General features: G+C 40.7%; 2 protein-coding genes across 7 annotated transcripts; both read left to right on the forward strand.

The window, feature by feature from the left end:
- Nucleotides 1-11,543: 11,543 nt before the first annotated feature.
- On the forward strand, nucleotides 11,544-78,683 carry LOC148013219 (LRR receptor kinase SERK2-like). 6 transcript variants are annotated; one of them, XM_087668106.1, is made up of 12 exons: nucleotides 11,544-11,781; nucleotides 11,872-12,035; nucleotides 13,645-13,780; nucleotides 13,867-13,938; nucleotides 31,450-31,593; nucleotides 55,188-55,259; nucleotides 74,654-74,728; nucleotides 74,910-74,992; nucleotides 75,083-75,226; nucleotides 75,370-75,711; nucleotides 77,047-77,441; nucleotides 77,819-78,683. In XM_087668106.1, exons 2-12 carry the CDS (start codon nucleotides 11,945-11,947, stop codon nucleotides 78,131-78,133), a joined length of 1,869 nt encoding a protein of 622 aa, XP_087524232.1. In that variant the 5' UTR covers nucleotides 11,544-11,781; nucleotides 11,872-11,944; the 3' UTR covers nucleotides 78,134-78,683. The 6 variants fall into 6 exon arrangements, with proteins under 6 accessions (XP_087524232.1, XP_087524233.1, XP_087524237.1 ...); XM_087668107.1 differs by having other exon boundaries at nucleotides 75,089-75,226; nucleotides 77,819-78,682; XM_087668108.1 differs by having other exon boundaries at nucleotides 11,545-11,781; nucleotides 74,663-74,728; nucleotides 77,819-78,681.
- Nucleotides 78,684-114,558: 35,875 nt separating this feature from the next.
- On the forward strand, nucleotides 114,559-121,221 carry LOC148013220 (dihydroflavonol 4-reductase-like). Its single transcript, XM_087667481.1, has 6 exons — nucleotides 114,559-114,940; nucleotides 115,021-115,190; nucleotides 119,063-119,278; nucleotides 119,388-119,547; nucleotides 120,422-120,623; nucleotides 120,876-121,221. Exons 1-6 carry the CDS (start codon nucleotides 114,790-114,792, stop codon nucleotides 121,024-121,026), a joined length of 1,050 nt encoding a protein of 349 aa, XP_087523607.1. The 5' UTR covers nucleotides 114,559-114,789; the 3' UTR covers nucleotides 121,027-121,221.
- Nucleotides 121,222-144,179: the final 22,958 nt, after the last annotated feature.

The following is a 144,179-nucleotide window of genomic DNA, read 5'->3' on the forward strand; positions in this document are numbered from 1 at the left end:
CCCGTCACAGCCATCAATCATCTATCTTTCACCCCCAGTCAGAGTTGTTCCAGTTAGCCTTAAGCTCTTCACCTATCTTCTGTCTAGATAACCATCTAAGCTTCACTGTGGAAGCGCACGGGTGGACAAAGCCATCTCTGTATCAGTTGTTTGGAGCTAAAGAAATTTTCTAATTCTCCTCTTATCTGTTGTGTACTCTCTATCTCTATCTCTTTCTCAGATTCTGTTTGCTGCACCGTGTAATTTTTTTAGCATCTCCAAACCTTTTTATTTAAAAATGATATACTGGAGTATTCATATAATAAATCTAAACTATATCTCAATGGCAAATTTATCCTTGAGTATTAAGGTACATGTGCATAGAAGTTCTTCAAAATGTAATATGGATTTTGGTTGTATAGTGTCTTTTAGTGCATGAGCCCCAATAACATGTGGCACCTATTTATGTATTATATTTTCCCAACAACACTTGTACCATGTAAAGCATGGCTTCAACTATGGAGTACGCTCCATTTTCATGAAAACATCTCGAATTTGGCTTAATAATGGTCTTGGAAAAATTAAATTCTGTCTCTTTGCAAATATAACCTACAATTATATTGGGAAAACACCAAGATTTCACAACAAAAGGAATAGTCTAGGGAATCTTTAAAGCATAGTTAATATAAAGCTAAGAAGTTTACTTGATTTCTATAATGGTTCACATAAGCTTAGCCTACGTATGAAGCACAATGTCATATGTATACCAATGTGTGTGCCATGGTCTTCATATAATGTGATTTCTATTGAATAATAGTGGTGAAAAACATTATTGAGATGTAGCTTAACAATCAAAGCTTAAGCTTTCTACTAAATAAGAGCGATGAAAATATTATTGAGATATAGCTTAAAAATCAAGTTTACGTTCTAAGATAAATACATTTAAGAGATGTATAAAACCATTCTTTAAATTCACATTTATTTTCCTAATGTTTATGTGAAGGATTGTATATATGAGGCAAAAGTTTTTTGGTGCTTGATTGAGACTACTGTAAAAGCATGACATTACGTATATGATTTCGTCTAATAGCTTTTTAAGATTTACTATGATTTAATGAGGTTATTGTAAACATCATTATATTATACATATGGTTTTTCTTGATAGGTTTTGTATGATTTAGTTTGATTTAATGAAGTTATTATTTTTTTACAAGCTTGGTATTACACCTATGCTTTTGTTTGATAATTTTGTGTGATTTAGAGTGTGAGCCATAAAGCATAAGTCCCTTTTATTATGATTATAGAGATGGACCAAGGTATTGTGAAGAAAGATAAAGCATTGCATGTGAAACATGATATTGTACATATGCCATAAAAGATAGAAATTTTTAGTGCATTGTTTTCAAATCATTGTTAACCCTCTTTAGCATGTCAAATGTGCCTTTGAACCTTGATACAAAGCATCAGTATAATACCACTGCAAATCGCCAAAAGAACATTGGTGTGAAGTAAAGACAGGCGAGCCTCGAAGAGGAAGCAAGAGCTATAATGGAATGAGAGAGAGAGAGAGAGAGAGAGAGAGAGAGAGAGAGAGAGAGAGAGAGAGAGAGAGAGAGAGAGAGAGAGAGAGAGAGAGAGAGAGAGAGAGAGAGAGAGAGAGAGAGAGAGAGAGACACACACACACACACACACAATGTGGAAACTCCAACAGTCACAATGTGTGACCAGCCATCCCTTTATTCAAATATCATTGAAAGAATAAAGAATGCAGTGAAAGTGATGGGCACTCGCCACCTGCTCTGTATAGGTGTGCAGGTACTGTCAATATAACTAATACACGAGTGGCTAGGCACATAATCCTTTATCCCCAACAACCTCCCACTTAAAGGCAAACATGCTCTTAGTGAGGAGAGAACAATTTTAAAAAAAGTGACAAAGTATAAATGTACATAAGTACAATAGGATGAGGAAAGATGTCATCTAATCCAATGCCCATTAACTTCCTAAGCAAGGCAAAATGCTCCGCTAAGAGAGCTTTTAGTGAGCAGATCTATAGGATTTTGCTCAATTGAGATCTTGATAAATGACCTCTTGTATAAAGTGGTAATGCACCTCAATATGCTTTGTCTTTGTGTGGAAGACTGGATTCTTGGCCAACTAAATAACACTCATAGAATCCAAATGTAATGTAGGGTCCACATTAGTAATGCCAATTAGAGAGCCTCCTTGCAAGCCTTAGTGACTGCAACATACTTTGCCTCTACAGTAGATAGAGCCATGCATTTTTGCACCCTAAACGTCTAAGAAACATCACTGCCAACAAAGGTGAAGACATTGCTAGAGGTGGACTTGCTACTGTCTGCATGTTCCACATAATCAAAGTCGGTGTATCCCATGACTCCTGTATCCTCACCACCATAATAAATGCACATAACTATTGTGCCTTTTAGGTACCTCATGATACCCTTGATGATATCCCAATGTCATCTACTAGGTATAGCCATATAGTGTGCCACAACTCCCATTGAAATGCTATGTCAGGATGAGTGACTATCATGGCATGGCTACACCAAACTACCCATTGTGGATACATAAGGGATCTTGGCCATCTCAGCCTTCTGTGCATCAGACTACAAACAAATTTCCTGATTAATCTTCATGTGAGAAGATAAAGGACAACCAATAGGGTTAACATCCTATAGATAAAACTGTTAAAGGACTTCTGGATGTACTCCTTCTATGACAAGTAGAGGAGCCCCTTAGAGCAATCACACGTAATGCACATTCCAAGAGAATATGTGAGGCATGTCCCATGTTCGGCCCAAGAGGAATGTCAGATCAACCCACTAAGCATCAAATACATACATAAAGCATGACAAGAGCATGCGCATGTCACCAAGTCCCACGATCTCACTAGAATACCCTCAAGCTCAAGTGCATAACCAAATGCTTGATGTAATATCCAAATGTCAAGTAATGGCTCCTATTGTAATAAAAGTCAAATGCCAAACCAACAAAACAAAGCTCAAAACATCATGTAGAAGGCATCCAAACATCCAAGATCCAAGTAGAATATTTCCGAGAGCATTTGATCCAAGTAACTTGCAATTACTAGAGCATCAAATAGCCATACATTGTTAAAATTTAGAGCTCCAATCTTAGCTCAAAGGAAACCCGGAAGCATAACCAAGCATATAGATTCAATGGTGTACCCCATGTAGCATCCAAAATGCTCGAGAAGCATCCAAGAGCAATAGGCATAAAGTTTCTTTAATAAAATAGCATTCAATATTGCTTATTACAACATTAAAAACCTTTGTAAAACTAAGAAAAAGAGTGCTCAAATCAATCCCATAGCATTCTAATACATTTTCATAACATCCCCAGATGATCCGACATCAAATGGACATTCCAGGAAACATAAGTGACCTCCAACAAACAACGAGTGAAGTGCTATCCTAAACTGTATGACAACAAACTATCATAAATTGTGGACTAGTGGCTGATCTCGAGAGCTTCAAATGACGCCAAACTTAGTTCCAAAGTGTTGAATACAGTGCCAAGTGAATGCCAAGAGTGCTCAAGAGCTCAAAAGTTGAAGATGAGGAGCAAACTGATCAAAGATGGAGGCTAGCAAACTAGTGCCAATCACATTGAACTGCTAGCCACTCTTGCTACCATTGTTGAGTTGAATGTGGTACTAGGGAAGCTCGAGTACGTCTTAGGGAAGCATTGGAATAAGCCTCAAGTGACAAAAAGAAGTCGGGAAGAATGTATAGCTCAATGCATACCTCGGGGGTGAAGAATCCATGGCTACCATTAAAACTATGAAACTAAAGCTTTTCTCCACAAGTTGAAGCAATGTTAGATTGAGCTCTTCAATGCCAATACAATAGTTCTAATACTAGTTGAATAGGAGATGAGCCCTGAAGTGGAAGCACAAAGCGGAAGTAAGAGCTATGGTGGAAGGAGCAAGAGCAAGAGAGAAACACACGCACAATGTGAGAACTCCAACAGTCACAATATATGACTAGCCTTCCCTTTATTCAAATGTCACTAAAAGAATAAAGAATGAAGTGAGAGTGATGGGTGCCCACCACTTGTAGTGTACAAGTATGTAAGTACTGTCAGTGTAACTAATACATAGGCGCCTAGGCACAAGCGCCTTTACCCCCCACATCATCACTTGGAAAATTTAGGTGGAAAGTGCCTAGTATAGATAGTATATTAATATACATTTTATGTGGATATTTGTGGCTTTTTCTCCTCTCAATTATTACAATTTTATGTGTTGCACAAAAATTTTAGAACATATCAACAATTTAACTATCAAATATTACTTAGAAAACTTTAACCCACACAATAGTTTATTTTCTCAAAGATTTTAGATCTTCTAAATCATAGAAGGATTTGTGCAAAGTTGTAGTATTGAAAGGGTGAAACATTTAAGTAGGTAAATTAGGGGAGATCTTAGTAGGCTTTAAGGGCACTAAAAAGTCAACTTCTCTATGTAAGATAGTTGGTTAAAGGTTAAAGAAAGTTGGTAGAACTCTTCTTTTTTGAGATGTCCCCTTGAGCATGGTTTATGTAGAGCACATATGTTGATGATGTAGATATTTAGTAATTGTCTTCTGGGAATAGGAAATATTTAATGCTTATTTCTTTAAGGTAACTAGTGCAAGACTTTAAGAACTGAGGTGTAAGGCCCCTTTCTTTAAAGAAGTACTAAAAGGGACTTAGGGACTTTTTAAAAAGGTTGAAGTACCTAGAATATTTTTAATAATGGATTATTCTCTAAGAAAGAGTACCATCGAGCCTATAGAATTAAAACAAAAATCTCAAGGGCAGATTTTGAAAATTTCAATTAAATGCAAAAAGATTTTTGAAAGTGAGATTTATTCGTATGGTTCTCAAGTTCGTTAATGGTACTATGGATTACCTTTATGGTGGCTCTCAACTAGCACTTTATTGTGTATGGTCTTGTATATTTGTTAAATGAGAAAAATGAAAGTGAACATTAGAAGACAATTTAGTTATGTGACAACAATCTTGCCGTATGACAAAAGCTAGGTGTCAAAATGCCATTCTTGATAGTCAAGGGTCTATTGGTGGAGAGACTTTTTAGAGAATCAAAAGTATATTGAAAGCTTGATCGTTGTATGCCAAGAGTGTTTGTTTAATACTACATACAAAATGTTAGTTTGAATATATTCCTTCTATTTTGGTGCAAATGGGAAAGTAAATCATGCAATGTGATATAGCCCGTCTTTGCTATGGCATGCGATAAGCCCATATAAGGTTATGAAGTTGAAATGATTTATGTGCTTGAAATTATTATTATTCTTCTTCTTTAGCCAAAAATTCCTCATCATCCTCCTTCCTCCTCTCGCTTGTTCTTCTTCTTCTCATTTGCCTTGGTAGTGGGAGCACCTCTAGACAAAGTACCTTTGCTCACCACTAGCCTGCATCTCATCAAGGGGTGCACCTATAAGAAACCATCCATCACTCAAATTTAAAGGGTAGGGTTTTTCCCTAATCTAATTATAAAACCCCTTCTATGAATGTAGTCTTGTAAAGTTATCCAAATTTTGTCAAATAAGATAACCCTTGCACTGATTGCACATGGTAAACTTACACTTGTTAAGGTGCACCCTCTAGGCTTGCATGGACAATTCCTAATCAAGAAGCTCATGCATACACCTAAAAAAGTAATGGTTCCTTAGTGTAGTAGCCAATACATGACTAATGGCTAAAAGTTGGGCTTAAATCCCTTTGAAATGCATTCAAACCGTTGTTCTAATTTACCACTATTGGAGGGATGTTGTAGAGTTGGATTTTATGCCTATCCCAATAAAAAGATATAGCAAAATGAAGATCAAAATAGATTTGTAAAATGCATCTACACCCTAGATGGAGGCAATTTAGATTGAGTAGGGTAGTTGGAAACACAAAACATTCTCTATGTGTTGACTAATGGCGATTTTCTATGTTGCATCAAATGTGAAATCAATAGCATCTTCATAAACAAGGATAGATTGTGCTTGATTCAAGATTCTAGAGCCAAAAGACATCCTTGAACCACCTTAATCAATAAAGATGTAGACATCAAAGTTTAAAGCATCATTTTTTAGGCTACAATGGTCAACATACATAGAGAGAACACTTTTTATAAACATGAATATCAAATTTGAAGCAACTATGGTGTTCGAGAGAAAAGACAAGTAGAAAAAGAGAGTGACTATGCGAGTGGTTAACACCATAAGAGCACACCCATAATTAGTGCATTAGAAAATGCAAATAATAAAGAATACACAAAAAAAGCAAAGTTGTTTTTAGCACATAGTGAATGTAAATAAGAGATAAGGACAAAGAAAGAAGCATATATGCTAGTATAAATAAGAGACAAAGACAATGTAAGTGCTGAGAAAAGTGCGCCCTTGTGCACAATGTAAAGGCTCAAGATGTATGTGGGATGAGAGAAAAGACAGGGGAGAAAAGAGACTAACTATGAGATGGTTAACATCATAAGAGCACACACATAATTAGTGCATCAGGAAATGAAAAGATAGGGGAGAAAAGAGACTAACTGTGAGATGGTTAACATCATAAGAGCACACACATAATTAGTGCATTAGGAAATGAAAATAATACAGAATATGCAAAAAAAAAAAGCAACAATGTTTCTAGCATATAGTCGATGTAAATAAGAGATGAGAACAAAGAAAGAAGTGTATATGCTAGTATAAATAAGAGACAAAGACAATGTAAGTGTGCCCTTGTGTACAATGTAAAGGCTCAAGATGTATGTGGGATAAGTGGCAATAGATCCCATAAGCCATGTGAGGAGTAGTATAATCCAAGCAAAGCTATATGTTGATGCACTTCATTCATAGTTTAGTAATAAACAAATGTTAATTAAATTTCTCTATGACTCTTCAAGTTGTAGAGCTAATCATTGACCTAACGTGCTTCATTTTTTAGTTAGCGATGATCATGCTTACATTTTTTGTTTTTCATGCACCATAAGCTTAGTATACCACTTGATCCATCTTTTCTAAATGGCCTTATAGGCATGATAAGTTAAGGCTAGGTAAGTGTAGCCCACGATCAAATAGTATTTTCTAGATTAAAGCTTTTGATAGATTAGACATTTCTTTTTCCCCTCAAATTATTGTCTCACTTGAATAGGCTTAGCCCTTGGTTAGGTACTTCATTCTCTCTTTGTCCCTCTCACCTAGTTGTTGAAGTGGATAGTGGGGTTGGAACCCACCTTGAGCTTAACATATCCACACCAGTAGGGTTTCTTAGCTCCAAAACCTCCCATCCTTTTATAAGGCAAGGAGGAAAGAAGGATAGATGTACGATATTGTATGCAATGAATAGAGGCGCTTGACCAAATCCATCTAGTAGAAGAAGATAAAAGAATAACCCTTTGTGGCCCTTTGCTAAAGTTATTGAGACATTTCGATGATTCCATTTTACCAAAGTTCCTCTACTAGAATCTAACACATCGGATATTCAAGATAAATAATTAGGAGGAAGACCTCCACTAAATGATAAGGTCAACTATCTTATCACAAGACTTAGCACAAAAGAAGCGATTGAGTGGAGATGAAAGAAAGGAATAGTATACAAAACAGTGGACTACATTCTAAAATAAGAAGAGGAGAAGCTTCTAGAGTCAATGTAGTACATTATCATGTTTCCATATATCATTAGAGTTCTCACCTTCAGAGAAGTCTCATTCATGCCAAGGGTAGTTTTGAGAAATGTGGTGCCCTTATGCACAACGTATTCAAGGCTCATGACATATATGAGGAGGACATCTAGGATGAGTGGCAAGGAATCTTAGTGGTTTACTAGTCTCTACATTAGCATCTTAGAGATGTTGTTATTTGTTGGAGATCCATAGATTTATGGGTCTCACTCCTGAGCAGCTTGCAAATTGCTTAGGGTTAAAAATGGGATAAGTTGTGCTAATGGACCTTCGATTTGAGGGTTACAAGGGTTCTAAACCTCATCACATCAATAATGATGTGCATTTTGGGGGGGTAGGGTACTCATCTATCCATGGCTAGGAATGTGATGATTGTCATATAGGGGGAGGTGTAAATTGGTCTTCATGTATAAATATACAAGGCATTCCTTTGATCAAGGTGTAATGATGTAAATGTGTGGTGTGAAAATTCTACGTACTCAAGTTCTTGCAATGAGGTGCATATGAAGCTTGGGTGTGTGAGGGAATGCATGTACATGTGTCCTTACTTTTATAAAAGCTCATAATTTAGGATTTTTTACTTTATAGCTCCATCCTACCAAAGGGTATGAGTTGTGAGGAAGTTGTACTATCCCTCCTAATATATGTTCATGCCATGAAGCTTATGGAAGTAGGAGGGAATAGGAGAGGTAAGTTGCCCCACAAATATGTTGTTTTTCCTTGGTATTTATAGGGGAATTTTGCTCACTTTTCAACTATTCTCCAATGACTTTTTAAGGGTAAGCGTGACAACAAAAATGTTGTTGATGGCACCTAGAAAAAACTTGTTGCATGGACAAACACCACTACATTGCATGAGACTTGATCCCCTTTGATGGAATTATGTATCATCTAAAGAAGCATCAAAGCTTGCATGTGGATCCATGTTGATATAGGAGGTAAAAATTATGATGGAGCGAGTGGAGAGATGGGTAGGAAGAAAAAGATGGTAGTGATGATAAGGCTAAATTCAAATAAGACGACTTCAAGCTAGTAGCAATGTTATTTGGTCCATTTATATTAGCTTTAGAGTTGATCCTCGATTTCCATTTGACATTGCCCTTCAAAACAAACTTTAAATGTGTGCGTTGAAAACAATGAAAGTAAAAATAGATTAGATATAAGTTCTAGCCTTGTTTCAAATAATGTAGATTGTTTTTTTATTTTAGCCTTAGATTTTGCAATCCAAGGCTATAGTTTATAGAGATTTAATAAATTTCTAGCACATAAGGATGTTGGCAATAACCATGGTATTTTCTAATGTGCTCAAGATCTTGCATGAAAGTTCATCATTATATAGCCTTTTTTGGTTTCACTTGTCCTTGCTAGGCTTATGTGATAAAGTGTCTCTCCTTTTGTATATTCTCTCAAACACCTGCTTTAGAGTGCATGATCCTTATTTGGCATTAAGAGTTTTGTGGGATGAATTCTCTAGATGATCAATGTGCTAGTGTCATATGTCAGTGATAACTTAGAGTTATAAAAATAAGTGGTTTTGAATGAAGATTAGTTATTAAAAAAGTGTAATCGATCTTGCTAAGTTACACCTTACTACTCCTTCTTGCATTCTTAAACTACAAGCAACTAAGGTGAGCTTTTCACTCAAGTGCCTTAGATCTCAACAAGATAGAAAATAATGATTATTAGACCATAGGTTTAGAAAGGCAATTAGATCATAGACAACTATTATTGTTTGATAGCTTATAATACCTTGTTTAGGGTGGCCTTTACCACTTTGGCATCCCTTTCATTTTCATACTTCGGATTCTATCTCTACATATTCCAGTTACTACTCTACGCCTAACATGTAAGCATTTGCCATCATTTGTAGTAGTTTTCTGTCAACCACCTTCTTTAGCACATAAAGCTTATTTGTAAATATACACTTAGAATATTTGTAAACAGTGGTGGATGGCCATGCATTGCAGTATTACTGACCTTAGAATGGAGTCAAATTGACGAAGAGTAGAGTTAGGGCTAACTTTAGAACAATGTACCCTAAGTTCACAAGATGAAGTCGATTCAATTGAGGTGCACGAAAGGCACGTAAAAAAAGGTTAGGAAATGCACACCCTCAATTTGGGAAACTATTTCTCTTTAAAGGAGGTTATGAGATAAGGAAACTTCTTATCATAGATTAGATCATGAAGTTCACCAATATATCTAATGTATTTGTCTATTGCAAGAAGGAAACATGAAGACATCTTTCAGCTCTTTTGAGAATGTGTAGCAATTAAGAGAATCTAGAGATAGTTTGAGAAGCTAACATTCGAAATTAGTTTCCATTGCACAATCCAATGCAAGCAACCCTTGGGAAATAGAGGTAATATGAATGCGGACTCTTGGAAAATATGGCACTCATTAGGAGTGTTATCACGAGGAGGGGTTGGTCTAGTAATAACACATTACAAGGTGGATCTACGTTTTGTAAGGATGGTATAGATGATGCCTATGTGTCAAAATCAAATGGATTTTGGCATTTATGTTTAGCCCTATGGACAACAACAAAGGCCTTGAACAAGCATTGAACAAAGCATGAGGTTATGCATACTCACTTTATTAATACAAACATGACTAGATTAAAAAATAATAAACATAGTCATGTGAAGAGATGCATTGGTAACCATTGCGTCAAGGCCACACAATCCAATGCAAGCAACCCTTGGAAAATAGAGGTAATATGAACGCGGACTCTTGGAAAATATGGCACTCATTAGGAGTGTTATCATGAGGAGGGGTTGGTCTAGTAATAACACATTACAAGGTGGATCTAAGTTTTGTAAGGATGGTATAGATGATGCCTATGTGTCGAAATCAAATGGATTTTGGCATTTATGTTTAGCCCTATGGACAACAACAAAGGCCTTGAACAAGCTTTGAACAAAGCATGAGGTTATGCATACTCACTTAATTAATACAAACATGACTACATTAAAAAATAATAAACATAGTCATGTGAAGAGATGCATTGGTAACCATTGCGTCAAGGCCGCACCACCAAAATTATGTTAAGAAGAGCAAAAATATTGTTGCAAAAATAATGTAAGAGTGAAGAAATGCATTGGTAACCATTGCTTCAAGGCTAGGCCACCAAAATTATGTTAAGAAGAACAATAATAATGTTGTAAAAACAAAGTAAGAGTTTTTACACAACACATGATGACAAGTAATTATGCTAGCCCTTTGAGGTAGCTACCATTCCTTTGAGGTAGCACGTGGCTAGTTGTTGCATGGCCCTCATGTGCGTGGTATATCAATGGGTTTTGCATAGGGCACATGTAAGTGTTGGGCATGATGGGTCCTAATTAGCACACCAAAGTGGTAGCATAGGAAGACCAACTAAGAGCCTCATTGCACCTAGGGGATATGGGGCCAAGGAGGTTTTTGTGCAACTCCCATTACTTGGTAATTGTGCCTAATTGCTAGAGTTTACGGTCTTCTTTTCCCTGGACAAATTGCATGTGTTAACCCTATAAGCTCTTTGTTAGCACTGCCTTTTTGCGAAAGGCTTGTGGGGGGAGCAGAAGGGTAAGGTAAGCCGAGTGCCCTTGCTTGCACAAAGAGGGACTCTGAGTGTGTGGGGGGAATGGGGTCTTATTACCCCTGTTGCACCTGGGTGCGACCATGCTCTAAGAGGACTCTAAGAGGAATTAATGCAACTGGCCCTGCAAATATCGAACTGTTATAAAACGGCGAGTCACATAATTTGTATTGTAGCTGTCGGTGGGCCACATCGAGCAATCTGATTAGAATTTAGAAGTCGTCTGGACTCTGGACTCTCGAGCCTAGGCTCTAGTCTCATACAGTCTCTGTGAGCCTCTTCCTCTGCGCGCGCGCGCACACAACCTGTCCCCGCGCCCCCCAACAACCTCCCCCGTTCTCTCTCTCTCTCTCTCTCTCTCCCTCTCTCGCTGTTTCTTTGTCCCGTCATCCCGGAGACGTGTATCGGCTTCTTTCTGTCTTCTACTTTCTTCCGCCAGGCCATGACTATCCTGAGAATCCGAGCTTGGCAAACGAGTCGAAGTGTGGGAAAGAACTCGATGATCGTGAGTCCCTCACACACACACACACACACACACTCTCTCTCTCTCTCTCTCTCTCTCTCTCTCTTATCTCCATCGACTTCATATTCTCAGGTTTCCTATACCGTCGTCCCTTCTTCAACCGACGAATGGAGCTACTGGTAGCCGAGGACCTGCCACACACCCTATGATGAAGCACCGAGAAGCACTCGTGGAGCTTGCCCTAGCCATTCTTTTGCCTTACCTTGTGCTGTTCACTAGTGCATCAAATGCAGAGGGTAACTTATCCTATTGTTCCACATTTGAAAAAGGATCAGGTCGATTGTGTCCTATGCAAATCTCATTGTTTCCAAGACGGTGTCTTAATTTTTGCGTGTTGTTTACTGGCTACTATCCATAATTCGTGTGGCCTCTTTTCTGGTGAAGCTGCTTCTTAATTCACTGTCCTTACGTAACGTAATGTCAACTTTGAGGGCGTGCTTTCATGGCCACCAGTAGCTAGATAGGAACGTTTCCTTTTGCATCTGTACATTCTGTGGCTGTATTCTGGTTTCTAACTTGAACTGATAGAAGGATGTTTGTAGGAAAGGAAAAGCCTACAGAAGAACTAATAGAAAAGAAAATGTCAACTCTGTAGCCTATGTTCAGAACTGGACAAACAAGAATGCCTTTAGACTTTAGGTGCGGGCTTTGCACAACCATCGGAGTGACACCAGGAGAACAAAATTGAGGTTTTATTCTAAACGGTTTCAAGGGAGCATTTCTCTCTAAGATTACTTAAGCAGCACGTTCACAGTGGTCGGAATCTCTCATATATCAGGGTTCTATGAAGTATGGAGAAATTACAAGAGAACTCTCTACAACAATTAGGAGGTTCTGAACAAAATAGAGGCAACTATCCTGTAAGGGTACAAAAGGAGATAAGATTAGGATCTGGTAACTGGTTACCTTTTAATGTTTTCTAGACTAGCCTTATCTTGAGTAATGTTCTAAAATGCTTTGTTTGCATCAATAGTGGCTCCCTTAGAACCCATTTTGAAGTGTTTCAGCAAATACATATGATGTTGTGCTACGCTCAACAAGAATGGAGTTATGAGGTACCCACTTCTTCCACTCTAGAAGGGAGTCTTTCCAGCAATATCAGATTTCAGAGTCCTTTGCCTAGCTATGAAATTTCAGGGTTCTTTTCCGAGTCTAGAGTTGTGTTCAAGTACCAAATTTAATAGCATTAGGTTCAATAATTGTGATTGACAAAGTGCTCATAGCTTCCTAGTTGAAGGGTCCAAATTGTGGCAATTTTTAGCATGAACGAGTTCCTAGGTGTTTTTCAATTAATTGTAGATGCATCCTTGTGAGGGGAGAATGTGATCAACATAGCCACAAATTTCTCTAATCCTTGACCATGGTGATTAACACTGATATGTGAAACACCAACAAAATAGATAGATCAAAAGGAAGAATTAACTATAAACTTCACAAGTTTCCAATTCATTGATGCAGGCCAGAAACATAGTTTTAAACATAAATAATGACTTTATATATTAGATACATAGTTTTGAACATAAAGAATTACTAAGTTGTTCTAGCTGGACCATTTTCCCCTTAAGATAGGGCTTTTGCACTAGACATTGTGATTATTTAGACTTCTTGTTTGCTACTTTTTGCATTTTAGTTGACACTATTGTTCTTTAGACTTTAACCTTAGTACCTTTATGGTGTCACACATCATCACTTTCTGATTTATTGGATGTACTTTCTTGCACACAAGGCCATGGCAATCCACATGCATCTCTTTCCAACCATTATGTACTACGTTCTTGTGAATTGTTATCTTGTTCAAGTAGGGGATGGATGTGTCTAATTGACTATGTGGATGTCATGTGATAGGTAATGCATTATATCAAATAAAAATAAACTTGCACGATCCAAATGATGTTTTACGCTCTTGGGATTTCAATCTCGTGGATCCATGCAGCAACTGGAATTTAGTGAATTGTGATGATGAGAAACAAGTGATTGCATTGTAAGTTTCCTTTTTTTTTTTCTTGGTGGACATGGATGTGATTGTTTTTGTACATCAAATCACTTATCTTGTATTACTTTATGTAGGAGCCTTGCGGGTCAAGAATTATCTGGGGTGCTTTCTTCTCAAATAGGCAATTTGCGACAGTTACAAACATTGTAGGTCTTGTTTCATTGCTATTTTCATTTATTAATTTGAGCTTTGTGCTAAGGATTCTTTGTTTTCCATTTGAAATTAGAAAATGACAATTACACTCAACGTGTCTAGATGCTAAGTCTATTGTTAAGGTGGTCATGTTCAAAGTTGTAAGTCCTGGTTACATGTATTGATGCTCAAGTGTGTTGTTGATGTTGTCATGCTCAAAGTTGTAAGTGGTGGCACATGTATGGTTTTAGGATAAAAATATTTCTATTTTGCATTGTGGGAAGTTTGATGATTGTGTTTTTGTTGTTGTTGTGTAATAAGGGGTCTCTCAATCTTGGTCCTGTTTGGACTTGTTTTGTCTTAATTGATCCAGTCCGAAAGGAACTCTCCAAAGTAGAATACTCCAAAACTTTTACTATATATACTAAGAAAAAAGAAGCAAATCTTTTGAGGTACAATTGCCCTTTAGTGGGGTTGTTGTGACCACATGAGATGTAAAGGGAGGTAAGACCTGAAGTAAAAGCATGGAGTGGAAGCAAGAGCTATGGTAGAGAGAGAGAGAGAGAGAGAGAGAGAGAGAGAGAGAGAGAGAGAGAGAGAGAGAGGAGATGTGGGTTTACGAAAAAAAAAAGAGAGATGTGGGAACTTCAACAGTCACAATGTGTGACCGGCCTTTCCTTTATTCAAATGTCACTGAAAGAATAAATAATGAAGTGACAGTGATAGACGCTTGCTACTTGGAGTGTATAGGTGTGTAGGTATACGGATATTGTCAGTGTAACTAATACACTGATAATTAGGTACAGGTGTCTTTACCCCCCAACCACCTTCCACTTAAAGGCAAATGTGCCTCTATTGAGGAGAGAGTAAGAAAAAAGTGATAAACTACAAATATACATAAGTATGATAGAATGAGAAAAGACATCATCTCATCCAACGCCTATCAACTTTCTAAGGAAGGTAAAACGCTCCACTGAGAGACTTTTGGTGAGTAGATCTGTAGAATTTTGGTCAGTTGAGATATTTTCAAGCTCAATGGGCTTGTCCTCAACGACTTCTCGAATAAAGTAGTAATGTACCTCAATGTGCTTTGTCTTCGCATGGAAGACCGGATTCTAGGCCAACTAAATAGAAGTCATAGAATTTGAATACAGTATAGGGACTACATCAGTAATGCCAAGGTTTTCCACTAGCGACTTAACCGAAGAGCCTTCTTACAAGCCTCAGTGGTTGCAATATACTTGCCTCTATAGTAGATAGGGTCGTGCATTTTTGCACCGTGGATATCCAAGAAACGTCTCTAGCAAAGGTGAAGACGTAGCCAAATGTGGACTTCCTATTGTCTTCATGTCCTGCATAATCAGAGTTAGTGTATTCCACGACTTCTGTATCTTGGCCATCATAATATATGCACAGTTGCTATGCTTTTCAGGTATCATATGATATCCTTGACGGCATCCCAATGTCATCTATTAGGTGTAGCCATATAAGCGTGTCACAGCTTCCATTGCAAATGCTATGTTAGGACGCGTGGCTATCATGGCATATGTCAAATTGTTCACTGCACATGCATAACGGATCTTGGCCATCTCAACCTTCTACTCATCAAATTGCGGACAATTAGCTTGACTAATCTTCACATGAGAAGATAAAGGAAAACCAATAGGCTTAACATCCTGTAGATGAAATCGCTTAAGGATCTTTTGAATGTACTTCTGCTACAAGTAGAGGAGCCCTTAGAGCAATCGCGTATAATATACATTCCAATAATATGTGAGGCATGTCCCATGTCCTTTATCTCAAAGCTCTTCTTGAGCTAACCTGTCAAGGCATTCAACTTATTACGAGCACTCCGAGCAATCAACATATCATCCACATAGAGAATCAAAATCATAAGGTTGCTATCACGAGCCTTCTTTGTATATAAACACGGATCCATATCACTGCAAGAATATCCCTGTGAATGCATAAAGGCATCAAAATTGTGATACCATTCTTCTTTGCGTATGGCCTCATCATAAGTAAGAGACTCACTAACATTTGTCACCATTGCATAATCCATAGAGGGCTCAAACCGTGCAAGCTGTCGTCTATTTTTAGTGGATTGCCTCAAAGCTAGCTGTGGGGCTTGTACATCTTGTGGAGTATAAGGGACCTGGGCCACTGGAGCATCAACCAATGCTATAGGTTGTCTAGCTGGTTGTATAGTAGTAAGAGGCTCCTCTTGTAAACGCCCCGAACAACGTAGTATGCTTAACAATTATGATTTTCGCTTGTTTTCGAGATTTAATATAAAACAGAATGAACACTTAAAGCTGAAAATGAAAATTACTCACAAAATTACAGCCATGAAAATGTAAAAGTATGGAGACAAGATTGAGGGTTGAAGATGGGCAAACCCCCCCCCGAAGGAATGTATTTTTGCTCAACCCAAGTCCCTTAGGGAAGAGCTCAGTTACAATCAACCTGAGAGTGAGGAGAAGTAATTCTCACTCTCACAAGATCATGCAAAGATGTACAAACACACATGCATTATCTATTATGCAATGATAAGAACTGATTTTTTTACAGTATGAGTGAAGAAAGAGGGGAAATCAGCCTTTCTCCATCGTTGATGAGCAGTACATGGATAGGGCTTGCTTCTTGTTGCTAAAATGGAAGAAAGAGCTCGAAAAGGAGGTGCTGTAATGAAATTACAGGCTTGCTGTCCTGTAAAACAGCAGTGATAGAAGAGGGAATATGGAGGAATTTGATAATGGAGAAGTGGGGGATGATGGTGGGAATGGATGGGGCCAGTTTCTGGCTATTTGTGGGTGCTGTACATGAGTTTACAGCAAAGAAAAATGATGTTGAATGAAGAAAAACGAGCTCTTATTTATAGGAGAGGGAAGATCTAGTACAAAAGGGAAAAGTGGAGTAGCACAAGATAAGTGTCCAGCCACATGTCATGAGATGTGACAAGTGGTGGGACACTTGGAAACTTGTGTGACAAGTGTCTTGACACTTGTCTCTTCTCTATGGCCTTCCTTTTTGGGCTGAATACTGTCAAGAATAGAAACAACCAAATTTAGTAAGCACAGTCAGGGTACAAAATTTACTATTTTTAGAATGACATCCCTATTTTTTAGAACTAGCATTTTTAGGCTAATTCGAGGCTCCTAAAATTTAGGGACCCCCCAATATGGGTGTCATATGAAAGCTTTTTGCGTGTACATCGCAAAATTTGTATTAGAATCTTCATGTGACTTTCCTATGCAAAGAAATGTGCATTTCAAGCTTTCAGCCCACGCATGCACTCATGCCATCTTGTTGATTGTAACTGTTTGTTCTGGCGGATCTAGCCCATACTTCAAGGCATCAATTCTTTCTGTGTGCGAGTCTAACCCTGATATGTGAGAATTCTGGTCACAGGCGCCCAATCGGGCCATATAGGTGGAAGTGTGATCTATCTTTTCTCTAACCCACCGTGTGGATCCACCCGTGGCCAGCTCCAATGCACTTTTCTTTATATCTAATTAGTGCAAAGGAAACAAATTTAATAAATCATTATATAGACAAATTAATGAAAAAGGATACAAATTTTGTTTCTATAGAGTTGTGACAGCCCTTTGGCTTTTATTCAGCTGTCCTGAGCTGAAAAGCTTCTTGATATGGCTGAAGAATGTCTGGGTAATCCTTCATGAATTTTTCATCTACCCACTGTGCATTTGTTGTGGGTAGATTCTTGAATTTTAGTAAGAATTTTCGTGTCACAAGGCCACTTCTCGTGGTTCGATCCTTGTGAAACAAAATCTGTTCAGGTTTCAAGAGTTGCTCTATTTCTTCAACTTCTGGCGGATCTTCAGTAATGGGTTCCTTTGGTTCTGGTCCTATGTAAGATTTTATCAAACTTACATGAAAAGCATTGTGTATTTTCCAATGAGCAGGAAGCTCAAGTCGATAAGAAACTTCATTTATTTTCTCAATCACTTTGAAGGGTCCAAAGTATCTATTGGAGAGCTTTGGAAAAGATGAATTTTGACCGGAACCTTGTTTGAGCCTGCTGTTATCAAACTTTAGCAAGACATATTGACCTTTTTCAAAAGCCAAAGGTCTTTTTCGTTTATCTGCTTGCTTCTTTTGTCGCTCTTGGGCAACTTTGATAGTGGCTCGAACTTGATCCATTGCTGTTTTTAAATCTGAAGCAAACTCATCAGCAACAAAAATCTTATCTTTAGTGCGAATAATTGGAGGAGGAATCACTTTACCCTGTACTATTTCATTTGGAGCTTTCCCTGTGGATGAGTGCACTGTATTGTTGTAAGCAAACTCCAATAATGGAAGATATTTCTCCCATTGTGACTTATGTTCACTAACATAAGCTTTCAACATATCCAAAAGAGTGAAGTTCATCACCTCTGTTTGGCTGTCAGTTTGAGGATGAAAAGCTGAGGAGAACTTTAAAGTGGTTCCCAAATTCTCAAATAAAGCACGCCAAAAGTTACTTGTGAATTTGGAGTCTCTATCTACAATGATCTCAGAAGGCATACCATGTAATTTGAAGATATGTTGAATGAAAAGTCTTGCAGCTTGTGCGGATTTCAATGTTTTATGACATGGAATAAAATGTGATTGCTTGCTGAATCGATCAATTATGACCCAAATTATATCATGACCTTGAGGTGTTCTTGGAATATCTGAGATGAAATCCATTGTGATAGATTCCCATGGATCTTTGGGCACTGGAAGAGGTTGCAACAATCTTGGAGTCTTCTGCCTATCATACTTGGATTTTTGGCATACTAGATAAGCCTCAATGAAGTTATGTGTATCTCTTCGTAATGTTGGCCAATAAAAGTAGCTCTCAATTGCACTTAGAGTGGCTGCCCTCCCTCTATGCCCTGCATAAGGGGGTTCATGACTTTCTTTAAGCACCTTTTGTCGAACAAGAAGAGTGACACAAAGGCGATTGTTCATGAGAAGGTAACCGTCTTTGATGGAATAATCTGGATGAGAATCTGCTTGCTGTAAATTTGAACAAATTGCTGCAAAATCAGTATCTTCATCATAAGTATTCTTTATCGTTTGAAAGTCTTCGTGATGAGCCATTGTAATAGTTACAATGCGAGGCACTCTAGAAAGTGCATCAGCAACTACATTTTGTTTCCCCGGAGTGTACATAATTTGAAAATGAAACATAGACAAGAAATTTTCCATCTTGCATGTTTCTCTTGCAAATGCTTTTGAGTCTTGAAATACTTCAAGCTCTGATGATCAGTTTTAACAAGGAATTCATTGTCTAAAAGATAATGTTTCCATATGTTCAAAGCATGAACCACTGCTAAGAGCTCCTTTTCATAAATGTCATATCTTTTCTCTACATCATTTAGACGGCAGCTTTCAAAGGCTATGGCATGGCCTTCTTGATTTAGCACTGCACCAATACAATCACCGCAAGCAACTGCTTTCACCAAAATGGTTTTACCAAATCTGGAATGATAAGAACAGGTCCAGAAGTAAGAGCTATTTTCAGCCTTGTGATGGTTGCCTTCTCTTTTTCCTTCCATTGGAAAGAGGTCTTCTTCTTTGTAAGGTTATGAAGTGGAGAAGCCATATGTGCAAAATGCTTGATGAAGCGGTGGTAATAAGAGCATAAGCTAAGAAACGATCATACCTCATGTACATCATGAAGATGAGGCCATTCTTGGATTATCCTAATCTTTTCAGGATCCATCTGAATCCCTTCAGAAGAGATGACATGCCAAAGGTAATTTATTTTATGCATGAAAAATTTACTCTTTTTACCATTTACCAAGAGTTGATTTTGTTGAAGTAATTGTAGAACAATCTCCAAGTGTTGATGATGCTCTCTTCATTCTTGCTAAAGACAAGAATATCATCAAAGAAAGTACCGACATATTGTCGATGCTCTCTAAAGATGCGCTCCATCATTCGATTAAAGGTGGTTGGTGTATTGGTTAATCCGAAAGGAATCACCAAGAATTCATAAAGACCGTATGAAGTGCGGAAAGTAGTTTTGTGTACATCTTGTGGTATTATCCTAATTTGATGATAACCACTCTTCAGGTCAATGCGGCTGAAAACCTTTGAGCCTCCTAGACGATCCAAAATGTCGTCAATTTTGGGAATAGGAAACCGATTCTTCACAGTGATTTTGTTGAGGGCTCGATAATCAATGCACATCCTGAATGTGCCATCTTTCTTTTGAACAAGAAGAACCGGTGAACAAAATGGTGAGCTACTTGGCCTAATTAGCCCACGGTTGAGTAGGTCTTTGACTTGCTTTCTGATTTTTTCTTGTTGAGGATGGCTCATACAGTATGGTGCTATATTAGGAGGAGAACTGCCCGGAATAATATCAATATGATGGTCTTCTGGCCTTTCTGGGGGAAGCTGATAAGGAAGATCTTCCGAAAAACAATCTTTATACTTTTCCAAGAGTTGAAGTCGCTCTTGGTTTTCAGCATTCATATTATCTTTTACATCAGTGACATAAAGTAAACAACATTGAACACAATCCTTAATTGCTCTAGAGACTTGCATATGGCTTACCATAGGTATGGTGTCTCCAGAAACTCCAGCTTGGATCTCGTACTTCTTGCCTTTGTTGGTGAGTTCTACCTTCTTTTTTTGAGAGAAGATGGTCTACTCTATGATTCCAGGGCATGCCAAGAATCACATCGCAACCATGAAGGTCTTCGATACAGAAGGTATCTTGGTCACTGTAGCCTTGAATTTGAAACTTGAGCTTGCCAATGTAGGGTGTCACAGTCTTCACTGTGTCACCTTCATCGGCATTTAAAGCTTGGCGAACTTCTGCCGGAGTGTCCATCTCTTCATTCTTTAATCTAAGCTCTTTAGCTAATTGCAAGGAAATCACATTTTCATTTGCCCCAAGATCTATCAAGAATAGTGCTTGCTTACCTTGCAACTGTCCCCAAGCTTTTAATAATTTGCGCATCTCTGGAGTGTGAGTTGTGTTTGCAACTACATCACTGATGGCATTGATTTTCACTGGCGACTTAGGCTTGTTGTCAGAAACCTTGCTTTGTCCTTTGTTTGGACATTGCTTCGCTATGTGGCCTGTTTGTCCACATTTAAAGCATTTCCCTTCTTTCATGAAGCGCTGATTTTCTTCTTCGGAAAGTTGTTTTGCTTGTGGATATAGATTGGAGCGAAATTGAGGAGCATTAGGAGGTGCATAGGGCTTCATCTTCTTTTGATTTGATGGCTGCTTTTGCCTCTGTTTTTGTCCTTCATTTGGGGCTGAATACTCCTCATCATGAGCTACTCTCTTCTTATCATTTTTTTGGAATGATTTGTTGCCATTGTGCTCCATTTCCCATGTCTCAGCGTGGTCAATGAGTTCCCTGAGACTAGAACAATGATAATGATTAAGAGTAGTACGAAGTTTAAAATGCAAAGCTCCTTGAAACTTCATAAGCTTTTCCGAACTGCCGATCTTCTTGAAATATTGGACCTTCAAAAGTAGCTCCCAAAATCTCTTGGTATAGTCACCAAGTGACTCATTTTTCCTTTGCCAAAGCCGATCCCATTCCATTTTTACATCTCTTTTGAAATGAACAGGAAGAAATTGGCTTTGTATCATGCGAACAAAGGACCGCCATGATTTTGGGGCAGCATGATCATATTCCAACCCCGTCCACCAAGTATGGGCTAAGTCGGTCAAATGTAAAGCTGCAAACTTAATCTTTTCTTTTTCTTTATACTTGTCACGACCATACAAAATTTGAAATTGACGAATAAACTTCAGAAGAAGATCAGGATTTCGGGAACCATCATACATACTGAACTTGATCTTCTTTTCAAGTTGAGATAGTGACTTAGTCTTCTTCTTCTTCTTATGCCTTCGTCCATGCCCGGATCTTGAGGTTGAAGATGGTGAAGTGCTTGATAGGGATGAAGATGGAGACGAGAGTGAAGAATATGGACGCCTTTGACGATGATGAGGTCTTCCACGAGAAGGGTGTGACTCTTTGTCACTAGAAGAGGGTTCATCAGAGTAGGCGCCAGATGACTTTGAAGAAGAGGATGAGCTTCGACGCGATCTCTTTCTTTGTCTTGAAGTAGAATGGGACTGTCTCTTAGAAGTAGTTGGACTTCTTGATCGGCTCCTTTCATTGGTATGGCTTTGTCTCCTTGAAGCAGATGGGCTTCTTTCCTTGAATTCTTTGGGATTCTCAACTTTTTCTAGTTTGAGAAGTTGCTCACAAATTTGCTGATTCTTCTCTCTAAGACTTTGAATGGCTTGAAGGATAGCACTCAACTGATCCATTGAGACTTGAAGAAAAATATGCTCAAGCACTCAATGCAAGGGCTGAAAACAAACAAACTTATAATTATAAGCACTACCAGTGTTGGGGTGAGGACCAAGCCAAAGCTCTGATACCACTATAAACGCCCCGAACAACGTAGTATGCTTAACAATTATCGCGTGTTTTTGAGATTTAATATAAAGGAGAATGAACACTTAAAGCTGAAAATGAAAATTACTCACAAAATTACAGCCATGAAAATGTAAAAGTAATGGAGACAAGATTGAGGGTTGAAGATGGGCAACCCCCCCCCCCCCCCCCCCCGAAGGAATGTATTTCTGCTCAACCCAAGTCCCTTAGGGAAGAGCTCAGTTGCAATCAACCTGAGAGTGAGGAGAAGTAATTCTCACTCTCACAAGATCATGCAAAGATGTACAAACACACATGCATTATCTATTATGCAATGATAAGAACCGATTTTTTTACAGTATGAGTGAAGAAAGAAGAGAAATCAACCTTTCTCCATCGTTGATCAGGAGTACATGGATAGGGCTTGCTTCTTGTTGCTAAAATGGAAGAAAGAGCTCGAAAAGGAGGTGCTGTAATGAAATTACAGGCTTGCTGTCCTGTAAAACAGCAGTGATAGAAGAGGGAATATGGAGGAATTTGATAATGGAGAAGTGGGGGATGATGGTGGGAATGGATGGGGCCAGTTTCTGGCTATCTGTGGGTGCTGTACATGAGTTTACAGCAAAGAAAAATGATGCTGAATGAAGAAAAACGAGCTCTTATTTATAGGAGAGGGAAGATCTAGTACAAAAGGGAAAAGTGGAGTAGCACAAGACAAGTGTCCAGCCACATGTCATGAGATGTGACAAGTGGTGGGACACTTGGAAACTTGTGTGACAAGTGTCTTGACACTTGTCTCTTCTCTATGGCCTTCCTTTTTGGGCTGAATACTGTCAAGAATAGAAACAACCAAATTTAGTAAGCACAGTCAGGGTACAGAATTTACTATTTTTAGAATGACATCCCTATTTTTTAGAACTAGCATTTTTAGGCTAATTCAAGGCTCCTTAAATTTAGGGACCCCCCAATATGGGTGTCATATGAAAGCTTTTTGCGTGTACATTGCAAAAACGGTATCAGAATCTTCATGTGACTTTCCTATGCAAAGAAATGTGCATTTCAAGCTTTCAGCCCACACATGCACTTTGTACAAGCATTTCTTGATCATGCCATCTTGTTGATTGTAACTGTCTGTTCTGGTGGATCTAGCCCACACTTCAAGGCATCAATCCTCTCTGTGTGCGAGTCTAACCCTGATATGCGTGAGTTCTGGTCACAGGCGCCCAATCGGGCCATATAGGTGGAAGTGTGATCTATCTTTTCTCTAACCCACCGCGTGGATTCACCATAACCTATGACCACTCATCAGTGGCCAGCTCCAATGCACTTTTCTTTATATCTAATTAGTGCAAAGGAAACAAATTTAATAAATCATTATATAGACAAATTAATGAAAAAGGATACAAATTCTGTTTCTATAGATTTGTGACACCTCTTGAAATATCACCCTGCGTACCTCTGATATGCTTAGGCTGCTCATGCATTTTCTTCTCATGGAAAATAACATCATGGCTGCATATAACCTTCCGAGCTTGTGGATTTCATAGGCGATAGCCCATCTTACTTGCATCCCCATAACCAAGAAAGATGCATTTCCTAGACTTAGGATTCAACTTATTGTGCTTGTCCGTGGGTACATGGCAGAAAGCCTCACAACCAAAGACGCGCAAAGATGCGCAAATGAGCATATAAGGGAGGTTTTCCAGATCAAATCTCCTTTGCAACCTGACAGTCAAGAGCAGTACATGGGGATTGATTTTTCCAGTGTATGGCAGTAGTAATTGCCTCAACCCAAAAATGCTGTGGTAAGCTTGCTTGGCTAAGCATATTGCAAACTTGCTCCTGAATTGTCCTATTTGTGTGCTCAGCCATACCATTTTGGAGTGGGGTGTACAAGGCGGTCAACTAACGCTTAAAACCCCTCTCATATCAAAAGTGCTCAAAGGCTTTAGAGACATTCACCCCCATTATGTGAACTTAGGTATTTTAGCCTGTACCCAAACTGGTTCTCAACCAAAGCTAATCAACACTGAAATGTTATTTGAGAAGCATATGTAGTGGGCAAGCTTTGTGTCTATGTTTCACTTTCAAATTGTGCACATAGATGGTAAAAAGAATGTAATGGCTGATGCATTGTCATGCAAGCCTCGGTTATCGACTGTCAATATGGTTTATCACACTAAGTTGGATGCCATGAAGGATCAATATGCTTTGACTTCAGAAATGTCTTTGATCAGCCTTGCAATGGCCACCATTGGCATGATCATTTCGTACATGAAGAGGGCTTTCTGATGATGTATGAACGATTGTGTCACAAAGTAGTTGAGGGCCAAGTTAATAAGTTGGACAGATTCAGATTGGGTGGGAGATGTTGACCAATGAAGGTCAATGACAGGATATTGCTTTACTTTGGGTGCATGTGTTATCTCATGGAGTAGCAAGAAGTAGCCCATAGTTGCCCTTTCTTCTACAATTTGGCAGATTTTTTTACGAAGACGCTTCCTTAGGTTGCTCTTTGACAACACTTCAAATCCTTGAGCCTTATGCTTCATCTAGGATTTGAGAGGGGGTGTTAGAGATTTAGTCATCCCCTGGATTTGCATTGTCAGTCTATAGTTGTATAGTTAGTGGTTCTCTCGGGTAAGTTACGCATTTGTTGATACTTTGACAGCCCGTTTATATATCTACCTTCTTCATTTCAGCATTCACTTATTGTAGATTTTTACATTTTACTTTCTCTTTTCTGTCTTTCTCTTTTCTCATGTTTTTTGTCTTTTAATCTTATCCATACACTTTCACATTCTTTGCACTTTGATAGAAGATAAGAAGTGAAGGTTCAACATAAAGAAGACTAAATAAGTTTCAAACCACAAGGATCAAAAGCCAAGAGAGCAAGAGTTCAAGTTTCAAGCAATGAATTAAAGGCCTTAAGAATTTTTCTTATTTCTAAGAAAGTTGGGGAATGGAGGTCACCTAGTCTGTTTGTCCAGTAGCCTTGTCTTCCCCCCTCCCTCCCTGTTTCTCAGAAGACCTGACACCCTGGTCTTAAGATGCCTCTTGTGGCACCCTCAATGCAAGTGCTCATAATTCCTTCTTTGCCCAAGGAGGAAAACTTGGATGGTTCTAGCTATTCATTGTGGTTATGTAAGGTGGAGTGTATTCTCAACGCCTTCGACCTTTGGGAGTTTGTTTCCCATCTTGTACCTTGTCCTGTGGAGGATACCACAATGGGATCAATGATGTATTGTGATGCCTGATGGGATTGGCTCAACTCTTGAGCTAGATCTTTTCTTTTAATGAGCTTGATGGATTTTGTCTCAGTGCATGTTCGTAGATTAAAGATTGTTGCAGAGGTTGGAAGAAGCTAGTGTCACTCTAACATGAGAAGATGTTTGTCCATCACATATCCCTTGAGAAGAAGCTTCGGATGCTTAGCGTCAATGATTCTTCTTCCATGAAGGATCGCATCAACAAATTAGAGGACATAAGAGATGAGCTTGCATCTCTCGATTGGACTATATCTTCAGAGAACATGGCCATGATCTTTTTGAGTCAGCTGCTATCTCTGAAGTTTGATGTATTCTCACTAGTCTTTTGACTTCAAGGACTTCAGATACCCTTCTTTCGGAGGACCTTGCCTTGCTAGACTAGGAGTATGACAAACGGCTCAAAGATATAGGTACAAGTGGATTTGGCTCTATGAAGGCTTTTACAACAGGTTCGGGGGAAGGAAGGAAGAAGGGGAAGCCCTAGGCTAAGAAACAAGAGGACAAAATGGATGATTGAGAGGATTCCAAGAAGAAGCCTAAGTATCCCCATTGCGGCAAGGGCACACATTTGGAGGAGAAGTGTTGGTAGAAGTACCCCCACTTGAAGCCCAAGAAGGGGTCCAAGGATTCGAAGGCTATATCCGCTCGGCGCTAACACTAAGTTCGTCTTTGTACACTTATTCGAGGTTGGAGGATACATCACTTGCTTCTTCTTCTGAGAAGAAGCCTTGGCTTGTGGATAGTGGGGCCTGTTCCCACATGATTCATTGCTAAGATTGGCTTTAGGACATAAGATCCAAAGGGGGATCTGTCACCATTGGTGACAACTCTTCTGTCCATGTGCGAGGAGTGGGGACCATTCACCTATTACTTGATCGGCATACTTCTTTGGCCAAAGTCTTGTATGTACTAAATTTGGGCTTTAACCTCTTGCTAGTTTATGGTCTTATATAGCTAGTTACTTGAGTCATGTTTACCCAAGATGCAGTCACATTAGAAGATGCATCTATAGGAGTTGCTCTTTGGGCAGGTACATAGGAGGATGGACTTTACACACTCATAGCTCTTGCTTGCTCGATTTTCACACGAGCTTGGACTGCTTTGGCATGCTCGCTTTGGGCATTTACACTGTGATGCTATTCGACGGGCTTCTTGGACGAAGATGGTGGAGGGATTTTCAGATTTCCCTCCCGTTCACACTCTTTGCTCGAGCTGCTCGAGGGGCAAGCAATATTAGGCAGCCTTATTCACAGGTTGCTACATGGAGGGCTTCGACACTGCTTGAGTTGGTTCACACTGATCTTTGAAGCCCTATGGTCACGGCCTTTGTTGGGTGTAAAGTCCCTTTGGGTGTAAAATCCCATTAATCTCCATGTGTATAAACTTACGGGTGTGAACACACCCTTATTTGTACCCTAACATATAAATACATTTTTATTCTTTTTGTACTGTAACACATTGGTACACTCATCTTCGATTCCCTCATTCTCAGCTCTGTTCCTGCTCATTCCTATATCTCACTCCATTGCACTCTGACACAACAGTCCTAGTGTGTGGCGGACGGCAGACGACGTGGGGGAGAAGGCAACCAGCATAGTTCGCGCGTGGCACACGGTCTGCACAACGGGCAAATTGTCACGCTTCAGGCCAGCGACGGTGCAGGCCAAGACGATAGCACCAGGTCAGGCGGACATAACATTGTGGGGGCGTGTCCAGTGGGCAACTGAGTTGGTCAATAGTGATTGGGCAGACGGGTGACGGGGCTGGTCGACGACTTGACAGGCCCATTTTTTATATATAATCTGCACATTTTCCTCTTCTTCCTTTACCGGGTGTTCGCGTGCACAAGCACGGTGTGCCATCTTAGCCGAAAATTTTGGGGCTTTTCGTGGATTTGGGAACCATGATCCAGAGCAAGAAAATCTGACCCAGAAATTGGAAAAAATTTGCACATTGGCTTTGAAAATTTTGGGGCCTTTCATATATCAGTGAAATTTTGCTCAGCTGAGCCAAATTTACTGACATTGGTGCACATTTTGACTTGAGAAATTTGGGTCTTTTGCAACATTTTGGCAAATTTTGCTAATTTTGCCCATTTTATGCTCTTGGGATCATGTATTAATGCAATTGGGGCAGATTGGTCAGCAAAATTTTTTGGGGTTTTTGCTGAAATTTGAGATTTTTGAAAAAATTGATGTCTGAAATGTACATTGGGAACATTGCTGAAGCAATCTTGGTGTTGCAAGAAGTGAGATTTGGGAGAAATTGCAGAGATTTTTGGTGTTTTTTGTGTGTTAGAAGTTGATTTGGTCACATATGTATGTAGTACACATGTTGGGCAGCTCCCATTGAGTTGATGTATTACTAAATAGTCATGTTGCAGTAGTCTTAGTGACCACTTGCAGATTTGGGGATTGTTGCAGATGTATTTTGGTGATATTGCTGAAGTGGGAGTCACGTGGCCGTGATGTATGCATGGATTATATGCTGAGATTTCAGTTATAATGCTGAGAGTCATCCCTTCTACTGCTGTACATGTACTTGGACTGAATCTTGCTCTTATTGTCTGAAAATTTGGACTGATATCAGCTGAATATTCAGATCATTGTTTGGTGTCATAAATTGCAGCATTGATTTTTGGGTGCATTGCTGAAAATTGGCTGCAAATGCTTTTAGCATTAGTGACACTAAATCCCTTTTTGAAATCAAGAGGTTTGATGGCACTGGCTTTGACTTGTGGAAGGACCGGATGCAATGCATTTTGTTTCTCAAGGATTGTGATGATGCTCTTTTGGAAGCCAAGCTTGCAGCTATGACGGATGAGGATTGGGCTAGACTCAACAAGAATGCCATTGCATACATTAAAATGGTTGTATCTGATGATGTACTGACAAATATTAAGTGACTTGATATGGCTTATGCCATATGGAAAAAGTTGATGGACACTTATGAAAATACAACTCTAGTAAATCAAGTGCATCTCATGCGCAAGCCTGTAAACATGGAGTTGGATGAGTCTAAGCAAGTATCGGAGCATTTGAGTGCTTTCATAGGGATTTTGAGCCCATTGTAGGACTTTGGTTTGCAATCCTTTAATGATAAATTGAAGGCTATTTTCTTGTTGATGACTTTGCTTGATAACTAGGAGTCTTTGGTCGTTTCACTAAGCAACAATCCTGCTTTGACCTTTGATGGTTTTAGGGGCTCTATTCTCGATGAGGAGATTAGAAGAAAGTCTAGTGGAGAAAGCAATGGTTCAGCCTACCATCTTAGAGGTAGGTTAGAAAAGAGGGGTAATGCAAGAAATAAAGGCAAAAGTAGGAGTAAAAGTAAGGGCAAACAACAAGATGTTACTTACTATCAATGTGGACGTAAAGGGCATAAAAAGCTGGATTGTCGCTACTACAAGAAAGAGCAAGAAAGAAAGAAACATTAAGGAAAGAAAAAGAAGGATGACAAGAAAGATGATGATAGCTCTCCCTCAAAAGAAGTTGCAAAGGTAAATGTTGCATCCAGTGTGGTCATTGAAGAGCTCTCTGACATTGGAGAGATGCTTGTTCAGCCTCATGTAATGATGTAGATGTTATGGCAGTAGTAGATGACATGCACATCACTAAAAAGGAGGTAATTGATGCCTTATTTTCAGCTCATGATGGGTTGTCTCAATCATGGATAGTGGACATCGGTGTCTCTTTTCATGTTACTCTCTCTTTGGAGTCATTTTTTGAATACATTGCAGGTTGTCTAGGCAAGGTTTACTTGGGCAACAATTATGCATGCAAAATAGAGGGTGTAGGTACCATTTACTTGGCCCTCGAAAATGGCCAAGAGCTGATTTTGCAAGATGTCAGATATGTACCTAGCATAAAGAAAAGTTTACTATTAGTTGGGTAGCTTGATGCAAGAGGGTATTTTACTACCTTTGGTGGTGGATCTTGGAAGGTCCACAAGGGCTCTATGCTGATTGTTAAAGGCAACAAAAGGGGGACTTTGTAGTATTTGCATTGTAAAGCATTACCTAACAAGTTTTTGGCTATGGTTGAAGTTCATTTATAGATGGAACTTTGGCACAAAAGACTTGACCATATGAGCTAGAAAGGCTTTTAGGTTCTCTCCTCTTTAGGGAGATTTGATGTAAAAGGTTGTGGTCTCGACTTCTGTAATGATTGCATACCTGGAAAACATGTGAAGTCTTCTTATTACTGTGGTGTCGTTAAGTAGTCTAATGCTCTTGACTTAGTACACTTTGATGTGTGCACTATGCTTATTAATTCACATGGGGTTGCATGGTACTTTGTCACTTTTATTGATGATTTTAGTAGAAAGTCATGGGTGTATATATTAAAGAGCAAAAAGGAAGTGTTGGATGCGTTTAAAAGGGCTCATGCTTTTGCTACCACACATAAAGGGTTTCAATTAAAAGCTATAAGAACGGATAATGGCGGCGAGTATGTTTCAAATGAATTCTAAAAGTTTGGTGAGATGCATGGCATTAAGAGGGAGTTGACAACCCTTTACAATTTTGCATCAAATAGCATGGCTGAAAGATATAATTGCACACTTTGTGAGAGAGTCAGATGCATGTTGCCCACAGCTAATCTCCAGTAGGAGTTTTGGGGAGAGACTCTTGAAATTGCAGTTCATGTGTGCAATCACTCTCCCAATTGTGGATTGGGAAATGGCATTGCTGAAGATGATTGGTCTGGCAAACCTGCTTCATATGACCATTTGCGTGTCTTTGGTTGTTATGCCTTTGTGCATATTCCTGTAAGTCAGAGGACTAAACTAGACACGAAATCTATCAAAGGCATCTTCATGGGATATAGAGATGAGGGAGAGATGGAATATAGAGTTTGGCTTCCTCAAGATAGGAAGATAGTACGCAGTCGAGACGTAGCATTTAATGAGGCAAAGTTGTTGAAAAATGCTACACATGGTGACCTTAACAAAAGGGTGGTCAAATTTCAGGCCTTTATCGCCATATACAAAGCTTAGTAAAGTTGATTTTCCAAAAGATGATGCAACTGCTATTGCTAGGTGAAGAGTGTCAGAGGAAGCAATTAGAATATGTGTCGATCGAGGTGTGTGTAGCAATTGAGTGAACAATGATTGAGAGTGAGTGGACGGATAGGTGTGTACTAGTGTGGTACACACAAAGAATAAAAGAATGTATTTATCCTTGGGTACGGTACACTTGCACTCGCAAGGGTGTGTTCACGTGTAAAGTAATATACACTCAAGAGAGCGTAAGGGCCTTTACACCCAACAACCTCCCCCTTAAAGGTCCTAAGCGAACCTTTAACCAACTCCCACTAGTTGAATGCAATGCTCATGTTGAGCCTTTGCCAGACTTTTAGTGAGAATATCTGTAGGGTTATCCTGTGTTTTGATCTTAGTTAGTGTGACTTGACCATAATCCAAAACCTATCTGATAAAATGATACTGCACATCAAGGTGCTACAGTCCACTCCACTAAGAGAGAGTGATTGTTGGATAAGTCTTTTGCTTCACAACTAGCTGTAAATGGTCTAGCCACCCAAATCTGCTCTCCTGAAGGCTTGAGCAAGATGGATGTGAGTTGTAGGGACTGAAAACATCTTAAAAGTTATTGTCTGGGCACATATGCTGTAATGCTTTGAAGAGAAACTTGTAATTATCTTTTTTTGTACGTGTGACTCGCTGCATGAGTCTCCAGATCCATTTTTTGGCACTAGTTTTCTTATCAAGAAAGGTGTCCATGTTTCTGGACACTTGCAGACTGCAGTGCAAGGCTTGTTTATTATGTGCCTGATTATATAGCAGAAAATGTTAAATGTCTTGATGCATTTGTTGTTTGTGCTACTTATGCCAGGGAACTTCAAAATAACCAATTGTTCGGCCCATTGCCAGATGAGTTGGGGAACTTGACAAACCTGCTAAGCTTTGATGCACATAACAATTCATTTAGTGGTCCTATCCCAAGCTCTTTGGGTCGTCTATCAAATTTACGATATTTGTAAGTGTTCTTGCACGTTTATTCCAAATGGTGGGTGTTGGCTAGTGTGAAGCATGTGTAACCTTATGTTGTGTTTTTTATGCTTGAAAACACATATTTTCTTATTTTCTTTTGGACAAAAATGAAGGAGAAGTTTACTAGAAGTATGCATTTGTGCCGCAAATATAAGGTAACACTGATGTCATTGCCAAGAACTCAGAATATTATAATGAAAGAAAATAATATTTCTTAATCATCCATGTTACACTAAGATGAATGTTAGCCATTTCTAAGCTGTTAGTACCACCTACTGATTAAGATTGCAATGTGCTCTCACAAATCTCCACTACTTCAATGCCTGAAACTCTGCGAGGGCTGAAGCTGTGCTCTAAATGTCTCCACACCTTTCTCAAAGTGTCGTCAAAGATACCAGAGTCATATAATATCAATTCTAACAAGATAAGGCAAGATGATATGACCCAAGTGTGAAAACAATTGAACAAAGTGCACGAAAAATATAAACTTCTTGGATAAGAAATGAATGCTCACATGGCAAAATGTACAAAGACAACAAGAGAATGAATAGTACATTAACCTCTACACAGACGATGTATGAGATACAATGAAGCACATGGAGCAGTGGGTCCAGTGCTGATTGCTGAAAAGGCTGAGACAAGGGTGAAGGCTCAGTTCAGAAGGTGGTATAAGGCTGCTCAGGGGTAGGGAGTGAGGTCCAGTCTGTGTGGTGCTGTAGGTGAAGTCAAGTGACACCATGAACAGCAGGGTGGAATGTATCATCACTTGCACAAATCTGCACGAGAGCAGCCAGCCAGTACTTGAAGGTAAGGATGCTGAACTGTGGCAATGGATGCCGAAGATGAAGGAAAAATCTGTATTTTGGCATTAAGAGCAGTCCGGAGTGGTAGTAGCAACAGAAGCTGGATATTTACAGCTGAATGCTGTGCTTCACTTGTGGTTGCATGGCAGGTGAGAGTAGTGCGGTTTGCAAATGAGGTCACCAGGCAGCATCGGGCTAAAAATAGCTGCATTTTGAAGCAGGACTGAAGCATGGAATGTCTGGAGAAGTTCCAAAGTGGAGAGGGTTTTGTAGCAGCAGCAAAGGCCAGCTGATGCAGCACAAGGTGTTAAGATATACTGGCCAGCTGGGGGCAAGTCATGGCAGTTGTGACAGGGACGAAGATTTACTTATTTGAGGAGGAATAGCGTCTATCCTGAGTGTCCCCCTTGCCCTTTTTTATAGAGTTTCATCTTTTCTATTTAAAACTCTCAGTTTTGTTTTTGGCTCTTTTTGAGGCAGTTTTTTGGTGAATAAATGTGGCCAATAATTTTATAAATAATCAGCAATAATGTTGGCCTAATTTAGAATTTCTTAACACCCCCTCTTAGGCCCAAAAAAGGATCTCAAGAGAGGAGAGAGAAAAAAGTCTTTTTTTGGTGGGTGATTGGGGGGGACCAAAGAGTAGGCCATCTTCAAGGTGTCATCTCCTGGTTGTGAGCTCTATCAAAGTCTGATGGAGATGGTGTCACATGTCTTCGGAAATGCTCCATCTATCTAAATAAACAAAAAAACTTCCCCTAGGTGAAGCAATAAGATCGTATAGGCATGCACATAGCTCTAAATAGTGCTTCTATCTTAGGTACCTACCGATAACTGCCTCAAAGATGGAGTGTATGGAGGAATTCTTTTGTACTTGTGACTGTCTCTTCTTTGGGCCCATTATATCATGCACGATAAGGTGCTTAAGGATAGCCAAGGGTATGGACAAGCATTATCAAGGGTTAAGACATTGAAGGAATAGGACCAAATGGAGGGAAGAAAAAAAGAGCAAAAGGCTAAAAAACAGAAAAGAAAGGGGGAAGATAAGTAACAGGAGTGGCCTTACATGGAGCCTGGTTATTTGTAATGAAGGGGACCTAAACTGTAGAAGAGAGAGAAGAAGAGAGCAGAGGAGAGAGAAAGACCAGGAGAAGAGAGAGAAAGACAGAAAAAGAGAGAGAAAGAGAGAGAAAGAGGGGAGAGAGAGAGGGGAAGCCATGGGAGCTGAGGGTGAAGGTAAGAAGACAAATTTGTATTTATCAAAATGGTATCCTAATCAGGTCCTTGTACACCTTAAATACCCCATCAGTGTAATCGGGTATTCGCATGTGCTAACCCCGTGTTAACCCCTTAAAGAGAGAGAGAGAAGGAAGAAGACTGCAGAAGAGAGAGAATAAGAGAGCAGAGGAGAGAGAAAGACTAGGAGAAGAGAGAGAAAGACAGGAAAAGAGAGAGAAAGAGAGAGAAAGAGGGGAGAAAGAGAGGGGAAGCCATCGGAGCTGAGAGTGAAGGTAAGGAGACAGATTTGTATTTATCAAAATGGTACCCTAATCAGGTCATTGTACACCTCAAATACCCCATCAGTGTAACCGGGTATTCGCATGTGCTAACCCCGTGTTAACCTCGTGTAAGACCCTCTAATCCCATTCTTTACATTCCATCCCGATCCGGAAGGTTTTTGCCCTCAAAAACAAAAGAGGACGTATTGGTATGGCTGGGTGGGGGGGTGTGAAATCTTGTGGAACGGTGGCCTATGAGCATGTATGCAGTGTGAGCATGAGGGAAGAAGGTAACTCAGTACAAGGATAGGCACCAATTCCAAACAAGAAGGGCTGGACAACACTGGACAGCATGCTGTCCCGAACAGGCCTGCAGTGGAAAACTGATCATAACTTGCCGTGGGCAACTCCAAACGAGACGTTCCGCATGTCAAAACGGAGCTCGTTGAGTGTACTTTCAGCCCAGGTAGGTCATTCATGGGTGCAATTAATGTACGCCCAAAACTGTTCGAAAAACAGATGGTTGTCTACTGCAAAACAGGCCCAAATCGAGTTGTCCTTCAGCCAAGGTTGCCACCTCAAGGTGAGGGGACTGCACCGGGGGAGTGGTGATGTAGATAGAGCTTTTTTCAACCCCGGGGATCAAATGGATAACTTGTATGGTAAGCATCACCAACATACAGGTCATCCATGCAAGCGTGGGTCTCTGCACTACCACCGGGGTCAAATGGAAAGTGGTTATCCTTTCCATGCATTGGGTTACCATCCACAAGTAAAGCTAGAATGGTTAGTACCATTAGCTGTTGCATCGAGTCTGCCATAAGCATCATATGATTAAGCTCGGTCTGCGCTTGGATGCTGTCAATAACACATGGGGTCGCATAAGTTGAAAAGTGTACTGCATCAACCCTTATATGTGACATGTGTACAGACTGAAGGGTCAAAGGACACGTTTTCTTTGATCTTTAAGATCTACACGATCTTCTTTCTTGAATGAAAGTTTGTCTTGCTTTGGACCCACATCAAAATGGTCTTCAGCAAGATCTGTCCTATCCTTGGCATAATGATATTCGAATACAAATAGGAGTTTTGCATTCTGTGCTCTACATTTGTCTTGATGATCACAAGATATCGGCTTAGCACATCGATAGCATAAGCCCGCATCATGCAGTTCCCGTATCGTATCACTAGTAAGGTGTCTAATGCGTTTAGCGTTAGAAGGCAATCTACACACATGCTCATAACCATTGGTCATCTCAATAATAGTTCTGACATGCTGCTCATAGTCATCTTGCTGCTCATGTACAACAGATGGCTGCCCATGACCATAATGCTCATGTTGTCCATATGGAGGGTCATACCAATGTGGTTGCTGCTCATAATGATACTCATGCTGTCCATACTGCGTATGGTAATAATAGCCCTGTTGCTCATGTACATCTATTTGCTGCTGACTATTACCAAAACTTTGGCCATATTGTTGCCCATAAACATGCTGCCCAAGATTGTATGATGACTGTCCAACATGATTACAATGGTGTCCTTGCATCCTAGGTTGACCATAAATATGATGAGTGGCAAGTCCATGAGTATAGGTATCGGCATGATGTTGGTCATAATCACTGGCTTGCTGCTCCTGCATTGCATAAGAATCTCCATATGCATGCTGCTGACTATTACCAAAACTTTGGCCATATTGTTGCCCATAAACATGCTGCCCAAGATTGCATGATGACTGTTCAACATGACTACAATGGTATCCTTGCATCCTAGGCTGACCATAAATATGATGAGTGGCAAGTCCATGAGCATAGGTATCGGCTTGATGCTGGTCATAATCACTGGCTTGCTGCTCCTGCATTGCATAAGAATCTCCATATGTATGTTGCTGACCAATGCTGTTTGAGCTACCATATACATGTCCATGATCATGACTTGCATAAGAGCTATGTTGCTGCATAAAGGAGTGCTTGTAAGCGTAATCATGCTGTCCATAATGGCCATAATCATGTTGCCCATGATAGCCATACTACTGATCAAATCCATTGGAGTATGATCCACCCTCATGACAAAGTACATAGCCTAGGTGTTGCCCAAAGTCGTATTGTACAATACTTTGGTTATCAAAATTGCCCATATGTGATTTAGCTTAGCACCGGCAACTGACCTATATTGTTTGCCACATCAGAGCATCACTGTGCGTGGGAACCATTGCCAATATGAACCAAATCCTTGCTGATTAGGGCTAATACATTGCCAACAAGAGCATAACCTTACCAGACATGACATCTCAAGACCAATCATAAGCATCATTACCAAGATTGCCAATCAAAGGTATAGGCATACCCCGTGAGTACCATTGCTACTTGCATAAACATCTTCATACCAACATGAGCATATAAGTGCCACTATCAAGAGAATCAAAGTGCCATGCCTTAGCTTGCAACTAAATCACTGCACTTTAGGAAATCAATTGAATATGTCTTATAGGAGATCTAGCAGACAACCAAATGGGGGGCCTAGAATCCCAACTTCTCTGCATGTCACTTGCATATGGAGTTCTTAGGGAACTATCTTGCTGAGCTTACAGTCTTGATGCCATCAAAGGCATGGCTCTCCTGGCAAATGTAGTTGCTCATACGGGTCCTAAATCACATGAGAATGGGAAGGAGACTGCCTCAGAAAGTAAGCTGTTGGCGAAAAAAAACAATCACAAAGATTGTTTCAAAGGAGCTCAATGTTTGAATGGGACAGAGATCAAAACTCTTCACATGCAGAGAGTGGCTGCCTATTTCTGTAATGTAGCAGAACTCTTCTACTTGTGGGACATAGATTTCCTCATATTTCACTGCTATCAGCATGCATGCAACAAACTAAAGCCTCCTGTCTGCTTGATCGACTGTTAGCTTGCCACCATAGTTCCTCTTCACAATGTACCTCCAACAAACTGGGAATTTGACTTTCACAGACTTGTAGTTTGCATTCCAAATAGTTGTGGCCAAAAAAGGAAGTACATATAGTGGAGCAAATGCTGTCTCAAATGGTTTTCATTAGTTACACCAAGACCTTTGTCAACTCATGTAGATAGGTTTTATGAATGATATGCCATGCTCATCTTAGCATGTAATAAACACATGCACAATTGGCCTTCCTATAGATGCCTCAATTCTGAATGATGAATCAGGTTTGTAAAGTCATCGCTCACTAGCCATCAAACACAAATATCCCTTATCTAGGAGTTGGAAGTAGCAAACAGATGTCATCACAAATGCTTTGAAAGTGACATCCATAGGTCCTCACAACACTGATTTGGTGCCCTTGCACTTGGCTTGCTCCAACCAGTATAGTTTTACGGCCCATTCCAATCTGGATGAGTAATGCAATACCCCAGGCACCCTCATAAAGAATCACCACACTTCTGCAGCGATGTTGTTTCCAAGCTTCCATCTCTACTGATGCCCCTGAATGCATCTTTTTCAAGTCTTCCTCATTAAGACATAGTTCCACCTCTATTCAAGCGCCTCTGGATATAGCTTGGACATCAATTCATGTCATCACTTAGACAGCTGGCTCCCAATTTCACCTTGTCGCAGACAAGAAGTGAGAACTAAGTGCATCACAACACAAATGAATTTGCTCCATGCCATGGGGGGTGTGGCTACTACTGTTGCTGCAGCTGTTACGGGAACAATGGCTCTTAAGATGATAGCTGCTGCTCAGCATGGAGATGATCTCTTTGGGCCATGAGCTCTGCATTGGAAAGCTGTTGCACTTGCTGCCTTCGATGTTCTTGAAGAATCTATTGCCACCCTTGTTCTAGATGAAGTTGCTGATTCTTGAAGAGCTCGTACTGCTGTAATTGAGCAATTTGGTGTTGCTGATGTAATACAGAAGGGAAATTCAAAATGCAGCCTCAAAAGATATTTGGAGGATCCTTACACAGAGCGTAGCCTATTGATGCCATCGAATAGGTGTTTCTATGCATCCTTGCAGCCGGTAGATCATCTAGGGGGAGGGCGGAGGGTTTTCACAAGTTGATCCTTGGAGCTTGCTGTTTCAGAAAAGGCAGATAATTTTCCACCTTTAATGGAGGCAAAAGACGCAGCAGGACTAGATTGCAAGGCTGAGGGACAATCAGATTAAAATTTAACAACTCCACCCATGGAAATGCTACCAAGATCCTTGACGATAAGGTCACTCTCACTGATGTCGGATGGAGTCAGGCCGTGCAGTGCGACATCACTGTTCCCGTGGCATCACTGTTCTCCTTGAGGTCTCGCTTGCATCATCGAAAGGTCATCCGCTTCCTATCAAGCTCGCTTCCAGCGTGAAGAGCTAGTGGATGCAGTCTAGAAATTATGACACCTGCTGAATCTTTGACGAGCAAGTCTAAGTTTGAGATATAGGTCATTGTTAACCGCATTTTGGGTTTTGAGAAAAACCATCAAAGTGCCACTTTGTCGCACCACCCAACATCTGCAGATGGAACATCTTTAGATAAGGAAAGGCTTCCAACTAGTCGAGATACTGTTTCATCAAACCGGCCATCGTTTGAAAGCTCTGGTCATCCAAGAGATGGCCACAATAGCCTGTCTCCTTTTGTGCAAAAGAGGCTTCTTCAAAATTGGCTTGGGTTTGAAAAACGAGCTGCCATCTTTGTCTTTTGGCCTCCAAATTCAGTCAAGCCTCCTGCCATAATTGTGTAAACTCCCAAGAAAGCTGCCATCTCTATAGTACTTCTTGATTGCTGGGGTTCTTCAATGCTGTATGTGTGCACAGTAGGGTTTCTTGAGATTGAAAAAGGAACCAAATCTAAAGGAAGGAGAGAGAAAGGAAGGACCTAAAAACTAGGCTCTGGTATCAACTGTAATGAAGGGGACCTAAAAGAGAGAGAGAGAAGGAAGAAGACTGCAGAAGAGAGAGAAGAAGAGAGTAGAGGAGAGAGAAAGACTAGGAGAAGAGAGAGAAAGACAGGAAAAGAGAGAGAAAGAGGGGAAGCCATGGGAGTTGAGGGTGAAGGTAAGGAGACAGATTTGTATTTATCAAAATGGTACCCTAATCAGGTCCTTGTATACCTTAAATACCCCATCAGTGTAACTGGGTATTCGCATGTGCTAACCCCGTGTAAGACCCTCTAATCCCATTCTTTACATTATTGCATGGAAGGAGAAGTCTTCAAGAGGAGACCCACGTGGTGGTTATTTGACCGACAACTTTTTTCTCTCTTTTGAGCTCTTCCACTAATGCAAAGAGTAGTTGCATGGGGGATGGGTGTCATTTTTGGGGGGCAGCCTGCATTGATAAGAGGTGGGAAGCCAGGTGAATGCTTGATGACAGCATCATCTACAAGCTGGGGTGCAGAGCTGTGTGTAAAGAAGCCAAGATTCAGAAGGAGCCTTTTTTCTCTCTTTTGAGCTCTTCCACTAATGCAAAGAGTAGTTGCATGGGGGATGGGTATCATTTTTGGGGGGCAGGCTGCATTGATAAGAGGTGGAAAGCCAGGTGAATGCTTGATGACAGCATCATCTACAAGCTGGGGTACAGAGCTGTGTGTAAAGAAGCCAAGATTCAAAAGGAGCTTGTGATTATCTCCATCAAGGAGCTGACTGCAGTTGGGAGGTGGTATTATGTGTGGAGAAGAAGGTGACTGGCCAGCCTTGTTTATAGAGATCATGTTTAGTGCTGATTAGAGGCATAGTTGTCAGGTACGAAAAGTACGGTATGGTATGGTACGATAAAATACGATACTAAATGGTACCTTAAGATTTTATAAGGTACGGTACGATACTAGTACGAAAAAAAAAATAACTTCATTATTTTGAACTATAGATGATAGAACAAATATTAAGAGTCTAAATAGCAATGCTATTGGAGTATATAAGATGAATACTTGAGGGTAACACGCCAAAACCTCTATGGCATATGCCACGTGTGCAACATGCGCTACAACTTACAAGTACATACATAGGAGCAGATACATCATACATGAATGATCATACAAATAAGAGGCATGTATGCTTGAGAGAGAGAGAGAGAGAGAGAGAGAGAGGGGCAGAGAGAGAGAGATGGAGCGCGCCCCGTCGCCTGAGCGTCTGAGTGCCGTCGCGCCCCGTCGTCTGCGTACCCCGTCGCGCCCCGTCGCCTGAGTGCCCTGTCGCCTGACTGCCCGTCGCGCCCCGTCGTCTGACTGCCCATCGTCTGAGTGCCCCGTCGTCTGACTGCCCGTCGCGCCCCGTCGTCTGCGCGCCCTTTCGCCTGAGCGGCCCGTTCCCTGCGCGCCCCGTCGCCTGACTGCCCCATCGCCTACGCGCCCTGTCGTCCACGAGCCAGGTTGCCCCGTCGCCACGTCGCCTAGTCATGTCCCTGCCCTCGCCTGACCTGCGCACCCTGACAGTGCGCACCGTTGACGCCTGGAGCTTGTCCGCCTGTCCCGCCCCTGTTTGCCTGTGCCTGTTGGATCCGGCTTGCCTGACGACCGCCCACCTGCGCTGCCTGTGCTCGTTTCCTCTGCGTTAGTGTGGTTGTGGCCCCCTCGACGCCTGCGAGACGCTGCCCTCGCCAGTCAGCCACCGTGGTGGTCGCCCCAGACTTTTAACGCCTGCAACCTGTTTGTGTGACGTCCTGAGGGTCGTCCTCCGCCGTGTGCAAACCCAGCTTACAGGGGTACCGATTTCCAACTCAGCCAACAGTGATCTGCACTGTGCGTCAGTCCTCCTTCGAGATCAGCTCGTCATACACGATGGCTGGATTGGATCTGGATTTCATAGACCAAACGGTGGCAGCACTTGGCCCGGATTCTGATGCTGAGGAACCGGAGGATATGGTTCCATGCCCTGAAGAGATGCCCCCGGGTCCTGACATCCAGGCTGCAGGTAAACGTACCAAGCATACCTCGGAAGAGATAGGTGTTATTCAGGATCGTTCCTATGCGCAGGTTGCTTCGGATTCTGTGGACTCTCAGGAGGTGGACTGGGAGCATCTGCTGGAATTTGCCAACACTCTGCTTGGCGAATATGTTCAACATAATCAGGAAGCCTTCTCTGACTCTGCACCTGAAGATGTTCTGGAAGCTACCGTCGACCCCAAAACTGTCCTACGCTCATTTTCGGTGTTTTATGATCGCGCTGTGATACTCTTCTTCATTGGTCGAATCCCGTTGCTTTCCCGTATTCGCCAATGGCTGCAGAGTCTGCTACAAGGGGAATGTGTTGAAGAGATTTTTGTTGGGTCCCGAGGTTTTTTTGAGGTCCTCTTGAAAACTGAGACGCACCGTGCTGCTCTCCTGTCTAAACTGCCTTTGTTTTTTGATCGTCGGTTGGTTCATGTGGTTCCATGGCGCCCGATGGCCGATTTTCAGCGCCTCCTGCAACGTGAATGCCCTGTGTGGGTAGAAGTGGAAAATTGTCCGGCTGTTTATTGGCCGCTATTGAAGGATGCTATGGCCGGTGTGGGCACGGTTCTGGTCCCTCCCAGTCTCAGGGCTGTGAATCGCAACTGCTTGTGCATGTTATGGGATACTGCAAGGAAACGACCTGCTTGGTTACGCCTCAATTGCTCTGGCATGCATCCGTTACACTTTCGTTTGAAATGGGGCAATTTTGCAGGCCATTGCTTTTCCTGTGGACAGTTGGGGCACTTTATGGCCGAATGCCCAGAGCAGCAACACATTTCAGATGCGGGCCATGTTGCTCCGCCCATGGAAGATATGGTGTGTGATGCTCCGTCGCTGGATACTATCCACCCGCCCCAAGTTCTGGCCAAAGGTAAACAACAGGTTTCAGGTCTGGATCTCCGTGCCACTGATTGGGTTGAAGTCCGTGCAAAAAAAGGCAACAGGATTGTTGCTGGCATGGAGCGTACTGTGCCTACTACCTCCCAAGATTCCATGCGTACATATATGCGCAGGAAGGAAATGTTGTCTCCCGAGCGCTCTGCTCCTGCTATGGTTTCCTCAGTGTTGGGTATCTCACACGCCTTACTTACGCCTACGCTCATATGGGAGTGTGCGGGTGATCACTAGGACACTGGGGCACTTTTTACTCTCGGTAGGAGAGGTTTTTTCCCCCAGATTATGTGTACTATTTTGTATGTGCTTGTGGTGCACACTTACGGGCACTTACTGTGTTCGGGTGTGAACAACCCCTTATAACCCTAAGGTATAAGGGTTATCATTTGTACTTTCAGCTAACTCTCTATTCAGTACTATTGCATTGGGTATCGTGCTCAACTCTGTCTCTCACTCTCACACTGTCTACTGCACTTCAGCTGCACCTCGATCCTCTCCCATCTGACATTTGGTATCAGAGCTCAGCTCAGAGCAGTCTTCAGTCTGCAGTCTGCAGCCCACTCCAGTTCAGCCAGCCCCCGCCAGTTCTGCCCCAGCCGCCTGTACCTGTGCGTGTCCTGCACAGCGTGCTATCTGTCCTGCACAGCGCGCCCTGCCCAGCGCGCCACCTGTACCTGCGTGCTGCCACCTCTGCCCAGCGTGTCCTCTGTCCTGTGTCTGCCCAGCGTGCCCCTTCGCCTGTCAGTCTGCCTGCGCAGCCTCCCTGCGCTGAGCTAGACTGTGCCGTCAGCTCCAGCTGCCAGCGCGCCACCTGTTTCCACCACTCAGTCCTGGGTGCCGCCTCCTCTGCCCAGCGCGCGCCCAGTCCTGCCTGCGCGTGTCACTGGACCTGCACACCTGTACCTGTGCGTCAGTCCGACTGTACCCAGCAGTCATTACCTCGGGAATCGTGCCCGTCGTCAACACGCAGAGGTAACATTCTGCACTTTTCTTTTACACAGGAGTTCGTGCAACAGGTTCAGGTTCAGCATTGGGAAACGTGCTGAACAGCAGGTTCAGTTTTCAGCATTGGGAAACGTGCTGTGTCAGTCTGTGACACATTGAATGCACATTTTGGGGCTTTTGTAACAGACATTTGTGACAGAAATTTTGGGCAGAAAATTTTGGGGCTTTTGATGTTTTAGTGCTGCTGAGCACTAATTGCACCTTGGGAAGCGTGCATCAGTGACAGTTTTTTTTGAAAAAGTACCCTTTGCACATTAATTGCAGACTTGTGTTTGCTGCAATTTCTGGAAATTTGCAGATTTCCAGCCGGTACTGCATTGACATTGCTCAATTGCCTTTTGGGAAATAATGGCAAATCAGGGAGGAGATGTATTCACCTATGTGTCCAAGGAAGACCGATTGGATGGGAACAATTATTCCCTTTGGTCTTTCATGATGAAGAATGTATTAGTGGCAAAAAATTTGTGGGATTATGTCAGTGGAGAGGAAGCACGACCGGGAGTTGTGGCTCCCGCTACTCCTCCTCCAGGAGGACGTGCAAGAGGGCAACCTCAGCCCCCTCCACCTCAGCCCGCTCAGCCACTTCCCCCAAGAACTGCAGCTCAGAAAACTTGGGATACACGGGATGCACAGGCTATGTCGCTGATTGCATTGGCAGTTCAGCGTTCTATCATTCCTCATATTCGTTCAGCAGCTTCTTCACAAGAAGCTTGGTTGATATTGGAGCAGATGTTTGCAGGAAAGAATGAGACTCGCATCTCTTTCTTGAAGAAAGAGCTAGAGACTCTAAAGATGAATGAGGGTGATTCTATGCAGGATCATCTCAACAAAATTCAGGACTTGCGGGAGCAACTCATGAATGTGGATGAATACTACTCAGATGCGCAGCTGATTTCTACGACATTGAATTCACTGCCTCCCTCTTACTTGGCTTTTCATACTGCCTTGAACCTCACTATGAGGATTTCGAAAGAGCCCATCACTTTCATTCAGCTTGTCAGTTTGCTTCTAGAGGAGGAACAAACTAGACGGAACAGTGGTGTGGATGGTATAGCCTCTGAGCAGGCTTTTATGTCAAGGCAGAAGGGTAAAAACAGCCAAGGGAAAAATGCTTCGCAGAGTTCTGGTAGTAGTAACACTTCACAGACAAGTCAGAAACAGGGGGGCACGCAAGCCAAGAAAGGAAAATGCCATTACTGCAAGAAGCCTGGCCACTACATCACTGAGTGCAGGAAGCGCATCGCCAAAGAGAAGAAGAAGGAGTCAGGGATGTCTGTTTCTGCAGCTCCTTCCACTGCCAGTGAGTCCGCGTCCTTTGTTGCAGACAGGGACTATTGTTTTTACACTTGCAGTTATGATGTCTCTTGGGCTGATAGAGCATTTAGCTCTACAGAAGATGCTGACACTTGGTTCTTTGATAGTGGTGCTTCACGGCATATCACATCTCGTAGAGATTTGTTTGCTTCTCTTGGTGCACCTCCCGTTGGGAAGTCTGTTCAGTGTGCTAATAATGCATCATACCCTGTTCGTGGTATTGGGGAGATTCAGCTTACAGCCATTGATGGCTCTATTCTCCGCCTACAGGATGCTTTGTATGTGCCTGGCATTAAGAAGAATCTGCTTTCCATTTCTTCTATGGCACGTTGTGGTTTGCAGGTCACCTTTGATGATGACCGTTGCATGGTCCGTGACAAGGAACACATGACATTGGTCTTGACAGGTTCTCTGTGTCATGGGTTATATGAGTTGGATGCTCTTTCGGTAGATCAGTCTGCATATTTGACATCCACTCTTACTCCTGCTATGTTAGAGGCAGAGTTATGGCATGCTCGTTTGGGGCATGTAAACTATGGCAGCTTGATGTTATTACAGCGTACTCAGATGTTGGATGGATTACCTCTCTTGGAGAGACCTCCTGAGCATTTATGCGAGGGTTGCATTTTGGGGAAAATGCATCGTTTCTCTTTTCCCCGTGATGTTGCTTTTAGAGCAACAGCCAGATTGCAGCTTGTGCATTCGGATGTTTGTGGGCCCATGCAGACACAGTCACTGGGTGGTTGTTACTATTTTGTAACATTTATTGATGACTTTACACGTTTGTGCTGGGTCTACTGCTTGAAAAAGAAGTCAGAAGTGTATGATGCATTTTTGGCTTTCAGTGCACTTGTGGAAACTCAGTCTGGTTGCAAGATTAAGACTCTCCGTTCGGACCGAGGGGGGGAATACATGTCCTCTATGCTGAATTCTTATTTGCAGCAGAAGGGCATTATCCATCAGTACACTACTGCATATACTCCACAGCAGAATGGGGTAGCAGAGAGGAAAAATCGGTCACTCATGGAGATGGCCAGATGTATGCTGAAGGCAAAGAGTTTGCCTCATAGTTTTTGGATGGAAGCCGTCATGTGCGCTTGCCACATTTTGAACAGATGCCCTACCAAGGCCTTGAAAACCGTCACACCTTTTGAGGCTTGGCACAGCCGCAAACCTTCTGTTGGCCACTTCCGTACTTTTGGGTGTCTTGCATATGCCCATATTCCACAGGTACTTCGAAAGAAGTTGGACAACAAGGCTGTAAAATGCATCTTTATGGGATATAGCAGCGAAAGCAAAGGCTACAGACTCTATGATCCCGTGACCAAGAAGGTTTTTGTCAGCAGGGATGTTGTATTTGATGAAAAATCAGAATTATCCTTGGCTGGTTTTGATACATATCAGGCTGCCCGTGATGTCTTTGAAGGGCTGCTGCCCATCACATTTGGTGATTCAGCTGGTACTTCAGCAAATGAACCTAATGTTCAGCCAGCTGCTCCTATGGAACATGCAGTAAATCAGCACATTGCTGAAACTGAAATTCAGCAAGAACTTGTACACAGTCAGGAAGCAAGACAGGTGCCTAGATGGTACACGCAGACTATGAGAGATAGTCATTTGGAAACACCCTTGGCTGGTCGTACTCGAAGGCAAACTCGACTGCATGATTCAGCACATTCCATGGAGTTTGTTATGGCAGCATGTACTCATGATAATGAGGAGCCTGAATGTTTTGAGGATGCACGACATAGTGTGCATTGGATGGCAGCCATGCAAGCTGAATTGGATTCTATTCATAAGAATCATACTTGGGATTTGGTGTCTTTGCCAGTTGGCAAACATGCCATTGGTACGAAATGGGTCTACAAATTGAAAAGGAATGCAGATGGATCCATAGATAAGTACAAGGCACGGCTGGTAGCTAAAGGCTACGCACAGAAAAAGGGCATTGACTATGAGGAGACCTTTGCTCCTACCTCCCGTATGACGACCATTCGGTCTATGATTGCCTTGGCTGCACATTTTGGTTGGAAAGTGCATCAGCTGGATATAAAGACTGCATTCTTACATGGGGAACTTCAGGAAGAAGTGTATGTACAGCAGCCCATTGGTTTTGCAGTTGAAGGCTCAGAAAATTTAGTATGCAAGCTGAAAAAAGCTCTATATGGTTTGAAACAAGCTCCACGAGCTTGGTACGCAAAGATAGATGCCTTCTTGCTTAGTCAGGGGTTTGTAAACAGCCCATCTGAGTCTACCCTTTATGTACATAAAGAGGGGGGATCCATGCTGATTTTGTGTCTATATGTAGACGACCTTTTGCTCACTGGAACACGTGCTGATCAGATTTCAGCATTCAAAAATAATTTACAGCAAACTTTTGACATGTCTGACTTGGGTATTTTGCACTATTACTTGGGCATCCAGTTTGTACATGATGCTAGAGGCATTGGATTATGTCAGTCAAGGTACATTGGGCAACTTCTTGAGAAGTTTGGCTTACAGGATTGCAAGCCAGTTTGTACACCCATGGAACCTGGGCTCAAACTGTCATTACATGATGACAGTGATTTGTTTGATATCCATACTTATGCTCCAGCAGTGGGATGTCTCATCTATTTATGCCACACTCGGCCAGACATACAGTTTGCCGTTTCAGTTTTGAGCAGGTACATGCATCAGCCTCGTATGTCGCATTGGCAAGCTGTGAAGCGTGTGTTTCGTTACTTGCAGGGTACTAGAGCTCTTGGATTGCTTTATGCCAAGGGGGGACCACTGCAGTTACATGCTTACAGTGACTCTGATTGGGCTGGTGATTTTGATACTCGTCACTCCACTAGTGGCAATTGTTTCTTTCTTGGCTCGTCATGCATTTCTTGGCTTAGCAAGAAACAATCCACTGTTGCCACGTCGTCATGTGAAGCTGAGTACAAGGCAGCCTTCACTACTGCAGTTGAGTGCGTATGGCTTAGACGCTTACTTGCTGATTTGGATGTATCTGTTACGGAGCCTACTCCTTTATATACTGACAGTCAGAGTGCCATTGCAGTGGCACGGAACCCTGTGTTTCATGCTCGCACGAAACACATAGAGATTCACTACCACTTTGTCAGAGAGAGGCTACATGCAGGTGATATCAGCCTTGTCTACTGTCCTACCACCAGCAATGTGGCAGACATCTTCACCAAAGCTCTTCCACGAGACAAATTTGAAGCATTTCGCGATGCTTTGAATTTGACGCCCTTTGGTGGCGGATGATCCTTGTACACTTGATCACTCTTCACTCCAGGGGGGTTTGTTGGGTATCTCACACGCCTTACTTACGCCTACGCTCATATGGGAGTGTGCGGGTGATCACTAGGACACTGGGGCACTTTTTACTCTCGGTAGGAGAGGTTTTTTCCCCCAGATTATGTGTACTATTTTGTATGTGCTTGTGGTGCACACTTACGGGCACTTACTGTGTTCGGGTGTGAACAACCCCTTATAACCCTAAGGTATAAGGGTTATCATTTGTACTTTCAGCTAACTCTCTATTCAGTACTATTGCATTGGGTATCGTGCTCAACTCTGTCTCTCACTCTCACACTGTCTACTGCACTTCAGCTGCACCTCGATCCTCTCCCATCTGACACTCAGCCCCCCGTCCTCAGCCCGCCAAGAAAATGTATTCGAATCGTCTAAAGGGTCCACCTGCAAAGCTGGCTTTTGATACCAGAGGCAACGTCATTACCCCGTGGGACCGTCGTCATCCACGTTCCAACCCCAAGCAAGCAGATATGCCGTCTACTTCCAAATCTGGTCCTCAGAACTCTTTTGCGGTGTTGGCGGATTTCTTGGATGAGGGAGTCTTGGACATTCTCGCCGACAAAGTCAAATCGAGGCAAGCTGTGCCTCGTACTTGATTGTGTTTTGCATACACATGAAAATAGCCAAGTGGAATGTGCGAGGAATTTGTTCTCGACACAAGCAACATGCCATGTGGACTGCATTGTATGAGAATCAGTGGGATGTCCTGTGCGCTGTGGAGCACAAGAGTCACGGTGACACGGAAAAGTTGTGGATTGCCATGGCTTTCGTTTGTTCTATGCAGGAACACAGGCCATGCATTATTCGGGTGTGCTCATGATTGTACATGCCAAATATCAGCCTGTTCTTATTAAAAATGATGTTCATGGCCGCTTTTTGGTGGTTGAAATTTTACTTGAAGGGGAAATCTTATGGTTACTTGGCCTCTATGCTCCGAATGATTCGTTATCTCGCCGGGAGCTTTGGCAGACTTTGCAGACTTCCTTGTCACTTGGCAGACGGGGCTTCTTCATGGGGGATTTCAATATGTGTGTTGATTCTTCCCAGTCCACATCGGAGCACTCGGTAATGGATGCGCCGGAAAGTCGTATGTGGCATGAGTTGGCTCTTGCTGTTCTTAAGCAAGATCTCTGGTCCTGGCTACACCCGTCTTCTACAGGCTTTACTTTCCATTCGGCCCAGTATGCAACCACATGGTCGCGGTTGGACCGTATATATATCATGCAGAATGATGATTTTCTGCCTGAGATGCTCGAAATAAAAGTGCTGCAGCAATATGCCTTGTCGGACCATTTCCCTCTGCAGTTCGAGTTGCTTGCACAACCCATTGCACCTTTCAAGCAATTTCTGGAGAGACTCCCTTTGCGTTTCAACTCGTCCTACTTGAAGCATGCAATTTTTCAGGGCTATATGCAGCAATTGCTTGACAGATTCTTCTTGGACTTTTCCTCTCAGGGCACTGCGTCATTTGAAAGATTGCTCTCTAATGTGCAGCGGGTTGCTCGGCAGTATGGGATCTATCATGCCTCTCTTTGTCGGCGCCGTCGACAGGCCGCGGAGGACCTGCTGGTTTTGGTTCGCTCCCTGCTGGTGGACACTCCGGATGATGCATTTCTGCTTGCACTGGCCATGCGGGTGGCCGATCTTATTAAAGACTTTCAGTTAAAATCGTATCAGCAGGCCAAATTGCAACATCTGACAGAGACTTTGCAAGATAGTGCATGTCAGACCCATAAGTTCTTTCGAGCTCTCCATGCCTCTCCTACTCGAGAGAATATGACCAGACTCGAGGATGCAGAAGGCCACCTTATCCTGGATCCACGGACTATTGTGCATATGTGCAGGAATTATTTCCGTGACCTTTCGGTTCCGCTTCTCCACCTTCAGCCCAAATTACTCAGGCCCGTTCGGTTTTTTATGACCTGGTCCGCAATCAGCTTTCGCAAGACATGCAAGCTACTATGGAGTCAGATATTGGTGAGGCAGAGGTTATGGACGTCTTGTTACACTTGCCCAAAGATAAAAGTCCGGGTTGGGATGGTCTTACCAATGAGTTCTTTGAAGCTTTCGCTACCCAACTGGCGAAACCATTACAGGCTTTGTTTCAGCAGGTGTGGGAAACGGGGATCATGCCTCCCTCATGGAAACAAGGACTTATTAAACTGCTTCCAAAAGTTCCTTCGCCATCTAAGTTGACACAGTGGCACCCAATTTCTTTGATGGGTTCCATGTACAAAATCTTTTCCAAACTAATGGCGAATCGGCTCCATAAGCATCTCCCTGCCCTTGTGCACCCTCTCCAGTATGATTTCATTAAGGGCCGAAATATTCTACACAATGTTTTGAATGCCCAATTGGCCATTGATTATGCCAGGCATTCTAATCAGAAGGTAGTACTGATTCAACTGGACCTGGAAAAGGCTTTTGACTATCTGGACTGGTCTTTCGTTGCTGAACTTATGTCTGCTATGGGCTTTGGTGCTCGGATGTCTCGTCTAATCTACACCATTAGTGCTGCGGCGTCTTCGCGAGTCATGCTGAACGGAGGTGTTACTGAGCCATTTGTCCTTGCCCGTTCTGTCAGACAGGGGTGCCCTTTGAGCCCTTTATTCTTTGCCCTTGCGACACATCCAGTTCTTTCCATGTTATCACATATGGCCGCTTCTTCTCAGTTGGCCGGACTGTCGCTTCGTACAGGACAGCACTTCATTAGCCAATCCCTGGCGGATGATACCTTTATGATTTTGCGTGCGGACAAGGATAACCTTCGAAAAGCATTGGATGTTTGGGGTCTCTTTGGTCAGGCGTCAGGCCTTCGTATCAATGTGCTCAAATCAGCCATTCTAAGCTGCACGGAGTCGGATTTGCAGTCCTTGGACTTGCAGGGTCTGGTTGTTCCTCGTGGCTCCATTGTCAGGCATCTTGGCTACCCTTTGGGTGTTGATGTTCCTCCAAAGCAGCTTCTGCAGTGGATTTCTCAGAAAATGGTGGCTAAGTTTATGTATTGGAAGTCTCAGGCGTGGCCCTTCCATGTTTGCCTCAAAGTAGGCCAGATAATTATGTTGCCAATGCTCACACATTTCTTGCCATTGTTGCCCTGGACTACTACGACTCTGAATGCTCTTACTCAGTCTATTCGCTTCATGCTATGGAAGAAGGACTCATTGCATGCAGGTATTTCTTGGATCTCATGGTCGCATGTGTGCACCCCCAAACGCATGGGTGGTGGAGCTATTTTAGATGCCCAAACTCACATGCAGGCACTTCGTTGGTCTCTTTTCCGCGCCATGTGCTCGGATCATCATCCGTGGGTCGCTATAGCCCGTTATTTCCTTGAGGGCCATGGGCTTCTGCATGGCAATACCCAAATCCGGAGTTCTTGGTGGCATGTTCTTAATGCTGATTCGCGGTTCTCCAGTTCTTCTTCATCGCTGCTTACTCATTTGGTATGTTCCTGGAAACACGTCCTTCAAAAGGCTCAGTGGCATCCAACGGAGGATCGCTTGGCTACTAACTCTTTTCAATTGGAATTACTGGCAGTCTCGCGTTTACTTTCGTGGGAAGGTAAACATGAGCTTAGACCACAATTCAACCGGATGGCACGTTTGGGCTTGTCTTCGGTTGCGGATGCCACCCTTGCCAGTCGCAATGTGCTTATATCGTTTCGTATAGCTAGGAGGCTTTTCAGGATCCCTCGTGGATATAGGCCTTTATGGGATCAGCTTTTGACGGTGCTCCAGAGCAGACAACCCTTTCCTGCTCTTGCTTCGGATCATCCCTGGCAGGATTGGGACCTACAAGGCCGGCTGAATTTGAGCAAAGCTTCTGCTAACCAAGTGTATCATCTTCTGATTAAAGATCATCAATGGCTAGTTACTAAAGCGAATGCTTTATGGGGATTGCGTAAATCCCGGTCATAGTGGAGGGCAACTGTGATGGAGGGATGGTTGAACAAGACACCCTTTAAATATAAAGTCTTTCTTTGGAGAGTGATGATTGGGGGTCTTCCGCTTGCTTCGGCTCTTTCCAAGCGACGAATCTCCAATGGCACCTGTTTCTTTTGCACCACTACTATGGAATCCGCCCGCCACCGATTTATTTCTTGCCCCGTCGCTAAGAAAGTCTGGTTATTTTTGTCGGCTGTTTGGCGAGGGGTGGTTGGTATCACCCTGCGCCCCTTTGATTGGGTTTTTGGCCAGCCCAAATACCCTACTCCCGCACAGCCACATATGAAGCTCATGTATCACTTTCTTCGATACTGGGGCTGTTGGCATAACTGGACCATTCGGAATGCTTTTCTGTTTGACTCCGCCTCTAATGTTCAGCGGCATATTGCGAGGCTTAAGGGCCTCTTGTATTGGCAGTTAGCTCTTCTCCATCGTTCTGATTTGCTCTCTACGGAGGACTTCCGTCCCTGGCATATGGCAATTTCCTCCGCATCCTTGCCATGACATTGTAACTTGTAGTTCTTAGAACCTCTTCACATGATGGCTTGGATTGTCGTCATGTATCTTGTAATCAAGTAATCTTGTATTTTTTTCGTAATTAATACAATTACCTTTTACGAAAAAAAAGAGAGATGAAATGACATGAGATGCTTTATTAACGTCTATAAGAGGCCAAAATGACTTGTGAGACCAACAATTACCAAACAAACCACCAAAGGTTTTGGTAAAAGATTTATGAATTTTGTTATGGTTTTGTTTGGCATTGCTAAGGCTAAAGCTACTACCGATGGTACATTCACTAATTCGTGTACTCTTAGAAGGTACATTAGGCCACGCTATCCTTTGGCCTAGTTTTATTAGCAATGTGTACTAATGCTTTGGGTTGGGTGGTGCAAAATGAGCTGTGAACAAAGGTAAAATCAATAGGATTAAGCTACTTGATGATTCTCAAATGGTGCTGAATTTATTTATTGATGGCACTAACATATTGTGAAAAATGGTGGAACATCAATTAGAAATGTTTGGAACTGCTTGAATACCTTATGTATGGCCTTTGGCTCTAGGATAAATCATAACAAAACATGTATGAGGAGTCTAATCAAGCTTCCACCCCCTTTCTTGGTTGATTGATCAAGGCTACAAAATCACCACCACCACCACAACAACAACAGTCAACAACCCAAACCACCACCAACAACAATAACCACGCACAGAAAAAAAAAAGTGCTTGTTTTTTGGTACGATTTCGTATGAATTCGTACTGTACGGTACGGTACGAACCGTATAGTACGAACCAGTTCATACTACGTATGAGTGCAACTATGATTAGAGGTATCAAAAGTAGCAACTCTTGAGGATCATCAGATCCAAGGGGATGCCACCGCTGATTTTGAGGAGCTACGATGGCCAGTCATCAGAAGAAAAGACAGTGTGAGACGGCTGCATGCTAAGCGACTACTGATCTCTTTTTTATCTGTTGCAGAGTTTGTGGCAACAGATTCATAAAGGGGGTTCGAGACATGACGTTTGTTGTTTGCTGCACATGAGGAGCTAGCGCAAGAGGGGATTTTTGGAGAGTTGGCATGCTGCATAATCAGAGGGAAAGAGCAGTTCTGAGGGCCCTTGTTTCATCTTATTTTTGGAGGGCGCAGAGGGTCTCATCGTGGACAACACTGATCTTGGGGGCCAGCCTGCTATGGGCTGATAAGACTAGGTGCAGCTTGCATAAGGAGACTGTAAACTGTGAGGAGAATCCTAGTGTTTGCAATATGATTTTTGAAGGAGCAGGTGGAGAGTATTTGTCATCAATGCAATGTATATCCAAGATGGACCGTCTTTGATTCACTGCCAGCATCTTTGCTTTGTGATCAAATGAGATTAAAAGGTTATCAATTTAGATCAAGTTGCAGTTTTTGAGCTCTAGAGAGTAGGAAACTTCGAGGCATCCATAGTAGTCTTTGTTCCTTGATATACCATGAAGTTGCCATACCCGCATGCTTTAATGCTCTAATGTTTTGGAGGAGCATGGGCTTTTGGTGAGGTTATTTGTGTTTACCACTAACTGTTTCTTATGCTCTTGTTGCTCATGGAAGGCTAATAAATTTGTGTGGCAATCTACCTTAAGTGAGGCATCTACACTAGTACCATTAGATGTGATGCTTGTGGCCCTTGATGCGCACAAGATTAGTGGTTTATGAGAAAACTTTGGTTTTCTTCCTTTGATGCACATGGAACGGCTACATATTATTCATGAGTTCGTGTATTGATCACTATTTTTGTGTAGACTCGCACATTGGAATAAGCACATAAAGATTGGTGCTTTTAAAGTTTTATATAAGGGGAGGTTGGGATCATCTTTTCTCTTGCTAGAGAAATATTCATGCAACATGTTTCCTCTTGACACATTAAGGGTTGATGCATTATGACAATGGTATTGTGCTATGCAAGTGACCTTTGTTTGATTCTGGTCTTGGGAGGAGGCAATTACTGGTTTGTCTTAATGCTATACATTTGTGCTTAGTACTTGGTATGTTAGTGCCATGATGGTACATGTGTGTCAAGGATACCTTGATGTTTTTGTGGGCTCAATGATGCTCGTATGTTTTGTGGTTAGTTTCTATAAATGTTGGATTATCATGATGGGTTGCAACAAGTGGTGTCTCATGGATAGTGCAATGTATTGCTTTGTTGGGTGGTCTTGGGGGTGATTTATGGATTGATTCAGTTTGTTGCATTACCAAGATTGTTCAAGGCATGACTATCAGAAATCGTATCTATTGAATCATATTTCTAAGCCATAACACTATAACCTATGTGTTGAGGGTTTTCCCTCTCATTGCTCTCACGACATAAATTTTGGTGCCCCCCATTGAGGAGTGCCACAAGTGGCTTGGTTCTTGAGTTTGGCAGTTGTTGAATTATGACAATGGCTTGTTTTCATGGGAATGTGAATGAAGATGTACATGCATGGATTTCTTATGTTGAACGACGCATGCTAGCATTCGGTGTAGTGGATGATGAGCCAAAGGCAAAATTTCCTATACAAGGATTTGTAGGGTATGCCCAAGAAGTTATAAGTTGTTTTCCCAATGATCTTGGCAAAAATTGGTGGAATATAGAGTTTCTAAAGAGCTTCTTTCTTCGACCTGTGAATTCTACAATGATTGATAGTGTGTATAGGCATTTTTATGGTTTTTATATTTGGTATGTCTTAATGAGATTAGGGAGATGGGTTGCTATTATGTGGATTATATCTATGTCTTGTATCCAATGTGGCAAAAGGTGCAGGATTTGGTTTATTGTAAATCTCCAAGTTGCAAGTGTTTCGTGTCCAGAAGAGAAGACATGCATGCTTCCAAAGAACATCTCTTATGCAAGCATCCATTTAGAGCTCGAAGTTGCACAAGCCAATTTACAATATACAACATATCCTCATTACCAACACCCTTGATGGTGGTCTTGCCCTCTGGTCTCAATCTGTATGAACGAGTGGACCAAACCAAACATTAAGGAAAGAAAACTAAGACCCATAGGAGTGTTTCATTGCCCTTGCGATCATAACAGAGGCTTAGGAAGTCCTTCATGGCACCCTTGGTTGAATGGCTTGGTTTGTTTGTGTTGGATGTCTTGGGTGACTCGAAAGAAGGTACCCATTGTGTTACATTCTCAGACATCTGTGGTGGCCGCCCGCAACATTTGTGTGTAAATAACAAGGCTCCTGACGATTTTGTAATTGTGGAGATTTCACTATTTTGGAGAATGCTATATTTTTCAAAGCAATTTTGATTGCCTTTATGCGATGTTTGAATTTCACAGAGAGAGTTTGTACTGATGTGCCAATAATTATAATTGATATATCCAGATGCCTTAGATTCTCATCCACTGTGCAAATGTGCTTGATATATTATGGCTTTGTGCAGGATCCTAAGCAACAACGATTTGAATGGCAGTGTACCAACAACAGTGGCCGCAATCTCAAATCTTTCAAACTTGTAAGAAAGTATTTGTCTCTTCATGTTCTGTTTTAGTGAGTTAGGGAAAAGATTGCTTCTCTTGAATCGGAAATGTTTACCATTGCCTTACGAATCTGATAAATTGCATTCTGAACATACTATTTTTCCATTTGTTAAAAGTTTGTGCAGCTGTTTGAGTCTTATTTAGTGAATCTTAATCATAATGGTAGGCAAGCAACTCTTATCATAACATTCTTGCAGCACGTGAAGTTGGCGGTTAATGATTTATAATGGACTAGAGTAAGAAATTTGAAGAGAGCACAAATCTGTATTGTATAAACTTTGAGTGTGCTGGTAGAGTCTTATTGTGATCTAGTTATTTATTTAGTGTGAAGTACCTTGAGGCTCACATTGATATCGATTCTTGCTGGGCGAATTTGGATGTGAACTGTTTGATGATTCCTTTGAATCAAATGGCTTCAATCCATTTTCACCACCTTTGTTTATGGACTTGCTTTACTTTTTGATTTCTGCAAGCCGAATCTCCACTTCACACAAATAGTGGGGGCCACCACCTCATCCAAGGTTAGATTGCCCAGATCCTGCCAAGATAATTCCAAATCCTTGTGTAAGAAGATATGAAATTATCATTATAAGCATCACTTTTAAGTTATGGATCTTGTGGCAATGTGCCTATCAATATCCAAAACCAAACTGCAAGGCCTTTATTGTTTGCTTCTCTTGCTTGATAATAGAAATAGTGCCTATCCTAGTGTGTATCTGTTCTGAAATTACTATAGAAAAGCAGACTCAAGTGTTTAGTAATGAGCAAAATGATTTAGCTCAAAATGGCCCACTGAAGCCAAAGTATCCTTTTGCAAGTTTTTGTAGGAAGCTCACCGCTGGCCTATCAAAACTGAAGGAATATCAATGGCTTCTTGTAATTTATACTAGTTTTCCAAGTACTTTACATGTGCGTTCAATCTTTAGAGATTTGCAATGAAAAATCTTAGATTAGAATTTGGGACTACAACATCTACACTTGCTACAATGCTCATTCAAGTAGGATAAGATGAGGAGGATCAGAGGCAAGAAATGGATTTGAAGTTTTGATCACTTTACAAGCAAGACACACAACAAAGAAGGTGATAGTGGAGCATCATCAATAATGATGTAAGCACCATTGGGTGGTGTATGGCCACTCAGAGGTTGCAGCTCATTTGCATGGTTGTCACCATCTCCAACATTATTACCATCACCATCTCCACTTGTTGGAGATCTCATGATTCTCATCCTCATTAGACTTAGTCATATCACTGAAAATAGTAGCTTGTGTGGAGGTACTCAAAGCTGGAGAGTAAGGTCAAAGTGTTGATTCTAGGATCTGGTGTAGGGTCAATGCTTTGAAGTAACATTGTTGGCCATAGATTTGCTTTAATGGTATCACCATTGTCCATGTATCTTGCCAATGAAATGCTGCACTATCCATGATATGTTCGATCCTAACACCCTCTCTCAGATCATGGGCGACAAGTACAATGGAATATACAATGATGAAAGACCCACCATAGTACATACAATGACAATCAAGGAGCACCAGCAATACCCAAGCAATGAGTGATCAAGCTACTGATGTTGATCACACCAATTCTTGCTCAAAGATAGTAGAAAAAGCGGAGTCTCAATGTCTACCATGAACTAGCTGCATGGAAGTACTTCATGGCCATGGATTTCGCACCTTTGGCTAGACTGCGAAAGTGTTTTCTTATGTGAGAATAGACTAGGAGCAAAAATCTTTCTCTATCTCGCCTCCCATCATGGACTTGAAAGGCAAGCCAATTCTAGGATTTGAATTGCCAAACTTCATTGGTGTACATAGAAAGCCATGTTGAGGGTCTACCACACCAACATATGGATGAAGCTAGCCCACCTCCACCACCCCCTCTCCCTCTGTGGCAGTAGAGAGTTGTGAGGGATGATGTCATCATTTGTGCTAGATGAATGACATCGGGGGTCCTAGCCTTTGCCGCATGCTCAAAATTTGCATCAAAAGCTAAGGAGGATGAAGGGTGGGAGGAGTCCTTTCTTTTCTTCTCATTTTTTTTTTGGAGTGCTGCTAGCATCTTGTAATCCTTATGTAGGTACCCCTTCTTGCCATAGAAGTAGCACCGACCCTTCTGTTAGCAGAGTATTTGTCAGCTCATGTGTGAGTCTGAGCTTGATCTGGGCTGGGCATTTTTATTAGGTATTTTAGGTTTTTTTCTAGTGTGGCATTTTATGCCAGTGGAGCATTTTTATGCACCAGTCGGCCAGCATTAATGCTGTCCGATCAGCATTATTGCTCCCCACTTTTTCAGTCTATATATACTCAGTGGCTCCTCCTCAGTCATTATCATCATCTTCACCATCTGCAGACTCTGTGGAGAGAGGAGCCAGTGCCAGTGCCCACGCAGCCAGTGACTCACTGTTGTATGTGACTGTCTCGTGTTCAGATATATGGATTCCATTTCCCGTGCATACATCTGAGTTCTCATCTGTATCGTGTTCTTTCTTTTCTCTTTTTGTCTTGTGTTTCAGCAGTTTATTTCAGCACATGTTTATGCTTCCACCGCTGCTCCACTTCTGACATGGTATCAGTTTTCAGGATTTGTGTTTCTGCTGTGTTTTCTTGCTGATTTCAGGACTGTTTAGTATCCCTGCTGATCTGACGATTGCTGTTGCAGACAGGCGACCTGTTTTGGGGCTGTTTTCAGCTTGCGTTTTTTGCAGTTTTGCCATTGCCTGCTGCCTCCGCACCCTCTGCTGCCTGCGTTTTTCATCTGTAGCTGCTGGCAACAGTTTTCTACTTGTTTTCCTGCAGTTTACAGCCTGCGTTTTTGCTGATTCAGCATCTCTCGTGGCTGGGTGACTGTTAATTCAGGCCGTTTTCTCTGTTTTTGGCAGTTTTTGACTGATTTTTTGACTTTCTGCAGCAGATTTTGTCTTCTATTGATCAGATTTTGGGTTATATTGCATGTGAACTCTCATTTTCTGTAGTCTGTGCTTGTGTTTTGGCTGTGTTTCCTCTCTAAATTCCATCTCTTCTCTATTTCTCTTCTTATCCTCTCCATATGGCTCCTCCGTGCACTTTCACTGATGATACGTTACATGGACCTGATTATCTCACATGGCGTGCTGTCATCGTCTGTGGATCTATTGCTCGACCTCTCCGTCCTTTTCCTCTTCCTGAAGACTTTGATGAGGACAACCATGATGCATCCTTGAGATTACAGGGGCGGCTTCCGGCACATTATGGAGGTGAGGCTTATGTAGCTTCAGAGAGGGGTGATGGGAAGAAGAAGTCGAAGGCCCAGTGTTGCCACTGTGGCAAGAAGGGACATTTGCGGAAGGACTGCAAGAAGTTAGCGGCTTCCAGGAAGAAGGAGCAGAAGACGAAGCGGGATGTTGACTCTACCGATGAGTCCTCTCCTTCATCAGACTCCGACTCCGATCCTCCGACCAAGGTGAAGTCCAAGGCGCGGAAGGGATCCTCTTCTTTGGATCGCGGGAAGGGCTTGGTGGCCCCTTCCTCGGCTGCTTTCTAGTGGTGGTGATGAGGTCATCCCTCACGACTCTCTTGTGCCAGAGAGGGAGTGTGAGCGGGTGTTCAGATGGGGCAGCCGTGCCTCATCTATACTTTTATACAGGTGCACAGGTTCCAGAGAGGGACGTCCCTGACGCATCGACTTCAGTCTGGCGGAATCAAATCCTGGAGCTGGGATTGACATCCAGGTTCATGATGAGCTGGTTATCTGACAGAGAGCGGGAGGCTTTCATCTGGAGCTCACATGAGGGGACACTTTGGTGGTCTGGCCAAAGGCGGGAAATCCATGGTCACCTATGTTCAGGGGCATTTTTGACAGGATGGTCTTGTATGCTACTGCGAGACATTGGTGATGGACACAGAGACATTCTATGATCTTCTCTATTTTCAGGTGTTTGGTACGATCGACATCGACATCAGGTTCTCTCCGAGGCACCTTGGTGGTGGCTTGATCACCTACTGCTTGGGTATCCATGGTTCTACTTGGTGGTTCTATGTTGTATAGTTTCTGATCCCTTTTCATTGTACTATTGTATTGTATCAGATCACTCATGATCTGAGAGAGGGTGTTAGCAGAGTATTTGTCAGCTCATGTGTGAGTCTGAGCTTGATCTGGGCTGGGCATTTTTATTAGGTATTTTAGGTTTTTTTCTAGTGTGGCATTTTATGCCAGTGGAGCATTTTTATGCACCAGTTGGCCAGCATTAATGCTGTCCGACCAGCATTATTGCTCCCCACTTTTTCAGTCTATATATACTCAGTGGCTCCTCCTCAGTCATTATCATCATCTTCACCATCTGCAGACTCTGTGGAGAGAGGAGCCAGTGCCCGTGCCCACGCAGCCAGTGACTCACTGTTGTATGCGACTGTCTCGTGTTCAGATATATGGATTCCATTTCCCGTGCATACATCTGAGTTCTCATCTGTATCGTGTTCTTTCTTTTCTCTTTTTGTCTTGTGTTTCAGCAGTTTATTTCAGCACATGTTTATGCTTCCACCGCTGCTCCACTTCTGACACCTTCTTCTTTTGTGTGTCACTTCTCTCTAAAGTGACCGAGGCTCTCTTGTAATCATAAAGCAGATTCATACTGTAGTAGCATAGATGCCATGTGTTGGAAATTGATCAGAGGGTTAGATGTTTGATCTTTTAAGGCGTTTGCCACACAATCATACTCTTGAGGCAGTATCTAGAGCCTAGTCCCACCAAACTGCATGTTTGGTAATGTATTTGCTAACCCCAATGTCTATGGGGCTCATGGAATGAATGCTGGTCATGTAAATGCTTCATTTAATGCTGGTCACTTCTTGCAGCCACTTGTCTATGACAATGTGGCACCACAAGAAAAGGCAAAATATTTTAATGAGGTTGGCAAAGCAATGTAGTTTGAAGTATATAGTGGCGTGTAAGATAGATTGAAGGCTTTGACCTTTATTCAATAGTTTGATGTGGCATACGTAGGAGGAAACTTCATTGAGTCATACAAAGTGTGCAAGGCAGACAGCAGTGGAAGACATCACTTCTAATAAAAGGTAGAGCACCATTAACATGGGAACATTTTAATTAAGTGTTTGCTTCAGCATGGTTGACGAGTACCTTTGAGGTTGATGTAATGACTGCTGTGCATAAGTTGGATGCTTCCCAATGTAAGAACTTAAGAGCAATATAACAAAATTTTTTGGGAGGCATTGTTGCCTATTACTTTCTATTGTGCTGTTCCCCTTTTAGAACAAATAGAAAAGTTTTATTATGGGCTGTCCAAAGAAATTCATGATTTTTGCATAAGACAATAGTGACCAGCATGTTTTAGTTGGTAGAAACCTTGTGTACAACAGATGCTTTGCTGCATGGTAAATCTTTTAGCTTCAAAGGCAATAATGAGAAGCCCAAAAAGAAGTCTTCTAAGGCTGAGAAGAAGGGAAGATCTGAATTTAAGGCTGGTAAGAGCAAAGCAAGGGGAACATTAAAAATTGCCCTTCAATGAAGGGAATAATGGTTGTAAATAAATGTTTGTTTGTGAATAGGAGAGACACATGGCAAAGGACTGTCCTAATAGGCAGCAAGCTGGCAATGCTAAAATAAAGGTGATCAGAAGGATAAGAAACCCAAAACCACTACTGGTTTGGTCCTTGATATGCTTAGATCATCAGCTCAATCATGATGCAATAGAGCTCTTGGGGTAAAGTGAGGGATCAACATGCTTTGATTTTCTTTGATCTAGATGCATGTGCAGACTTCATCTCCATAGACATGATTGATGGTCTGGGCATTAGAGAGGATGCGATGGGTCCTATGGGAGAGATTGGTTGGTAGGAAAAGGTCATACAGAGCCTCACACCCAGTATATTCCTTCATGACATGATTGTCCATTTAAAGAATGAAGAGCAGCATAGGAAACACTTAGTATAGTGTTCAACGAGCTAAGAAAGCATTGGTTAGTTACAAATGACAAGAAAAGTAAATTCTTTTGCATGAGATTTACTTCTTAGGGCACATTGTATGTAAATGCCCCGAACAACGTAGTATGCTTAACAATTATGATATTCACTTGTTTTCGAGATTTAATATAAAAGAGAATGAATACATAAAGCTGAAAATGAAAATTACTCACAAAATTACAGCCATGAAAATGTAAACGTAATGGAGATAAGATTGAGGGTTGAAGATGGGAAACCCCGCGTACCCCCCCCGGAAGGAATGTATTTCTGCTCAACCCAAGTCCCTTAGGGAGGAGCTCAGTTACAATCAACCTGAAAGTGAGGAGAAGTAATTCTCACTCTCACAAGATCATGCAAAGATGTACAAACACATGCATTATCTATTATGCAATGATAAAGAACTGATTTCTTTACAGTATGAGAGAAGAAAGAGGGGAAATCAGCCTTTCTCCATCGTTGATCAGCAGTACATGGATAGGGCTTGCTTCTTGTTGCTAAAATGGAAGAAAGAACTCGAGAAGGAAGTGCTGTAATGAATTTACAGGCTTGCTGTCCTGTAAAACAGCAGTGATAGAAGAGGGAATATGGAGTAATTTGATAATGGAGAAGTGGGGGATGATGATGGGGATGGATGGGGCTAGTTTTTGGCTATCTGTGGGTGCTGTACATGAGGAGAGGGAAGAGCTAGTACAAAAGGGAAAGTGGAGTAGCACAAGACAAGTGTCCAGCCACATGTCATGAGATGTCACAAGTGGTGGGACACTTGGAAACTTGTGTGACAAGTGTTTTGACACTTGTCTCTTCTCTATGGCCTTCCTTTTTGGGCTGAATAGTGTCAAGAATAGAAACAACCAAATTTAGTAAGCACAGTCAGAGTACAGAATTTACTATTTTTAGAATGACATCCCTATTTTTTAGGACTAGCATTTTTAGGCTAATTCGAGACTCCTAAAATTTAGGGACCTCCTAAAATTTAGGGACCCCCCAATATGGGTGTCATATGAAAGCTTTTTTTGTGTACATCGCAAAAATGATATCAGAATCTTCATGTGACTTTCCTATGCAAAGAAATGTGCATTTCAAGCTTTCAGCCCACACATGCACATTGTACAAGCTTTTCATGATCATGCCATCTTGTTGATTGTAACTGTCTGTTCTGGCGGATCTAGCCCACACTTCAAGGCATCAATCCTTTCTGTGTGCGAGTCTTACCTTGATATGCGTGAGTTCTGGTCAGAGGCGTCCAATCGGGCCATATAGGTGGAAGTGTGAACTATCTTTTCTCTAACCCACCGCGTGGGTCCACCATAACCTGTGACCACTCATCAGTAGCTCCAATGCACTTTTCTTTATATCTAATTAGTGCAAAGGAAACAAATTTAATAAATCATTATATAGACAAATTAATAAAAAAGGATACAAATTCTATTTCTATAGAGTTGTGACATTGTATTGGCTGATGGTGGATGTATGGACCTTGCTCATATTGAAGCTACACATTCATGGCCATGCTCGAAGAATGTACATAAGGTTTGTAGTTTCTTGGGACTTGCTCATGTTATAGGGGGTAAAGTCATCATTTTGCTGAAATTGCTTCCCCATTGCATGCTTTGCAAAAGAAGGATGTTCGTTTTAGATGGACAATAGTGGAAATTTTAGCATTTGAGAAGTGGAAAGAAAAGATGACTTTCGGAGCTTGTGTTACCAGATCTCAAGAAGTCATGTGTTGTGTAGTGTGATGCATGTGGTAATAGCATAGGGGTTGTTTTAATGCAGGATGATCATGTGGTTGCCTATGAGAAAGAACTGCATGCTGTAATTCATGCATTGTCTAAATGGAAACACTATTAGGAATAGTTCTTGCCATTGGTCTAGTTTGCTTGCATATATATATATTGATAACATGGATATACATATGAGGAGGTTAAGCAAGCACTTTAGAGGCCTGAAGAGATGTAAAAGAGGACAGTTGATCGCCATAGATGCACATTAGAGTCTGTAGAGGGTAATTGAATATTGTTGTGTTTGTTAGAATTGGTCCATTATGGGTAGTATCCAATGTTTGAGTACGTGGTGTGGACAAACTAAGTTAATAAGTTGTGTCACTACTTCTAGAGTCAATTTAACTCCAATTGAGTTAGAGATAGGTCTAACTTACTTGAGACCTATTGTACTTTCATTCTATCATTTTTGAGTGTGGGATTGCTGCCCACCCTTATTCATTGTCTTGTGTTTACACATGCACGTCACTCACACACACACACACACACACACACTCTCTCTCTCTCTCTCTCTCTCTCTCTCTCTCTCTCTCTCTCCATTTCTAATAGTTTGTATCAAAGCTAGACTAGTAGGTTCCATCTTGCCACCGCTTAGCCAATGCTATTTGTGTGATGTCCCCTTAGTCAAGGAAGGAAGAGGAGCTGTTGCTTTGGAGGGAGGAGCTGCTGTTTTCGAGGAGAACTTGCTACTATTTTTGTAAGAGAAGAATTTGCTGTTGTTTCAGCTTGCATGCAGTCCTGTGTGCAATCTTGCACGTAGTCTTGTACACAACCTCTCTTAGCCCTGCTTGCCATTTTCTCAGCATTGTCTGCCATTCTCTGCAGATCTGGAAAAAAATTCGGAGACCTTAATTTTTTGAATTTGGAGATTTTCAAAAATTTGTGTAAATTTTAGTCCATCTTGCCAGTGTTTGCCATTTTCAGCTGTGCAGAAATACTCTGAAACCTTAAAAGTGCATAAATCCTAATATTAAAATTTGGGGCTTTTTTGAAATTAGTGGAATTTTTTGTCCATATTTTCTGTCTCATTTTGAATTTTAAAGAAATTCTCAATTTCTCACACTCAATGCCAATAAATTTGGGGGTTTTCGATTAACCTACCCAATTTTTGAAATTTCTTCAAATTTCCATAAAAAAATTTGGGGATTCTGCTTAAATAGACATCCACTGGTTGTGAAATCTTGGGATTCGCACTGACATGTCATTGGCTGTAAACATTTCTGAATTTCTGCAATTTCTCAAAATTTATGTGAAAACATTTGGTGTTTTTTTCTCCCTTGCCTTCTAAGGCACACTATAGGTGGTGATATAACATTAAATTGCAGTTCTGATCAGTTTGGGCACAAAAATCGAGGCATTCACAGCCATTGTTTGGCTACACAACAGTGATTTAGCTCTTGACAGTTTTGGTACAGCAAGTACTTTTGTTTACATTGGTATCCCAAAGAGGATTTTGGTCATTTACACCTCTTCTATGTTGGAGGTTTTGGTTACGACTTCCATTGAGTTTTTATTCAGCTATGGTTGGGGATAACAATGATGTTCTCAGAATCTGCCCCAGTGAGGGCAAATTGGATGGTACAAATTACTCCCTCTAGAGTTTCATGATTCAGAACCTCCTTGTGGCCAAGAATTTAAGGGATTATAACATAGGTGATGAAGTTTGACCTACAACCATTGCTCCTCTTGCTGAGACACGCTCGGATGCTATGGAAAACCCTTAGAAGCACGCACGATTGAGAGATGCAAAGGAGTGTTGGTGGGCTAGAGTGACCTTAGTGCTAGAGATTGTTTAACTTGAATTTCTACTGAACAAGAGCAGCACTAAGTTCTAAAGGCTCAAGAAGATAACGTAGTTCTTACTTGATCTGAAGATGGAGCATCTTTTCTATGCATCTATTGTCCTTCTCAATGGTAGGTTTTCCTAGGGATCCTCTCTTGTACTTGAAGGCAAACACACAAACTTTCAAAAATTCTCTTCCTCTGTCCTTAAGGCATTAAGCAAATAATCTCACGCCTGCCTCTAGTGGATAGTCATTGGCTTTATAGCTCAAGGAAATCTCTCTCAAAAGTATTACTTCTATAAATTCCTTTATTAGGCCAACCACTAATGACAAAGAAATCCAATGAGCCTACCCTAATTCAACTACCTAACTATTTGACATGATATCTTTTGCTAGAGTTGAATCCCAGAGTTGAATAGGCATCACTTATAGCAAGCCCTCGAGAGAAATCAACAATATATCCAAACTTAAGCCACGAAGTTTCACAAGCCTCTTAAAACCAAGCATGTATTTAAGAGGAGACAATTTATCAAGATTCTTTAAAGGCATGGAGCTCCATTATGCAATAGCATATCTCATGGGCAAAAATATCATTGCATATGGTCTATCATATATTCTTAGTTGAAGTATGATACATTATGAATACAATGTTGTTAGAATCTACAAGAGTCTAAAGAATACATGATGACATTTCGATAGATATCACAAGGCAACAAAAGATAAATCATTTTCAACCCTAGATACATCCATTAAAGGTAATTTCATTTTACATGAAAATTTTTCTCTTGTTAAGACTCCTTTGGCTTCATGCATTCATCACAGGAACGCGCTCTGCTACTTCTTTAAGACCCTCTCTAGTTGATCATATAGATCTACTACCATCCTACTAGTGGACATTGCATTGCTTGGATCCAGTCGTGATAATTGTAAATCTTGTTTAGGTCTACTTACTATCAACTTGAAACAAAACTTGAAGCAATAGCAGTTGACGAGTTGGAAAAATGGCCTCTGTGGCTTAAAACAGGGGTCTGATGGAGATAAGGATTTCCTCCCAATTGATGAGCTGCACCGTGTTTCCCCTGGTCTTGAGTTGTAGGCCTGGCTCCCTTCATAATCGAGCAGCTTCCTCTTACCCGTCCTCCCAACCAAGACTATAATCCTTCTTTGTAGTTGCAGATTAGCAATGATTATTGACGGTCATCCCTGTCATGTTGGAAGAAAGCGATCTGCACGCCTATGGTTGGGACAGATTGTGATTATTGCATAGTCTTCATAGTCCAAATGGGAGGAGGAAAAGAAGCTGATGGCAAAGAAGATGATGCGCTGCATAATTTGTGTCTTGTCCTCCTCCCTCTGAGCTCTCCAAAAGCCCCCTAGATCAAAGCAACCACCCTCTCAGTTACCCTTCTATGATTATGGAACCCCTCCATACTTATGCTCCAATCTCATACCCCACCAAAATGAAGATCACCCCGCGAGCTTCTAGCTTCTGTTTGTAGTCGCTTCCGAAGCTCCTCTTGGCCCTCACAACTTCCCTTTTCTTCTGCAGCATACGGCTCCCCTCTCGGTTCACACACCGTTCCCTCCAATTCCAAAAGCCCCTTGGATTGCTGGCAGGGATACTCATACCTTGGATTCATTGAAGCAAAGTCTTCATGGTAGCTTTGATATGAAGGATCTTGGTGATGCAAATCACATTCTTGGCATGCAAATACTCAGAGATAGGTCAACAGGCTTACTCTATCTATCTCAGTAGGAGTATATCTCCAAGGTTTTGCAGCATTTCAATATGGAGGGGGAAAAAACAATTGGGGTTTCATTGCCTCCATATGTGAAACTTAGTGCAGAGGACAACGCTACATTTGATGATGAGAAGGTTGAAATGACCAAGATACCCTATGCTTCAGTTGTTGGCAGTTTGATGTTTGCTATGGTTGCTACACGTCCTGATATTGCCTTTCCAGTGGGAGTGGTTAGCAGATATATGGCAACCCTTGGCAAGAAGCATTGGGATGCAGTGAAAGGCATTATGAGATATCTCAAAGGCATAAAGGAGTTGTGCATTTGCTTTGGGAACAAAAGACATTTGTTGTTGGCTTTACAGATGTAGACTATGCTAATCATGTGGATTGCAGGAAGTCCTCTTCTGGGTATGTGTTTACTTTCACAGGAGGAGCAGTCTCTTGGATCTCCATGCTACAAAAGTGTGTTGCATTGTCTACTACAGAGACAGAGTATGTGGCTGCCACTGAGGCATGTAAGGAGTTTTTATGGCTTTCACATCTGGTGGGAGAGATGGACATCACAGAGTTACCTGTTCTCCATTGTGATAGTCAGAGTGCTATCATGCTAGCGCGGAATCCTGTCTTTCATGCAAAAATGAAGTGCATACAGGTGAAGTACCAATTCATTAGAGATGTACTTGACAGCAAGAGCATTCAGCTTGTCAAAGTGCATACAGATGATAATCCTGCAGACCTTCTCACGAAGGGTCTTCCAGCAGAACGGTCTCCTCATTCCCGACAGATGATGGGAGTTGGATAGTATATACCTAGACTTAGCTGATTCTTTTCTCCTCTTAAGGCACATTGCCTTTAGGTGGGAGGTTGTTGGAAATAAAGGCCCTCGTGCCTTTAAATGTGCTCGGGTGTGAACACACTCTTAGCACTTGACTTACACATATATCTATCTAAAAACCTAAAGGTACACACTCGTCATTATACCTTAAAACGTGCTTACTCTCTACTTTGCTCTATCTCACTCTCTCTGACTCTCCTTGCGCGTAAAGACTGACTGTCTCAATCTTCGTGTCTAACCCGTCACTACAAACCTTTAAATATGCTTGGGTGTGAACACATCCTTAGCACTTGTACTTACATATATATATCTATCTAAAAACCTAAAGGTACACACTCATCATTGTACCTAAAAACGTGCTCACTCTCTACTCAGCTCTATCTCACTCTCTTTGTCTCGATCTTTGCGCCTAACCCATCACTGCACAAACAACTAGCAAGTCTTCTATAACCTTTCATAACAAGTGCAAAGCACACTAAGTAGTCTTTTCCACTGACTGGCTAACAATACATATAATCTGCAGCCTGTTTTGTAGATAAAACTTATGTTTATTTCTTGACAAACGCCTCAAAACTTATAGATTTGAAATCTGTAACTTGTATATTCACTTTTGATCGACACATCCAAAATTGTAGTATGCCTTAAAACTACTGTTTGCAACCTTGCGTGTCTAAAAGGGGACAAGGCTTATGTGCAAAATATGTAGTGCTTTGCTCGCATACTAAATCTCACGGAAATTTGAGATTTTTGCTCTACCTTGCTTCCGGTGCCTCCACAGGCACTATCCAAGAGAAAGAGTGGAAGAATTGAAGAGCTTTTTACCTATTGCTTGCTTGCTTGAATCTTTTTTCTTTTCCTTTACTTCAACCTTCAAAATCAGCCTCTCTCAATGGTGCCGCTCTGATAGCATATCAAGAATCGCGTGGTAGGGATCTTGCTTGAGTTGTTGTGCCAAACGTACACTATACACACAAGAGGAAGCTCACTCAAGAACACAAGAGAGATGGAGGTCAAAACGTTTTCTTGCTAGTTTTTTTTTTCTTCTTCCTCACACAATATAATATACACAAAGTATAGATAAGATATAAAGGAAAGTGTCCTACTACTTCAAACATTGCATAAGTGATTATACAAATCGACTGGTGCTATAACTATGCCAGTTGTAGGTAGGTGCAATAAACTAAATATTATAAGTGATAAGTCAGTGGCCATGTGAGGAACATAATGGCCATCGATATGCTAACTGTAGACGTGTAGACCCATCTAACCAAAAGGTCCATCATCAATGTCCGCACGTGTTTAGTTTGCCATCTCAACAAGTCAGAGGGGTACAAAGACAACCCTCAAGCTCTCCAAATATCAAATAGAAGAGACCATATTTTTTTTGGCTACAAGGTAGAAATAAATTTGTGGTGAGAGGATTCCACGTTGGTAGTGAAAAAGAAACAATTCTCATTGGAGATTTGACCCTTGGAAAGAGCTGAGACAAGAGAAAGGCCACTAATCATCACTCTCCGGAGAAAGACTTTACATTTGAATGGAGTCTTATTGAGCCATCCTTCCATCATAGTCATTTTACACCAAGCTTTAGATTTGTGCATGCCTCAAATAGCATTGACTTTGGTGACCAACCAATGGTGATCTTTGATCATGAGATGATACACTTGATTAGCCAAAGCCTTTTCAAGAATCAACTGTCCCACAAGATTCTAATCCTACCAAGGAGGATTGCTATCAAGGACAGGAAAGGGCTGCCTTTGTTGCAATACCAACAAAATGCAGCCCTAGAAATCACAATATCCCCTAGGAATCTGAAAAATCCGTTTGGCTACGTAGAATGACATCAATACACTGTTGCTTGCCAAGGTGGTGGAAATCACAATATTCCCTAGGGATCCGAAAAATCCGCTTGGTTGCGGCTCGCCAAGGTGGCATCAACAATAGAAGTTAAAGCCAAACATGCCACGCGATTAAATTTAGATCGGTCCTTATGTTTTTCATCCCAAGACAAGCAACCAACAATTTCATTTGAAAGAGTTAGCAACCAAATGATCATCTGTTGGGTGCCATTGCACTTTCTGCAGCACTAGCTTCCATGAGAATGCCAAATGATTCACGAGGAAAGAGAAAGATGTGGAGAATTGATCAACAATGTTAAGGATGTGCCACCACGACCCCAAAATGGTGGTATGACCATGCACAAGTCCTCGGTTTTCTAGAAAGAAATATATAATAAAGACCCAAGGTTGATGACCAATGCACATAGCTTGAAAAAGTGACCAAAGAAAGAGCTACCATATGAGTCTCAACATCTAGAATAGCTCCTTCTCCCTTGCTTTTTAGGGTGCAAACATGGCTCCAAGAAATCCAAGAAATACCCCTATGCAAGGAAGTCTTTTTTCCATAACATAAAGTGGATGTGCCTAGTAAGATAATTCAAGGTAGTTGTAGTCCAAGGGAGAAGTAGGAAAAAATAAGGAAGCATAGGTAATATGATGGTTTGCGTCACTTTGAGAGGAACATGGAGTGGCCATGAAACTAGCCTTCCTTCTTGGAAAGGGTGGTAATTTCTTGATCAAGCACTTAATTACACAATCAACAAATAAACATAAATTGAAATGCATAATTTACCTTAATAATTTTGGACAGTAGATACCCTATTAGCCCCAAAACTGGCATCCCTTCCGGTATTTCTATAACTTCAATTGCCAATGGATGTATTACAAGCCGAGATTCTATGATCTCCTTGGCTAATCCAACAATAGACACATAAATTGGGCAATTTGCCTCTTGATTTTCACCCAAGACTTGCTAACTGGATCCCAAATGGCCAAATGCTGCCCCACATTGACAATGGATGGTTGGAAATTCGAAATCCTTGACAATTCAATAGATTGCAGCTACTGATTTCAATGTGCAATGCCTTATCCTGTTGGTGCGGGTCCCAAGGTGTTGGTAAACCTAATTCCTGCAGAAATTTGGGGTTTATAGAAGAGATCTCTCTCCTATTCTCACCAAATTTGGTTGAGATCTGCTCAAAATGGTTGAGAAATGCTGAGATCTCTTGAGAATGGGTTGGAAAAGGTGAGAAAGCCAAGATGAGAGAGAAATCTGATTTTCCTTGTGAGAAAACCTTAAAGTCTGCCTACTGCTTGCTCTAGCCTATATTTAATGCAGTCACCTACTACTAGGCACCTCCAAAATGATGTTACCTAATTGGCAATGCTGTTGATAGCGCCTGGAAGATATCTCCTTGGTGTCCCTTGCTTACTGAGGCCCCAAGATGGCTGTCTTCTGCAACAAATTGTTGTTCTCTGATCAGAAAATGGACTAGCAGTTCTCTCTCTCTCTCTCTCTCTCTCTCTCTCTCTCTCTCCCTCCTAGGTTGTAAACCGACTGAATGGTCGAGACCCAGCCCCCAAAAACGTTTTCTCAGTTTACATGGGCAATTTTGCCAAGTGGCAATCTTCTAAACCCATTTTTCAGCATTATCCAATTATTTAATTAATTTTAAGAATTATATAATCTTAAAAAATAGTTTTAGCCCTTTTGACTCTGCCCAAAATTAAATGTGCCCATCCATAATTAAATTAGCTAGGCCATTTGCAACCTGGAGTGGTCCCCAACCTTTGTTAACCTTCAGATTGGCATTAATTAATTAATTGATGCTAGTCCCTAGTGTCACCACTGACACTTATCTGTTAAACAATTGTCTAGGGTTAGAATTGACACCAACTGACCACCAAAACCCAGTTGACATAACTTCCTTTGACATTCACTGCATCTGTAGGGTCCTTGGCTTGCTACCATGAAATAACTGCCATGTGCATCACATGTGCTAAACAACCTTACACATTTGATTAATGTCTTAATCAAATGTTATGGGCATGATTAGAGCATCTCAAAATTTCACATCCGTGTGACAAGTCAGGTCTAAGATTTCCAATAAACAAACTTAGCTTTCAATGTGTGCAAAATCCATTCCAGCAAATGCTTTGGCTGAATATCAGGATACCCTAGATGCTTGTCTTCCCCCCCCTCCCTTTGTGACAAATTCTCAGCCATCTACAGCAGATTGGAGGTGGACAGCAGAGGATTTGCTGTCAAAACCCTGATTTTATACTGAATTTAGGGTTTCTCAGCCACCTTGGAGATGCCCATTAATTTAAGACTTGTGGTGATCAGAGTAGCAGCCATAATAGAAGAATTTGCAGCTGATCTAAAGGGAAAGCTTTTGATTCAATTTGTGCCCATCAGGGGCGAGTTAAATCTTGATGCTGGTGGTCATTTGTGACAGTTTCAAGCATTAAAGTTTGTAGAGAGAACAGCCTAAGTCTCTGTATACTGCAAATTGGAGCAATACAAGTTAAAGGAATACCACAAGGGGTATCAGTTGTTGGGGTCAATTAGGTGTTGGCTGTCCAAGACTTACGTGGTAAAGTGTCTATTTCAGATTGGTGAATTTCATGCATGCTGTAAATTGTGTTGAAGCAGGTCATTTACCACCCTATCCTAGAAGGAAGGTTGATTTCATCAGGTGCTGGATGGACTTCAGAGTTGACGAATAGGGCTAAAGTGCTAGGAGGCGGTGCTGGTGTGGCAAGTGGCATGAGCTGACTGTGGAAGTGGTTGGTGGGGCTCTAGGTGGTGTGTAGGTAGGGAGGAGTTGCAGGTGGCTTGTTGTGAAAGCTTGCAGGTTACAACTCAGATGGTTTCAAAGCAAGGAGGGTAGTTATTTAGGTGGCAGTAGCAAGTTGCAGGTGCGATGCGTAGTTGTTTTAGGTGGCAGTAGTGAGAGGTGATGAGCTGTTTCTGGGTGACAAGCTGCTGCCCTGGTGGCTATAGCTGCAGGTATGCAAGGTGGCAAGGCGGTGGTGCTGCTGTGAGAGAAGTAGAGGAGGCTGAGATCAAAGCTCTATAGGGTTGTTGATGGTGGCAGCTCATGAGCTGAATGGATGCTTTGATACCATTGTTAGGTTGAGAACAATAAACAGTAAAAGAGAGGAGATTGCTGGAAGGTCACATCCACTAATGTGAGAAGGATAGAATGAAAATACAGTCCCTAAGGTATTGTTGGAAATCCAATTGTGGAGATCACAAGACACTACCTCTTGTGGTGGTTGAAAGGTAAAAGTGGTCATTGTGCAAGCATAAGATTATGATAATGGTGAGAGAGAGAGAGTTACCAAGACAACACGAGAAAAGAGAGTGATATGATAATAGACATCAAAAGAGATTGCTATTTTTCATAAGAGATTGTTATTGTGAGAAAGGTGCCTCTTATATAGGCATACACAAGTTGCTTGATTACATCATTAGTGATGTCATAGTCGCACGGATCCTCACATAGGTGTAGTTACATCTCTCATATAGGTCCAAATACATCTCCCCTTTTCCACCACTTTAGAGCTAGTTCTCATGCTTCTTTCCATGCCTAACATTTAGTGCTTGCTCTTATGCTTTTGAACCATAGCAATACATGTGCAAGACCTCAATATTTTCATGAAGTACTATAGTACCACACCCAAAGAGGGTGCTCAAACAGGGAAAATACCCTCTCTAGATAGAAGGTTGAAAGTGCCCATTGATAAGGAAGCATTCACTTGAGAAGAATGGAGGAATATGGTAAGTGTAACATGGACATCACCCTCTCCTCCAGTTGACTGCATCTTCTTCGGATTTGGTGGTATTGCTGCACTTTGTACACGAAGGATGACAATCTCTGGCGCTCTCCCTCAGCCTGCTCCCACAAGAATTAGTGGTTGTTGGACACCTCCACTCCTTGAGCATCACATCTATATCATCTTCTTAACTCACCCATTCATCCATTAGATTCTACTTCTTCCCCATTTTTGTGTTTTTGTTTGAGTTATTGTGTTTTAGTCATGTTTGTACTAGTGCAAAACCTAGCATATCTTCACTCCACACATTGTATCATGAATCATAGACTCGACATTAGAAACAACTCTACGAATAATCCATAATATACTCAAGTTAAATAATGAATAAATGCATTCTTCCACTGGTGATGTCAAAATATGGTCACAATGGGAATAAAAGGTAGTTTTAACAATGGTATTGTGGTAAGAAAGGATGTGTATGCTGATTGCACACCACAAACGTGCTTCAGCAGGAATACTGAAAGATTGAGGAAGGCTCCTATTGCTGGTGCAGTTACTGAAGAGAAGCAAACATACTTACATGACATTATGCATGGGGAAAGTCAGAATAAGAATGCTTTTACTTGATACTCACAAGGCCTTTATATTCACTTTTGTTGAGTTGGCTTTTCCTTCTGTATTTACCAATCAATTGGAGCAGTGAAATGACTGCTGATGTAGCTTTCGAGCCGGAGGGAATACAAATTTATGTGAGGCTATTATTACCCAGGCACAAGATCAATAGTCGAGGGCATTCTGAAAAGCCGTGAACTGTTGGTTGCATCTTTGAGGAAATATGTAATGTGCTGTTGGGAATGGCTTGATACTATGGTTTAAGCCACTGTAATCCAAGTTGGTTGGTCCCGGAGGAGACTGAAACACTCGTATCCCATTACAAAGGAAATAAGGGGATGTGCTTACTTGGATGCTTCTAAAAGCACACAAATGGTTTTCCTCCTTTCTAGCTGGTTATTTTTCATCAAATGATAAAGGTGAGATTTTTAAGGTCTATGTTAATGGTAAAATTGAGAGTCTCACCCAGGGGGGTACTTCCAGAAAAAAGTACACAATTTTCCTTCTTCCAACTGAAAATAATTCAGGGGACTAGACAATGCTCCAACCTAGGATGAGGACCTTCCCGCTTGCATTTGTATATTATTTGGGATTAGGCAGTGCCTTAATCAAGATAAGATATTCCCATAGGACTTGCATTCATGTTGCGTCTTTCTTGATTTGTTTGGCTTTTATTACCATAACAAGCATTGAAGTCAGTGTTAAAACCATATTTTGATATAATTGTAGTTGCTATTCACAATGTTTTGAGTAAGTTTGTTTCGCATCTCTGCCTGGTGCTGGCAGTTCAAGCACCAAACATCCTCTCCCTGGTTTTCACATTTAGTAACAGCAAAGTTTGTTGATTTATCCCAAACATATATGTGGTCTGTCAACAATCCTCTCGCTGGTTTTCACATTTAGTAACAGCAACATTTGGTGATTTATTCCAAACATACATGTGGTCTGTCGTCAATCTTGAGAATGGAGTACAACTTCTTTGGATTTTTTAATTTCCTTTCTTGAGGATAATAGATTGCATTGTTGGTTTTCCATGGAGATTTTGTAGAGATCTTTCACACAACGACTTGTCAGGCACTATTCCAGAGGCAGTCTTCAGGTTTCCTCAATATGAGTAAGCACCAGCTGTGAAATTTCATTTATTTTGGTTGCTTGAGTGCAGGTAATTTTGACAAGATTTGAAGAGTTAAAATATCTGGGATATTTTCTGATGATTGAACTTTCTTTGTTATGAATTGGCTTGAATGTGTAAGGTGTAGCCTTCATGAAAGCTAACATGAAAGCATGAAACTCAGCCTCTCAGGTAACCATCTCAGTTGTGGGCCAAGCAGCGTGAATTCGTGTCTATTAGCCAAAAATAGTTCCATCCCCCAACAAGGTGTGAAATGAATTACTCCACTTGCATGCTGATTCTTTAATTTTGCTCACTTGTTTTAGCAAATAATTGTCGAATGTGTTATTTTTTAAGTGCCAGTTCCTGAATCAAATAAATCCAATGTGGGTGCTTTTGTGGGAGGATTTATGGGTGGTGCTGCTGTACTATGTTTGGCTGGTGCAATCTTATTCAATCATTGTCACCGTCGAAAGAAGGAGATGTTTGTTGATGTTTCAGGTATGTATGGCCTGTCAAACTCCTCTTAGTCATTGGCGGGTCTGACATGTCTCTTTCATGCTGCAAAAACTTCTGCAAGTCTAAGTAAGGGATTTATTGGTTATAGATGGTAGTAAACTGAAACTCTGATTGCTCTTATGCAGCTGAAGATGATTTGAAGATTTCATTTGGACAGTTGAAAAGATTTTCATGGCGTGAACTAGAGTCAGCAACTGAAAACTTCCATGAAAAGAATGTTTTAGGCCAAGGTGGTTTTGGCAAGGTATTTAAAGGCGTTTTAGGAGATGGAACACAAGTAGCAGTGAAACGTTTGAAAGATAACCATGTACCTGGTGGAGAAGCTGCCTTCTTAAGAGAAGTGGAGATGATAGGGGTGGCTGTACATCGGAATCTACTAAATTTGATGGGGTTTTGTGTTACTCCTTCAGAACATCTTCTTGTCTATCCATTTATGGCTAACAGAAGTGTGGCTTATCAGCTTCGAGGTAAGTCTTGACTATACAGGAGTTCGACAAAAGTTAGTAGTGTTCATACTAGGAACAATGGCTATACATGCAAACAAAAAACCCTTCTCAGCTTTAGAATTCTTTTAATGACTCAAAAGATCTTATGCCTGATAGCAATCAGATTGTCTGTGTTGGTTCAAGACTTCTTTGGTGCTCATGCAAGGAGAGAATCCAGAAAGCTACATGTGGGCTCCTTACATTTTTGGGGAGAAATATTTGACCTCCACGTATGAAAAAGTTGCATCCATGTTTGCTCCCAAATTGTCAAAAGCCTTTCACCATGTTCTTTTCTAGTGGGACCTGGCCTTGAACTGTTGGCAAGAATCCTAGTCATTTGGTTAGGCAATTTACTGGCATGCTATTCTGGACCTAGCATCTCAAGGTGGAAGGCCATCATTCATTCCTAGTCCATTTCTATATCCATTGGCTCGTGATAGACCCCTTGTGACCAGCGGGATGCAGCAAACCAAGATTAGTGGCCAGCGGCTCGTGATAGACCCCTTGTGAGAGAACTGGAGCTCTTCAAGATCTGAGCTTCAGGTGAATGGAATCAACCAGTGCAAGGAACTTCTGAGATGGTCAGATGTGAAGGACAATTCGAAAATCCTGATAACAATTGTTCAAGTCTCCAGGGATATCTAGACAAATGCTCCTTTGGGAGATGTAAGAGGGAGCGAATGGATTCGTGCCATTGATTGCAAGCTTCTTGGGAAGAACAAACTAGCTGGATCATCTGCAGCATTAATGGGCCATGCTCTATGTAAAGGGTTGTATTATCAACATGCTTACCATCAATCAGCCCTAAGGCCATCTTGTAAAGGATGTCAAGGCCAACAATTATTCAAGTCTCTAGGGATCCATCTAGACAAATGCTCCCCTGGCAGATCTGAGAGGAAGCGAACGGATTCATGTTTTTGGTGACAAATGCTCCTCTGGCAGACCTGAGAGGAAGCGAGTGGATTTGTGTCATTAAATGCAAGCTTCTTGGGATGAACAAATTAGCTGGATCATCTGCAGCATTAATGAGCCATGCTCTATGTAAAGGGTTGTATTATGAACGTTCAAAGCGATGCATTTACACTGTTCCAAGCTGAAGTTACTCGAAGTCTTTTGTTCAATGTTTCCAAAGTTTCAATACTGAAGTCCAAATATTTTCAAAGAGACACCATGAATCCTAATACTTAACAGCCTCCCATAAAATTAGTTGCTTGTCTTTGATTTTTGTGTATGGTATACACTAAGCAAACATTTCTTATTTTCTTAGATTGACAAACAAATATTCTTGCATGTGGCTTCAATGGTGGTGATTTACAGAAAGAAAATTGGGGGAAGCAGCGCTGGATTGGTGCCATCGTAAGCAAATTGCATTAGGTGCTGCACGTGGCCTGGCTTATCTTCACGATCATTGTAACCCAAGAATTATCCACAGGGATGTAAAAGCAGCCAATGTGCTACTGGATGATGATTTTCAGGCTGTTGTAGGGGACTTTGGCCTTGCCAAACTGGTGGACAGCAGCCGTACTCATGTCACTACGGTAGTTCGTGGGACAATGGGTCACATTGCCCCGGAATATCTGTCGACGGGGAAGTCTTCAGAAAAGACTGATGTATTTGGATATGGGATCATGCTGCTGGAGGTGGTGACTGGGCAGCGTGCAATTGACTTCTCACGTCTGCAAGAGGAAGATGACATTCTGCTATTGGATCTTGTAAGTTCTTTGTTTTGTCCTTGTTGGGAAACATGTCATCAGCTAGGAATGAGAAATGCAGTGTGAAGGGGGGTGTGTACATGCGTATGAATACATAGTGATGGGAAGAATTTAAAGGATGCACTAACTTCCAAAAGGGATTCATCCTTACAAAGAAGGCTTAAAATGGATTTTCCCACCTAGCACTCAACTCACAAAGAAATTGAGGTCCTTCAACATTTTAGCACTGAGTTATTAAGAACATACATGTAGATGTAAGACAGAGAGTTTTGCACATCAGCTTTTGATGGGTCTTTTGGAAGGTGTAACAAACTCTTTGAGGTGCATTTTCTGAAAAAAGAAGAAGATATAATCGTGTTTTTGGTATTTTTATGCAGGTGAAGAAGCTGCAGCGTGAACATAGACTGGCATCCATAGTTGATCCAAGTTTGGTGCAGTATAATGCACAGGAGGTTGAGGAGGTCATACAAGTAGCTCTCCTCTGCACACAACTCTCTCCCGAGGATCGCCCAACTATGTCTGAGGTGGTTTGCATGTTGTCGGGAGAAGGCCTGGCAGAGAGATGGGAGGAATGGCTGCAGGTGGAGGGCCTGCGCAGGCGGGAGTATGAGATGATGCCTCAAAGATTGATAGAATGGGTGGAGGAATCAACGATGCATCAGGAGGCAGTTGAGCTCTCTGGTCCCCGGTGACAAGGGAACCTGATGTATGGCTGTACTTTTGTGTACCTTCTTTGTCAACACACAGCCTGAGGGCAAAGCTACACATGCTCTACTTCAGCTTTTTGTTGGAAACACTGCACATCTTGATTGCAGTCTATGATAAGTGCCCTTCTTCCCTTTTGCCAGTCAAAGATCACTGCAGCATCTTGATTGCACTCTATGATAAGTGCTCTTCTTCCCTTTTTCCAGCCTTTGCCTGTGTTTGTATCCTATGGAAGTTTCCATTTTGCTGAAGAAGTCTGGTGTGCTCACTTTCAGAGACAGAGCGTAAAATCTTTGTAATGGTAAATGACCCGACCATGATAGACATTTTATTCCAAAGGCACAAAATCTGTAACCCTATGATGAGTAAGGTCTATTTATTTGCCACAGCTTTTATAAACCACGGGAAGTCACAGTGGTAATGAATACTTCACACAAGTTGTAGAAGCTTCTCATCGGGTAGTCATGCTTTGTCAACAACAGAGTGTCTTTGAACAGTTAAGAAGCATCTAAGATGTACTGTGTCCCTGAACTTAAACGCTCCATATTTCCAATGGCTTTGCTCGTGTAATCCTGAGTCGGGGCAATCCATGCTTCCAAGGGAATGCCCGATAATGTTGATTATTACCATGCAGCCATTGAAACCTCCGATGCATTAGAAGCGATAACGTTGCAACATAAAGTCAGCTTTTACAACGTACCCATTTTAGATGTGAATAGGGGTTTTTGTGCCGTCGACCTGCAACCCGAGGGTTCGAACACGCACCCCCAATCGAGCTAGCTACGTCTTCAATGACAAAAGGGACCCGTCTTACAAGGGAAGGTGAAAGGCATGTAGTAGTCGTCCACAATGGAATTTATGCGCAAGGACCTCTAGGCCTCATAGCATGGCAACTCCGCTTCCCTTGCAATGACTCATCCTCCAAGCTTGGTTCGAAGCTATGGAAGTACCAAGCAATTGGTATCATTAACACATTTGCAATGTCATTGAATGATCCTAAAGCACTAGAGAGTGTATAAGAGATTGCAACAAATGTGTAGGAGAATCAAGTAAATGTACTCTAGAATGGACTAACACGTATAAGATATTGTAACATTTTGTTCATGTCAATACCCACCATTGCTTCTTCAAGCACGGCCATATTCGCATACGCCCTTTGTCTCCTATAAGCAAAGTCTCTTCATGACAAGCTTTTGAACTTTGCTTATAGGAGACAAAGGGCATACGTGGTTTACCAGCTTGGACGATGTTAAATGAAGTAATTTTAATAACCTCAAGAGTCTCTTCATCAAGAGGTTCATCAAAGTGGAATACTCTGACAACCTCATCGTCGGGTTAATGAATGGCAACCAAAAGGATAAGGAGGATATCTGAGAGTATGTCACCTAGGTGTGGAGTCTCTTCAAGAGAATCCCAACCACAAAACAACCTAACGAATGGGGGGTCTCCATCGTATTCATAAACGAAATCCGAAGCGAAGAGCTCTATAAGGTTTTTGTGAGCAATTCAAACCTACAAAGGGATGTGCTAGCTAGGGTCTTTGATGAAGCCATACACGTGGATGACCTGCTTAAGGAGAGAAGCTCCAGAACCACAATCCAAGAGGGCACTATCCGTAGATCCTCTTCAGAAAGAGCTACGACTTCATCCTTAAAGCAGGGGGAGAAAGTCCATGTCGATTCCATCTCTTATGATCCATTGCTCACAACCTATGCATACCATGCTAGGAGGCCTTAAATACTCTCCTAGGTAATCTATTTGGATGCATGGTATATGTACTCTTTTGATAAATTTGATGGTCTAGAAAAGAGCCTCTAACATTATGGGGGATGTAGCAAACTCTGCTAAAACGATCTCATGTGATATTGATGGCTTATCCGAATCATTCATGAGAGCATGATCACATGTGCTCTCTGAACTTATGTCTAGCTAGGCCGAGGGTCCAAACCAATGCACCACACATCATGGTTGGTGTGAGCAATATATTGAATAGCCACCTCCGTATGCGAGGCTTCGAGAAGTATGCCTAGTAACATTGTTGCTCCAACATGGCCAATGCAACGTATCCTCGTGTGACTCGATCCTTGGTTGCCTATGCCATATGAATCTCCCCATTGATGTAGCCAATGTGTCTCCTAGGTAAGCATATGAGTCTACTACCTCCACATGTTTAGCTCCAAGGGTGAAAATCTTGGTTTTTCCAAGATCCATTGTCAATCCACACTGTGTATAAAAATCTTGAAAGGCCATGTAGATGTTGCTATAGACTCGCCTATAACTCAGAGACCAAGGCAATGCTATTAGCATAAAGCAAAGTGGAGACCAAATTACATTTTATATCCACCCTATCTCCTCATGTCATCAATGTAGAGTTTAAAGAGTGTGGAAGAGAGAGGACATTCCTCTTTCACTCATATGGTACTAGAGACCACATCCCATAGTTCTCCTAGGCATCTCACTCAACAAGTCACCCTCTCATACATTGATTCATAGATCTTAGCTAGCATATGGCCTACCATAATGGTTCTATAGTTACTTGGTCTAGGGGATCTCCAGATTTGTGGATAGGCACAATAGTATGCAAGGGTCCACTCATTCGAAAAGCCTTCCACCAAGGCCCTATTAAACATAAAGGCAAGGAGATGAGCCATGGTGTCTATAGCATAAGTGAAATGCTCACCCTACAAACGTGTATGGTCCGTGCCAATTGTCATGTTGCAGATTTTCTATTGTTGTCATGATCATATATTGTGTGAAGAAGATGGATGTGGTAGGGTAGGGCTCCATTGGATGAGAAATCAATGGTTGGTGTGGTACATTGTGCAACATCTTTGCATATGAGTGCCATGTCTCTGAGTCACTAATAAGTGTAGGGCCACATGGCTCCCATAGTCTATGCTAGGCTATGGCTATATCTTGGCTTATGAATGAGTGTTAGAAGTCCCAATATTGTGCCTCATATGCTCACCTCTTATACAAGTCAAAGTCCTCATTTGCTGCTGCTACCATTCTAAACAAAGATAGATCCTAGTCCCCTTTGGATATGAAGATGTTTATATATCGGTCCTTGCACTCTAGCATACCATCAGTTCTAGGGCATGGTCCCATATCATCTAGAGCTACCAATGCATGTGGAGTGTGGGAAGCTCTAGAGGCCGGTAGAATGTAGGATGGAAGTGAGTTGGGAGGTGAGTATCCCTAGAGGGGCAATGCACTCAAGCTATGAAATCCTAGCATATACATGGTGGCCATATATATCAAATACCTCATGCATGAAGTTGAGGGTAGTGGGCTAGGTGTAGGCAGTGGTTGGAGTCGATGGAAGAGGGGAAGAGAATATAGTGAGGGATAGGTGAGTGTGGTCTAGTCGTATTGGGCAAGGGGATGGTGAAGGATTTGACTAACTCCAATGTTTCTATGGAACCAAGCTCATAGTCCATTGTGTTGGAGCTCGTGCGCCTAAAGCAAGTGCCCTAGATCTGGCCACTTCTTCATCCCATTATAGATAACAAGATGATTTGATGCCTTGAGCTCCACTAACCATATCAAATGTTATCTCTTTCAATGTTAGCTGATAGTTGGTTTATGATGGTGTTCTCTGCATCCATAAACTATAGTCATTTTGGATCCTCAAAGTCATATGTGTCACATTGTTTGCTCTATGTTGTGGGATTCACTTGAAGTCATTTTAGATTCTCAAAGTTATATGTGTCATGTTGTTTGCTTTGTGTCATGGCATTAAAATCCCCCATTAAGAGAATCTCACCTAGCTTAGAGTAATGTAGGATCTCCTCTAATAGACTTGTGAAGGGGGACTATCTATTGCAACCCTAATATGTCTCCATAAGAATGTGGAGTGTTGAGGAGAGAAGAAACTAATGAGGAATAGAAGTGAGATCTGTGGAGTATACAATGGATGAATGCCCATGCCCTATTTACAAGCACATGAGACACTAAACCCTTTAGTGTGATGCCTTAGCTCTCTCACGTGGTGTCCATTGGAATGTCTAGGGTGTTGGCCACCTTGTCAGGTGGCACCCAAACATTAACAAATGATACAAATAAATCCTTTTTGGGGCTTGTAAAGGATTGAAATTCCCATGCTCAACTAAGTCCGGTATTCTCCAAAGGGAAACTTCGCGATTATATGCATGGAACACAGATTTTGGTGACTACTAGAGGACTCCTCTAGGTTTTTTAGAGAAGGCACCTCACATGTGGTATCAAAGCAATGGTTTAGATGAATGACAAATAAAAGGAATTAACTAAATAACAACACGTGTTTAAATGAACTATTGTTAATTGGGACTATGATTTGCAAGAAGTTGGAGAGGATGAGGTTGCACAGTTGAGGGAGATTTTCTTACTAATGTATTAGGTGACGTTAGGCTCAGAAGACTTCTTGAAGACACTAATCCCTCAAAGTGTGTTGCAACCTCACCAAGATGAGTGGTAGATGAGTAACTTTTAGCAATGGAATGGGTCATGCATGGAAATATATGTAGGTTAGAACTTCTTACTTTGATATGAATTGTGGAGAATCGACTAGGCCGAGCAACTAAAGGGAGTCAATATACAACATACCCATTTTAGATGTGAATAGGGGTTTTTGTGCTGTCGAACTACAACCCAAGGGTTTGAACACACACCCCCAATTGAGCTATGACTTCAATGACAAAAGGGACCCATCTTACAAGGGAAGATGAAAGGCATGTAGTAGTCCACAATGAAATTTAATATGATAGTGTGCAAGGACCTCTAGGCCTCATAGCATGGCAACTCCACTTCCCTTGCAAAATGTTTGGTGAGGTTTTTAATGTTCAAAAAGTATATGGTAGGCATGGAATACATGGCACTAGAGGGAATTATGGGAGGTGGCTCAAGCATTGTGGTGATTTACTCAGCATTGCCATGAGGACTCTAGCTTTAGGTGGTGAGGTATTATATGTTTAGATAGGGGGTATGTGTCTACATGATTCAATTGCATATTTAAATTGTCCTAGATACATATGCCAAAAGGAAGCTAGTGTTCAAGTGTTTATTTTAAAATAGAAGCAAAGATGAGAAGTTTATTGGAGTTCATATGCATTTCAAATTCTTAGTAACTTGGTATATGATTTTTTTTTCTTGGAATATGTTATGCATCTCATCAAACCTGATTCTTTGATGCAAGATAAGTAATCAACCATTTGTAGTAACGATTAAGGTAGCCTCACATGTGTTAACCTTGGTGCAAAGAAAGTAAAGAAAATTAAAGAGACGCAGGACAAAGCAGGAAAATGTGGCCAATGGAAAAACAAGAGGAAAAGAGCTAAAAGTGCAAGAAGCAAACTCAAAAGTCCAAGGTAGGTGCAAAAGGGAAAATGCGTATTTTAAATATAAAATCACACCCTAATCCTTGTGAAAGAGTACCATGCTCCCTTTTGCGCAATTTGTAAATGTAGGTGGGCATGGGTAAGGAACTCTGTTAATATGAAGGGAATAGGGAAAGAGGACCTAGGTTAAAATGGCCGATCATGTAAAAAAGGGGTGGGTGTCTAAGAGGAGTAGGACATGTACCAAAAAAAAAAACCAAAAAGTGAATGAAAAAAATCATTCTTGTGTGTGGCCAAAACTAGCTCTCTTTTTTTTCTTCTTGCTCTTGCTTGTGCTTGAGAGAGGGAGTGTGAGGGAGTGAGTGTGAAGGTGAGGGATTGTGGTGGAGAAGCTCTCCATCTTCTCCTCTCTTCTCTTCTTCTCTTCTTTCCTCTTCTCTTGTCTCGCACATAGCAATGGAGCTTGGAGCTTAAGAATCGAGCTTGCACCTTGGATCGTGGAGCTATCGAAGAGCTTGAGGAAGAAGGCAACTCGATCGCGCATGAAGGTAAGCTCACTACACTCGTAGGTGTGAGAGAGTGTACGGTTATGTGAGAGGTAGCCATTGCACTTGGCTTGAAATGATAAGTGGTCCGTGGGTCTTGGCGGTCGAGCGAGAAACTCTCACATTTTGGTTCCATTGCCCAGACCACGGATTCAAGCTTTGAGTGCTTGCGCGCTCCGAATCGAGCATTGGAGTAGGGTTTATTCCGAACTGGTACTTGAGATAGGTAGGAAGCGATTTTGAAGGGCATTTGATCTCTTTTGCAAGTAAGCTTTTTGTTTTTAAGGTTTAAGCGATTAGGTTGGATTTGCTTAGGTGTTTATTTGTAGTTTGGATGCATTTAGGTAAGGAAAAAATCACGAAAAACAAAGAAACAAATAATAGGGTTATTGTTGTAAACATGGAAGAATAGGGAGAAAAAGGGGCTTTAGTGCATTATGAGGAGAGAGAGAAGAAGGGGAGGGGAAGATTGAATAACAAGGGGTTTAAGGGGCAAAGAGAGCAAAGGGGAGCTCATTTATGCTTTCACAGTAGAGAGAGAGAGAGAGAGAGAGAGAGAGAGAGAGAGAGAGAGAGAGAGAGAGAGAGAGAGAGAGAGAGAGAGAGAGAGAGAGAGAGAGAGAGAGAGAGAGAGAGAGAGAGAAGTTTGTTGGTATAGCCCTAGTCATGTGAGAAGAGCTTCGATTTGTGCAATCGGATCCATTCGCGGGCTATCGGTGAGTTGGTTTGATTGCTAATTTCTTAGTCTTGGATGCTGGAGCTTGCCAGAGGTTGGAAGGGAGCATAGCAAGCGTCGTGTTGGATTTTTGTCAAGGTTGCGCTAATTTTTGCCGCCGCGTTCAAATTGTCCAATTCCTAAAATTGGACCATTCAACTGCCCCAAAGTCATCCGATTTTGAAAAATTGGATGCAATAAGATTGTCTAATCGGACAAACCTTGACCAGTCCAGGACAACCTAAAAATCGGAAAGCTTAATTGTCCGATTTGGAAAAATTGAACTCGGACAGTCCAGAATTGGACATCCTTGAATCGCACCAAAAATTGACAAATCAGACAGGAAAATTGAACATCAAATTTCGACAAACTCTGGCCTTCCTAGCCCTTGTAGGGGCCAAGCCCTAGCTATAGGACACCCTAGTAGATCCCTAGGTGAGTGAGTAGGGCAATAGTGTTGATTGATTGACCCGAGAGTTGAGACCGGACAGTCCACAAGCGATTAAGGTCACTAACCATACCCCAATAGAGGTCCAGATGCACAACCTAAACCCACTACCCTACCATGGCCCCTACAACTTTATGGAGCAGCTCGAGTAAGTATGCGAGGCGAACGGCCTCATGGACCTTGCTCAACGAGCACAAGCTTTCGAACTTTGCTTATAAGAGACAAAGGGCATATGTGGTTTACTAGCTTGGACGATGCTAAATGAAATAATTTTAATAACCTCAAGAGCCTCTTCATCAAGAGGTTCGTCGAAGTGGAATACTCCAACAACCTCATCGTCGGGTTGATGAATGTCAACCAAAAGGATAAGGAGGATATCTAAGAGTATGTCACCCACATGTGGAGTCTCTTTAAGAGAATCCCAACCACAAAACAACCTAACGAATGGGGGGTCTCCACCGTATTCATAAACGGAATCTGAAGCGAAGAGCTCGACAAGGTCTTGGTGAGCAATTTAAACCTCCAAAGAGACGTGTTAGCTAGGGTCTTTGAAGAAGCCATATGTGTGAATGACCTGCTTTAAAGAGAGAAGCTCCAGAACCACAATCCAAGAGGGCACTATCCCTAGATCCTCTTCATAAAGAGCTATGACTTCATCCTCAAAGCAAGGGGAGAAAGTCCATGTTGATCCCATCTCTTATGAGCCACTGCTCACAACCTATGCATACCATGAAGTCTCATGTTATGCTTGTGCTTATTGCTAGGAGGCCTTAAATACTCTCCTAGGCAATTTTTTTGGATGCATGGTATGCACTCTTTGGATAAATCTAACAGTTTAGAAAAGAGCCTCTAACATTATGGGGGATGTAGAAAACTCTGCTAAAATGATCTCATGTGATACTGATGGCTTATCTGAATCATTCATGAGAGCATGATTACATGTGCTCTCTCAACTTATGTCTAGCTAGGCCGAGGGTCCAAACCAATGCACCACACATCATGGTTGGTGTGAGCAATGTATTGAATAGCCACCTCCCTATGTGAGGCTCCGAGAAGTATGCCTAGTAACATTGTTGCTCCAACATGGCCAATGCAACGTATGCTCGTGAGACTCGATCCTTGGCCACCTATGCCATGTGAATCTCCCCATTGATGTAGCCAATGTGTCTCCTAGGTAAACATATGAGTCTACTACCTCCACCTGTTTAGCTCCAAGGGTGAAAATTGACCTACTCACTAGGGATGATGTGTGAATGATCAAAATCTTGGTTTTCCCAAGATCCATTGTCAATCAACACTGTGTATAAAAATCTTGAAAGGCCATGCATATGTTGCTATAGACTCGCCTATAACTCAGAGACCAAGGCAATGCTATTAGCATAAAGAAAAGTGGAGACCAAATTACATTTTATATCCACCCTATCTCCTCATGTGATATGGTCCTCATGTCATCAATGTAGAGTTTAAAGAGTGTGGAAGAGAGAGGAAATTCCTCTTTCACTCATATGGTACTAGAGACCACATTTGACAGTCCTCCTAGGCATCTCACTCAACAAGTCACACTCTCATACATTGATTCATAGATCTTAGCTAGCATATGGCCTACCATGATGGTTCTATAGTTCCTTGTTCTAGGGGATCTCCAGATGTTTGGATAGGCACAATAGTATTGAAGGGTCCACTCATTTGAAAAGCCTTCCACCAAGGCCCTATTAAACAAAAAGGCAAGGAGATGGGCCATGGTGTCTATAGCATAAGTGAAATGCTCACCCTACATATGTGTATGGTCCGTGCCAATTGTCATGTTGCAGATTTTCTATTGTTGTCATGATCATATATTTTGTGAAGAAGATGGATGTGGTAGGGTGGGGCTCCATTGGATGAGAAATCGATGGTTGGTGTGGTACATTGTGCAACCTCTTTGCATATGGGTGCCATATCTCTAAGTCACTAATAAGTGTAGGCCACATGGCTCCCATAGTCTACTCTAGGCTATGGATATACCTTGACTTATGAATGAGTGCTACAAGTCCCAATATTGTGCTTCATATGCTCACCTCTTATGCAAGTCAGAGTCCTCATTTGCTACTGTGGCATCCTACTCGGGGATAGATCCTAGTCCCCTTTGGATATGAAGATGTTTATATCGGTAAGGCTAGCATATACATGATGGCTATATATATGAAATAGCTCATGCATGAAGTGGAAGGTAGTGGGCTAGGTGTAGGTAGTGGTTGGAGCCGATGGAAGAGGGGAAGAGGATATAGTGAGGGATAGGTGAGTGTGGTCTAATCTTATTGGGCAAGGGGATGGTGTAGGATTTGACTAGCTCTGATGTTTCTATGGAACCAAGCTCATACTCCATTGTGTTGGTTCTCGTGCGCCTAAAGTAAGTAAGTGCCCTAGATCTGGCCACTTCTTCATCCCATTATAGATAACAAGATGATTTGATGCCTTCAGCTCCACTAACCATATCAAATGCTATCTCTTTCAATGTTAGCTGATAGTTGGTCTATGATGGTGTTCTCTGCATCCATTAGCTATAGTCATTTTGGATCCTCAAAGTCATAAGTGTCACATTTTTTGCTCTATGTTGTGGCATTAGAATCACTTGAAGTCATTTTAGATTCTCAAAGTTATATGTGTCACGTTGTTTGCTTTGTGTCATGGCATTAAAATCCCCCATTAAGAGAATCTCACCTAGCTTAGAGTAATGTAGGATCTCCTCTAATAGACTTGTGAAGGGGGACTTTCTATTTGGTCCTCCTTTTCCCTCCCTCTCTTGGTGTTGGGACTCCCTAGTGTCATATTTCAATCCTCTCGGGGGAAGTAGTAGAGGGCAATGTAGATTGTTCGATCTCATGAGACCTCTACTCTGACCCACATGTATCGTGCCTCACTATCTTGTGCCATGATGCTAACTCTATCTTGCAACTCCTAGCTAATCACTACTAGTACTCCTCCTAATCCTTGGGTGGTGCCCTAGTCTCTTGTGTAGCTTTTGTATAGTAGCTCCTCCATCCTCCTTGGATGTGTCCAATGTGAGGTGTCACAATTCTACACTATCATCCATATCTTTGAGGCATTTGTCTCATAGGCTACACGTCCCTATTTGATTGCCCTGCCATCAATGATGACAAAACCATCTCCATATACTACCTTCTTGCATTTGTTCCTAGCTTGTATTATGTTTGGCATATTTTCATGACTATGTTCTATTTACATCTTGGTCAAATCATCATCTAGATAAGTGGGCTCCTTCGAGAGTCCATGTAGTATGGTCTTTTCTTCATGAAAGGCATCTTTCTTGTCTCATCTTGAAGCCTTAATATGAGTGTATGCTTTTATGGTTCCTTCCTGACTCTCTAGACTTTCGTAAAAAGGGGAGTAAGCCTCCCTCTTTGTATCCCAAGCCTATGCATAGGTTTTGTACCATCTTCTTCCAGCTTTGAATCCCCTTTCTTAGGGATACCATTCACTCTTACACTTCTTCTTTATCCACCTCCATCTTGTTGGTATGCTCAACAACCTAAAGAACATGTATGTCTTGGGTATCGAAGGGTGAGATGGTAGCTCAATGTCGACCACCCCATCCAAGGAAAGATGAAGAAGGCAAAGGCTTTTTGCTAAGGTGTGTGAGGAACTACACAATGAGTAGGGACCCCCTCTAAAGTTGGAGGAGTGAGATCCCCCTTTGAAGCACCCTTTAAATCCCTTGCTAAGAGAGAGAGAGGGAGAGGGAGAGGAAATTGGAGATAGAGTTGAATGTAGATAGGAGATTTTTTGTTGTACTTAGTTTGGTGGTTCTATATTGATTTTGATTTCTAAGTATCTTTAAGTAGTGAGTTTTGTTAATACCATGTCAAAAGATGGGATGATATGCATTGATACCATGTCACAAGATGGTAGGGTCTGCATGGAGAAACACAGAGCATATGACAAACATTGAGACAAAGACACTCAAAAACACTGAAGAAGATGATGAATGAAGAACAATGAACATTGAACCATGCTGGTGCAATCGAGGAGAGCTCAAAGGTGAATGTACCATCCTTAACTAATTAGGTGGTAGCACCTAGAAGGGATCTACATTATGGAGGGAGTGAAAAGCAATCCTTCAACTAGTGGAATGTTAGATTGGAAACTAGAAGATGAAGGACTATAGTAGAGGGAGCAAAACACAGTCCTTAGGAGCACTTGGAGAAGAAGTTGATGCTGAAATATCTTTAGGATGATGGTTACTATGAAGGAAACTACTTGGCAACCCTTCAAGAGTGATGAAAATGCAAAAATGCACGTATTTGATGTAGGGTTGATATAGAGGCTATAACCTACTACAAACGACATGAATCTATTGCAAATGCAACCTCCATAAAGGCTACCACCATCACTCTAGCCCTATCTTCGATTACTACATCCTTATTTGAGTGTTTCCAATTGCTACCTTGATAATTAGGACTTAGTGGACTAGATTTTCAGCCCTACAATCTACTTGTTGGTTTTCATAATGTTTGAATGAACTATTGTTGATTAGGACTATGATTTGCAAGAAATTGGAGAGGATGAGGTTGCACAGTTGAGGGAGATTTTCTTACTAATGTATCAGGTGACATTAGGCTTAGACGACTTCTTGAAGATACTAATCCCTCAAAATGTGTTGCAAACTCACCAAGATGAGTGGTAGATGAGTAACTTTTAGCAATGGAATGGGTCATGCATGGAAATATATGTAGGTTGGAACTTCTTACTTGGATATGAATTGTGGAGAATCGACTAGGCCGAGCAACTAAAGGGAGTCAATATATAGTTTTTAAAAAATGATTTTTATGAATGGTTGTTGGCAATTGGCAATTAACTAGCACTTGAAACATTATGGGTCTATCAATAAATGATGTAGATAGTACAATGTAAAATAGTAGTTGTAGTGCCAAGAAGGCTTACATTTGGAATGGCATGTTGGGGCTATCTTTAAGAATCTATGAAGCATGTTATCTTTCATTCTCAAGAGAAACCTCCAAGATATAAGGATGCAGATTTAGAGAACTTCCATGAGGAGAGGATTCATGAAATGTTGTTTTGATATTGTATTAATGAAGAGAAGCCTCGTTGTTATGGAAAAATCTAAGTATTATACCCATGCTTAATAGTTGAGTTGTTTTAACAGGTGAGTGATAGGGTATACCTTAAGTGATTTATTTTTGAAATCATGTATGCAACTGCTTGTCAATCAACTATATTATAATTTCAAGATAGCATTATGACTATCTTAGAAAAGATGTGTTTTTGAACTTGCCTAAGTTTATAAAGAGGCTTCCATTGAAGTGTGAGATGGGGACATGCTAACCCATAGCGAGCCTATTTGAGATAAGGGAACTCATCTTAAATTTTTGAAGTGGCTTGAGAAACTTAAATTAATTGAACTCTAGAGGACAATGGAGTCCTTATCAATTATAGACCCCATTCAATGCACGCACGTAGGTTTGAGTCCCTACTTGTGCTGATTTTAGATGGGAAGTGCACAGTCTCTCACCCTACAAGCTCTCCTTCCATTAAATCTCACTCACTTGGCTAGCTACTGATAGCTACCTACGGCCTTGCCTAGTAAGAAAAATACCAAGTAAGAAATGAATAGTCTCTCACCCTACAAACTCTTATTCCATTAAATCTCGCTCACTTGGCTAGCTACGGATAGCTACCTACGGCCCCACCAAGTAAGAAAAATACCAAAAGAGAATAGTCGAAATAGGAGGCTCACCTCGTTGTAGTCTAAATGAGTGTTGTGAGCTGCTTTGAAGCTCCAATGACTCGACCAACATTCACACTTGAGCTCCGCACTTCTCACTCTATCATCCCTTGTGTACATGAAGCATATTCTCTTTCTTGTTCATCCAAGCTAAGATGGTTCTGCCTTTTATCTCTTTCTCTCTCTCAAGGTCCCTCAAGCTCTTTGCACCTATGCAACTCAATCTTTCTACCTCTCAATCTAGGAAGGAATCCCAACAAGGTGAGGAGAAAGAGGAGAGGATCAAACACAGAGAAAGAACCAGCCCTCACAAGACTTCTCTCTCCCTACCTTAGAAAGCTCACATGCATAGAGTACTTAGAGGTCAAGAAATAGAGAAGTGGTAGAGAAGCAGATAAGCCTTGTTGCATTAGTCACAAATAAGGTTTCTCAACTTATATATGAATTTTTAATTTTTTGAAGCTTAGATAGGGCCCTATTCTCTATCGGTTCCCATTGCCCATTCACTTAAAACCTGCTCTCAGGGTCCTATGACTCTTTGAGCTATCTATTTTTCACAAGAGGATAACTCACACACCTATGCATCATTAATTGCGCATTTGATTTTACAAATTATATGGGAGTGAGCCTGGTGCTTGAGAAAATTTAATTTTACAACTTCTACCCATAGGTGGCATGGCATTAAATGTCGGCACATTTAATTTTGGTCCATCATCTTTTCCCACTACATGTGCTGTCTTTGACTCTTTTTCAATCTTTCACCTACTTTTCTCTTTTTCCTAATGCTTTTTCCTGTTGCCCTTGGTTGTTTCCTCTCGCATGCTCCACTTTTGCCCTATTTTTTCATTTTTAACCAAATGAGTTAACATTACCCCCCTCACTATTGTGGTGCCAGTCCCATGGCACCTGTAAAAGTGCATGGAAGTTATGTGGAATGATGAGAGATGGGGATAAGAGGTCAAGTTGAAGATGAAGAAAGGGTAGATGTCGGTGGGTCTTTGCGGCTCCTCAAGGTACATGTTGCAAGGAATAGTGTGTGTGTAGCATGAAAAGGTGGGTGGTTGGTGTGATTGGGAGATGGGTCAATGCTAGAGAAGCAGAGACTCTCTAGATATGTTCCACACTTGAGGACCCAATCAGTGAGAGGTGGTAATGTGATGTGCAGTGATGTTCAAGGAGATAGATCTGGCAATTTCTTGGCGTATCCTATTGTTAAGGACCCTAAACTTATTATGGGGGAAAAATGGGCTAGGGGGTTGAGGATGGAGCCAATTGACAATAGTCACTAGACACTCTCAAGCTTAAGAACCCCCTACGTGTTGTGCACGTGTGATGTATATTTATATACATATATATACTTTTTTATTCTCTTTTTTATTTCTTCTTTTTTCCATTATTTTTTTCCCAAAGATACAAAGATGCATGCTATTCCCTTTCTATGGGGTGGAGGGAGATGGGGCTTCAATGAGGGCTCAAGGTAGGGTTTTCTCATGATGTAAGGCTCTAAAGATAATTGAACTTCCAAGGGAGTTGTGGGGTAGGAAGGGATGACTACAACTTGTGAAGCGCGTGGCATTCATGTCTGTTTATGCTTACTCCTATCTTTGCTAGAGAAACTATCTCTATCCTTAGGGTGTAGACATCCCTTGTGTACTACCATTGCAAGGTGACATAGGCCTCTTCCTCTTTTTCTAGTGCTAGCATGACATGTTTCCTCTCCTCTTCCTTATGGTCCCTTTGCTCTTCCAGGGTCTTTAGTAAATCATCAAAGTCTTATCCAGGCCCTTTTGTGATGAGTGGCATGAGATGAAGTTTCTTCTACCCTTGGGATCTTCTCACCCCTCCTCTTCAATTTGGCTTCCTCTGTGGCTAGTCTCTTTGATCCACTGATTGCTTGTTCTTCTGATCTACTCCTGGAGACCAACAAATATATTCCATCCAACCACTATGCTATTGAGGAGGCTTAGTTGGTCCCCTCTCCTTTAGGGGTTAAGGGTAGGGGTGGTAAGTTCAGGGATGGTTTGGCTTTTTCTACCTATTGGCTTGGTGGTGGGAGTGGTGGTAATGGTCTTGGTTGGATTAGCTAGGGTCCCCCACTCGTTGAATTTCCTACTTTCTCTGTGATTTTACTTGATCCTACACTAGGTTGGGATGGGTTGGGTGGAGCATCCATGTCTACTCTTCTTTCCCCTCCTATATGCTCCACAGAGTTTGTATAGCTTGATGATAGTCCTCATTCTCGTGTCTTTGCTTGACTTGGCGTTCCTCTTCTGCCTTTCTGGATTCCTCAATGACCATTTCTAGTGCATTCTTTTCTTCCGAGGGCATTTTTCCTCTTTAGCCTTGTTCTTGGTGGCATCTTTCTTCTTCCCCCCTTTTGTAGAACCCTTATCCTTGCTTTTTTCTTGGTCATCTTTCCATGCCTTTTCTCTGTTTCTGGCTTTCTTCTCTTTTTTCTTTTTGATGGCTTTAAGCCTACTTGCTATGTATCTTCTGCCCTTTTTCTTCTCTCTTATTCAATCTTTTTGTTCCTCAACATTTGTACTTTTCTTATGCCCTAGGAAATCTGCACACTCTCCTCTTCTTGGGTTTGACTTTTCTTCTCATGTGTATTATATCTTGCTTTGCTTGTGGTCTTTTCCTTCGAGGTTACTTCCTATATTTAGGAGGTTGACATGTTCTCCTGTGTGCTTGTTATCCAATGCTTGACTACATTTGGTCCATTTAGAGCTTCCTCCATAATGGCAATTAGTACACCACCAAAAGCCACCATGGTAGCTCTTCTTGTAGCTTTTCCTCTAGTCAAATTTCAGCTTCCCATAGTGACTCAGACAAATCAGGAGATCGAGGATCGCCTCTAGATTGATGCCATCATTACCCATTTCCTACTTTGTAAATTTGAATTGAGCCACAATATCTTTTCTTTCTTTTGGTTTAAAAGGGCGATGTAGTAAGCCTAGAGCTTGATGCACCAATTTTGCTGAGAGAGAAATCTCCACCTTCACATAAAAGAAATTTTTACAAAGTGAAAACTATAGACATAGACAAGAATGTAGGCTAGTGAGATGCTATAGGACCCTTTTGTAGAAGCCAATCATAAAAATTAGGATTGTATTCCATGGCAGCATAGTGGTCCATGTCACTTGGTCTGATGCCCACATGGGTGATATAGGTGAGAACATATGTGAGGAAATCTCATGTGTTCAGGTGGCTAGCAATGTGTAGTTCCTCCTCACATAGTACTCTATCCAAATAGATATTTAATAGCACATGGTCCTCGTGGTGATTTTTTTGTGTGATGGCCAATGAAAGGAAGTGGGTGTAATATAAGTGAGCTCATACTTAGTGGTTTTGATGGCTTGGAATTGTTTAGCGTTAGTCATTATTTGACACACCTGAATCACTCCCACTGCACTCGAAGAATAAGCCACTTTTAAAGAAATCGGTATTTTGATTTGGCTAGTTTCTCCAAGTCTAGTATTTCTATTTTTGAGGCCTCAGTATGGTTATGCTTAAAAGATATTATTAAGTAGTCGTGTATGGCTTGCTCCTTGTTAACTGGCATAACAATGAGTTCTTTGACAATAGTGGCGTGTTTGGTGAAGATGAATTGGTACTCCTCCCAAGAGCAAGGAGGGACTAACTGCCATTATAGTGTCTTCATCTAACAAACCTAGATCTAGATAGTCATAACCATGAATAAAAAATGTGAATGTACTACCAAGACGATGGATGTTGTCGACTATACTATCACTCATATCGGCGGCCATGTTTGCAACTAGTTATAATATCAAAGGTCTCACATATGTAGGTAGCAATTCTGTAGGTGGTTCTGATTTAACATGACTTACTGATGATATACTTATTCCTGACCTCGTTGGAGGATTTGTTTGATTGTTGTTCAGCTTTGGTGCATGCCAAGATGGGGGTGTGGTCATTGTATTAGTTGAAGATTGGTCCTGAGGTGTAATTGGACTGGAAGTAGAGATGGATGATGCGTCTCTTTATGTTTGAGAAGGTGTTGTCTCCAAAACCAGATGCTTGGTGACTTTGGGGTGGTTGAAGTCAATGTTGTTGTTAGTGCCATGGGCTTTTGGTGTTTAGGCTTTCACTTGCAAGTAGATGGTGGTGGTTAATGGTTTAGAGATCTTTTAGAGCTCGACTATGATTGCATGGAAGCATTTTGATTGGCCACTTGATTAGGTGTCAACTTGAATTGCTAGGTGCTAGAGGGAATCACAATGGTTAATTTAGCATTAGTCTCATGAGCACTGTGAGAATGAACTGGCTTGCCTTTTGTGAGTTGCGTAATGTGGAAATGGATATTGTGGGACTTTTCAGAAGCCATATCCAATAGTTGCCTTCATAATATCCTTGTGCGAGTAGTAAGGCCTTATTAAGGACCCATCCGAGCTTCGCATGTGTTTGTTTGCCATAGTGCCAACTATTTCGTCAAGTTCTTTGATAGCACATTCAAGATTTGGGTTGTTTTGTGGCCTTAGTTTCATGGGTCAAAGACCTATTCTTGGGAATGTACTCTGTGTGGGATTTCTCAGAGGTGGCTAGCCTACTTATTGGTTCTTATTTGTCTTCTGAGCTTGTTGTAATTCATTCCCTATATTTTTACCCCCCACACTAGAGTTGGTGGTAGATGAAAACATCAATGGTATCATAAGCTTTGGCTAAAGTCTAGGTGCGCTTACTAAAAGCTATTATGATTCTGACATTTACGAGAGCAAGATGGATACATTGGGTCTCATAGTCAACATTACATTAAGCTTGTTTCTTGAAGGTTTGGCCCAACAATATTTCTTGTCCAACCCCCTCACCATTTGGAAGTATATAAAAAATGACAAGGAGACTTTCAATCTCGATGGTGATCATGACTCTACACTTTCCTAATAAGTACGGTTTTCTCCATATGGAGTAATTTTGGCTGTGGTAAGGGCTAGCTGGGATTGTTCGATTTTGGTCCAATCATCTTATGTGAGTATGTTATTATCAACCCCTTTGTCAAATAATGCATCAAGGGCATGATCTTTTTGGTTTGTGATTTGTAGCCTCAAATAGGCTGGTGCAATGGTTTCCTCAACTTTCAAGTCGATTTTAGTAATGGATACTACTTATATAGTTATTGGTGGTAATAGCATAGGGGGTTCATGCAATGGGTGCAGTGGTGGGTAGTATTTTTTAATGTGATTTTTGTTGAATAAGCATATGCCCTCTCCAAGCTCCATGTTACTGGTTCTATTGATCTAGTCCTAATCCTCGGAATGAAAATTTTTTAAATGACCATTTGATAGAATACAATAACACTAGGCCACCTTTTTCAAAGTAACGTTGTTAAATATGTTTGTCAAACTAGGCCTTTCTTCATGCTTTTCACAAATAATGGCATGAGTGGTGATAAGTTGAGTTTTAGACAAACAATCTTTCTAATTCAATTAAATAGTAAGTCCAAGCCTTTTGACCTTCCCATCTCTTTTGTACAACTATCTTCAAGCTTGGAATAAAGAATTCAACTGGCAAGATCGCTTCTATTCCATATGTTAGCTTGAACAGTGTTTGTCCTTGGTAGCTGTTTTGTAGGCACAGTGGCACACCCACAAGGTTGCCATTAGCTTATTGTTCCAATCACTTTGTGAAGTAGATATAGTTTTCCTCAATACATTGACCAATATTTTGCTTGTTGCCTTCGCTTGACCATTGGCCTAGGATAGTATGGTGATGATTTTTAATGGATAACTAGAAATGTGGACAATAAATGCTTAATTATCTCATTGATGAAATGTGTGCCCTGATCACTAACTAATTCAATGGGGCAGCCAAATCAGGAAATAACTTGCTCCCAAAGAGATTTAGTAGCGATCCTTGCATCATTCTTCCTCATTGCTTATGCTTCAACCCACTTCATAAGTTAATTAGTGGCTACAATGATGTATTTTTTTTGAGAGTACTAAGCAATAGGACTAATGGGTCCAATGAACTCGATGCCCCATTTTTCAAATGGTTGGTGTGCTATTACTAACATCAACTCCATTTTGTCCTTTTGTATAGGAGCTTTTGTATGCTGGCACTCATCACAATACTTAATAAACTTGGCAACATCACGAAATAGTGTAGGCCACCACAATTGAGACTACAAATCCTTACATGTAGTGGTGTCTCCATTGAAGTGTACTCTTGTAATTCTACCATGTGCTTCAGTAAATAGATCATGCATCTCATTTTCACAGGCTCACCGTCTCAATAGGCCATCATTTCCTAATTGGTAAAGCTAACTAGCAATCAATTGATAAGGTTGAAGTTTCAAAATAAGGCACCTTTGTTTAGCTTTCTCGATTAACTAATCAAGGATTCCATTTTTTAGAATCTGCACTTTATCATCTGCCCAGTGAGGCATAAGATCTGCTTTGTAAAGCTCATTTTTGCTGGATATTCTGAAAAGGTGAGCATCAGGTAGATCGTCCATAATGCATTTCTCAGCTAGTTCTGCAGTGGGTATACGAGACATATGGTCAACCATATAATGTTGCTTTCCTCTTTGCACTACCACTAAGAAGTCAAATTCCAACAAGAGTGGTAACCATCTGGCAATGCACCCTATTGCGCAAGGTTTACTAACAAGGTGAAGTAATGCCTGATGATCAACAAAGAAGGTGAATGGTGTGGCTGCAAAAGATAATGCCTAAATTTTTTAATGGAAAATACCATTGCCATCGTTCTGTTATCAATAAGTTCATCTCTATGTCAATGAGTTTCATGCTTGCAAAACTCACTAGAAAATCCATGTTATGTTTACCAAGTTGGCACAACACCACTTCCATAGCAAATTTCAAAGCATCAATGTGCACATGAAAAGTGATGGACCAATCTAGGGATCTTAAAATAGGTGCCAATGTTAGAGCCTCCTTAAGCTACTCCTTGGATTTTTGGCACTCCTCTGTTAGCTTGAACACAATCAATAGTTTGTATAATGGCCTAACAATTAATGCATAATTCAACATGAGTCATCGATAGTATGCGGTATGACCTAGGAAAGCACTATACTCCCTTATAGTTAGTCAGAGGTGAAAGATCAATAATCACCTTAACTTTTGAGAAGTCAGTGGCAATTCCATTCCTGGACACAAGGTTCCCTAATATATAGCCATGTTTAACCCAAAAATTGGTACTTCAAGGGGTTTCAAAGACTATGTGGAGTTTCTCTAGGTGTTCTTCCCAATTGGTGTGAACACACATGCCATCAACAAATACTTCCAACCACTTCCTGAGTATGTGTTTGAAGATCACACATATGAGGCATTGAAAGGTAGTAGTTAGCCCAAATGGCATGACTATGTAAGAAAACACCCCCCATTCGATGGGAAATGATGTTTTATGCCTGTCATCCAGGTGGACTTGCACTTGTTGGTTGTATCTTGAAAACCCATCCAAGAAGCTATATGCTTCCTTCCCTACTATCCTCTCGAGCATGTGATCAATGTAAGGCAAAGGATAGTTATCTCTCTTAGTAGCTACATTGACTTTCTTATAGTTTACACACACACTCGAATCTTTCTATTCTTATTTAGTTCAATCACAATGGGTGATACCCAGTCCATGTGCTCAATCTCATAAATGAATCTTGCAGCCAAAAGTTTGACAGTCTTTTCTTTTACAGCATGAGCATGCTTCGGATTCATGGCATGGGGCCTTTGTTTTACAGGTGTTGCATAAGGGACCATAGAAATGTTATTGGTTACTATACTCGAATCAATATCTCTTAGCTCCTTTATAGACCATGCAAACACATGTAGATAATTCCCTTAAGAGAATAATGAGGTTAGTCTCCTCATCCTTGATTATGCCATCTACTATGAATAATGGTTGAGGCTTTTCATCTTCACCAGCTAAGTTTATTTCCTTGACCTTGGCAGGTGGTTTGGCCTTGTTTCTTCTCTCCCAATAACACCAGTATTCGATCACCATTTTTGAATTTTGTGAATTTCTTAGATAGGTCATGTGGTTTCTTTTTATTTTCACCATCTGAATCCTTAGATTGCTTCCTCCTTCAACTGTTTGCACCTCAGGTGGACTAGGAGGTCTCCTTTCATGTGTTGGTTCCTAGGGGGATTTGTAATCTTAGGATTGCTATCCGATCTTATCTTAGAATCACAGTTGAATTCGCAACCTTCACTGGAAGAGGGAGTCTCACCACAAGTGGTTGGAGATTGGTTGGTGATCCTATTTCATACAATGTTGTAGATGTAGGTTGGGTCAATCCTGCTTGCTCGTAGTCAACCACATCTAGATGATCCAACCAAGTCTAATCACAATCCACCTTGATGACCCCTTTTCCTATCATGAGGGTGTTAATGTCTTTGGGATTATAGTTTATAATTATCTATTCTATTGTTTGCCCATCAGTGTCATAGTCAATGGTTTCCACTTCTTCCGCACTCTCCTCACTTCTTGAGTCACAATCCACGTATTCATCTTTGGAATCCTCTTGTTCAAAAATCTTGTCCTCTACCAACTCATTTTCCTTAAGTAGATCCCAATTGTATAAGAGGTTCATGTCATGCACTCTAGTCTATTTCCACTTCGTCTCTTCCAAGAGATCTCTGAGAGGCTTTAGGTTGGCCATAGGATTGCATGCTAATTTTCTTATTAGATACTCAAGGATCCTATCTAGTTCCAATTTGTTTGTTAATATGTGGTATGTCATTGACAACAGCTTGTCGCTTAAGCTTCATGCCATCATGCACAAAAGTACCATAGGTAAGGTATTGCTCTTGGGTGTAAAGGCCTTAACCTCTTTGTTAAAGGTGCTTGCCATTTCCATAGCCCTCTTGTAAGCATCCTCATCGTCAGAGAAAGGCAAGTCAATGGTTGCTAGCATATGCATCCAATCACGCCTGTCCTCATGACATGGAATGTATTTGATTAATGAACCATAATTGGGGCTTGCTTTGTGATTCTCCTTTGAGCATGGTAGAAATGGCCTCAAGGTTGACTAGCGAGGTCTTCCAAGTGTCTATCTCCACTCGAACTACCTCCTTTCTATTTCTGAAAAAAATCAGTCCATTATCCCAATCCTCTATCACACAGGCACTTTTCATCCAAGGTGTTCCCAATAAGATGTCATGATCCACACATTTTATCACAATGAAGTTTACTAAAAACTAGACTCTTGCTATCCTAATTTGTCCAATCCTTTAATACTCCAAACAGGTGAACCTTTGTACCATTAGCAAGGGTTACATTGAATCTAGTAGTTTTGATAGGTGGACTTCCCCATGTTTGTAACACTGTGTGGCTAAGAACGCTCACTCTTGTCCCTATGTCTACAATGCCTTTTTGTGTCGCATCTCCCAATGCCACAATGGGTAAGACTGCATGCATCTTAGTCCCCTCCCAGAATGCATTGATCTGTAGTGACCTTGTCACATGAGAGGGTGTTACACTTGGAATGTGAGTGTCATTATTTGCTTCCCTTACTATTTTTGTTCTCTCTTGCCTCTCAACCCATGCCTTAAATGTACTTGAAAACCCTCAGTCTTGTCTCATTAGTTGCCCTAAAGGTAGCGACACTTGTGTTGATACAAGAGTTCCTAGAAATCCTACATCAACTTCATTGGTTACATTCTTGTTGGGTGGTTGAGTGTCCATCTCTAAGTCTGGTTGAGGCAAGGTGGGTTGATCTAGATGAATGTGAGGTTTGTGTCATTGACTAGCTGCTAGTCGTATGTAAGTTGGTGAGGAGGGTGGCTCTACACTAGACATGTCATGATCGTCATGTTCTAGTATAGATTTTCTAAGGTGTGCTTGAGCTTCTTCGACCCATCCCCTTACCTTTTCTATGATCTCCATTTGGTGTCTTGGGTCATGGTATTCCCCTATCTTAGCACTACCCTTCTTCTCAATTTTTGTAGTTGAGGTTTCAGATTCTGCATTTGGTACTTGCCTTCTTGATGTTAGTGTTGTAGCACTGTCACTCTTAAAATTAGTATTCTTTTCCACTATTTTCTTCTTCTTCTTATTGTTCTTCTTCCAATAGAAGAAACATCCACATTGCTAGGTCCAAGTATTGACCCCTGGCATGTTTGGCCTATACCCTAATCATTATGTTAAGTGGTATGGGTAAAACATCATCAAGGGTTTCAATTCCAAATAACCCAAGGGCATTGATGGTATATTCGAGCCACTTGTTGATACTTTCCTCCTAGGAAAATCTACATATAAGTGTGTGATACCACACTCAGGGCATCACAACTTGGCTTTGTTTTTGCTAGCATGTTCCTTCTCAGGGCACCAAGAGGAGATGTGTCTAGGATGACTGCAATTCCAACACATCACTAGTTCCTGTGAGACTGCATTCCTCCAGACTCTCGTCCTCTTTCTCTGCCCAATGTCATCATTGAGATGAGCTTGCAGTCCATAAGAATGGGGTTTTTCTCTTCATCAAATGAGATGTGGGGGTTTACATAAGGATCCTCCTTGATTGGTTCCTCTGCATAATGCATAGGAGCATCACTCTATGGCAAGTTAATGATTGGTGTTGGAGGCCTAGGTATACTAGTTGGATTGATGTCTACTCTTGGTGTGGCTGGTCTTTGATAATTGGGGGTAGGTAGAGCTAATGGAGCTCCTTGACCAAATTGGAATTGGCAATTCATTGGATACTATGGCTAATAAGGTTGTTGGTATGGTAAGAGTTGGGGAAATCTACAATGGATAGCTTCATATCCATACCTACCATGATTAGCACAAGTCCTAGGCTCGCTTTAGGACACTCTGTTGACAAATGGTTACCTTTGTAGTGTACATACTAGATGTTTGTTCCGGTAGGTCTTCACAAGGCATCTTGAAGTTTGACAATCTCTAGCTTGAGGTTAGACATCTTCTAAGAGAAGTCCACTCCCATGCCTTTATCCAACACTTCAAATGTTGCTTGTTCTCTATATATGGTGGATCTTTCACTATGAATAGTGATGATTCCTATCGAATGTGTGGCTTTGCTACTCCTTTTCTTTAGTAGATCTTCCACCCTTATGGCCTCATCAAATACATTTGCAAATATGTCTCTCTATAGGCTCAAGCTGCTAGCCAGGGCTTTATACAACTCCCTAGTTTTTATCCTGTTAATAAAGACAGTTGACACAGTCCTAGGTGTAGGTCTCTTAGGTTCTGGGATCCTCTTATATAATCTTCTTACATGGGTGATGTAGTCTTGGATTTTCTCCTTGTCCTTCTAGCTCACATTCATAAGCTTGATGATTAGATTATCAGAGCACCTAGCTTCCGAGAAGCGTTCGATGAACAAGTTCTTGAGAGTGTCAAAATTTTTCCTTTCGGTGACATCGAGGCTTGTAAACCATGTTTGGCTTGTTTTCCCTAGACACAACCCAAAATATTGTGCTCTCTTGTCAATATCCATGAGGTTGTTTGCTCCACAGACATGTTCGAACTGTTCAACAAAGCTATAAGGGTCATGTCTTGCCATGTACTTGTTGACTTGCTTTCTGATGATTGGTATTTTCACTTGGCTTCTAGCCCCTGGTGCTACTCCTAGTGGCTAATGCAACACTTCCCTTCTCTATGGAGGTCCTATCCAATAACTTCTTGAGAAGGATTTCAGAGGGATTGAGATTGGTATTGAATGTCTTTGTCTCCCCTACCTATTCTCTAATTGATGTCTCTATAGGTAGATCTAGAATGCATTGGATTTGACCCAACTCTATCTCCTTTCTTTGCTTGTCTAACCTTTGATTTCACATAAACCTTGCAACTTGCTTAATGAGATCTATGCCCAGCTTCCTATATCAACCATGATCTCTTCCACATCCCTTCCTCTATATTCAACCTTCATGTGTTGGTCGTAGAGTGATACTAGCTACTAGATATCCATAGGGAACTCCATAGCATCCAACTCTAGACTATCCATGTTAGAGCTCATCCTTGCCGCCATGATCTTTGCTTGCCCTTGGCAGACAGGCTCCTCAATGAAATTGATGATTTTTGGCAGCATTGAGAATGTACATATTGGTCCCCTTTAGAAGGTCACATTGCTCTTATCGTGTGTCTTAGAGAATTAATGTGCCAGGTGCTAAGATGTGTTTCCTTCGTAACCCTCGTTGGTCTTATAGGCATGTTCACTTCTTTCTATCGCGGTGTGTAGAGATGGTTTGTTGTTTCTCTGCCTATGCCCTTAAGTCAGTCAAGGGACTTCCTTGTTTCTTCTTTTTATGAGAGCTTTGAGCATTCAAGCCGGTGTAATTGCCAAGGTTCTTCTTCAAGGATCGACCCCCCTTCCTTTATGCCAATGTTCCTCTCTCTTTCCCTAGGCTTACAAAGCCTTCAAGCTATCCCAAGTTATCACATGGTGCATTCGTGAAGTATCTAATGTAGGTTTATGTTTTGCCTTGAGTATTATCCCTTCTCTTTCAATTCTTTGGGTGAGTTGTGATGTTTTCATGTTATAGGGTCTCGCCTTGAACTATTGTAGTTCAAGCCCTCCCTTATTGATTAACTATGATTACGACTTTTCTAGCCCCACTCAAAGGTTCATGCTATGGAGAGTTACTTGGAGTCTTCTATTTCAAGAAGGACTTGGATACTTGTCTCAACTTTAGTGCAAGTGTTTTGCTATTGTGTTGTCAATAACACTAGTCGCAATGGAACTTTCCTTCACAAAAGGTGGTTACTATAGTGCTTCCAATGTCCTGTAGCACCAAGAAGTGTTTGCACTAGAGATCCAACTCTTAAGGTTAGGTCCTAGCACTCTCTCCTCAAGGGCATGAATCTCGAAAGGTGAACAAGGCAAGTGCTAAACCTCTAAGAAGAGCCTTGTGGTGATGTACCACTTGGTGAGTACGTGCAATGGATAGAGATCTAGGCCTCAAGTCGACACTTGATTCAATGGATTGCAAGTGTATGCCTCACACTCAAGCCAAATGGAAAATTCCTTCTCCTGTGAAGTTTGGGAGAGTGTAAAGCACTGTCTAAGATGCACTTAGTTCTTCTCATAAGGTTGTGAAACCACTAAGTAATTTATCAACTCGTCTCGATAGTCTATGGAGTGTCATAGCTCAAGGTTGCGATCAACCTGTGATTCCACAAGTTCACAAGCTACCCCTCTGGCTTTGGGATGGAATCCATATGCAAGGAATCCCTTCCAGACCCAAAAAGGCAAGCTTCTCACTAGACTATGTCTAGTTGCCCACTTCCTAGATGTCGATCAACTCACAATGGGTATGTGAATATGGAAGGATCATGGCTAGTGCAAACCCTGCAAGTCAGCCCAAAAAACCTGAAATTCTTCATGAGTCAAGAGTTCAGAAAGGTGGGAGGATGAATTAACCCAAACTATGTCTGCTAGGAGCCCAAAACTAGCTTTTTGAGCCCCCCAGTTGGCCTGTTAAGTGCCTATAATAGCACCCTTGACTTTGAGTGGCTCAATCCTCCTCCTTTGCTATAAATATTAGTGAATTTTCTAGAGTGGAATGCAGAACCCAAGGAATCTTACATATTAACCCTTACCTCCTCAAACTATGTACTCTTCCGTCTTATAGGAAAGAGCTTGCCAACCCTGTAGACAACTTTCTCAATGAGTTGTGCAATCCTTGCAATATCTATGGTTAGTACTCAACAAACCTTAGAGAATTTTTAGGTTTGCAGCCTACTTTGGTTGATCACATTAAGAGTTTAAACATTCCCAACAGTTTCAATACACCCACAGCTAGTCATTCGAGCTAGTAGTGATGTCATGGTAGCTAGTCTGCCTATCTATTCATCCCAATTCGTTCTAATGACCAATGATTTTATGTTCAATAAAAAAATAGAAATATTTATTGAAAAAAATAGTAAATTATAGTAAATTTAATCTTAGATGCATCACCAATAAAACACCCTAGACAATTACCATTGACTAGCTAGTCATCATCTAACTAGCTTCAAAGCAACCTTTTGATCCCAACCAATGAATATTTAGAAAATTCAAAAATTTCATAGAGATTTTATAGTGAAAATTCAGCAAAATCAGTTCCAAAATAAGTCTGCAAAACAATTCCAAACTAGGTCTCGCAAATTATAACTATGTCCACTTATAGTATGTAGTTGGTACTTGTCTTGTGCAAGTCTAGCCAGCTATCATAAGATCACCAATATTCCATGCATGTTTAAGTCAAAAACTGAATTTTAGGCTGAATTATTGATGTTAAATGACCAGCACTCTTATTTTTCTTCATACACTTATATTCTAGCCTTTGCAGGCTACCAATGGGAGCTGGACTAGCTAGTTAACAACTTGTTGTCACTATCCTTTGCCTATTTTTTCCAAGCATCAATTCTCATAAAAAATTCAACATAAATATTAGAAAATTTAGAAAATATGTAGCATCACCCACATTACTTTATCCTTTCAAAATATGCTCCAAAACACAGCTAGCAAACAATGTACCTAGTTGTTACAAGCACCACTTCTTCTAAGAACCTCTTTCTTAATTCATCAAAATCAGAAAATACAAAGTTATTAAAATAAATCTATCCTAATTTTATGCTTCTTATAAGTGTCTTTTTTTCCCACAAAAAAATTGCAATGATATCCATACTCAACGCTCTCTATAGGTACTCGGTCATTGACCACAACTAGCTAGTTGCCTTCAAACTCTCTATCCATGATATGCCAATGCATTCCATGATAAAAATTGATGAGAATTAGTAAAATCAAGGAAAAACATGCAACTTATATCAATTTGTAGCCCATGAAGCACATCCAAGTGCTTAAGCACATGTCGTTGCCTCTATTGCGCATGATATGAGATTTACGGGCAAGTTAAATTATTTTATTTTATATTTTTTTCCAAAAAAGTATGAATCAAAGTGAAATTTTCCTCATCTAGCAATTTTTTTCCACAATCCAACCTATCCTATAAAAATTAAAAATACACTACAGTCCATATATTAGTACCCTTCCAATCTATCCGTCCTAAAACTAATGTCACGAATTGCATGGTAGGGGCACTTACTTGAGCTGCTATGCCAAACACACACACCATACACAAAAGAGGAATCTTACTCAAGAATACAAGGTGAGAGGTATTAGCTATCTGATCCTGTGTGCTAACATATACCAAGTCAATCTCTCTTGCAAGTACCTTTTCTCTCACAAAGTGATAATGCATCTCAATGTGTTTTGTCCTAGTATGAAACACCAGGTTCCTAGCTAACTGTATGCTGCTCATGTTGTCATAGTGCATGACAACTAGACCATCTCCTGCACATCCAAACCAGCCAATAACTTTTGCAGCCATACCATCTCACATGCTGCCATAACAACATCTCTATACTTAGTCTCTGTACTCAATAAAGCAACTGTAGGTTGCTTTTTATTGCTCCATGTAACTGTTGCACTACCAAGGGAAAATATGAGTCCGCTTGTAGATCTTATGTCAAACATGCTACTAGCTCAATCTACATCTATATATCCAAACACATGTATATCTTTATCTACCTCATCAAAAATTCCATCATGTAAAGTGGGCTTCACATACTTCAATATGTATCTAATTGCATCCAAATGGGGGTCACTTTGTGATAGTCATGTAAATTAGACTCCCTACTATCCTCCTAAACATAGCAGGGTATTCTATCTCATCCCCAATATCAATACTCAACTACACATTTTGCTCCAATGGCACTAAAAGAGGTTTATATACAGTCATACCATACTTGGACAACATATCCAAGCCATATTGTCTTTGGGACAACCATATGCCATTATCACATCTAATTACCTCAACACCAAGAAAGTACCTCAGCTCACCCAAATCCTTCATATCAAACTTCTTCTTCAAAAGGTCCTTAACTTCAGCAATCCCACTATCACCGTTACCTGTAATAATCAGCTCATCCACATAGATGACTATGATCTCCCTTCCTCACATAAAGTGAGTGATCAATGTCAGAAATATAAAAGCCAGATAAGATATTCTCTGATATTGTAAAACCATGCTCTAGGTACTTACTTCAACCCATGGAGTGCATTCTTTAACTTGTATACATATGTGGGATGTTCTAAATCTTCATAACATGTTGGTTTCTCCATATATGTTTTTTCTTGCAACTCACTATGCAAGAAGGCATTCTTGCCATCCATTTGCTACAAACTCCAACCTTTGGTTGCTATCAAAGCAATCGCACATCTAATAGGTACAATTCTAGCAACTGGACTGAATGTCTCTTCATAATTTATGCTATATGTTTGAGCATAGCCTTTTGCAACTAGCTTAGCTTTATACTTACTAACATAACAATTTGCATTATGTTTGATTTTGTAAACCTACTTATAGCTAATAGCTTTCTTACCCTTAGGCAATGATACTAGATCCTAAGTCTTATTGGCTTCTAATGCAACCATCTCCTCATCCATTAACTGTATCTCAATGAGCATGATCAACAATATCCTCAAAACAAGTGTGTTCAATATCTTCAACTACCTTTACCATATAAGCATAATGGTGAGTTGCATATCCTTCAAAAGTAAACCTTTTAATAGGGTATCTGCCCCTTGCTAGATCTACATACTACTGAATCACTCGGTGGAGCCTTTACATTACTATGTGCTCTCTGTACACATGGTATCCTGACTGAAGAAATACTAAGATCATCATCCAAACTCTCTGAACCATTGGAATCTCCATTAAATCCCAAATGACTAGTAGATGTATCATTACCATCCAATACTTTCTTCTTTCCTTTGTCTTTACCTACAACACTTGTAGATGCACTTGAAGATGTGGGGCTACTCTTTAGTCTCCCAAATGAAGGGCTAATTATAGATATAGTACTAAATGATGTTTATGGTTCACTAAGGCTCCATGGTCCTTGCTTTTATTTCTCCACATAAGTATCATGGTCATCATCATAATCCAATACACCATTGTTGGATGCATACCGACTACTCATCTCATAAAAAATAACATCCCTGCTCACTTTGAACTCACCTATGACAAGGTTATAGCAATGATATCCTTTCTGCTCTCTAAAGAGTATCCAATAAAAATACATTTTTCAACCTTTGGATTAAGCTTCCTTTGTAGCTCATCTAGCACATGAACATATGCAATATAGGCAAACACTTTCAAGTGTGACACATTGGGCTTCTTGCTTGTAAAGAATTCTCTGGGGGTCATTCCATGAACTACAACTATGAGAGTTCTATTCATAATATAGACAATAGTATGAACATCTTCAAAATAAAAATATTTTGGCATATTCTTTTCAGCCATCAATGCCCATGTAACTTTTGCAACTAAACTCATTAGAGAGGTATTCTCCCTCTCCATTTGAACTCAATCACTTAACTTCCAAGCATGTTTTTATTTCAATAGTAGCCTTGAAAGTTTTGAACTACTCAAACGCATCACTCTTTTCCTTCATGAAATATACCCATAGCTTTCTTAAACAATCATCAATATATGTGACAAAGTATTTGCTGCCACCAAGATATATGTTTTGTGTAGGGCCCCAAACATTTGTATGCACAACATCAAGTATGTTTTTGCTCACATCTCTATCATGCAAAAAAGGTCAGAAGTAAAAAAATTATTTTCAAGTATTCTCATTATTAAGGTCACCCAATGTAGATGAAAGAAAATTGTCATTATCAAGCATTGTATGAATCACTGCCAAAGCATCTTCAATGCTTCTCTCGCCTTTAAAACATACTTGTTGATAGGCATTTTCTCTTTGTTCAAAGTATTTAACTCTTGCTTGAGTTGAATCTTTCGTGCCTTTATATTTACTGTATCTTCACTGTGAATTCCAAGACATATAGTATAATCGAAACTAACTTTTATTATCTACTTTTAGAATAATATTTGAACCTTATCTAGGTTATATGAAAATTATCTTAGAACAAGCTCTATACTTGTTCTATAGTATTTGAACTTGTGAGTGCTTTGCCTTGAATTTTATACGAGGCTAACATAATATAAATTGAGAAAATGCACTCACCTTGCTCAATTTACAATCAAAGTAATTTTTCTAAGCCATTTCTAAAAATTGAATATTTTCTTTGATAATTCATAGGCCTCTTCATCCTACCTTAAACATGTTTTTCTACTTCCGTTTGGCTTTGTCACAAAAGCCACCATAAGGCGGTAGGCCCTCTAGCATTAATATGCCATTACTGCTTTCCAAAGTTGATGCAACTTCTCATGGAGAGGACAATGACAATGTCAATGTTGTCTAGTTGATACAAGAATCTAGCAAGTCCTTTTAAGAATTAAAAAGGTTTCCATTGGACTATTCTATTTTAGGTCATCTTTGCCATCACATTCACCTTTTTCCCCCACAATCCATCAGGTTCCTTTCCAACCTCATATAACCTCCCAATACCCACCTCCATTACTAGTGCTTTTAAGCCCATTTCACCCAATCCATCCCATTTTTTAAGGCCTTCTCATCATATGCTCTTTATCATAGACCCATTCACTTCCGTTCATCGTCCTTTCAAAGAATCAAACTTTATCATTGTTTACCAAGTGTCCATTATGTCATGCATTCTACACTTGCTATTTCTTCACACTCTTATTTGTTCTTTTCTCATAGGACTTTAATCTCTTTGTGTGATACATCTAAGCTCTTGCTCTTCCAATGTCATTCTTGTCTCATAGTACTCTAATCTCTTTATGCTCTTTATGTGATACATCCCATATGCTAACTAACCATCACACACTCCTTCATTCAATTTTGATAGTAGAAATGTTATTACATGTACCTCTGCACCCTCTTTTAAGAGATTGAGAGCTAGTAACACAGGTACTCCCCCAAACTAAGAACAACAATAAGATGCGAATGCCAATCAATTTCAAAACAATGCAAAGTTAACTGGAACTTCCATTTACTGTGTTGTTTGATGGAATGCAAAAAGACAATCCATGATGCACAATTGCAAGGGGGGTTTACTAAAGAAAAGTCAAGCCCCAAACTAAGCAATGGGAGGACGTGGCACAAAGATGTGGTTGAGACAATCTTATAGTATATTGCAAGTAGGTTTGTTTGAAATGGTCTCGATTGTAGCCTACATTTCAACAAATAGTCGATTGGGAATGCCACATTTCAAGTGCTAAAAGTAGCTATTAGATGATGTCTATTGATGGGGAGGAGAAGGATAGCTTTCATTACTTGAATTTTGAGTGCCTCATATTTAATTTCATGGAGCACATATTTATATTTGGTCATGAGAGAGCTATATATCCTACCAAAGTCATCAATCCTTGTGATCCTCGTATTTGATTTCATGGAGCATCTAATTGGTCATGAAAGAGCTATATATCCTACCAAAGTCATCAATCCTTGTGATCCTCAAGGTCCTTTTAAAATACCTTATTTGAATTTAGATGTGAAATTTTAGGATATCTATCTATTTCAATTTTGTTGCTACAAACAATTTCATTTTATAGATGACTCGCCGACGCGTCCTATGCCATTGGGTGAAATCAATCCCAATGCGAGTAAACCCACTTTGAACGCATTAGTGTCATAGGGTTTCCCAAATCTGGATGTAAGAAAGCATAGGAGATTAATATAAAGTTGCAACCTCTCATATATTGTGGAGGATGGAGCTAGTTGAGGGAGGGTGCAACCTCTAATATATTGCGTGGGATGGAGCTGGCTAAAGAAGGATAAACAAAGCATTACAAATAAACTTTACGTGCTCATAGGGACATAACATTGAAAGCTACAAATGTTATTGTTGCAAGCTTCATTGTTGAGGTTTCCAAATCCATAGACATGATATCTAATATCACCCATCATATATGTACTTGCATATCATTTTATAATATACTAGGTGCTTCGCGCCTAGCTTCTCATGACAATTTGTGTCGATGTTCTCCCAATGCTTCACATCAGGGTTCAAAAGCATGTTTCATGTAGCCATACATTTGACAACTCATAAACTATATTGAGAATTACTACTACTACTACTACAACTACTACTACTTCTTCTTCTCATAATTAATCATGTCCTCTCTCTCTCTCTCTCTCTCTCTCTCTCTCTCTCTCTCTCTCTCTCTCTCTCTCTCTCTCTCTCTCTCTCTCTCTCTCTCTCTCTCTCTTGTGTGTGTGTGTATGTGTGAGTGATACAGAAACACACATTTTTTTCTTTTCATACCTTATTGTTTTTTTATGCTCTATGTATGTCTGGACATGCATGTGTGTGTGTGTGTGTGTTTGTGTACATATGTATATCTATGTTTAATATGTGTGCATGTACATATATATATCTATGTTTAATATGTGTAGGTCTATTTGTGTAATCTCATAAATATGGATTTATGTGTTTAATACATGTATGTCGATTTGTGTGGTCTCAAAAATGTGTAACATCTCTCTCCCTCTCATCATTTTTATTTTCTCTTCTTTCTTTTTCTTCCTCATGTCTCTCATCTTTCTTCACCTCATGTGTATGCATATGTATGCATGTGTATATATATTACACATATATATTTGTGTGTAGACATGCATGTCTCTATATGGGCATGTGTGCATGTATATAAGTGGATGTCTTATAAGTGTATCCATTCTCTTTCATCTACTCTCTCTCTCTCTCTCCATTTTTCTCTCACTCACATATGTTTATGTGTGTATGAGTATGCATATATATGTGCATATGTGCATGTGTGTGTGTGTGTGTGTGTACATATATGTATATATGTATGTATATATACAAATGATATACATTAATATAAGTGCATATATATGTGTATATATGTATGTATGTATATATGTGTTTAATGTGTATGTATCTATTTGTGTGGTCTCATAAATGTGTGTCCTCTCTCTCCCTCTTTTCTTCCTCTTGTCTCTCATCTTTTTTCACCTCATGTGTGTGTATATGTACATATGCATAATAATGTGAATGCACATGCACATATAGATAGTGTGTATGTGTGTCTACATATGTGCATGTGTGTATGTATGTAAGTGCATGTTTTATAAGTGTATATCCATTCTCTCTCATATGCTCTCTCTTTCTCTCTCTTCACTTTTTCTATCTCATATATGTTTACATGTGCATGAGCATGTAGCATATACACATACATGTGTGTGTGTGTGTGTGTGTGTGTGTACACATGTATTGTTTGTATATTTTTATAGTTTACATGCATTTGTGTGTGGTTTTAGAGTATATATACATTACAGGAACATGTTCAACCATTAAAACTATTATCTCATCCTATATGCTTAAAATTTTTTATTTTTTATTTACTAATCGTATATGTGCATTTGTGAATGTTTTTAGAGTATATACACATTGCATACACATGTTCAACCATTAAAATATCATATTACTTCATATATTTAATTAAAAAACTTCATTACATATGTTTAGAGAGAGAGAGAGAGAGAGAGAGAGAGAGGCAACAATTTTTCAAAGATTCACCTTTCCCTTTTCTATGATCATATCCTATATTTGATTCTAAGAGAGAGAGAGAGAGAGAGAGAGAGAGAGAGAGAGAGAGAGAGAGAGAGAGAGAGAGAGAGAGAGAGAGAGAGAGAGAGAGAGAGAGGCAACAATTTTTCAAAGATTCACCTTTCCCTTTTCTATGATCATATCCTATATTTGATTCTAAGAGAGAGAGAGAGAGAGAGAGAGAGAGAGAGAGAGAGAGAGAGAGAGAGAGAGAGAGAGAGAGAGAGAGAGAGAGAGAGAGAATATATGTGTGTGTGTATTCAATTAAAAGAGAGAGAGGGTGTGTGTATATGTATATGTCCAATTGAGAGGGAGAGAGAGAGAGAGAGAGAGAGAGAGAGAGAGAGAGAGAGAATAAATATAACCTCCACTCACCCTTTAAGAAAAAGCCCTCTTTATTTTTTGAATACCAAACTTCACCTTCTTGTGCAACATAGGCTTGGGAGCCTTTTGGTTGGTTTAAGATCCCCAAGGCAAACCTTTAAATAATATATAAAATAAAAATTCAACCCTTTTTTAATAGTATATATGTATTTTTGAAAATTTTTAGAGTATGTACATTAAAATATTATATTATTTCATACATCTAATTAAAATAGAAATTCATTAATTCATATGCCTGAGAGAGAGAGAGAGAGAGAGAGAGAGAGAGAGAGAGAGAGAGAGAGAGAGAGAGAGAGAGAGAGATGCTTACAATTTTTCAAAGATTCACCTTTCTCTTTTCCATGACTATATCCTATGTTTGAGAGAGAGAGAGAGAGAGAGAGAGAGAGAGAGAGATGTGTGTGTGTGTGTAAGTATTCAATTAAAAAAGAGAGAGGATGTGTGTATCCAATTGAGAGTGAGGGAGAGAGGGATGATAAAGGATAAATATAACCCCCACTCACCCTTTAAGAAAAAACCCTCTTTATTTCTTGAATACCAAACTTCATCTACTTGTGCCCAATGAGTGCCTAATAGGCTTGGGAACCTTCCCATTATTTTGGGAACCTCAAGGCAAGCCTCTAAATAATATAACTAGAATAGATGATATGACATCTTATATGGTCTTATGATATCCTTAATGAAAATTGAATCATTGTTTGATCATCCCTATCCTTTAAAGCATAAAGGTTGTGTTTTTCTTCATCTATTATGTCAATACGTTAAAGTTTCAATAGCATAATTTTTAGAAATAATGATTTTAACTTAAATGAAATCCAAAGGTATATAAATGATATCTTCCATGTTCTTTTCCAAAAAATCAAAATGCTTTGTTTTTAATATTAGTTCTTTATCACGAATCTCTCACCTTCTCTCATGAATCTAGCACGTTCGAGTTTGCCAACTTTCTTTAATCAAGCCAAGAATAAGTCGAATGAAGTTTCAAAGTTAGTGCTTGGATATTTTATAAGAGGGCAAATGGGCCATGATTGCCCGAGTTCACTTATAAGAAATCATCTATAAAACATGTGTTCAAAAGATATTAAAAAAATACATTTTCTTTACATATTACAAGGTCTTGAAATCATCTTTTTTACTTCACTAAACTTACGGATTTTTTTCAACTTGTAAATTTTATTAAATATAATACTCTTTTTAAAAAAAAATTCATGTGGTATGTTTCATATTCTATAAAGTAAATCCTACCAGCATAGCTGATCTGCATAAGAGACCAAATGGGTTTTAATAAAGAAATGTGGAAAATGCACTCCTTTGAAAAATGGGAATACGTCTTAGATTTGAGATGCTTATAGTTGTATTATCGGTTCTGGTATCAATCATGTACGCGAGACCTGCCTGTAAAGTTGTAGTCTATCCACGCGCGTCCATGTGCCAGGAGCCTCACAAAGAGAGAGAGAGAGCGGGGGGAGGAAGGAAGGAGCCTCACAGAGAGGGAGAGAGAGAGAGAGAGAGAGAGAGAGAGAGAGAGAAGGGGGGCGGGGGGAGGAGGGAGAGGGGGGGAGGAAGGAAGGAGCCTCACAGAGAGAGAGAGAGAGAGAGAGGGGGGGGGAGGAGGGAGACAGAGGGAGCTTCCTTGGTGGGCTGAAAGCGCCGTCTTACCAGGGTGGGTGACGAATACCTATCAACCCGGGCACAGAGAGAGAGAGAGTACTTTGAGGGAGAGAGACAGAGAGAGTCTAGAGAGAGAGAGGGAGAGGGGGGGGAGGAAGGAAGGAGCCTCACACACAGAGAGAGAGAAGGGGGGGCGGGGAGGGAGACAGAGGGAACTTCCTCGGTGGGCTGAGAGCGCCGTCTTACCAGGGTGGGTGACGCATACCTACCAACCCGGTCTCTTACCAGTTTGTGAGAACCGTGGACACACACACACACACACACTCTCTCTCCCAGCGCGTCGGCACAGAGAGAAAGAGAGAGAGAGAGAGAGAGTGTGTGTGTGTGTGTGTGTGAGGGAGAGAGAGAGAGAGAGAATGGCTTCCGGCGAGACCAGCAGCTGCTCCGATGAGGTTGACAAGAGGAAGACGTATTGCGTGACGGGCGCGTCGGGCTACCTGGCGTCCTGGCTGGTCATGCGCCTCCTTCAACGCGGCTGCCGCGTCCGAGCCACCGTCCGAAACCCAGGTATTACCTGCTTAATCCATGCCTTAATACTTCTTCGGTATTACTACTCTCCTCACCAATCACAAAACCACCCTGCGCAGACGATCCCCTCAAGACCGCCCACCTCCGGCGCCTTGACGGCGCCCCTGACAGGCTCCAGCTGGTCAAAGCTGACGTGCTCGACCAGGATTCGCTCGCCCTGGCCTTCCAACAATGCCACGGTGTCTTCCACGTGGCCGCACCCTTGCCGTCAGATGCTGCCCAAGACCAGGTGATGCCACCTAGTTTCCCAACATAGATATCATGTGGATCAATATTAAGTCGTTGGTGCGACATGGTTCATTGTATTCGCATTGTCTTTAAATAATGTTCGCATCTATCAACAGTGCGCCTTTGCACGTTCTTACCTTTTTTTCTAAATTTTATAATGCGAAAATTATCTATATTAGATAGGTGAAGTAATGACACGCCCTTGAGATCCAAGCGTCATGATGACTTCAAGCTGCAAACTCATAGACCAAGCTCCAAAACAAAGAGTTGAAACCCATACGTGCCTTGGGTTGAGACTCTTCTCATACTACTAGCAAAAGCCACCTTACGGATGTGATCCTTCTTCCTAAGATTTGTAAGAAGCAAGAAATGTAAGCCAAGCTTCAAGCAATTGCTCCCATTGTGGAACCCTAGAGAATGCTCTTTTGTTCTCTAGAAGTTGGCTACATCTGTCAGAGACACTTTCTTAACTTCTTAAGGATAACTCCAAAGGTTCTACTAGTGTAATGTGACTCTAAATCCTTTTAGAACTTTGATGATCTCCTCATTCACCTTCAGCCAACAATCTTTGAAAATTGAGAGTTAAGATAGATCCAGTCTTTGCAAATAGTTAATCATTTCACTACTTTTATATCCAAGAGAAGACAATAGCTCTTAAGGCTTAGATCACTTGATTGAAATAAGTTACAAAATATGACAACATTTCAAAGCTTCATGGTTTCTTTATCCCATCATTCCTTTTTGCCTGAAAAGCACCAATGTGCTATCTATTCTCTCAACAAATCCATTCCGAAATTTGTTTCCAAACAAATTTTACTCCCTTGCAGTTCCAACTCCTCTTCCCTTTTGCACACGAGGCATATGGGAGAAACCTTCATTATCTTCACAATCTTCTCTTTGGTGGGGAGCTTATTCATCACAACCTTCCACTACATTAGATTGCGCTTTTAGGAAGGTGTCTCTCCCCAAACCCCCATGATTCTCCATTTCCATGTTCTCTTCTTCAAGCAAGGATATCGCTTCCTCTAGTATTAAATGACTATATCAATATGACTAGAATCCTTCTTGAAATAACCTCTTCTCCTCTTGCACTTCCAATGCTGCGACCATAAAATTATCTTTGTTGTTGTTGGCTATTATTTTGACCGTAGGCCAGTGGTGGGGCTTCTTGTTCCATACCTCTTGTAGATACTTCCCTTCCTTGTTAGTAAGATGGGAAGCCACCTTGATTTGCTCCATCCCTACAACCTCTAATGCATCAGGGGCCTAAGTATCACTCCACCTCATGATTCCATTTGCAATATTTTACTCAACTAGTTGTAGGTTTTCTTCTACGAGACTATATGGAGGATCAAAGGCATGCTTTAAGCTACAAATATCCTACAACAATGAAGAGTCTCCTACTTAGCTTCTTCCAATAGGCCTTTGCATACTATTCACCAACATTTGGGCCACTTGTGATTCAAGGATTGCAACCCTTTTTCCCAAGTGCAAGATATCTACCCAATTCAAGGCAACTAACTTTCCTTTCTTTATTTAGACCTTGGTGGCAATCCAAGCTTTGATGAGTGAAGCCCATAGTTATAGACAATCTGCACTCTTATAGAGCACCACAAGGAGCATTGGAAACTTCTAGATCATCTCATTAGATACATCTAATCCACCCCCTTCTTTCACTGCTATTACTAGTAGCCACAAGATGGATCCCCATCCCCTTTTGCATAACTATGGTAGTTTCCATTGATCACATAGGGATGGTTTGATAGTGATAGATCTGCAATTGATTATGACAATTCTAGCTCACAAATATTATTGTAGCAATAACTTGCGGATACACCTACTGGTAACTTTATGATCATTCTACCCTATGATTCCCATCGTAGTAACTTGTTACTACACATCCTACTGTATTAAACAAGTTACAATTACAAAGATCACAATTGTGATATTTAACCTAGACACTACATCACATAATATACACACTAGTTCCATGACTATTTTGAGCGAAAGTTAGAACAAACTCACCATTAGGCTACATAAAAGGGTTCCCTAGGTCATAGAAGTCTGTCGGCATGTGTTAATTATGACTATACCAATGCACACACATGCTACAAACCTCACAAGAATGAAAACTTTCGGTCCAAAAAGTGTGCAAACATTTTTTAGCATTGTAAGAAAGTTTGTTTTAGCAGTTTGCTTGTCCTAATCTAACTCCCCTTATCTTTTGAAGACATAGTGAATGGTAAGCGAGAACATTTCTTTGTAGCACATGTGGCATTTTTATTGAGCTTTTCATTTAGGATTAGGAGAATATTAGAGTTGATAGAGCAAAGGTACATTTGAAAATTTATTGGAAATTTCAAGGTGAGGCTCATAAGATTCATGTCTTTTAAGGCCATAAAGTTCAAGTAGCAAAAAGGGTCAATAGTTTTGATTGAGGAGAGTGAAGTGTGATGATAATAAAGACATTGAGATGGTGGTTAATTCTACTCACAAATTTTTGCTAACGGTAATTCTAATATTATTCAAGGTGATTGATCCTTGATATCCAACATGCTCCAAGTATAACCATTCGACAAGATACTTAGATATGTAATAAGAAATCATAAGACCAAACTCCTTTTTGTGAACCAAAAAGAGATTCATAGTGGATTGTGAATCTTGGTCTTGAAAATATTTAAGCTTGGGCAAGTGTTCATATATATGATGTGGCCTTTTTGTTTGGAAATATCTTCTAAATAGTGCTTTAACTTGTTATTTCAATTAATTAAAGCTAAATTTCATGGGTGTGAGCATTGTGTGATAGGCTTTGGAGGGAAACTAGTTGCTATATATCATGTGTTTCATCATTAGTGGCTTATGTTGTAGTTGTTTACAACTTTTCTCAATGGAATTGGGCCATGATTGAAAGGTTCATTAATGAATTCTTATGGTCTTAAAATCCTCATAAGGTGTATCACTCTATATCTTGGAAGTAGATTGATTTAGCTAAGGAAGAAGAAGGCTTGAGCTACTTGCTGAGGAAGAAAGAAGACTTACTTTGTATTTCTTCTTTAGGCTGAGTCAATTTTCAAGCATGGGTTGTTATTATGAGAGCATGGATCTCCAATGCTTTAACTTTGTGACTGGCCTTTCTTTGTAGGATATACCCTTCTCTCTAAGAGGTGATATTAAAATCAAGAATTTGGTATTAGCTCAAAGCTTGGTTAGTTTGTGGAAGCCTATTCCTCAAATGGTGACATGGAAAGGTAGGCATTGTGGGAAAGGGGACTCCTCTATATTTTCTATTTGCTTCACTAAGAAAGAAGTCTCAAATGATAAACCTTCTTACAAAAGAGCTTATGAGGCTTAGCCAAAGCCTTAGCTTTTTAGGTTCATTTTAGTAATCATGCTTCAATTTCTTACTTTCTTTGGATTAAGAAAAAAACTTGGTCAAGTCCATGCAAATTAGATGATTGGTCACAATTCAAATGCTGTGCAATAGTTATCATCCAAACTTCAAACATGTTGGTCTTTTAAATTGATATTTTTATGTTGCAATTCTTGTACTTGTCCCATTGTTGAACACTCAAAGGTCTCTCTCTCTCTCTCCCCCAAAAAGCTTGAAATATGTCGTTAAGATCTTTGCAATTGATAAAACCAAGCTTGAAACATGTTTTTAAGAAAATTTTTATTAATTAAAAAAGATCTCGAACGATTTTTATAAGAGTTTTTCAATTAACAAAAAACAATTTTATAACATGTTAGCTTTTCAAGCACCAAAGAGATCTTGAAACACCATTTTAAAGCTTTTCAATTAGCAAAGAGGTTAAATTTGTTGAGTAAATTGGTTTCATAATAAGGTATAGATTCATTATGGCTCCCTGTTATTAGGGTGAGACTATCCAAGACAACATTGATGCAACCTTAAATGTGATGAGAGCAAGCTACATGTCAAGGTGCATCAAGAAGGTGGTCATAACTTCCACTTTTTATGCTGTGGTGCAAACGGGAAAGCAAATAAGTGAGGGTGCTACAAAGATTTTGGAGCTAGATGAATCAACATGGACATCTATCGAGTATTGCCAAAAAGAAAAGATGCAAAGTTGGGTAGGATTAAGGCCACACCTTGTATTGATATAATCTCTAAAAGCATATTTTAGTGGTATCATAAAGTTATATGTCATAACAATACAATTTGGTTCCATTTGCTCTCTAGGGTTACATGGTTGGAAAGACTCTTTCCGAGAAAGCAGCCTTAGATTTTGGAGATGAGCATGGTTTGGATGTGGCCACGATATTGCCTTCACTTGTTGGAGGCCCTTTCCTTACGCCTACTATTCAATCGAGCATGAACTTGTACTTTGCATTGATGAAAGGTGAAAACATATTCAATTTTGTTTTTGGTTATAAAGTTGATCTGATGGCTTTCGGGTTTGTCTAATGTGCACATGATGTGCAATCAAGTACAATATTCATTCATGGATGCAAATGGGTCTACATGTGTGTGTGTGTGTGGGCGCGCGCGTGCACGTGTGCACACACACACACATTTGTGCATGCATTTGTGCTAGGAGGAAGAGGGCATGCATTACTTATGATAGTTCACCAAAAGTCATGTCACATACCATCTCATGTTCTACTTTGTTAAATGATTTTGTTGCTTATGAAGATACATCTCAATAGGATTCTAGAAGTTGCATATTCTTGACCTTGCGTTTCCATGATATTATGTTCTAGTGTGATCACTCTATCATAGTTTTTCTCACACAATATGGACTGTTTGAAGTTTGTTAAATAATGCTAATTTGAGGCAAAACTATTTGAAGTTGGTTAAGGCTACCATAGATTGTTTGAAGTTGGTTAAGGCTACCATAGATTGTTTGAAGTTGGTTAAATAAGGCTAACATGAGGCAATACTATTGGCCTAAAACCCATGTGGTCATTGCAACCTAATTTCACAAACATAACTAAGAGCTAAAAGAAAGGTTTGAATATACTATAAAGCCTCAAGACATGCCTCTTGCATATAATCACCATGTGTTTGGTTTAGGGATCAACTAGCTTTCCTTTTATATGCCACTTTATCTCGTACGAATAATCTTACTCATTCTTCATTATTCTTGTATTTTGAATGGATGTGATGTTGAAATGACGCATTTAAGTATAATAAGTGCAAGAACATTTATTGCATGTCTTTCTTGAGCATATTATAAGGAGTAAACAAGGTTAACTTTTCTTGTTGCACCATAGATGTGGCCCCTTGGATGTTCCCTCTTCTTCGTTATATGTCATATGTGCATGTGGAAGATGTGATTGAGGCTCATATACTTGCTATGGAGGATCCAAGAGCAAAGGGTCGTTATCTGTGCTCTGCTGTAGATGCCACATATACTCAAGCTATTGACGTGGTCTCAAAACTCGTAACATTGCATGGCCTTCCAGTACACAACAAGTAAGATCATCATGTGATTTCTTCAAGATACACCTTTTTCTTTCATGGTGAAAGCCATGAAATAAATGTAACTTGTTATTTGAAAAGGAAATGTGGAATCCCAATAGTTGATTCATTAATCCATAGAAAGTTGTACTAATTGATTAGATTTTGTGGTTTTGTAAGGAAAAATGTTTAATATTGAGAATTTATTTAGTTTTCTAGCTTTTCTTACATTGCCCCTTTAACTTAGTTTCTTACTTCTACACTCAGGCCTCCTTTTATTACTGATGAGATACCCACATTCAAGCTCAATTCCAAAAAGTTGGAGGCTCTTGGTTTCACATATAAGTATCCAACACTTGAGAGCATCTTCAATGATGTCATCCTTGGTTTAATACAAAGAGGCTACTTAAAGCAATAAATCATAACTTTGGCATAGACCCCAAAAGTTTGCACATGATTTCCCATAGGGTAGTATTTTTCCTGGGGAATTCACTATATCTATGCCCTGTAAATCAAATGCATTCAATGCCTATTTATAAATATTATTGCATGTGAATTTTCTCTTAATAAAACATAACCCCTTTCTATTCAATCTATAAATAACGTCTTTATATGGGATCCTTCTATATGTAAAAAAATGTGTAAAAATGGTATTTAAAAAATTCCTTATGTTGAACCCATGTGATACATACATATGCTTATGATTGGCCTCCCTGGGGTATTTTTTTGCAATTCTTCGATCATCAAGATATAAGCCGCCTTACAATCTTAGCTTCATGTACAAATATCCAATAGCCAAGAGGATATTTGATCATGCCATCCTCAATTTTCTATAAATAGCCTACTTAAAACACTAAACCATACCTTTTGTAGAGATGTTAGAAGTTTGCAAATGATTTTCCATGGGGTGCTTTTTTAATGCAATTCTTCAATCATTAATATGTAAACTTTACAATAAGACATAAAGGATGTGCTTCAAGGTTAATTTTCATTGCTTCTATTATCCATGTATAATGTGTGGTAGCAAACTTTTAAGTTATAAAACAAAGATACTAAATTGTATATAGAAGCTATCAAACATTGTTGAGTTAATACTCATGAGTCATACTATCTTTAGATTTCTTTTTTCCAAGGCATTGATCATAGTAGAATCAAGAGCCTTCAACAATGTCTAGTCTTAAAAAAAGCTTAGGAAGAAATAAATCAATATATCAAAGTAGTATGGCAAGCATGTGTTGTGTTGGTGCACAATTGCACATGAAGCTCTTTAATGGTTATGATTTCATTATAATAGGAGATAGAATTAGGTAGATAGGAAGAGAGGAAGATTGTCATTTTTTGTTCCATTTCTTCTTTCTTAGACATTGAATGTTAACTTTTTTGCAGCTAGTGTAGGCCTTCTTTACATTACATTGGTATTAGAGAAATAGGTTGGATCATGTCTATCATCATTGTCAACCATAGATTTAGTTGCAGGGACTAGGACATATGACTGTAATTAGATTCTTGCTCACAAGACTTGGTTGCACCTTGATCATGACTAAGACTGTGATTAAACAGGACCTCTACAATACATCGAGACTATTCTAGAAGGAGATGGACGGGGGCATCCCCCCGTCTTGAAATTCGGGTATGCCCAATGCACAAGACGACAACACATTTATTCAAAAAGTGTGTTGCAAGACTGACATGATTTGAACCCCCACCAATCCTCACACACCTCAATCTCATTACCAATGGGCCAAGCCTCTTTTGGTGAAACATTTGGGCACAGATTAGTGTGTAACCAGAGCAATGGACAACTTGCACATAACCCTAGCCGCCCGAGGTTGTGTGTAACCACCCTTACTCCATCCTCAATAGGTGCATAGGTGCGACTTTCAAGACCATGAGGTGATTGATTCTTCTAGACAAAATTTGGTGGTGGCTGGACAAAATGGACTTTTCAAACTTCAATGACGACTAAAGGCCTGGTTACTTTTTCAAAACAATAGGGTTTCTCTTCTTCTTCAAGCTCCATTACAACTTTCATGGAAGATTTCTACTCCTACCTTCTCACCATAACAAAAGCCATATGCCGATCAACAAAGGCAAGAACGCATTTTCAAAGAAGGTGACATGGTTTTCATAGGAGTTCGTCCAAATAAAAGTTCCTTATCTTTGGGGGAATTCAATAGGCTAAGTCCCAGGTATTGTGGGCCATATAAGGTGCCTAAATGTCTAGGACCAAATGCCTACAAGATGCAACTCCCTAATAACTTGAACGTACATAATGTATTTCATGTTAGTCTATTGAAAGCATATGTTCCTAACCTAGAGACCATGTACTTAATGACCAACAAATTGTGACGCTAAGTCAAGGAGTCCTCGAACTTCAACCAGAAAAGATAATTGGCATGCGGGAGAAGACTCTAATAAGCAAAACCCTTAGAGAGTATCTTGTCTAGTGGAAAGACTACCTTGAAGAGGATGCCACTTGGATTGACAAAAAATCACTATGTAACCAATATCCCCAGTTTCATGCAAGATGAGAATATCTCAGCTCCTCTAAGGGGAAGAGGATATGATATTCCAACTTTATTTTCAGTCTTCTCGACTTCTTGCAAATTGGACTTGAAGAATTCTAAACCATCATATAGAGGAAGTCTCGAGCAAAATAGTTCGAGGATCATAACATGATACTTTCGCGAGTTGATACGGATTGTAGCCATCCTTCTTGTAAGTTACCATGCAAACGTGAGTCATGGGCCATAAGTCGAAATTGATCAAACACATTTAAAACTTAGGAAAGCAAACAAATCTCAAAGCTTTAACCTTTAAAGCTTAAAAAGCTTATGAAGAAAAAGAAGAAGAAGAGGAAAAGGACGATTCCCCCTCCTCTTAAAAAAAAAAAACGGTGCATGATGATCCCAATTTTGAAGTCCCTGATTACTGAAGAAAAAGCCTAAATTCTCATTTTGTACCACAACGGATAACTCCAGTAATCTCCCCCTCTTCTTAGTTTGTCCAGAGGCTTAGATTGAAGCAAGATTATCCCAGAACTAGGAGAATTAGCCATGACATCTCTGGCAGTCTCTCTGGACCTTAAAGATCAAATTGCCAGCATGAGATTGCATCTTGAAAGCTTCTAGATTGCTGATTTGCTAAGATACCCTCCATAAAGAGCTCTTCTTCTTGGCCACAACCCTTTTTCTTCAATTTACCTATAAGTATGAGGCATGAGGAGCCATTGGGGAGAAGTCCAAGCAAGAGAGGAGAGGCCCTTGTCAGACATATAGAGCAAGAGGGAGTGGGGCCAGGATGGGAATTCTCATCACGAAGACAAGGAGGATACTCCGCGAGCTCTTGGAATCAAATCCTCCATCCCTTCTACCCTTCTTCCTTGTGGAATCAAGACTCTTCTCGATTTTTCTAAAATCCTAGTGATCACCAACCCCCATCAATCAAATTTCCATCAATCCAATTGCGATGACCCCAAGCTCTCTTGCTAAAAATCCTCTCTATGATCTCGCGATTAAAGACCATGGCCTCCAAGAAGAAAGTTATGAAGGTCGTAGAGGTAGGAGATGCCAACAACATTGTGGACACAATTACTACAAATGGAATGACGAGTACTGGGATTACAAATGAAGCTGTGAATACCATCAACCAAGCACTTGTCATGGATCCCCAGGAACTATATTTTTATAACAAAGGCAGCTAGCAACTTGATGGTGCTAGACCTCCTTAAGACCAACATGAATATAATCTACTTCAAGGGTTTTCTTTTTTTGTTTCGCGTTAGTGAGTATAGACCAATCATGACATGAAAGGTCTTATCGTAGGGAACTCTAGTCGGCAAGAGGAGGTGAGGATACCAAGGGGCTCTAGTCATAAAATCCTTACGCTCTTACAAATTGCCAACTACCCTTCAATTTCTAGACAGTATTTTGGAAGTTCCAATGCTAGTTGAGAAACTGAACTTGGAAAAAATAATACCTTCGGATTGACATCACTCTAGTCAGAACAGAAAATGTTGTAAAAAGTCATTTTTCTTAAAGGAACCTATTGAGAAGGGATTGCTTTACTCTGTTTTTGTGTCGTGAGTTAAAGCCGTGTAATGAATTTGTATCAGGAGATAATTCAAAGAAGTTGTTTTTATATGTTGAACCTAAGGTTGTAGGTAATTAGGAAATTGAAAATACTCTCTCAGGGAAGCCGGAGGATGGACCTCGACGGATCTAGACCTATGGTTGGGTGGTCTCCGTAAGCCAAGAGCTTTCGTAAGAAGGAACAAAAATCACATTTTTGATGGACCATTAGAGATCAGAAAGCCTAACTCACATTACTTTAGAAGCATGGGCAGAAGGGATCAAAGTGCTATACTTCCCTTGGTTTCCCATTCCCTTTGAACCTAGCACAATGTAAACTTGTTTTAGTCAACAATTTCTATAAGGGATGGAATCCCGAACCACTGACACTAGTCAACCGTTAGTAGTTGATTTGACAAAAAAGAATCGGGTCGATCCTCATGGGAATGGTCGGAACTCCCACTATGGGTAGACTCAAGGGAACCTAGTTAGCAAACTCCGAGGGTTTTCATCAAAATTCTAGACGGTGCTTTCTAGGACATCTCTTGATAGGCTATTAAGAATGTACCACACCAAGGAAAGCTCGGCGGGCATGTTACAGTATATATCTTTACTTCATTAATGATTATATAGATTTACATGGGTTTACTCTCTGAAGGTGAAGTTAAAGGTGTCTATGTGGGTTAAGTACATTTTCTTGTTGGTTTCCTATTCTTTTTTCATACATAATACAATGTACAAAAATTATAGATAAGATATAATATCAAGGAAAGTAACCTACTAAGTCAAATAGTGCATAACTTGCTATACTAATTGACTAGTGCTATAACCATGCCAACTGTAGGTAGGTGTAACAAACCAAATATAATAAGTGATAAGTCAGTGGCCATGTGAGAATTATAATAACCATTGACGTGCTAAGGGTAGACATATAAAGCCATCTTACCAGGCAGTCCATCATCAATGTCCATACGTGTTGAGGTTGCTATCTCAACACTCCCCCTCAAGCTCAACTGTATCTCTACAAATCTAAGTAAGCATTGAAATTTTTGAAGCTTCTTTACACCCAATGCCTTTGTGAAAGTGTTAGATATTTGATCCTATGTGCTAACAAGCCAATATCTGCTACAAGCACCTTCTCTCTCACAAAATGTTAATGCACCTCAATGTGCTTTGTCCTAGCATGGAACATTGGGTTGCTAGCTAATTGTATACTGCTCATGTTGTCGCATTGAATGACAACTAGACCATCTCCCTACACATCCAAATCACCCGATAACTTTTGTAAGCGTAGCACCTCACATGCTGCCATAGCAACACCTCTGCACTTAGCCTCTCTACTCAATAAAGCAAACATAGGTTGCTATTTGTCAATCCATGTAACTATTACACTAGCAAGGGAAAACATAAATCCATTGGTAGATCTTTTGTTAGACATGATAGCAGCCCAATTTGCATTTGTATATCCAAACACATGTATATCCTTACTTACATCATAAAAGAGTCCATAATGCAAAGTGGACTTCATATACATCCAAATGAGGCTTTCTAGGCATTTGCATAAACTAACTAATAAAACCAATAAAATAACTCAAGTCTGGCCTTGTGATAATCATGTAAATCAAAGTCCCTTCTATCCTCCTAAACATAGTAGGGTCTTCTATCTCATTCCCAACATCAGAACTCAACTTTACATTTTGCTCCAATGGCACTGGAAAAGGGTTACATGCTGTCATACCATACTTGGACAACATATCCAAGAGGATTTTCTAGGCATTTGTATAAACAAACTGATAAGACCAACATAATAACTCAAGTTTGGCCTTGTGATAGTTATGTAAATCAAACTCCCATCCAACCATAGAGCCATGTAGACAATTATGCCTTATGGGGATTGGCATGATAGAAACACTTCCATTATAAATGTGAGAATGCATGTATTTTTAAATTTTTAGCATATGCTCATGTACTTGAAATACAAAATGTGTTATCTCCATTCCAAGCCATGGCTACACAATTGCACCTACCCATTGTTGACAACCAACTATCCCAAATTTCTCTATTGGAGCCCCGGTTCTCGGATATGGCCTCACAATAAGCTATCCCAAGCTTCCAAATGTACCCACCACCAATATTACCTTATGGTAACACCTTTCAATCACTTATACATGCAACTCTTTTTGAGCCACCACTTGCCCAGGGGACCAATAATGGTACTAGCAAAAATGGCAAGGTCTCATATTCCTATTTTCCCTACTTTGCTTGCTCATCCTTCATTAGTCTGTATGCCATCCTTGAGCCCTTCTACCATTCAACCTCCGTTGTCTCGAAAAACAAAGTCCACAAAAATTTCGTCATTAGGAGAAACAAGCATTCTACTTGACTTCTATAAGGATAAGCAGATTAGTTTTAATAGAGGGAATTTAAAAGCAAAACATTGGGTACCATTACTTAGGAGTTGAATGGGAAGTCTGGCACTAAATTCACAAAAAAAAAGTAGAAATAAGTGGGAGAATTCAAAGAAGACCTTTATGAAGGAGCAATAAGGCATCCTCAAGATTAGAGCCGTTAAGTTAGGAGCGCTTTGCCAAAATGTCTAAGGACAAGAAAATAGTTGTGGAAGGAGGAGGGACTAGCAGCTACAGTAGTAGCAATGAATGTGATCTCAAATGAGGAGGTTGAAAGGGGCCAAGATGCTTTAGTGGTAAATAGCACTCCATCCAAAGTTACGAATAACAATGGGGATGATGTGATTAGTATTGTGAGGGAAAAGAGTAAAAAGTGCAAGTCATCAAGGATATTGGAGTGTTTGGGTGTGTCTCTTTTGTAGCATGGATTTAGGACTTTTGTAGCTACATTCAAGGAGGTAGAACTAAAACACATGAATAAACAGTTCCAAATAGTAGAGATCCTTGCCTCAAATAGGGACACCCCACTAGAGTAGCACTAGAGTTATGATGTTGGCAGAGCTTTGACTATTGTCATTGGTTACTTTCTTGTTAATAGTGGTTGAGTGAAGTGTTTTTATATCACTTTCTTACCATGCTTTCCTACCATGGTTTAGTTACTTTGCTTTCATATCATGCTTCAATATCATGATGTTATTTGGATTTTATTTGAATATATTTGCTTCAAAGTCATCCTTTACAAGATCATCCTTTTGTCCATTTAGGTTTAGTGGAAAGCTTTGAAAGGTGAGAAGGATCGAAGCTTGCATGGGAGAGCTATGGAAGGAGAGAGAGAGAGAGAGAGAGAGAGAGAGAGAGAGAGAGAGAGAGAGAGAGAGAGAGAGAGAGAGAGAGAGAGAGAGAGACTCACAATGTGGGAACTCCAATCATCACAATGTGTGACTATCCTTCCTTTTATTCATCTATCACTAAAAGAATATAGAATAAAGTGATGGTGATGGGCACCCGCCGCCTACAATGTGCAGGCGCGAGTACTGTTAGTATAGTAATACATGGGCGGCTAGGCGGAGGCGCCTTTACCCCCAACAACCTTCCACTTAAAGGTGAATCTGTCCCAGTGAGAACAAGGCAAAATAGTGAGAAACAAGTATCTAATGATGCTGCCCACCAAACCATCAAAAGTACATCAAACTAGGATGATTCAACATGAAAAATACATGACAATCTGGAGATATATGCTTGCTGTAATTTATGACAGCAATGTACAATGAGAGTTGACAGTAGGCAAAACCTAATATTCAAAGTCAATCGCTGATTGTCAATGCAAAACTGGCATCAAGGAGGCATAAACAAGCATGTAACAATCAAACTAACATGAGCCAACACCCAAGCATGTCAGACAAATTCCGTTAGTAAAGTCGGTACACCCCCCAATCAACAGGGCAAAATGTACGTACCACTGCCAAGACCTGACATAAGTCGGTGTCTTCTCAATGAATACAAAGCCTAATTAGCCCAAGTACATCTCTACACGAACCAAGGTATATCAACCATACATCATCCATGAGGAGATCCCGGTCTCAAAGATCCAAAAAGCTCAATATGCATAACCCGCACTACTCAATGTTTGATAAGCATACAAAGATGCTCCCATTGGCACAAAAGCCATAAGTGTCAAGAAAATAAGCTCAAACAAAGCATGTAAGAGCACTAGTGCTAGAGTATCCAAGATCATACATCAGTAAAACATCCATAGCATATGAGCGGTCAAGTATCCAATGATACCATCCAATGTCATGAAGACAATCCAAATCAATCTCTGATGAGCCAAAGCAAGACCAAAATAAGCTCTAGAAGTTCCAAAGTCAACCCCAAACAAAGCTCCAGTAGTATTCAAGTCCAAACAATGTAACTAGCATGTGTAGGTAACATAAGCATCAAGCATGTACCAACGGGTCATACATAGACCATAGGTAGAACCTTTGTCACAAAGCATGCCTATGTAGACCAATGTCAAGTAAATGCCAACCAATATAGAGCTCAAACAAGGCTCAAAATACATTTCGGAACCATCCAAAGCATTTTACAACCTTCATTTGCATCCAATAGTCATATGAAACACCTGGGAATCACCCGTAATAACCAATAGGCAAAGCATAAAGTGACTAAATAAGCTTCAGCCCTGGAGTGTACATCAGTGATTTACTATGTAAAATTGAGTATTTCAGGCCACTAAATCAGTTCCAAATGATGGCCAATCAATAGGCATACATTCCCCTAACATTCGGGGACCGTTCGGGACCAATTGGGCATCAAATGTCAATGCCAACCAAGTTGTAGCATCAAATGTCAGTGTGAAACTATTTATAACAGCCTATGGTCTATTATGATAGTCCCAAAATAATGCTAAATTAGACCCAAATCAATACCAATGCTCAATGCTTCAATGTCTAGCTCCAAATATGCTTCTAGGCATCAATGAGACCTATCCAAGTGCCCAATGCTGGAGTAGTTGGAGAAGATCAATGTCAAGCTGAGGAAGATACTCTTGCAGGTCACATGATGGTGCAAACTGATCTGGGGCCTGTGGAAGGGCTGGGCAAGGTTAAGGAAAGATTGGGGGGTAGTCAAGGACCCCCAGGAGCTCCCTCTTGAAGGGCAAAGTCACCGGTAGAGTGTAGGCATCACAAGAAACAAGAGGACATGGCTACCCTGCTTCACAAAACTTGTGGATTGAAGTGAAATAACAAAAGAGATCTCCAGTACCTCTTAAGGAATGCCCTCCTGAGGGTGCCCAAATGGGCCGGGTAGGTGCGTGCTCGAGAAGCTGGAGCTCGAAGGAGTCGGATATGGCTGCCAAGAGTGAGAACCAATGGTGTAGGGATTCAAATGAATGCTGAAGGAGTCACAAACCAAGCTCGAATGCTCAAGCAACCATGCTGATACCATTTGAAAGGTGAGAAGGATCGAAGCTTGCACGGGAGAGCTATGGAGAGAGAGCGAGAGAGAGAGAGAGAGAGAGAGAGAGAGAGAGAGAGAGAGAGAGAGAGAGAGAGAGAGAGAGAGAGAGAGAGAGAGAGAGAGAGAGAGAGAGAGAGAGAGAGAGAGAGAGAGAGAGAGAGAGAGAGACAATGTGGAAACTCCAACAGTCACAATGTGTGACTGGCCTTTCCTTTATTCATTTGTCACTAAAAGAATAAAGAATAAAGTGATGGTGACGAGTGCCTACTGCCTGCTGTGTGCAGGCGTGGGTACTATCAGTGTAGTAGTACACGGGCGGCTAGGCGGAGGCACCTTTACCCCCAACAAGCTTTTATCATATTTGTATGATGCTAGCATTGAGGTGTTCTCTTGATAGATTTCCAAACATGATATATTCATTGCTCTACAATTGCTTGCATCCTTGTTAGCATTATGAATTTCTCACAATATGTTCAAGATGGTATCATGTTCACTGCTTTTGCATGAAGCACAATCATATAACATAATGATGCAAAACAAATGATTTATGTATTGCTTTGTCAATTAAAGGATGTGTATGCAACATCCAAATAAAAACAAAGAACATGAATTGTCTATTGCATAATTGAAAATATTGTTATGTGGACCAAAACAAAAACTATAAACAATGAATACTATCACACATCTAGGTACAAAAAATGTGAAAATATTGGGATGAAGGAATATTAAACCATGCATCCTCAAAGATTAACATGGGTACTCCACTGTTCAAAGATTGCCCAATGTAGGGATTGACTCTTAACATGTTCAGACCTCCCTAAATTCATTGGTGCACAGATCGGACGCCATATGCGCGCATAGTGAGCGTCGGAAGGTCCCTAAGAACAAAAGAACTCTACTTTTGCACCAAAAATAAGGAAGAAAGCTTGCACGACATGAAGCAAGTGACTAATTGGGTACAATTTTCCCCCATGCCTTGTGTGAACGCTCCACAAAGCATGTATTTTATATATTATTCATCTTCAAGCTCAAAAAATAGCCCAATTTACAATTAGCACACTTTAGCTTTTGTGTTTGCTTTTGTGCCACTAGAGAATTAAAGCTATTGGGGGCCCAAAAAGTCAGGCGGTACCCAAATACAATGTCCAATACAAATATGTAAATCGTGCGCCCATGCGCATACAAAAGTAAAAAATAAATATCAGGCGCTTTAATAAATAAGCGCGTCAAAATATTGGCGCCATGCCTAAGATGCGCGCCCATAAAAAATTGATAATAATTTGAATACACGCTATCCTCCAATGCTTCCCAATGCCACTGCTGCTTGCTCTACACATCAACTGAAGCATTCACAATTGTTAGAAAAATAATACAATTAAACCGACAAAAGTGAATACCTAACAGTCTTCAGCTACAAAATAAATAAATTTGTTAGAACTCAATCCTAACCTTAACTTATTACGAGTGCGCACTCTAAACTCATAAACGTTTATTAATTTAAATATGTATTTTGCGAAATCACCCGCTATGGAATCACCCACTTACACATTAAATTAACAAGACGCCCGAAAAGGACAGGCGTCCCCATCAACTTTTCGCACAAAGAATCCACCTTGTGTATGAGCCCCGGTAATAAAATTTTACAGAATCCACCGCAAAACCTCACGGAATCCACCGTGGAATATGCCTCCTGGCATCATTCATAACCTACATTCCCTAGAGGAAAATTGTGGAGAAATAGAAAGCAACAATGTACATGGGAACATCATCTAAACTAACACCTATGTCTCTAAGAATGTGCTAGTGATTATTCAACATTTTGAAAGCATTTTCAATGTGCATACATCCTCTGGATAGGTGTCAATTGAACTTCTTCTAGTCGCTACATACTAGAGGGTGACTCATTGAAGGGAGTGATGAGGTGCGTACAAGCTCCATACTTGGAGTCAGCAAGTACATAAAGCATGATGTGGACACCTTGGAGATGAACGATATGCTCTTGTAGCACACATCATGCTCTCTAAAATGCTTGTATATGGAGATAGCTTTCCATTGGGCTACATCATTAGCACCTCTAGATGCAAACATCCCATATGCATCTATGCTCATCACATATTACTTGTAGAAAGACCAAGTGGAAGTGGTACTCACACCAATACTAGGCAGATATGTCTTCAATGTACAGTGCCATGGAAGAAGCACTTTCTACCTTAAGTAGTTCCAACACCATCACCAGGTGTTGCATATGCTCTTCATGATCCATGCAAAGCAATGGCATGGAGAGAGAGGGAGAGAGAGGAATATATGAAGATAAATATATTGTTAATGAGTATATGGAAAAGTATTGTGTGAAAAGATTAAAATGTTTTGACATGGAGTCAGTCTGATGCACATAACCAATAGTGAGATAATAATATGACCATTGAATGCATTTAAGAAGGCTCTTAATTTTCTTGATTTAATACTTATAGCTTGAAATGGATGTACTAGGCATTCCTAACTCAAAGGTGGGCTTTATACTCCAAAGACTCTAGCCAAGTCTCAAGCTCTCCAAGAAAAATCAACATGCTTATGTCAACATTTTGGAAGTATAAGATGAACTACATGTAAAGGTTGTTTTGAAATTCTACACTTTGTTTGCGAGAGAGAGAGAGAGAGAGAGAGAGAGAGAGAGAGAGAGAGAGAGAGAGAGAGAGAGAGAGAGAGAGAGAGAGAGAGAGAGAGAGAGAGAGAGAGAGAGAGAGAGAGAGAGAGAGAGAGAGAGAGAGAGAATATTGATCACAAGCTGTGATATGAAGGGGTAAGAGAAGAGAGAGGCAGATATAATGAGAGAGATAGAGAGTGAGCCTTTGTTTGAATGGGCAAGGGGAAAAGAGAAAGTGGCAGATTGATAAGATTCTATGGTTGTGTTTGTGAGTTTTTGTAGCAACATCTGATGAGATTCTTTGCTCCGATAGCTAGCAAATGTTTCCATCTCACCATGCCCAATATGGAGTTAGTGGTTTTTGGTTTACTAAAAAAGTACCAACTAAGACAATTTAACTTTATGGTTAACAAATGCTTCATGTGCACTAAAAAAGGTACAATACGTTGTGATTTTTTTGTGTTACCCTACCCAATTAGTGATCGTAGTACTATCATGAATTGCATGGTGGGGGACTTGCTTGAGCTACTATTCCCAACACATATAGTATACATAAGAGAAAGTCAGTTAAGAATACAAGAAGAGGGATGGTGGCCAAAACGTTTTCTTAGTAGTTTTTCTTCCTTCTTTCTCTCACAATATAATGTACAAAAAGTATAAAAAAGATACAACATAAAGAAAAGTGTCATACTAAGTCAAACAATGTATAACTAACTATACTAATCAATTGGTGCTATAACTATACCAATTGTAGGTAGGTAGAACTAGCTAAACATAATAAGTGGTAAGCCATGTGAGAGTACCCCATCTAACAAGGTGATCTATCTGTGTTGGGACCTAAAACGGGCCCAATGCTGGCTCTAAGCACTAGATGAGCCTCTCTACACTCAAAGAACACAACCCCTTGGCCTTGCGACGAAGAGCGTCTAAGGGACACACTGCTCTAACTTCTATCATAAATTTCGCATTTGTTTTGAATTGTAGTCCAACAATTAAGTCTTGTTGAGATATCGAGCTCCACTCGTGATATGCCAGGGTGACCGTTGTGCATTTATGTCACCGACTTGTCAGTTGCAGATGCGGTTGGTACACCGCCCATGAATAATAGCTACATGATAGCTATCCTTATCTACTCTAGTTCGTGGCTCAGTTAGTATGCCATCTTAGTTAGTTGAGTTTGGTTTGAGACCCATATATAGGGTTCTTCTATTTCTTTGTATTTTGAGTTCTTTTGGCTTACACAACTAAGAAGAGGAAAACTATTTTCAGCCTCCACCTCTGTGTGTATTCCCCCATTATGCAAGCAAGAAAGCTACAAGTGAGACTCCTTCCTTCTCTCCCACAATCTTGACATGGTATCAGAGCCTTGTTTGTGGTAAGGAGCTCAAGAAAGCAAGCCAAGCTCGCGGTGTTCTGGTAAGAGGAGCAGTGTTGCTTTCATTTTCTGCTTTGGGAGCAGATCTCTGTAGGTAGCACAGCCGGAAATTGCAAGAGTGCATTGTCTCAGGTTGAGATGCCCTTCGCGGTGAAGCAAGAGGGCAGTATATGCACTTGCTTCAATTGGGTCGCCAGTGGAAGATGATGATTTAGTTTCTATGACCTTGAATGGTCTAGGAAAGGATTATGCACAGTTTCGGACATCCATTTCAGTTCATGAAAGATTTCCTAATTTTGAGGAGTTGATTGCTCTTCTAATTTCTGAGGAGCAAAGAAATGGTGGTGCATCTTCTTCAGGAGGAGCTTCAAAAGAAACTGTCTTCTACTCAAATGCTGGAAGAGGTAGAGGCAGAGGTAGAGAAGGCCGATTTGGAGGCCATGGTAGAAATCAGAATATGCAGCAGACTCAAGAAAACCAGTCCAATGGAGAAGGACGTGGTAACTCTAGAGGCAGGGGGAGCCAAAGAGGTCGTGGTGGATGGCAAAGAGGCCAAAATGCAAACAGTAATGTTGAATGCTACTACTGTGGTAAAATGGGTCATATGGCTAAAGACTGCTATAAAAAGCAGAATGACATCATGAATGGAAAACTGCAACAAGGAAATTATGCATCTTCTAGTAGATAGGGTGATGACAGAAATGAGCATTTGTTTATGGTGCAGCACATGAACAATTCTGTGACAAGTGTAGAAGAAAGCAACAATGTGTGGTATGTTGACTCAGGTGCATCAAACCACATGACAGGTCATGTAGAATGGATGGAAGATGCAAGGAAAATGGAAAAACCAGGATTTGTGGAGACTGGTGATGATACTGCACATCCTATTGTGCAGATTGGAAAAATTCCTTTGTCTATGCAGGATGGGAAAAAGAAATACCCGTCCGATGTATTTCATGTCCCGAATATCACCAAGAATCTGGTTTCTGTTGGTCAAATGGTTGAGCAGGGCTTGCAGGTCAGATTTAATCCTCATGGATGCTTTGTTGAGGATATGAAAAATAAAGGTCGCTTGATAGCAAAAGGAAAGAAGAAGGGCAGAATGTTTACGTTGGATGCAGACATGTCTGAATTGAGTGCAGCAATGTTTGCACATGGGACCGGTGTAGTTGCAGATATTGATATCTGGCATAAACGCATTGGTCATGTTAATGTACAGCGACTTAAATCAATGCAGGCCCAAAATATTGTTGCAGGATTGCCAAAATTCAAGGTTGCAGAAATGCATAAGGTATGTGAAGCCTGTCAGTTTGGAAAACAGGCAAGGAAACCATTTCCTAGACATGTTCAAGAAAGTAAAAAGCCATTGGAATTAATCCACTCTGATGTGTGGACTACGAAAGCTGCATCTCTTGGAGGCTGTCATTATTTTGTCACTTTTATTGATGACTATAGCAGAAAAGTTTGGGTGTATTTTATGAAAAAGAAAAGTGAAGTTTTTGGGCATTTCAAAACTCTTAAAGCTATGGTTGAAAAAGAAACAGGCCTGCAAATAAAATGCCTAAGGTCAGATGGAGGGGGAGAGTACCTCTCAAATGAGTTTGCAAGGTTCCTGCAAGAGCATGGCATAAAGCAGCAATATTCATGCAGTCATACCCCACAGCAAAATGGAATTGCAGAAAGGAAAAACATGCATATTGGAGAGGTATCTCATACCATGCTCAACGAAAAAGACTTGCCAGATTTTTACTGGGCTGAAGCAGTTGCTACAGCAGTCTACATAATGAACAGGACTCCCACTGCAGCAATACATGGGATGACTCCAGAGGAGAGGTATACTGGTAGGAAACCAGATATTTCTCATTTGAAATTTTTTGGTTGCATTGCCTATGTACATGTGCCAGATGAGTTGAGATCCAAGTTGGATCCAAAAGCTGAGAAGTGCATCTTTATTGGTTACTCTCTGCAGCAAAAAGGGTATAGATGCTATAACCCTTCTACTCGTAAGTTTACAGTGAGCAGAGATGTTGTTTTTGATGAGATGAGTAGCTGGTATAAACCAGTAAATGTGATTGATGATGTAGGTGCACAAAATGATAATGCTGCACATAATTCACAACAGCAGTCACAAAATATTAGTGGACGTGGAGCGTCCTTTAGCAGTGGTTCACATTCTTCACCATGGACATGCAGATTGAGATCAAGAGAATCTTCTCAAAGCAATGCAGATAATGGTATTCAGGTATCACGAAAAGGAAAAGAGAAGGTAGATCAGCCCATGTTTGATGTGAATGCAGGTCACTCTTATGTGGATGGTGAATCTAGTGGCTCAGAACAGAGTATTGATGATGAGTTGGGTATTCCTTCTATTGTTACACCTGGAGTAAGGAAGACCAGGGATGTTTTGAGAGCACCTGGGAGTGAACCTACTTTGCGCAGGTCTACCAGAGCTAGGTATCCAGTGGATAGGCTGAAATATGATGGATTTACAGCCATTCACTATGCATATATGGTCAAAGTGATACAGGAACCAGAACCCACTTCTTTTGAGCAAGCCATGGGAAAAGAAAAATGGGAGAAAGCCATGGATGAAGAAATGGATGCCTTGGAGGCAAATGCTACATGGGAATTGGTACCTTTGCCTAAAGGTAAGAATGCAATTGGCTGTAAGTGGGTTTATAAGGTGAAGCACAATGCAGATGGTTCTGTGAACAGATACAATGCAAGATTAGTAGTCAAGGGGTATGCACAAACATATGGCATTGATTATGAAGAAACATTCAGTCCGGTTGTAAGGATGGCAACCGTAAGAGCAGTCATTGCTATGGCTGCATCAAAGGAATGGTCTTTACATCAGATGGATGTAAAGAATGCCTTCTTGCATGGTGATTTGCAAGAAGAGGTATATATGGAGCAACCACCAGGTTATGTGCATGTTGTTCATCTTGAGTTTGTTTGCAGGTTGAAGAAAGCATTGTATGGCTTGAAGCAAGAACCTAGAGCATGGTCTGACAAGATAGGACAGTATCTTGTCACTATTGGCTTTCAGATTTCCAAGGCAGATTTCTCACTTTATGTGAGAAAAATAGAGAAAGGTATTATGCTACTTGTCATTTATGTTGATGATTTGATTATGACAGGTGACAGTGATGAAGATATCCTTCATGTGAAAATGCTATTGAAGCAGAAGTTTGAGATGAAGGATTTGGGAGAGCTGCGTTATTTCTTGGGCATTGAGGTGATTAGATCACCAAGTGGGATACAGCTCTTGTAGAGGCAGTATGGATTGGACATGCTGTCCAAATATGGGATGACAGGCTGTAAGCCTATTTCAGTTCCTTTGGAGCAGAATGTGAAGCTGAGTGCAGATGCATGTGAGCTTTTTGAAGACCCTACTATGTACAGACGCATAGTAGGAAGTTTGATTTATATGACTATTACCAGGCCAGATTTGAGCTATGCTGTTGGATTGGTAAGTCAGTTTATGCAGGCTCCAAGGAAACCGCATTTGGATACGGCTAGACGCATACTCAGGTATGTGAAGTCCACATTGCAGTATGGACTATTTTATGAGACTGGGGTTCTGGGAGTGCTGCAGTCACTTGGAGCAGCAAGAAACAGCCTACAGTTGCCTTGTCGAGCACAGAGGCTGAGTACAGGGGTGCAGCAATGGCTACATGTGAGGTAGCTTGGTTGCATAAGCTACTTTATGATATGCATCAACCTATAGATGGGCCAGTTGTCATTTATTGTAACAACATAAGTAGTATACACTTGGCAAATAACCCACTCTATCATGCTAGAACAAAGCACATTGAGGTGCATTATCACTATGTGCGGGAGAGGGTTTTACTAGGTCTTATTGATCTAGTTTATGTCAGCACAGAGGATCAGGTAGCTGACATATTTACGAAGGCATTGGGCGCAGAGAAGCTGCGCAAGTTCAAAGACCTGCTTGGTGTGCAGGAATTGGGATTGAGCTCGAGGGGGAGTGTTGAGATATCGAGCTCCACTCGTGATATGCCAGGGTGACCGTTGTGCATTTATGTCACCGACTTGTTGCAGATGCGGTTGGTACACCGCCCATGAAGAATAGTTACATGATAGCTAGTTCGTGGCTCAGTTAGTATGCCATCTTAGTTAGTTGAGTTTGGTTTGAGACCCATATATAGGGTTCTTCTATTTCTTTGTATTTTGAGTTCTTTTGGCTTACACAACTAAGAAGAGGAAAACTGTTTTCAGCCTCCACCTCTGTGTGTATTCCGCCATTGTGCAAGCAAGAAAGCTATAAGTGAGACTCCTTCCTTCTCTCCCACAATCTTGACAAGTCTTCCCCACACTCCTCAGAGGGAGTCCCTACACATATATCAATGTTAAACACCTCGTAAGCACAAATAGAAGGAGGCACCCCTTGGCTGAATGTCGTGGCCCCACTGCGACTCTCCTACACCTCGGGGAGGATTGGCCCCTCGATGCACCGCTAATACAAATAACATGTACGTCACAAACTACCACTCTTATTTTAAAACGTTCTAGGAGATAAGATATTTCCTCACTTAATAGTTCCCAAGGAAACTGATTGCCTAAACCTACAGCTTAGACACCTCACACACTCCACGTAGGTCATATGTATAAAAGACCAAGTGCAATACATCCAGGAATAACACCATGTGATATGCACAATGCAACTATGAATGCCATAGTGCTCAAACATTTTATGATTTAGCAATTAGTAATGTGAAGTGCAAAGACATTTCTTTCAATGATTTCAGGCTATACGTAATGCTGCATTGCTAAGGGTCAGTATCGAGCATTCTCGTGCTGCTTGACCCCTTTTAACTTAATTTATAAACGTCCTATATGATATGCATAAACAAATAGATCAAAATTTCAAATGTTATCAGCAACTAATCAACGTCAAAACCCCTCTTCCCCTACCATTTAGGTTATGCATCATTGATAGGTGTAAAGAGCGGTTTTTTCATGTGTTTTTCTTGTAAAAACGATAAAAACAATCTTTAACATGAAGACAAGGCTGAACTGAGGCTTATCCCTCATGATCCAGCCATGCCATACATCCATGGACATAAAGTATATTTTCACTTAATTTTCTAACACAAAAAACCAAAATTTTCTATTTTTTTACTATTTTTCTTCCTTTATTTAGATAAAAATTTTGATATTTCTAATTTATAGATTGGGGCTAATCTAATCACTAAGAATTGATTTTATATTCATTTCTACTCCATATGAACCCCAAAATCATAACAAAACCCCCAAAATTTATCATTTCTGTGTAAACCGCATAATTGCGGGTTTTGCGTGTTTTGGTATAGATTGTTAAATGCCTAATTTTTCTGGTTTTCTTCAATATTTCTGATAAATTTTAGCATTATCAATCAAAGGCAACCATTTACAAACAATTTTATCGAACATATATCATAAAATAAATGAATCTACCAATTACACATAAAAACACGATTTTGGAGGTGCATATTTTATGGTTGGGAGGCCCCTGATGCTCTCTCCAACTCAATCTATGATCTCCTTCTCTCCAGTCCATCATCATCTACATCCAACTCCCCTCCCTTTTCCCATAGAATCACGCGTGTGAACAGGTAGCAAGAGGAGAGAGGAAAGACTAAAAATAAAAAATTTCCCCTTCATGAAAATCAGCATGCTTACATCCAAAATGGAGCCCTCAGAGAGTGGATCAGGAATGTGTAGTCAATTCTCCCTCAACCCCAATATCGGAGAGGCATGATTCTAAAAAAATGGGATGCAAATCTCCTCCCTCTCACGATGAGTTTTTTAGTTTTCTTCCTCTTAATCAAGGTTAAGGTTTTAAATTTAAAATATCTAGTTCATCTCTTTGTGTTCACATTGTAACCGAAGTGGATTTTTAACTTTTGGAGGGGCAAACAAGCTCGGATTTGAGATCCGTCTAGCAAGATGGCTTCGTGACGTTGAAATCTATAAATCTGGGACCCGTGATACACATTCCGGCTCTTGGATCATGTAGATGCTTCATAATGTGAAACCTTGTGGGGATTAAATGAGGGGTTAAATGGACTCTGATCGACGAACTGAGACTTGCATTGGGTTCCTGGCATCGAACTCCATCCAGGAAAACTCCAGCTCATCGATTCGCAACTGTTTCATTTTGCATGAAAATTTGGTCTTTTACGGCCTCCCGAGCTTTTCCACTTCAAAAAAGGTCTTTAAAATCTGCTCTCATTGGCGACCACGGGATAGGGCAGCTCAGCCCGTTGAATCCCACTACTTGATCTACACAAACAACAACCAAAGAAAGCATCAAGTTGCCACAAAAAATATACTCAACAAAGCACAAGAATAGCTCTCACCCTACCCCCTATTAGAATCAAGGCCTGAGAATCCACAAAGGAGAGACCCAGCATAATTTGATAGAAATCCAGAGTGAGTTGCTAACCAACTGCTCGAACATGGACTGGCTAAAAAGCCTATCAAAGAGGTCATCCTAGTGGTGGTCTGAACTACCTACCTAACTTAGGACAACTGGACCAGGACCTCCTACTAGGCAAGGACTCCTATAGCTTGGTCATCATATATGTATATATATACATACATACATATATACATATATACATATATATATATGTGTGTATGTATATATGTATGTATGTATGTATGTATGCACACACACACACACACACACACACACACACACACACACACACACACACACACACACACACACACACACACACACACACGGACGTGTAAAAAGGAGGGAGCTAAGCATAGAGTGACCCAAGGAGAACAAGGCATCGGCCTCAAGTCCTAACTCGGTACCCAAGAACCTACCAAGATCTCACGAGGCGACACTTAATCCTTTTTTAACACTCACTTTTATTTTTTCTCCAACCTTTCTAATTTCTTTTTTCGGCTAGCTGCTACCCCAGGAAGACAAGGCATCCCCAGGAACCTACTAGGCCTCTGCAAGGCGATAATCAATTGCTTGTAGGAATTTTTTTTCCTTTTCTAATTGAGTGGTTAGAATCCCTTTTTACATACCTTTGTAATTTTTATCTTTAGATATATTCAGAACTTGCTCTTCTTTGCTATTTTGGCAGGCTTCTCTAATAGCCTCACACTAGCAAGGACTCCTAGGACAACTGCCTACCTAGCAAGAACGAAGGACATGGTCACAAGGACTACCATATATCATAGGTCTTTAATGCCTAACAATTTCCTAATATGAGGTAGACGACTACTAAAATCTCCCCTAGACATACCTAACCAAATCCTAGGACTTCATGCCTTAATTGCCGGTCCCCACAAATGAAAAGAAAATAACCCCCACATATACATTTAACACTATTAGCTTAAGGGAAAAACTTAGAAAGGGGACGATACCACCTAGAATGACCACAAGAAGCTCTTGCGCAACAAAGGCTCCCTCCAGGCACTTCGTCTAACCTGTGTGATGCAATCACTAAAACAGAAAACCATTAAATGTACCTCCACCAAACAAACGTATGGTCCACTTGGCCTAAAGAGATATAACATTTCACAACCAACAGAACGGCCTTATCCCAGTCGCTTGCTGTCACATACTAACTTGGATAATATTCCTACCAATTGTTTATTTGTACTCTCAACCTGACCATTCACTTGAGGATTATACAGGTTAGTCATGCTATACTTAATCTTCAAAGCCTCAGTCAGGTCCACTATAACCTTGTTCAAGAAGTGTGTCCCTTGATCAAACACAATATCCTTCAGTGGACTGAAGTAGCAAAAAATTTGCTCCATAATGAAACTGACCATCTCCTTAGCATTGTCCTTCATCGTTGCTTGAGCTTTAGATCACTTTGTAAAGTAGTTTGTTGCTACAATAATATATCGCTTTCGTGTAGTTGATGAAGGGTATATTGGTCCCACAAAATCAATACCCCATTTCTCAAAGGGTAACATAACCAAAATGGGATTTAGAGGTCGCCTACGATTTTCCCTCGCATCATGCCTTTGATAGACATCACAACACTTAACATAACTGAAATAATCTTGGAAAATCGATAGCCACCAATATCCAGCACAGAGAGCTTTTTGGGTAGTAAGCTAACCAGCAAAATGTCCCCCACATTCTGGAATCATGGCACTCCTTAAGAATAAATAGTATCTCCTCGGGTACTACGCAGTGATGATAGATATCATCTACTCCTCTATGATACAAGACACTTGCTATAATCAAAAATCGTAATGCTTGTTGCTTGATCTTCCTCTTTTCAGACTTTGATAAAGCAGTCCCAAATCCTCATGTAGACAAATAATGCATTATAGCTACATACCAGGAAGGGATGGAAGCTGTATCGATTTTAAATAGACCTTCAATATCACTTCCCTCAGCTAGAATTTCCTTTGGCTCCCCAAAATCCACAAGACATTCTACAATACCCTGCAACTTCGGTGGCTTACTCCTAATCTCATAATCGAACTCCTATAAAGTGATTAACCACTTTGCTAAACGGTTAGGTGGCTACAACTTATTCAGCAACAATCTGAATCCTTCTGCCTTTGTAAAGAATACTACCTTCTCATAGAGAATATAATGCCTAAATTTCTTTGTCGCAAAGACCATTCCAAGGCACAATTTCTCCATGTACGTATAATTAACTTTAGACATCCCCAATTTTCTACTAGCAAAGGCAAATGGATGATACCATTTCTCCTCCCAAATTTGACCAAAATAGTAGCTGATACTATGCATTGTGACTGCTGAAAATATGTACAAAACTTCACCTCTTCTTAGTGCTTTTAGGATTGGTGCTTTTCCTAATTTATTCTTCACATTCTCTAAGGATACTTGATAGGCTTCATTCCACTCATTTAGACAGTTAAAAGATAGAAGGCTAATCAATGGCAATGCTCTTTCTGCCAGTGCATTGATAAATCTTCGATAATATCCCACTGATGACAGAAAGCTGTGCACATCTTTTGAATATGTGACAGGTTCATTGAGACTATAACCTTTAAGTTTTCAGGGTTAGTCACAATACCAGCTGAACTAACCACATGACCGAGTAATAACCCATAGGGTACTCCAAATATGCACTTTCTAGGGTTAAGAGCAATGCCGAACTGTCTACAATGCTCAAAACATTTCCTCAGAATAATCAATTGTCGCTCCCTTATGGTGGCTTCCCCCAGATCATCAATAAAAACTTTTAACCCCTCTAGGGATATATCACCAAAGGTCTTATCAATTGTTCATTGCCAAGACCCAGGCGCATTGCATAGACCAAAGGCCATCACATGATACACAAAGGTACCAAAGACAATAATAAATGTCATTTTCAATTTGTCTTCCTCTGTAATAGCCATCTGGTTATATCCAACAAAGCAATCCATAAATGAATAGATTTTCCTATCCGCTAACTGATCCAAAATCTGATTAATGAATGGTGACGGGTAGTAATCCTTAACCATGTGCTTATTAAGCTCTTTGAAATCTACGCAAAGCTGAATTTGATTGTTCTTCTTCTTCTTCCTAATAACAAATGGTAAACACCATTTTGTGTGTTGAATCGAAAATATCAGGCCAGCCTTTCATAGTTTTGTCAATTCTTTGAATAGCCCATCCCTTAATTCGAAAGGCATATGCCTTACTTTCTGTTGCACAGGGCGGCTACCTTGTTCAAAGGAATCGTACGAACAACCAAGCTAGGAGAAATACCTCTCAGCTCATCATGACTGCAAGCAAAGATATCACGGAATCCTTGAATCAAGGACACATAGTCATTTCTTTCTTCCGAATTGAGCATGGACCCTAATTTAATCGGCTGTGAATCATTCATCATACCAAGATCAAGCTCAATTACATCCGCATCCCTTATCCTCTCCTAAGCCTCTATTGGCTCATTCAAAGTCACTTGGTAGATATCTTTTGTAGTGGACCCTTCATTGGATTCGTCACTTGATAACGTCTCACTAGCAGATGGAGCATCTAGCATATCAAACTTTGATGAAGATAAAGGAACTTTGTCACTCTGAGGAGATTCAGGGTAAGTATCTACTACTACATATCTAGCACCTTGACCAAAGATCAATTGACCAGTGGGTATATCAACC

Source organism: Lygodium microphyllum, chromosome 26, assembly GCF_053477565.2.
Source record: "Lygodium microphyllum isolate KBCC chromosome 26, Lygodium_microphyllum_v1.1.10, whole genome shotgun sequence".
Classification (NCBI taxonomy): Eukaryota; Viridiplantae; Streptophyta; class Polypodiopsida; order Schizaeales; family Lygodiaceae; genus Lygodium; species Lygodium microphyllum.

Bases quoted from the DNA above. Each gene is read 5' to 3' on its own strand.
- LOC148013219 (XM_087668106.1), top strand. From the start codon at position 11,945: ATGATGAAGCACCGAGAAGCACTCGTGGAGCTTGCCCTAGCCATTCTT. The intron at 13,939-31,449 runs GTAGGTCTTGTT...TACTTATGCCAG, and splicing joins TTGCGACAGTTACAAACATT to GGAACTTCAAAATAACCAAT. The intron at 31,594-55,187 runs GTAAGTGTTCTT...GGCTTTGTGCAG, and splicing joins CTATCAAATTTACGATATTT to GATCCTAAGCAACAACGATT.
- LOC148013220 (XM_087667481.1), top strand. From the start codon at position 114,790: ATGGCTTCCGGCGAGACCAGCAGCTGCTCCGATGAGGTTGACAAGAGG. The intron at 119,279-119,387 runs GTAGGATTAAGG...TTTGCTCTCTAG, and splicing joins AAGAAAAGATGCAAAGTTGG to GGTTACATGGTTGGAAAGAC. The intron at 119,548-120,421 runs GTGAAAACATAT...GTTGCACCATAG, and splicing joins GTACTTTGCATTGATGAAAG to ATGTGGCCCCTTGGATGTTC.